The 144179-nt window shown below is 40.2% G+C and overlaps 1 protein-coding gene across 1 annotated transcript; it reads right to left on the minus strand.

Moving 5' to 3' along the window:
• Nucleotides 1–11202: 11202 nt before the first annotated feature.
• On the minus strand, nucleotides 11203–62701 carry LOC121495432 (methylthioadenosine phosphorylase). The gene is made up of 8 exons (XM_041762889.1): nucleotides 62627–62701; nucleotides 50656–50742; nucleotides 49404–49462; nucleotides 45654–45821; nucleotides 23936–24038; nucleotides 19278–19517; nucleotides 14483–14605; nucleotides 11203–12130 (listed from the first exon to the last, which is right to left on the minus strand). The coding sequence occupies exons 1-8, from the start codon at nucleotides 62657–62659 to the stop codon at nucleotides 12092–12094; spliced, it is 852 nt and encodes a 283-aa protein (XP_041618823.1). The 5' UTR covers nucleotides 62660–62701; the 3' UTR covers nucleotides 11203–12091.
• Nucleotides 62702–144179: the final 81478 nt, after the last annotated feature.

The raw sequence follows: 144179 nt of genomic DNA on the forward strand, positions 1-144179 counted from the left end.
TTTAGGATTTTTTTTTCTACTTCTGAAAAAAAGCCATTAGGATTTTGATAGAGAATGCTTTGAATTGGTAGATCACTTTGGGTAGCGTGGACATTCTAACAATATCAGTTATTCCAATCTATGAATATAGGATGTTTTTTCATTGATTTATGTCTTATAAAGTGTCATTTATCAATTTTTAAAAGTAGGCTCTGTGCTCAATGTGGGGCTTGAACTCACAACCCTGAGATCAAGAACGCATGCTCTACTGCCTGAGCCAGCCAGGCACCCCTCATTTATCAATGTTCTGAAGTATTTGGTATACAAATCTTTCACCTCATTAGTTAAGTTTATTTCAAAGCATTTTACTCTTTTTAATTCTATTGCAAATGGTACTTTTTCTTTCTGCATAGTTCATTGTTAGTGTATAGAAACACAACTGATTTTTCTATATTGACTTTGCATTATACCACTTTACTGAATTAATAATTCTAATAGTTGGGTTTTTTTAAGTCTTTAGAGCTTTCTGCATGTAAAATTAAGCCATTTGCACAGATAATTTTACTACTTTCTTTCCAATTTGGATGCTTTTTATTTTCTTGTCTAATTGTAGTGGCTAAGACTTTCAGTACCTGGTTGAAGTGGAAAGTATAGGTATCTTTGCCTTGTTGCTGATTTTTCAGTTTTAGGAACAACTTTCCATTTTTCACTGCTCAGTGTATTAATCATGGGCTTTTCATATATGAACTTTATTATGTTAATTTTCTTCAATTCCTAGTTTATTGACAGTTTTATCATGAAAGGGAATTGAATTTTGTCAAATGTTTTTCTGTATCGAAATAATCATTGTGGATCATGTTTTTGTTACTAATTTAATCTCTTATTATAGGTCTATTCAGACTGTCTTTTTATTCTCAAGTCAATTTGTACATTGTGTGTTTCCAGGACTTTGCCTACTTTATTTGGGATATCTAATTAGTTGACATACAGCTGTTCATTAGTATTCTTTTATAATCCTTTTTATTTCTTCTTTTAAAGATTTTATTTATTTATTCATAAGGGACACAGAGAGAGAGAGAGATAGAGAGAGAGGTAGAGACACAGCCAGAGGAAGAAACAGGCTCCATGTAGGGAGCCTGATGTGGGACTTGACCCCCAGGACTCCAAGATCACACCGTGGGCCAAAGGCAGGCACTAAACCACTGAGCCACCCAGGGATCCCCTCCTTTTTATTTCTTTAAGAACAGTAGGAGTGTCTCATCTTTCATTTCTAATGCAGCAATTTGAATGCCATCTTTTTTGTCTTGATTAATCAAGCTGAAGTTTTGTCAATTCTGTTGCTCTTTTCAGAAAATCAGCTTTTTAATTGATTTTCTACTGTTTTATTTATTTCCATTCTAATATTATTTCTTTTCTTCTTCTCTTAAAAGTTTAAGATTTTATTTATTTATTCATGAGAGACACAGAGAGAGAGAGAGAGAGAGAGAAGCAGAGACACAGGCAGAAGGAGTAGCAGGCTCCATGCAGGGAGCCCGATGTGGGACTAGATCCTGGGTCTCGAGGATCAGGCCCTGGACTGAAGACGGCGCTAAACCACTGAACCACCCGGGCTGCCCTCTTTTCTTCTTCTCACTTTAGGTTTATTTTGCTCTGAAGCTCTGTTCCTTTTTCTTCATTCTTTTGTCTCTGGTTGTATAACCTCTCTTGAACTTTATTACAATTTGCTAAGTATAACCTCTAGTTATTTCTTAATCAAATCTACTGCTGAGCCCCTTGAGTGAATTTTTTAGTTATTGTACTTTTCTACTCTAGAATTTCCATTTTTGAAAAATAATTCCTATCTATTGATATTCTCTAATTGCTTCAACATTTTCTTTTTTTTTTTTTTTAAGATTTTATTTATTTATTCATGAGAGACAGAGAGGCAGAGACACAGGCAGAGGGAGAAGCAGGCTCCATGCAGGGAGCCCAATGTGGGACTCGATCCCAGGACTTCAGGACCACACCCCGGGCCTAAGGCAGGTGCCAAACCACCGAGCCACCCAGGGATCCCCATCAACATGTTCATCATACCTTTTTAGCTCTTTAATCATGGTTCCCTTTAGTTCACTGAACATGTTTATAACGGCTACATTGAAGACTTTGTTAAATTTGACATCTGGTGCTCTACAGGCAGTTTCTGTTGTCTGCTTTTTTCTCCAGTGTATGGGTCATACTTTCCTGTTTCCTTGCATGACTAATCATTTTTATTGGAATTTGGACACTTTAGATAATATATTGTAGCAAATCTGAGTACTGATGCCTCCCCTCTGGTGCTTGTTATTATTGTGCTTATTATTATTTACTTATTTGTTTAGTAACCAGTTTGTTCTCTTCTTTCTTTATCTTTCTTTCTTTCTTTCTTTCTTTCTTTCTCTCTCTTTCTCTCTCTCTCTTTCTTTTTTAGTAACATTATTTTAGCAGAATCTTTTATTTATTTTTAATTTTTTTATTTTATCAGAATCTTTTTGTCTCTGGCATCAATAAGCTTCTGATATTGTTCTTCAGAGAGCATACCCATGGGTTATGCACACAGTCACCCTGGTTAACACTGAGGGTTTTTTCAAGGTTTTCTTTGGTTGTCTCTTTCCCTGATAAGATCCAGCTGTTAAACAATGGCTGGATGATTTCTTTATTGCCTACAACAATATGCTGAAGCATAAGTTGCTCATAAACTAAACCACTGAAATTCAGATTCCTTCAGAGGGATTGTTCTGGAAGTCAGTTATCAATATTTGTGCTGACCCCAGACAGTCTCCTGTCAGTTATGTTCTTCTAGGTTCTCTCATGCACACTAGCTGGTCTACCGTTTAGCTTATATGTCAAATGGTTCTACCAATATCATCTCAATTGCTCTTCACTACTACCTTCACTGTTTTGGGAGGCACCCTTAAGCTTAAACTTCTCCACACTGTTGCAAATGAAGTCAGTTCCTTTAGGAAAAGAATTGGAATCCTCTGGTTTATTGCCTACTGTTCCTCCAAGGCAAAATCTCTGACTTATGGCCATGGAGCTGGAAGTGAGGACAGTGGCAAGCTTCTTGCTGAATGGCACTCCAGTTTAGGAGCTGAGTGCTCAGTGGTGGTGGTTGTTGGTGGTAGAGGACAAGTACCTTCAGCTTATTTTTGTAAAAATATTTATTTTATTTTAGAGTGAGCACAGGTGTACACATGCAAGCAGGTAGAAGGTGCAGAGGGAAAAGGAGGAGAAGCAGATTCCCCACTGTGTTGGGGCGCCCAACATGGGCTTGATCCCACAACCCTGAGACTATGACCAAAGTGGAAATCAAGAGTTGGATGCTCAACCAACTGCCAGCCAGTCACTCCTTCAGCTTTTTTTTTTTTTTTGACTCTTCCTGCATGTAGTCAGTGCCTTACAGGCTGGGGGAAGGATGATTGGTGTCCCAGTATTCTCACCAAAACACACCCAGGGTAGAGTTCCTTAGGGGCTGCGTAGAAAAAGAAAGACTCTACCCCTCACCTATGCTTGCCTCTTAGCCTCTTAACTGGCAGATATATGGGGCTAGGATGAGAAATAGTGATGTCCTGCCCCTTCTGGGATGATAGCTCTCCAATTGAGAACTAAAGGAGATGATACTCTGCATTCTTGGCTGCATCAGTCTTTTTTTTTTTTTTTTTTTTATGATAGTCACACAGAGAGAGAGAGAGAGAGGCAAAGACACAGGCAGAGGGAGAAGCAGGCCCCATGCACCGGGAGCCCGACGTGGGATTCGATCCCGGGTCTCCAGGATCGCGCCCTGGGCCAAAGGCAGGCGCTGAACCACTGCGCCACCCAGGGATCCCTGCATCAGTCTTAAGTAAAGTTTCCATCTTGTTGAACTGGGAGGGAGAAAGGGGGAAGTAGATCTTTCCAAATATCACAGACTGCCATGGTTCCTAATACATTTTAATAAGTTCTCTTGAATGTGTGTTTATTTCATTGCTAAGTGTGCTTCAGCCATATCCAAAGGTTTTAACTGGTTGTTTAAAAATAATTTTCACTGGTTCTACTGGTGAGCTTGTCCAGAGTTCCTTATGCTGTCATGCTGAGAGTCAGAATAATGCCACCCATCTTTTTTATTTCCTGTTTCTGGAACATGTATTCTCTTCAGTAAGCCTCATGATGAAACTTCTGCTGTGTTTTACATGTCAAGCTGTCATGTTTTCTGTCTCTATTTCTCTGTACATTCTGAGTTTATTTTTAGTTCATAATCCAGCTAATCAATTTTCTCTCCAACCCTAATATTCTGAATTACTCTTTTGAGTTTCTAATTTTATTGGTTATATTTTAAATTTTCTTCAGTACTATTTAGTTTTTTTTAATCTGCCTGGTATTTTAAGATAGTCTTATTGTTTTATTATATTTTTCTCTTCCCATGGCTTTGTTTCTATTTATCCCATATGTATTTCATAGTATATATCTGATCCATTCTTAAATTCTAAGGAATTTCTATTTTTTGTTTACTAACATTGTTTGCCATAAAGGACTGTTGAACTTTATGAAATGCTCTTTCTGTATATATATTAAGATATCTATTTTTAAAATGTATTTATTCAAGGGAAGGAAGGGGCAGAGGGAAAGGGAGAGAATCTCAAGCAGGCTCCACACTCAGCCGCAGAGCCTGTTGGGGGCTCAAACTCATGGCCCTGAGATCATGACCTGAGCTGAAATCAAAAGTTGGACACTTAACTGATTAAGCCACGCAGGCACCCCAAGATATTTGAACTTTTGAGTATTCATTGCATATTTGATGCTATGAAGGAGTTTTAATTTATTTTTAAATGTGCACTACTGGAATTGTGGCTCCCTTAAAAATACTTATCCTTTAGAAGTAACAATGAAAATACTCATGGATGAAATTATATGATGTATGTGAAATGCTTCAAAATAACATGGAAGGAGTGTAGTAGGTGAGAATATAGAAAAAACACATTACCTATGAAATGATGATTTTTTTTTAAGATTTTATCCATTTATTCATGAGAGATACACACAAAGAGAGGCAGAGACATAGAGGGAGAAGCAGGCTCCATGCAGGAAGCCCGATGTGAGACTTGGTCCCGGGACTCTGTGGTTACACCCTGAGCCAAAGGCAGACACTCAACTGCTGAGCCACCCAGGCGTCCCTGAGATGAAAATTCTTGAAGCTGGGTAATAGATAAAGGTTCATTACTATTCTTTGTTTTTGTATACATTTGAAACTGACTTTCCTAAAACTTACTGCTTTAACCTTGTAATCTTGATTCTTACAGGGAGGGATTTGTAAACTAAGGTGAGGTCAAAAAGAGCAGTTAAGGAACACATCATCACATTCCGATGTGTAGACTTTTTAAATCTGAATCATCTATAAAACTGAGAGCATCGTTTGAAAACACCGACAATTTCCTGTTAATTTTCTCTAAATGAAATCATCAAATGCTTTTGTTTTTGTTCTGAAACAAATGTTCTCTGTGGCAAAATACCTATGAAATCAAGCACACATCTTTTTCAATTATATGCTGAATTCTAAAACACTTAAGTATTTTGGTATTTATACTTTTTCAAAAATCATTTCCTCAAGATCCTATTGATATGACCAGCTGTTCAATTTCTGTGTGTGTTCAATTTAAACTACTGATTGAGGTAACACCAACAACTTTTTATTGGTTGCTCATTAAATGTAAGGCATGGGCCAGGCCCTTGGAAATCAGTCCACCACTCACAGAAAACTACAATCTCCTTGGGAAGACAAATTACATGCCAAGATGAACAAGAAAGATGTAAATAATAGTAAAGGCAACAAATTATATATATATTTTTAAACTCAAGATTCAATACCCAGAATTCCTCATTCCCTCCATTTGAGGAATTTTTCAATTGTATTAAAACCTGACTAACCCCCAAATCTGCTAAGATAACAAGGGGACATAAATTGGGAAGATATAAGAGAATGGATAGGGGGTTCTAGTAACATTCATTAAGGTACCAACATAATATCTGTAAATATATTCATTCCCTTCTTGGAAAATATGGACTTTCAGTGTCTGCCATGCCAGGACACTATGATTTTTATCATGAGTTGAATATTACAAGGAGCCAGACTCTGGGCCTGGGGAGAAGTTATTTGGAAATGGATGCATGACTAAAATATCCACAGGTAGAAGTGTCATGGATTTATACATTTAATCAATATATATAGTAACTCTTATGTGTCAGTCACCATGCTAATCAGACAATGAACTGGGCAATTACAGTGTGACAAGTAACAACTATAAATAGACAAGTACTATAGTAGAGCAGGGCATTTAGGGAACATATGTCCTTTTTAGGACAGCCAGGCAATGAGCCAAATAAAGGAAGGTGGTGGTGGAGCAGTCTTTCAGGTAGAGACAACAAAGGGCAGAAGCAAGGAGAAAGTCCAGCCTGCTTGGATCTGAAGTGAAGAGCTGCTCTGCATACGGTGGCTGTTAGACAAATGTGGTCATCAAACACTTGAAATGTAGCTAATTGAGAAATGGAATTTATAATTGTATTTTTTAAGATTTTAGTTAGAGTGAGCATGGGGTAGGGAGAAGGACAAGCAGACTCAGTGCTGAGCACAAAGTCCAACTCAGGACTTGATCCCACAACACTGAGATCATGGCCTGAGCTGAAATGAAGAGTTGGACACTTGACCAACTGAACAACCCAGGTGCCCTGAATTTATAATTTTAGTACAAAATTTTAATGAACTAAAAATTGATGTTTCATTATACTTGCAATGACTTGGGTTTGTGGATCTACCTTTCATAGTAAAATTTAATACAGATCAAATTTTTCTGATAAAAATTTAGCACCTGACTTGAGATGTGCTGTTAGTATAAAATACACAATCAATTCCAAAGATTTAGTATTTGAAAAAGAATGCATAAAATTTTTTGACTTAATATTGATTACAGGTTGACATGGTACTTTGGGTCAATTAGGTTAATATATTATTACAATTTCATTTTTAAAAATGTGGCTTCTAGATTCAAAATTACATACTGGCTCGCATTATGTTTTCTATGGACAGCGCTGGTTTGGAGTGCCATCAGGTGTTGGAGGTAGAGAGAAGAGGCTGGAGTAAGCCAGAAATGTCAGAACATGCAGGGCTTTGCAAATATTGTGATAATCAGTAGAAAGCTGTACATTCAAAACAGTATTGGCTGAAAGTTTACTAAGGCCATATTCTGGCCACTTGGGATATATATCAGTGAACAAGATTTCTGCCTTCACAGAATTTTTATTTTGTAGGGAATGGGGGTGGAAGATACCAACAAACCACAGCAAGCAAGCAAACACAAATATTAAGGGTATGCTGGGAGGTGTTAAGAGCTTATGGAAAAACAAAAGTTGATTCAGGTGAGGATTCAGGGCAGGAGTACTGGGGATGTGTAGTGAGAATCATTGCCCTGCATTAAAATAGGATGGTTGGGGTTGATCCAGTGAGGTGATTTTTGAGCAGAGGTTTGAAGGTGATAGAGTGAATGACGTGGTTATCTGGGAGAGGTTTCCCAGGTAGAAGAAACATAAAGCAAGTACTCTAGCATTAAAGGCTGAAAAGGGCATGGTGTGTTCTAGGAAAAGCATGGTCAGTGGTACAGAGGACGGTAGGAAGTTCGAGATTAGGGATACGTGCAGATCCCATGAGGATTCATGCACTACTGTGAGGATTTGGGCTCTTATTCTGAGTGACATGAGCAGGAGAATGACTCATGTTTTACAAGGATCGTTCTAGCTTCTGGGTTGCTATTAGAGTAGAAGCAGGAGAATCAGTTAGATTATTGCAGCACCCAGGTGAAAGGCGAGTGACTCAGGCCAGGGTAGAGGCAGTAGCTGATGTGAGGAAGTCAGTTTCTTTATATATATATTAAGATTTTATTTGAGGGAGAGTGGGTGGGGGAGGAGCAGAGGCAAAGGGAGAAGCAGGCTCCCCGCTGAGCAGGGAGCCAAACATGGGGCTCGATCCTACAACCCTGAGATCACGATCTGAGCCAAAGGCAGACACTTAATCAACTGAGCCACCCACGCGCCACATTTCCTATATAAATATATATATATTTTAAAGATTTTATTTATCTATTCATGAGAGACCCAGAGAGGCAGAGAAACAGGCAGAGGGAGAAGCAGACTGCATGCAGGTGGCCCGACACGGGACTCGATCCCGGGTCTCCAGGATCAGGCCCTGTGCTTAAGGCGGTGCTTCAGCCGCCCGGGCTGCCCTCCTGGATATATTTTGGATGGTAGGTAGAGTGAACAAATATCTTGCTGGTGCGAATGTAGGTTTTGAAGAGTTAAGAATAACTCCACGTTTTTGATCTGAGGGATTGGAAGGATGAAACTGCCAACAACCGAGATGGGAGAGTCCTGGGAGAGATCTGAGAGGGGGGCTGGAAACAGGAATGAGTGAAGAATGAGTGCTGGAGCAGGTGACACTAAAAGATCTGAGAGAACAGCAAAAACCAGAAAAGACTGAATAGCAACCATTGAGGTAGAAGGAAAACCAATTGTGGTGTCCTCGGAAGACATGTGAAGAATATTTATCAAGGAGGAGGGAGGGAATAAATGTATCAAATGCTGCTGATAGGAAAAGAAAGATTAAGTCTGAGAACTCACCAGTAGATTTAGTAAGGAGGTGACTTTGAGGATGGTGGTGATGTTGAAAGTGGGGTACTGGCACAATCTAGATTGGAGTGAGCTAAAGAAACAAGAAGAGGAATTGGAGACCGAGATCTTTGGGGACTTTATCCCAATAAAAGGCAAAGCAATAAGACAGACACCACACTGAATTGTAGCCAAGAATTTTTTTTTTATTGGGAGAAGTACCAGCATATTTGTGCCCTCGGAAAAATGATCCAATGAGGGAAAATTTGAGCATGGAGATGGGCAACCACTAGAGTGAGGTCTTTGACCAGCTGAGACTGATGTAGGAAAGACAGGATTAGATTTTCCTTTTTTTTTTTTTTTTTAAAGATTTTTATTTACTTATTCATGAGAGACAGAGAGAGAGAGAGAGAGAGAGAGAGGCAGAGACACAGACAGAGGGAGAAGCAGGCTCCATGCAGGGAGCCCAATGTGGGACTCGATCCCAGGTCTCCAGGATCACACCCTGGGCTGAAGGCGGCACTAAACCACCAAGCCACCAGGGCTGCCCGGATTAGATTTTCATTTACACAAAGATTCCTTGAACTTGTGCTAAGTTCAAGGAACTCAGGATCCCAAGTGAAAAAGACAAAGGTTTTCCTTTTATGGAAGTTCATCAGATAGGGAGATGGGAAAGTCCTTAACTGCATACATCCCTTTAAATATTTTATCTCAAAGTTTTCCTAAGCATTTGCTTATTATAAACAACTCCAGGATGCACTGGGGCTAATTTGCAAAACATTTCAGGTCTCAAATAAACCCTGGTATTCCAGGCTTCTCCATCGTTTCTTGGGGTAACACTCTACAGATAGAACTATTCAGGTTCATCTACAGAATCAATGAAAAACAATGCAAAATGATGCATTACTAATAGATGCAAATGCACTTATCAATAACTTGGCACTCTCCCAAAGGACTAGGTCACTAAGCCACAGCTTTTCCATTATGCCCATAATCCACTGGGGAAACTGAAATAAACTGTTCACCGTGTTTACTTAATTTTTTAGCTTAAAAAAGAAAAAGTGAAAGATCACATAAGTAATAAAGCACTCCAGGAAGAAATGGTCAGCAAAGTCCTCAAGAACGAAGAAATCAGAAAGATTATGTTGGTTTTGAATAAGGAGCAGCTGATGGGAAATAGCAACAAAACAGGAGTATACTCCATGTGAGAAGTCTGAAAGTGAGGTTGCTACTCAAGACTGCTGAATCAAGGAAAGTGCCCCTTGGGATCCCTGGGTGGCGCAGCGGTTTGGTGCCTGCCTTTGGCCCAGGGCGCGATCCTGGAGACCGGGGATCGAATCCCACGTCAGGCTCCCTGCATGGAGCCTGCTTCTCCCTCTGCCTGTGTCTCTGCCTCTCTATCATGAATAAATACATAAAATCTTAAAAAAAAAAAAAAAAGTGCCCCTAGAAGTTGGTGAGGGAGAACTGTGCTTTCTGAAGGCAGCAAAATGCTCACATTTTTGCCTTGACATCATCAGATATGTACTAAGAATGAAAGAAAAGTATATATATATAGTATTAGAGAGTGGCAGATCAGGGTTTACGGAGACAGGGAGCCCTGGATTCAGATCTGTTATGTGATGTGTGTATAACTAATGTCCAGCCAGGGTTGAATCACTGCATTGGGGAATGTGAGAATCATAATCACTTGTAACCGAAACAGCTCAATATTAATGCTGGGGGGGTGGGGGGTGGGTAACTGGTTTATTTTGTTGTTTACAACTAGCAGCTTATCTTGAGGACAGTCTCCTTAGACACAAACACACTGACTTTACACTCTTTAAACAGACAAGCTATATGACTAACAGACCCAATAACAGACCACAGTGAAAAGAAAAGTAGTAATTCTGAAGAAAAAAAGATCTCTTTATGACAGAAAACAAAACACATTCCTATAAAGCGACAAAAAAGAGTAAGAAGCAAGCTTCTGTTTTATGAAAAAATCCAAACCACTCACTCATGTAAAATAACCAACTCATAAAAAGTAGAAACAAAGGCCAAATATTAATTTAAAAAAAACTTGACACACTAGAATGTCTATTATCTCTCACAGAGTTTCAGACTGTGAGGATTAAACATTTTTTTTTTTTAAAGATTTTATTTATTCATAGAGAGACACACACACACACACACACAGAGAGAGAGAGAGAGAGAGAGAGAGAGAGAGAGAGGCAGAGACACAGGCAGAGGGAGAAGCAGGCTCCATGCAGGGAACCCGACGTGGGACTCGATCCTGGGTCTCCAGGATCACACCTCGGGCTGCAGGCAGTGCTAAACCGCTGCACCACCGGGGCTGCCCCTAAATTTTTTTTTAAACATTTTTTTTTAAAGATTTTATTTACTCTGTGATGATTAAACACCCAACTTTTCTCAAGTTGTTGCAAGCCCAAGTATCGTTCTTACTATACAGTTATCATTGATCCTTTTTTTTTTTTTTTTTTTTTTTTAACAAAATGAAGATGGAACTCAAACAAAACTCCTCTTAGGATTACCATCTTAAACTTTGCTTGACACCAGTATGTTTTCAAGAGCTGGATCTTTTTATTTTTAAGACAACTTTATTATTTGGTTATATTCATTGTAGAAAAATGTGAAGACACAGAAAAATATAAAGAAAATTAAAATGATTCAGTGTCCCAACCCCAAATACAGTTAACAAAAGATTATATATCCATTTCTGGTCTTTTTGTACATCAATGTAGAACTTTAAAACAACATTAGCAATGTAAAATGTGTACACATACCCTTTTTTCATTTCATATTATAGAGCAACCATTTCTTTAGGACATCAAATATTATGTGAAAACAGGATCTTCAGTTGGCTGCTTCACAATCTAATTAGAACTATACCATAATTTACCTCTGACTGTTGGGATATTGAGATTGTTTTGAATATTTGCTATTATGACTAATGCTATATTAGACATCCTTCCTTATACACAGTTCTTTGTATCCCTGATAATTTTTTAAAGATAAATTCCTAGGAGTGGGGTAACCAGCAGAAAGAGTATAAGTATTTTTAAGCCTTTTGATACATTTTACCAAACTGCCCTCCAAAAAGACTGTATGAAATTTATAGTCACACCAATAAACAGTCTAAGAATTCCCATTTCTTCTTCATATTTCCCTGGTAACATGGGAAACCCTTTATTATTACAAATTTACAAAGGTAAATGAGGTCTTATCTTTTTTCTAAAGTGTCAGATGTCAGAATTTTTCCACATGTTCATTGGTCATTTTTCTGAAGCAGTCTAACCCTTCTAGAAGGCATCTCTGATATGTGCACGTGTGGTCTAATTATGTTCTTCCTTAGTAGGCGAGGGCATGAGAGCTGCATGTCTTTTCCATGTTTTTTCCAAGTTAAGCCGAAATTTCCCAAATGACTGGAATTAGCAAGTCTTCTTGTCCTCTAGGTGGCCATGCTAGTTTAATGTCTTGGTAATAAAACAGAAAACTGGGCCATATTCTAAAAGAAAGAAAACAGGCACAGATCACAGCTGGCTGTAGGTTGTGATTCTTAAGATCAGGATAATCACCAGGAGTCCTTATTAAAAACCAGATTTTGATTTCAGAGACTTGAGGGCCCAGGGTATCCACACTTTCAATAAACTCAGAAAATTCTCATGTTCATTAAAACTTAAAAATAACCAACTAGACGTGGAACTTGCAATACAGCTCCTAACTCGTAGTTCCTCACTCTCCTTTCCTGCTAAGTGAGTTTTGCTTATCTCAAGAGGGCTATCCAGGTTTTCCCAGATCTCCACCCTCTTTCATATCCACTAGGATATGTATTACGCACTAACCTCCAGCCTGGATTAATGTATATCAACCTCTGTCATTCACCTTATCCCACTGGAAAACACCCTTGAAATTTTAGTACATAAGTATCTCTAAACATAAGAGGATCATCTTCATCACCACAGGTCTTATGTACCTTTGTAAACCACAGCTGGCCATATGGCAGGTGCTCACGGTTTCTGAAATGAGTGAATGCATGACACACATTTCAGTGTACAGAGGACTGAACACACTACCCCCAAAATACCCCCAAGAATAAAGGGTTATTAATAGGGTGTGCCTTAATGTGTCACAACAAAGGCCATGATTCTCAGTTTCGCCTAGAGCAAAATGCTTCATTTTCTTTCTTTAGATCGTATAACTCTTTGAGAATCTGATAAAAGCTATAAATATTAACCCTCTTTAAAAATGCACACATAGGGAAACACACTATAATTGCATACTTTCAGAAACTTCTCAGAAGGAAAGGAGAACATGGATTTCTACCATCTAAGATTTATTTAAAAATGAAGCTGAAATGATAAATTTTACTCCTTGAGAAATTATATTCAAATTCGAAAGACTATGGTCAAAATGGGGTCAGTTGAAAAACCTAAAGAAAAAAATAAAACCCATCACGTCTTGCAGGTGACACTAGCCTCAGCAGCAGCAAAAAGTATGAGTCATATTTCCCACAATCAATAGTGTGCTTATTTAGACAAGCTAACGTCATACTGTTCTTATTACACTGCACCCAGGGAGATATAACGGTTTCCAGTTTAAACGGACTTTCCTCAATTCTTAGAATTATTTTGTTTCCCTTTTCTTTGTAATTTTTTTTTTTTTCTTTGTAATTATTAACAAGGTTTGTCTCCATTTCAATTATGATGAAACACTTCATGGGGGAAAGAGGGGCTATCATTTAGTCATTTAGAATATTTAGCGCCTAGGTATAAAGGCTGAAACCAACACATGTATTTCCTGTCTCTTATGCACTTGAAGTCTAGTGGGAAAGACTGGAATACAAATTCCAATATTCCTGACTTTCCAGTCCTTAGGGCTGAGAGACACCTTGTTAGAGGGGTGTGTAGTGTAGCCTGCTGTATCAGCTTGCAAGAATCAGCTCTTTGGATCCATCAGTGGTTTTGGATTGATGGACTGAAATCGGCTATGCTGGAGCACTTAAACCATGCAGTCAATATCTGCTATAAATCATGGCTTCTCTGTGCCCAGCAGCTGTCAATCACTGACCACCATGCGGTGTCTTCATCACACTAAAATTGTGACTCTCATTCTAGGGCTCCTTGGTGGTAGCAGTTCAGGTAGGGAGGGTATTTATCAACTTTTCAAATCCTCTCTCAACTACCTGTCATAAGACCTAAGAGTACAGTATGTTCAACACCTTAGGCCATGCTAGCTACTTTCTCTGGATAGTAGGGGAATATCCAATCAATTTGAGGCAACTCCTTATCCAGTGTGGTTAATCAAGAGAATCAAAAAATGTCCAAATAAAAATCATGGGTCTCTGAGTTTAGCACTCAGTTTAAATGATATTCTGGGAACTAATGCTAGAGTTGAAAAGCTACCAATCTACAACCCATCCCATGTTTATCATTAATCACTGTCTTAGTCTGATATAACATCAATCCTAAATACACTCCTGGCACCGTTTTGGTATTGCTATTCGTGTTTTGGCTTTAAAGGCTGCCAACACTTTGCCTGGGTCTGCCAAAGAGCAAACAGCTTTGTCAGCGATATAAGCCATGTACAGAACAAGCACTATCTTCAACCTTCTGTAGTATGACCTAGGAATATCCTGTAGAGCATGACAAAGTTAAGAACTTGGCAGACTAGATAATAAAACTCTCACCACCTCAACTTTCAGCAGTCTTGTATTACTAGCCAAAATCCATAACTACTCAATTTCACACTGGTAGTATGGTAGAAAAGAGCATGAAAACTGGTAGAGAACCTCTAGACTAGTGTAGGGCAGATAATGGTCCATGGAAGTGTCTGCTTGCAGATGGCTGAGGGTACTTACCTTCAGGTTATGGAGGGTTTCTGACCATTCCATGGAACCTATCTGAGGTATGGTAGTGAGGAGTAAACTTTTGGCTTTATTGGCATTTTCTTTCAGGGTCTTTAAGACCCGGTCCACTGAAACCTAGAGAAAAAAAAACCCAGCAGAAAATGTTACTAGCAATTTTACAATTCCACTGCTGTTCACAGAACTGTAGAGTCAGTTCACTCCACTTCCAATCCCCTGGGCACTAGCTCTGCACTTTTCAAGGCAGGCTTGGTCCCAGAGGGGAGATGGTGGAGGAATCCAATGGTATCTCTGAAAAAAACTGGTTTTCAATATAACGTTTGAGAAACTTTCTCAGATGTATAATATGTTAGCAGGTCTGGAAAGGTGTGGCTAATGCTCCTTACATCCACAGTAGAATGGATTCCAGTCTTAAAACTGCTGCTACACTGGCTAGCCAGTCACAAGATAAGCACATTTATCTTTCAAGAAGTCTTCCAGCTAATAAAGAGAAATGCTGGAATCAGAGTATTGTCATTTTTATAGCTCCCAATGAATTAATGGATGGACATCACAGAACATCACAGAACAATGACAAAAACAAATCCCAAAACAAACAATCCACTTTAATGAGCTTCCTTACAGGAATCATATTAATTCAACACTTTTTTTTTTAAAGATTTATTTATTAGTTATTTTTTTAAAGATTATTATTCATGATAGAGAGAGAGAGAGAGGCAGAGACGCAGGGAGAGGGAGAAGCAGGCTCCATGCAGGGAGCCTGACATGGGACTCAATCTCGGGACCCCAGGATCACGCCCTGGGCTTACGACAGGCACTTAAACCGCTGAGCCACCCAGGCTGCCCCTCAACACTAGTTTTGACACCTGAATTGGAACAAATCTCTAGAACCAGCTGTCAATTTAAAGGAAATACAGAAGACAGAGGAATCTGTCAAACTACCCCAAGGAGATGAGTTCAGTGATCCAGAAAGTTTCCTGTGGGAAACTCTACAGGACAAATGACCTAGTTTCTCTTCAGAACACTTGGAGGTAAAAAGTTGTGATATTTGGGATAACTAGAAATGTGAACTGTGCTTTGAAATATTAAGGAATTACCATTGGGATGTGATAATGATAATGTGGTTATGTTAGGTGTTTATGGATAAAATTGTGGATCAGAGTCCAGATGAAATATGATTTGGCCCTAAGCTGATACATTTACAATTGAAGCTGGATGTTTATTTACAAAAGCTCATACTATGGTCAACTTCTGTATATCACCAAAATTGCTTCCATAAAAACGTTGAAAAAAAGTTGTGAATGTAAGATGCCTATCAGAGGTAGAGTACTTGTCACACCTCACTATACTTAGAGGGAATCTGGGGTTCAAGCGCACAAAGATTACATCTTTTTATTTCTTAGAGTTTATATAAACTCCAGACCCATCCCACAAACACAGAAATGTATTTAGAAAAAAATGACAAGCACTGTAGCCAATGGGAGTTCCATCACTGTGGGAATTCAAAGCAGTAACTAGCTGGGTGTTGCCAAGTACCTGCAGAAGCAAGTTTTAAGCAGAGTCTTCCAGTGCAGGCTCATGAAGCATCCAAGAGATTTACCTTATATTTACTGTTTTTCCTTTGATTGATGTATTTTTTAAGACTTTATTTGAGAGCAAGAGAGAGAGAGTATGAGTGGGGGGTAGGGAGCAGAAGGAGAAGCAGATTCCCTGATGAACAGGGAGCTCCCAAGGCAGGGCTTGATCCCACGACCCCGAGGTCATGACCTGAGCTGAAGGTAGACACTGAACTGACTGAGGCACTCCTTCTTTTGACTGATATTGACTTCTTTGGACTCTGACCTCTCTTTTCTCTTTGTTTCTGCTGTTGGGCTCCATCCAAAATGCCCATTCTACTAACCTCTTCACAGTAAAATCTAACCCTCTGCTTAATGTCCAGCCTAAACAAGTTTTCTTCTCAAACATTTCTGCACCACCTCTCTCCATCATAGCTGCCTGGTGATAACCACCCTCTCTTAGGAGCTGGCACTATAGCAGCTACTCTACATTTGGTTTAATTCTCCCAGAAATCCTGCAAGGTTAGAAGTGTAAGTGAAAAACCTCCACCCCTCACCTCTGGCTCCATCCCACACAGGAGTAGATGGATTAGAGAACTTGTCCAGTCTCACAAGTAAATGGAGCAACAGGAATTTGAAGGTGGGTGTAGGCAACTCAAATCTTTGCACCACACCAGGCCGCACATCTGGTTTAAAGCTCAATGACACACATGACTGGGTGATGATGTGATCTCCGTCTGTGCTTTTCTTGTGGCATTTAGCATTATCTGCCTTCGTGCCTTACCACTTACACACAGCTTAGCTTCTCTGCTTTCAACGCAAGTGGCTCCAACTGACTTCTTTCCAAACCTCATGTAGTAAAGGAAAGCACCATTTGATCTGCAGGAGGCAAATATTACTAGACTGAGCAGAAAGCCAGAGGCAGGAAGCAACCTGCTCTTAGGGTGTGGCAGAGGCTGGAGCCTCCTGCTAATTGGAAGAAGCTTCTTAACATCCATAAGGCTGAGCGTGTCCCTTAGGTGACCAGAGCTGCCAAGTTAGAGATTATGCTGTGTCAGGATCTGGAAGTTTCTTACACAAAAAATGCCTTAGTAGTGCAGTGGTTAATTACACTGAGGAATCAGGACAAGGTATCCATGCAAAACAAAGAACCTGTGTTCAAGTACAACCCAAATTCCAAATACATAGATGGACTGACAGATGGATATCTTACGGTTTTACATGAAAATGGACAGCACAACAAGCATCTCTGAGACGGTGGGAAGGGTCATCTCGGAGAAGACGTCACCTCCCGTAAGTGTGCTCATAATAGCTACCCGTGCACTTGTTCTTTACTTCAAAACTCCTTGACTGGGGGTGCCTTGGTGGCTCAGTGGTTGAGTGTCTGCCTTTGGCTCAGATCATGATCCTGGAGTTCTGGGATCAAGTCCCACATCAGGCTCCCTGCATGGAGCCTGCTTCTCCGTCTGCCTACGTCTCTGCCTCTCTGTGTGTCTCATGAATAAACAAATAAAATCTTCAAAACTCCTTGACTGTAGTTTTGTCCCTTTTTCTATTTTATTTTTAAAAGATTTTTATTTATTTATTTGAGAGAGAGCAAGCAAGTGCGCACATGTACATGTTAAGGGGGAGGAGGGGCAGAGGGAGAGAATCTCCAGCAGACTCCCTGAGTGGGGAGCCTGACATGGGGCTTGATCCCACGACCCTGAGATCATGACCTGAGCTGAAATCAAGAGTCAGATGCTCAACAGACTGGCCACCCAGGCACCCTCTGCCCCTTTTCTCTATTTTAAAATCAGACAGGGGACAAGACAAATGATTCAGCTTCTTCCAGGGAAATGTAAGGAGTGAAAAGACAGATGGGGAATATCAGAAGAGATTTAAGAGGCAGATCATTCAAATGCAATGTGTGGATTATAAGGGACCCTGATTTGAATGGTTATATGAGACAAGAAGGAAAATGTAAACAGTCTGGATATTTGGTTACACTAAGGAATATCAATATTTTTTGGTTACAGTAGTGGTATTGAAGTTATTTTGTTATTATTTTAGTTTAAAAAAGAGGCCTTCTGGAAAAATATTTACTTCAAAGTAATGAAGGCAGGGGAGAGAGAAGTGGGTAGGGGCACTATATACAGGACACAAGATTGGCCATGGCTAACTGGAAAGCTGTGTGATGAACTGGAGGTTCATCATACTAGACTATCAACTTTTTACAGATGTTTGAAGTTTTCCACAATAAGTAGAATATTTATTGGGACTCCTGGGTTGCTCAGTGGTAGAGTATCTGCCTTTGGCTCAGGGTGTGATCCCGGAGTCCCAGGATGGAGTCCCACATTGGGCTCCCTGCATGGAGCCCACTTCTCCCTCTGCCTATGTCTCTGCCTCTCTCTCTCTGTGTCTCTCATGAATAAATAAACAAAATCTTAAAAAAAAAAAGTATATTTATTTTGGAAGCCTGAATGAAGTGGTCTAGTGTCTTCACACATCAGCTGGACCTCGCTATCTTTCCTGCCCAGAACCCATAATTGATCTCCTCTCTGAAATACTTACATAGTCTACTCCTTCTTCCTTCTTCTCCACTCCACCCAAGGAAGCCTGTCTTTCCCACCATTCTTACACCAGAAAGCCTTTTCAGACTGCAAATATTTGGTTGGGTCAATTGGATATGTACTGTTCACCATACTATTTCTGTAGAACCCTGAGCTTCCTTACACTGGTCAGCTTAACCTCTGCACTTCCCCCCAACCCCCCAAAAGCCTCAGAATGTTTGCTCCTCACAGGCTTGTCTATCTGCTGTCATATTCCTACACCAACATCATCCAGTCATGGTAGGTTAAACAGATATGAATAGAGTCCTCTTATAGGGAAGAGGTAATAGGTCTTTCCATTTGAAAACAAACATAATAACCAGTAGCACAGGATAAAGAAATGATAACCAAAACACATTTTCATCCTTAAAATAAGGCCCAAGTCGCAATATGATTCCCATCACACCTACATGTCCAAAATGTACTGTTTATCCTTGGATCAAAGTGTCTTTTTCTTCCCTGTGGAGATCATATTTTCCAAGGAGAAGTATAAAGAAAATACCTGACCACATAGGGAAAGCTAACTTTAAAACCTGGTAGAAAGGCACTTTCCAGACCCAATACAATGGAACTAATAGTTAAGACACTCCCATGATGCCTGGAAACCCAGGTCATACATGTTGAGAAGAGAATTCTACGTACCACTTCCTCATGCTCCTTCCAGCAATCATAATCTGTTGCCATGGCAATACTTGCGTAGCAAATTCCAGCCTCCTTAGCAAGAACCACCTCTGGAACCGTGGTCATGTTGATAACATCCGCCCCCCAGGTGCGGAACATGAAACTTTCTGCCCGGGAGCTAAAACGAGGTCCCTCGATTGTAACCATTGCCCCTTTTGAATGGCACCGGAGTCCTAACTTTTTAGCCATCTCTATGAGGACCTAGAAAACAAAGAACCACAAACTCAAAACTTCAAACATAAGTAACAGCTGAGTTATTTTGGGGTTTTCCCTGATGTTCAACATGTTCCATTACTTAAAATTTTTACTGTAAATGGTCAGTACCTCAGGTCCTCAGACAGTGCCTGGAGATCACAGAACGGTGTTTTCTAGACCCTCACCCACTTACGTAACCCTGTTCCCCCCGGCCCCTTGCACACACAGCTTACAGATACAAAAGCAAACTGTGAACTTTTTCTATATACCAGGCATTTGTTTGTATACTTTAATTTCACTTACTTCTTTACAGCTTGAAGAGACTAAGCTGGGTTGTGAACATGGATTTGAGTCTGATCCCTTCCCCTCCCAGGCTGAGCTAGGGTGCCAGTCCGAATCACATCTCCTCAAAGACATGCTAAGAATGGTTTCCAAGCTCCTGACTGGTATTTCACACAAGAGCTAAAGACTTTTCTAGAACCCTTTTTTGGTTAGAAAACAATTTCTGGGTGGCTCAGCTAGGTAAGCATCCAACTCTTTGTTTTGGCACAGATCATGATCTCAGGGTTGTGAGATGGAGCCCTGTATCGGACTCCAAACTGGGCATGGAGATGGAGGCTGCTTCAGATTCTCTCTCTCTTTCCACACCCCCCAAAAAGAAAATGGTTTCTTCATAATCTCTTTAGCCTGTTGCCTCTCCCAAAACACATACAAAAACAGAATGAAGCTATTCTAGTTTTTTTCTAAGAATAAATTTATCATGATACCACTTTAAGGCCATGCATGGGTTTTAAAAACATTATTTAAAAGAATGATCATGGGCAGCTTGGGTGGCTCAGCTGTTTAGCGCTGCCTTTAGCTGGGGGCCTGATCCTGGAGTCCCGGGATCGAATCCCGTGTCAGGCTCCCTGCATGGAGGCTGCTTCTCCCTATGCCACTCTCGCTCTCCCTCTAATAAATAAATTAAATCTTAAAAAAAAAAATAAATAAAAGAATGATCACTTTTTCCATAGTCTAATTATTAATACACATCTAATCCTCAGGTTATCAATTTCTAGCCTTTTTTTAAAAAAAGATTTTATTTATTTATTAATGAGAGACACGGGGGCGGGGGCAGAGACATAGGCAGAGGGAGAAGCAGGCTCCATGCAGGGAGCCCGACGTGGGACTCGATTCCAGGTCTCCAGGATCAGGCCCTGGACTGAAGGTGGTGCTAAACTACTGAGCCACCCAGGCTGCTCAATTTCTAGCCTTTGCTTCAACATTCCTTTCTAATTAAAAAATAAATTTAGCTGGAAAAAAAAATAAATTAACTGTTGGGATGTCTGAGTGGCTCAGCGGTTGAGCATCTGTCTGCCTTTTTGCTCGGAGCATGATTCCAGTCTGGGGATCAAGTCCTGCATCAGGCTCCCTGTGAGCTTCTCCCTCTGCCTATGTCTCTGTCTCTCTGTGTGTCTCTCATGAATAAATAAATAAATAAATAAATAAAATCTTTTAAAAAAATCAATTAATTAATTGTTAACCTGATTAAGCACTGCCAAAAATTCACTTAATCTTTCAATGTTTTCGTTTTCTCATCTGTAAAATGGGAATAATTAGATTGTACTATAGAAGTATTGTGAGGATTAAATGAGCTAAAAAATAATACAGCAAAGAATTGTATCGGGCACATTGTAAACACTGGATAAAGCTAAACCAGTCTTCTAACAATTACACTGGCACCTTCTACACTTATTTGCCAAATAATTGGCAAAGATTCCTGGGGTACTCTATATATAAAATAGTGTGACTCAGTGTCAATAAAGGCTCCAATTTAGGCCAAAGTCTAGCCTGCACATGTCAGAACCACATAGGCAAATTAACCTATTTCTTTAAAAATAATTTTCATTATGCTATAGCAACGGGAGAAAGAATTTTAATGAGAGCCCTGGCAACTCCAAATTTAGAAGCATGACAAGTCACAGACAATGAACAGTTGAGGTTATATCATGTTTATTTATTATACTATATATGCTGAAAATAAGATTTTGCTGCTTAAAAACTTTCCCCTAGAGTACAGATTATAAATTTGTGGGCCTAAATCATTCCTCCTTCCCCTACCTATGTCCCCCATCCCCAAATTAAAATACAGCCAGCTCAGTCCTGTTTTCATTAAATATCTTTTAAAATCCTGACTAACAAAGCTGTATGTCTTAAGCAAACTTCAGTACTTCTAAAGATAAGTGAAAGAATATCACAACAACCTTGTATACTGGGCTGTGGCATATTGAGTTCTCACGTCACCCTGGGAGGCAGGTGCCTTGATAGTGAGGAGGAGGAAGTGAAGGATTATGGATGTGGACCGGCCATAGAGACAGACTCTGGGGTCTTGTCACTTGAACCAGCACTTTGCACCAAACCACAGGCTAAGAGATCTCTGGGTCTGAGGCGAAGACTCTTTCATTTGCATGTTTGGAGCAAAGATAATGGAAATCCTGAATTTCCCACTATCCTGCAAATGTATTAGCAATATTAAATTACCCAAGCTAAATATATTTTATGTGTCTGGACTTTTGAAAAACTTGGCTTCTGATTACCTCCTAAAATGGCTAGAGGTGAAAATATTTTTGGGGTAAAAGTGACATGGAACAAAACATTTACCCCACTAATGTGACAAGTATTTTTTTGTAGCAAACCACTTCATCCCTCCCAAGGGAAAAAAAAAAAAACTACCAGTTTTTTGGTTCAATTTTCCAAAAACACTATTTGCATGTAAATACTTTCACATTTACCTCTTTATATATACACAAGAATATGGTACAACCACTGTTCACATCTTGTTCACCACTTGACAGTTCACCTTGACAATCCTTCCTCATCCGTACATGAAAGGTCATGTGAATGTTGAAAGTTAAAGAGATAATTATCAAGGGACACAGCACCAACTTCTCTACATTTCTGGATGGTATTTACAAATCTCTTTCAGAGTATGTAGGAATGAGGTCATATTTCAAAGACTTATTTTTTTCCTGTTTTCTTAAACCTAGTGTTCTTTTAGTCTTACATGGGAAGGTCTTAGCTACACCAAGAAGAGCTGAGTTAGTGTGGTCTCAAGGGAGGCCAAACCCTATTACTGGGAACAATCACCAAGCCACCACATTTGCATGTGTCTGTATACATCATTAGTATTTCCCCTCTCTTATCTTTACTGCTAGTACCTGAAATCAGTGTTCCCTCCCTGGGACAAAATCTCAGGCCTATTCTCTCCTTAGTCTATTTCTTCCTAAGCTGTCCCGATTTTGAAATGGACAAGAATCTTATATACATCTAATACCCTTGGAAAGCAAATCTATTATGTGGACAGATCTGTGTTTCAGAGGGAAGACTACCAGCAGCATTTGATATATTCTGCTGGTATCTGGAAACATATATTTCCCAAATACCCAAATACAAACTTAACCTGCCTTTTTTTTTTTTTAACAAACAAAAAATGTATTTTCACAGAAATCACAGAGAAATCAACAAGCAGTGAGATATCTGAAATGGCTACCCCTGACTCCTGCCTTCAGATTCAAGATTTTTGTTTGGATCCACAGTGAGGTTAAGGTGCCCTTGCTGTTAACTACAAGAAAACTACTTTTACACACTTACGAGGGCTGGACATAGAAGTTACAATAAATCTAAAAAAAAAAAAAAGAAGTTACAATAAATCTAAAAAAAAAAAAAAATGTTACAATAAATCTGCTTTCCATAAGTAGGTGTTAAAATTATCTGAATGAGTAACATGCTTAAGCTGTTCCACTGATCTTTGTAGGGCTACCCCCTTAGTGCTAAGATTTTACTATAATCCTAGAGAGGAGGCTGAACAGTAATAGCCAAACTCAGCTCAAAGGCCAATGATACCAATCTGACAATTTATAGATTACCAAAAACTGAACTAATAAAAGCAGTTACCAGTTGTTGGATGTTGCATAACTTGACAGAGTTCAAAGCACTTTGTAAGTAATAACTCATTTATCCCTTACACAGTTCTATGAGGTACACGTTATCATTACCTTCACTTTCCAAACAAGGAAACTGAGGCCTGGGGGCATGGAATAACTTGTCCAACAACACACAACTCTTAAGCACAAGAGCAGAGATTTGATCCCAAGTAATCTAGTTCCAGACTATACACTCTTGATTAATATGCTGTCCTACACTAAATTATTTAAAAGACATTCTGACAGCAAAATCAAAACCTATAAAAAAGGTAGGTCGCAACTTTAGTGACAGAGAGTAGTGGAGGCAGTACTAACAAGGGGAAAGTCTTCTAGAAACCTTGCATACGAAGCAAGCTTGAGAGGGGAAAAAAGGATCACCTGCTTAGCCAATTAATATAACTCTAGATGCCACCCAAGCCCTCCACAACTTATTTCGGTGCACCTTCCAGAAAGACTACGAACCTCTCTCGTTTTGGGGCAGAACGGTTCAGCCATGGGAATATGGCATACTCCTCTGGCACAGGCATGACTTCCATCATAGAAGGTCTGAGGCCTTTTGGTGGTCCTACAAAATAAAGTGAAAAGGTTTTTTTTTTTTTTAAAGCTATCACTCCATCCTCCAGGGGCTGGTGAATCCCCTGTATTGAGGTCAACACCTTGGTCCTTCATCCAGAATCAGGAGCTCTGGATAAGCTGAAGGCAATTGTTGGAAAAGCCCCTTCAGGACAGTATTCAGTTTTTCTGGCTCTGGGTTGGTGGCAACATGCCTTCCAACAGGAATTCAAGGGTGTGGTCTCGTGACTGACAGGACAACTGCAGTGGACTGCAGGTACAACTCAACTTTGAGCTTGGGAGGTTGGGTAAAACACTTAAGGAAGTCACTAGGAAATTCTGTCATTGTAGATGTAGAGAGCTGTACAGTGAGCCCCACACATCGCCATTACCTAGATTCAACCATTCAGATTTTGTCCACCTTGTTTCCCCTGTTAGCTTTTCCATGGTTGCAAATCTCAGACTTTGACATTTCACGCCTACTTCAGATGTACCAAAATACGGGATTTTTTACTGTAATGTGATCATCACTTTCAATAAAAATTAATTCCTCAATACCAACCAATACACAGACCATATGCAAATCTTCCTGATGTCCTCAGAAGTGTCTTTCATTTATGTATTTTTAATTATTATTTCTCTTTAACAAATGCTTTTTTAGTTTCAAGTTCCAAACAAGGTCCTAAACTTGGCATTTGCTTGGTCTGTCTCTGATGAGAGTAGCTCCTGCCCTCCACCCCCAACCTTAGTCTTTCATGCCTTTGACCCACTGAAGAATGCAGCTATTTGTCCTGCTCCGCTTTGGGGACTCTCTCTGCCACATTATTTAGCTTGTTTCTCTACCCGCTAGAATTGGTTCAGAAGTCTCTTAGTTCATCTTTTTGGTAAAACGTTTTGAATCCACAAAAGAGAGGCTAAAATTAACCCGGAGCCAAGTCACCCTGCAATTTTTCACCCAACGTTTTCAGAATAAAGCACCTTCTATGTCCTTTATATTGTTCTCAACTTGAACTCATGAGTAATACAGGAAAGAGAGTCTTCATCTTTCCTACAGAGGGGAGGGCGGGGGAGGGACAGCCCAAGGGAAAGGAGGGGGAGGCGATGGCTTAACATCTACTTCCGGGAGCAGGAGGGAAGGAACAGCGTGGAGAAAATATACTGGTTGGGTTTATACAGCTGGTGTGCCCACCTACCAAAATTCATCTGCTACTTCCATCCTGTCACATACTAAAAACAGTAGCACTAGCTGGCACCAAAGTCACCTGGCTTAATAACGAGGCCTCAGTGCTCTGCAGGGATGAAAACCTAGCCTGTGCTCCTCCCAGCCCTCTGTCCTATGTGTCTTAGGGGAAGGCCAAGTTAACACCAAAGCAGTCCCAGATGGGGTTGAAGCACAGGTCAAATGGCTGTCCTAGCCCACATACACAGAAGATTTTCTCTTTTTGTACAATTAACCAATAAAATCGTGCCTCGTACTCCAGCTCTGGCTTGGTATCAGCCTTCCATGAGTCAAGGATTAGCAATATCCCCATTTACAACCGTGATGAAGTACGAAAACAGGGTCACAGAAACCTCCAGCAGCTATACACTCATAAATATCATAACACCCCTACCTTACCTATCTATGCCCTCTCCCTTCTTTTTCTACCCCTTCTTTGCCTACTCACTCCACTTCATTCTGAACTCCCATCTGAAGACAAAAACAGGCATTAGTTATGCCACATAAACTCAATACTCATTAACTATGGTTTTCACTCCTCTATCAAGTGGAGCATTTTCCATTTTTCTCTTTAAACAAAGCTCTTGAGCTACTAGCTATAGGGCTTAGAAAGCAAACAGCCATATCTTTTTGATTCTCGATTTCTAATCATAAAATGTAGTTTATCCACCCAGCTTTTTTTTTTTTTTTTAAGATTTTATTTATTCATGAGAGACAGAGAGAGAGAGGCAGAGACATAGCCAGAGGGAGAAGCAGTCTTCCTGCAGAGACTCCGGTGTGGGACTCGATCCCAGGACTCTGGGATCACAACCTGTACCAAAGGCAGATGCTTAACCACTGAGCCTCCCAGAAGCCCCAGCAATGAAGACTTTAATGCCATTATTTCTAATGGTTTCTAATATTTCTAATGGCTATGTTGTTTAAGATCTAGGAAAAGGAAGGAGCAGCACATGAGAAACCTCTTCACACAGCCTGCCCACCTCTGTGCTGTTCCACATAACTAACTTATACATCAAACACTCAATGAAACATCTAATAACCTAAACTTAAATCACTGTAAATAATAATACTCCTGTCCAGCATAAAATGATAAGGCATGATTAATGCTGAAGGCATTCTGACTGACCAAGAGTGATGGGATTTACAATCACTGGGGCGGTGAGTGGAGCACACTTTTTCCTTAATACAGTATAGTGTATAAATGTATTTTTCTCTTATGATTTTCTGTAGCATGCTTTACCATAAGAATATAGTATATAATATGTATAACAGATAAAATAGGTATTAATCGACTGTGCGTTATCAGGAAGGCTTCTAGTCAATGGTAGGCTATTAGCAGTTAAGTTTTTGGGAGGTCAAAAGTTATAAATGGATTTTCAGCTCAACAGGCATGGGTGTCACTGTCAACTGTAATTTGTTACAGCAGCAACAGGACACTAATACATGTACTTCTGTGGTTTAAGATATAATCAACCCAGTAATGGCTTCCACGGTAATAAAGAAACAATGCTGAAGGTTGGCCCCCACTCTGGCTTCTTTAGCAAGGGGACTGTGAGTTTCACTTCCCTATTAGCTTGGGAGCCTCTGGGAAAACAGATTCTGGGACTGACCAATCCAGCTGGCTTTACTGTTCACTTAGTGACTGTGTGCTTCATGGAAAAGTCAATCTCATCTCTCTGCACCTCAGTTGGTATCCATTTTCTCATATTTAGAATGGGGAATAAATAACACCACCTACCTTCCAAGGTCGATATGACGACTTAAGGAGACCCGGGAAGCAAGTGTTCAGCACTACCAACTGCCATTTATGGGAAATCTGCCTCTGTACTTCTCACTTGTCAACTGCAGGGGCTGACACGTTTACGGACCTCGCGTTCAAAGTATACAAAAACCGTGGAGGCCAGCAAACAGGGATCCAGGCTAAGAGAAGTCAAGTGTGCTTACACAAAAAAACTGCCCATGGAAGAGTGAAGGAGGCAAAATTGTGTTGTGTACTGGCAAAGGAAGTAAGTTCCAGACTGCCAAGGAGAAAACACTGGGCACTTTCACATACAGAACAGGGACAAGCCCAGAAAAAAACTGACTGGTAGGTTGTTTCTGAATCAAAACTCTTGAATTGGCTCTCTGAGAGCCATTGGTTAATAATTTTCCTCCAAGGAAAAGTTGAGCAAACAACAAGGAAAACACTTGTCCTACCACAGAAGCAAACACAACTGCACATCTCTGAGGAGGCACATGTCCCCAACAAGCCTCAGCATGCAGGAACATGAGTCAATTAATCTACTGGCAAAGCAGGGCCAACGGCTGCTTCTAAATAGCATAGTTTTGGGGAAATGATTCCACTCACGCCTTAAAAGATATCCAAGTAGTAATGCGCATGGACAAACTCAAACTCAGTTTCTAAGAAAACAAAATAAAACAAAAAATCCTCCCAATCTCTCTTTTCTTCCTCTTTCTCTTTCTCTCTTTCTTAAGATTACTTATTTGCCCCAAAGAGAGGGAGAGTGGGGGGTGGGGAGACAGAAAGATAGAATGCAAGCAGGGAGATGGGCAGAGGGAGAGGACAGGATCTCTAGCAGACTCCCCACTGAACTCAAGTCCAACTCAGGGTTCAAGGGCTCGATCCAACGACTCTGAAATCATGACCTGAGCCAAAATCAAGAGTTGGACCCCCAACTGATGGAGCCACCTGGGTGCCCCCAATCTCTTTTTTCATTAAAGCCTGAGCTCAGAGAGAAAGTGGAGGTGTTCTCCGTAGCAAGTTTGTCACAGCCACCCTGACACCCAGTAGCTCTGCTAGCAATTTATCCTACAGGGATATTCACACAAATAAAAGATGAGTGGCATGACATTGTTACCTGAACCACAGTCAATAAAAACTGATTTCCCACTGAGAAGGCAGCTTAAATAAACCACATACCCAACAATGGAAGAGTGTACATGTGTTAGGAAGAACACAGTGGTATCTGAAAGCTAAGAGAGATGGTTAAAAGGGAAGACAACACATTGTGAGCTAGGATAGAATAAAGAGAAAAACTGTTCTTTTTCTAGCATTCCTACAGTCACATATTGTTTTTTTTCGTGTTAAAAAATACATAAATGGTATGCAATATGGACAGTCTCACAATATGCTTGATTTAATGATGACAGACCATGAAGACTTTTCTGTATTAGCACATATAAATTTTTTTAATAAATTAATTTTTATTGGTGTTCAATTTACCAACATACAGAATAACATCCAGTGCTTATCCCGTCAAGTGTCCCCCTCAGTGCCCGTCACCCATTCCCCCCCCCCCCCTGCCCTCCTCCCCTTCCACCACCCCTAGTTCATTTCCCAGAGTTAGGAGTCTTTATGTTCTGTCTCCCTTCCTGATATTTCCCACACATTTCTTCTCCCTTTCTTTATATTCCCTTTCACTATTATTAGCACATATAAATCTTGTTTAAAGTTTTGAATAGAAGGCGATGGATATATCAGTATACTTAAATAAACATACAAAAAAAAAAGGTAATTAAAGCGGTGCCTAGGTGGCTTAATAGATTAAACATCCGCTTTTGGCTCAAGTCATGATCCTAGGATCCTGAGATCGAGTCCCTTGTCAGGCTCCCTCCTCCACAGGGAGCCTGCTTCTCCCTCTCCCTCTGCTATTCCCCCTGCCTTGTGCTCATGCTGTCAAATAAAATCTTTTTTTTTTTTAAGAATTTATTTATTTATTCATGAAAGACACACAGAGAGAGAAAGAGAGGCAGAGACACAGGCAGAGGGAGAAGCAGGCTCCATGCAGGGAGCCTGATGTGGGGCTTGATCCCGGGACTCTAGGATCACGCCCTGGGCAGAAAGCAGGCGCTAAACCACTGAGCCACCCAGGGATCCCCTGTCAAATAAAATCTTTAAAACACAATGGGTAATTAAAAATGGCATAACCAGTATCTCCACATGAAGTGTCTTGTGCATGGTTCTCAAAAAACGAAGAGGGGATCCCTGGGTGGCTCGGCAGTTTAGCACCTGCCTTTGGCCCAGGATGCGATCCTGGAGTCCCAGAATCAAGTCCCGCATTGGGCTTCCGGCATGGGGCCTGCTTCTCTCTCCTCCTGTGTCTCTGCCATTCTCTCTCTCTCTCTCTCTCTGTGTGTGTGTCTATCATAAATAAAAAATATAAATAAATAAATCTTAAAAAAAAATGAAGAAAAGGAGCAATTTCCAGTGAAAGGCCACACACATTTTCAAGTTTAATGGTGAGATTTCACCAAATTTCCCTTCAAAGGGCTATAGCAAGGCATACACCCACCAGAAACATAAGAGGGTTTCACTTTTACCACATTTCTTTTTTTTTTTTTTTTTAAGATTTTATTTATTCATGAGAGACACACAGAGAGAGGCAGAGACACAGGCAGAGGGAGGAGCAGACTCCATGCAGGGAGCCTGATGTGGGACTCGATCCGGACTCCAGGATCACGCCCTGGGCCAAAGGCAGGTGCCAAACCACTGAGCCACCCAGGGGATCCCCACCATATTTCCTCCTATACTTTTTAAAATTTATTTCATTATAAATATAAGTATCATTTTTTAAATGCTCTAAAACACAGGTATGTTGGATATCATTTTAGTTTTGGCATACACTAGAACCCTAAAGACAATTTAAGTTAAAAATGTTAAAGTATACAACAAATAGGTGAAGATGGCAAAAAACAGCAACAACAAAAATAAGGCCAAGTCACCAACTGTTTACATCAAAAGGATACTTATATTCTAGGAAATATGAGTAATTTTAAGATCAACAGGATTATGAGAAAGTCTTCTAAATTTCTAGGTGTGGGTGTGCACATGTGTGGATGTGCACACACATATTTATGGACAGCACTGTTGTGAGCATGTTTATTTTTTGTTTTTTTTTTTTGTGAGCATGTTTATTAATTAAAAATTTTAAAAAAGATTTAGAGAGAGAAAGAGAGAGACAGAGTGCACAAGTGGGAGGGACAGAAAGAGAGGGAAAAAGAATCTCAAGTAGATTCTGTACTGAGTGCAGAGCCTGACACAGGGCTTAATCTCACAACCCTGAAGATCATGACCTGAGCCAAAACCAAGAGTTACAGACGCTCAACCAACTACCCCACCTTGTTGTGAGCATGTATGTAAGTGAAGGATCAAATCCTAGAAGATTTGGGTCATGGAGTTAGGGCATATAAGGTTCTTATCTGGAGCAGAAATGTAGGGCACTTAGGAGGAGAAAGAGAGTTTAAAACTGCAGTGGGAAGGGGCACCTGGGTGGCTCAGTCCATTAAGCATCTGCCTCTTGATTTCACTCAGGTCATGATCTCAGAGTCCTGAGATTGAGAACCATGTCTGGGTTCTGCACTGAGAGTAGAATCCACTTAAGATTCTCTCTCTCCCTCTCCCTCTGCCCCCTGGTGCTCCCCTTATTCTCTCTCTCTCTCTCTCAAAAAAAAAAAAATTAAAACTCAAGTGGAGAGTAGAGGAAACTTTGACATGAGTGACAGGAACGGCAACTGATGACATGGAATGAATCTGTTCTATTAATCAGAAGGAACTGAGAGTTTCTGTATTTGGACAAATGTCATTAAGATCTCACCATTGGTCTATCTAATGAGTGATTATGGGGCCATGGGAAAGAAGAAAAATCAATAATGTTTAGATTCCAATGAGGAGGCAAGACTGCCTAATAAACATGTACAGTTCTCCCTTCTTATTTTCTACTTTTCATGAGGTCTTGCTAAACAAAGCATGCAGAGCAGCAGTGCAAGAACAAAATCCTGGCTCTGACATTGGTGGTGTATAAAGTCTCTACGGGCCTTGGTTTTCTCATCTGTACAAGGGGGTCATAGGGTACATTAATGATGCTGTGATAATTAGCAGCGCCAGGAATATAGTTAGGACCACAGAAGCAGCTTTGTTTCACAATCAAGTATCATGCATATGGCTCCTGGTCAATGTATGATTTAACAAATCCTGTTTACAACTTCACTACATTCCATAGGATGGCTGTTCAACCACTGCTTTAGGCTCTTCACTCAAGAAGCCATCTATGTGTCTAGAAAAATACACCATTTGGTGTCTAGAAAAATATGCCATTTGGTGGTTTTATTCTTAGGACTACAAGCCACAAAAGGGAAGGCTTGTTGGAAAGGTATGCATATTTTAAAACTTATTAGTAAGTCAGACTGCCTTTTAATGAGTTCTAGGGGCACCTGGGTGACTTGGTCAGTTAAGTGTCCAACTCTTGCTTTTGACTCAGGTCATGATCTCATGGGCTGTGACACTGAGCCCGGCACTGGGCTCTACGCTTAACACAAACTCTGCCTGAAAATTCTCTCTCCTTCTGTCCCTCTTCTTACTCCTGTGCTCTTCCTCTCTAAAAATAAGTAAATCTCTTTAGCAAAATTAAAAAAAAAAAAAAAAAAGAGTCCTAACTATCTCTACCAGCAATAGGCATGTGAATGTTAATTATCCAGGACCAAATAGCATTTGACATGTGGGAAGAGCTTAATATTTCTTCACTTAAAAATTATCCAGAAATAACAACTTCATGTTCAGAAGAATAGATGTAACCAGTTAATAAGCATTAATATTTCACTGGGGAGAGGGAAATGGGCAGGGATACTTAGTACAAAGGCAATAGAAGAAACTGCCACAAAGGTGATGATATTTTTAAGTACATGACAAAGATCATCAGCATTGATGACAAAAGGAACTAGGAAAAAAAATCACATCAAATTACAGGAAGAGCTGAGGTTTTCTACATAGAGAGCTTGTTAGGACATTCTTTCCTCTCGGACTGTGCTATTAACTCCGAGCTGGTATTAATCGCTGCTCGGTAACAACCTCAATCGAAGATGAAGTTCCAGGGCAAGCCCTCCCAGAGAAGACCAGATGCTGTTTTCAGCACTTTTTTTTTTTTTTTTTTTTTTTAAAGTAGATTCCATGCTGGGCATGGAGCTCAATGCAGGGCTTAAACTCAACCCTAAGATCAAGAGTTGGACATTCAACGGACTAAGCCACCCAGGCATCCCTCCAGCACTTTTCTGATCATATCTTCGTTTCTATTATATTTTCAGGGAGTAGTCTCAAAACTGGCTTTGCAGGAGGCATGCTGGTTAAAAAAAAAAAAGAAGAACAGGGATATTAAAGAAAGCACTGATCAAGTGAAGGCAGTGGTGACAAAGAATGGAGGATGGCTCCAAGCACCAACAGGCATGACCTGAAGCTGGTCTCTCCATGCAGGGGTGGCAGAGAGCCATAGCAGTTGACTGCCAGGCCATGGCAGTGCCACAGTACGATCAACCTAGTAATTTACCAAGTAGGGAAGAAGGAGCTGAGGTGGGGTGAGAATGTAAGTGTGGGGTTAGAAGGCATCCAAGGGGACTAATTTAATCTTGAATTATAAAGCACGAGGTATCTTTGGGACCCTGTCCCATACCTGGAGGCCAGTGTGAATCTGAAGCAGGGAGAGCAGAGCTGGAAGTCTGTGTGTGAGGGGGTGGTCACAGGCTTTGGACGTTCACAGAATTCAAACTCCACAGGTCCCACTTACTAGGCAATGACTGATATTTTTGGGTTTTAAGCTTCCTCAACCATACACTGCGAAAACTACCCTTGTATGAGGTGAATGGATTAAGTGATTTGTGGCACTCGGTAGTAACTCAAAAATTCGGAGCTGATCAGATTTTTATTAAGGGAAGGGCTCTCAGGTGAGGCAGTGATAAGACAACTAGGTTGTGAAGAATGTGGGAACTTTGGGAACATGTCCTGCTTCCAGGACAGGTGTAGGCAGGGAGATGACAAAAGGCAGGCAGGTACACAGCTGGTGAGAGGGAGGGGGAAGGAACATGGCCCACTGATATCTAATGGTTTCTGTTTTCTTATAAAGAGGTGACATTCTCAACTCAGGAGTGCAGGAGATGGGCGGGAAGCTGCGATAACAGTAAGAGTTTGAAATAGCTGCTAAGAGGAACGGGAAAAGAGCCAAGGGAGGGCTTCCTGTGCAAACTCTTTACCAGAACCCCGACGTAGGTGTATAAAAATCCACCCTCTGCCCCACAGATTCAAAGCTGGTGATTAATGGACATCAGAGCGCATCTCAGCCTCTGGAATAGTCCTTCACAGGGGCGGGTACCAACAACTTACATCATGACATGGAGATCGAGGGGAAAGCACAGAGCTCTGGGAGGGGGAAATAAAGTGACATAATCCCTTACCACTGTTTACAGCGGGACTTTCCTGATGAATAAGCCAGCAAGCATCAGAGGCACAGTTTAGTCAAACCTTGCCCTATTCTAGTGAACAAACAGGCCTCCTAAAAGGGACGACATTAGAACTCAGGAATGGACGCAACACCCTCAGTGTGCAGATGAGGACACTAAGTGACAAAAGAATTTGGGGACAGAGCCAGGAAACAATTCTGGATGTTCCCACTTCCAAGCTGGGGCTTCTCCCACTGCATTCTTCAAGCAGAACCTAGCTGGGTGGCTCAGGCATATCAGGCCAATGTGTTAACAGTGTTTTGCAGAAAACATGTGCCTCTAGGCATCACACTCCACTGTTTTTCATCTTAATTTTTTTTTGGTTGTATTCTTCTCATTGTCCAAAAAGAAAAAGTCCTTATCTGCAAAACATTCCTGATAAAGACCACTATTAAAAGTATGAATCCCAGGACATCTGGGTGGCTCAGCAGTTGAGCGTCTGCCTTCAGCTGAGGGCTTGACCCTGGGTCTGGGGATCAAGTCCCACATCGGGCTATCTGGGAGAAGCCTGCTTTTCCCTCTGCCTATGTCTCTGCCTCCCTCTCTCTGTGTCTCTCATGAATAAATAGATAAAATCTTTTAAAAAATTAATAAAGTATGAATCCTATCCTTGTCCTTAATGGATACATTTGCTGGACCCAGCTTTAGACAGTGACAACAGCCAGAGCAATTTAATGGGTCCCCCTAATTTGCATCCTTCTTTCCTTTTTCTTTTTAAGAACTTATTTATTTATTCATGAGAGACATAGACAGAGGCAGAGACATAGGCAGAGGGAGAAGCAGGCTCCCCTGTGGGTGAGCCTGATTTGGGATTTGATCCCAGGACTCCAGGATCACAACCTGAGCCAAAGGCAGACCGCCAACTACTGAGCCACCCAGGTGTCCCCTGCATCTTTTTTTTTTTTTTAACTTAATAGAATGTGGGCATATTTCCAAACAGTTTATAGATATGTGGTGAGTTCAATCCTTTTCCATGCTAACAACCAGAAGTTATGGTGAAAAGGAGAAAGGTCATGTGTTCAAGTGCTAGAATTCTCTACCCTTGTGTACCCTGCATGGCATGGCTCGTCAGTAGTCTGGGTTGACAGGTAATGCTGCACATAAAGGGTCTGTATCATAGAAGAATCCCCAAATTATGGATCTTGGAGTACCTCCCTTGTGAGATCCTTTTAAAGTATAAATAGCCTCACAAGGGTCTCCTGGGGCAGAAGAAAGGTCAGATGCACTCTTTCCCTAGTTCAGATGGCCTGTGGAATGGCCATCAAGAAGTGAAATTAGATCTATTCTTAACCAGGTTTTATATCGCAAATTGTCGAATGACTTGTGGCTCTGACAGCAAGGACCTCCATCAAGGCAGAAGAAACGGGATCAGTCGAACCCAATTCATCAGGCACTGAAGAAACTTATCGTGGACCAGCCTCCTGTGAGTTCTTGGTATTAACTATTTTTAACTTTGGTACCGTGATTGCATGTGGAGCCCCCAGACCCTGGGGCAAGGGAAGAGTCAAGCAACCCATCACTGTACGTAAGAATGGGAAAGTGACAAAACCAACCCGGTTCTGATATTTAAATTTGAGGCCAAGATCCATTTTGCTTTCTATAGCTGCCCTGATCACAAACACCAAGAGGATTATTTTCACTTTATATATTAGCTAAGGCATCTCCTTGCATGTCTGAGAACGAGACACACGACTGCGCACATCCCCAAAAACACCTGGAGCCACTCCCGTCCCCACCTGTCTGTTGTCCTGTACTCTCCAGGTCAGCCACACCCCGGATTCCCCTTTGCTCAGGCCCGGCTTTCCACTTTTCACAGGTTGGAACACAGCTCGAGAGAAAACAATTATTTTTCAGAAGACAACAAGCTTATTTTCTTAAAAAAACCTTCCAGCCCATCAGACTCCTTTAAGGATATATTCCATTTTTAGAGTAGAAATCTAATGTTTTTAAAAACAACCATAAAATCAGAGCCACCTGTCAGTCTTCAACATTTTAATGGCCTCGAAGGTATACACACATGGCCGATAGACCAGGACGGTGGTGTTCTTCCCTACGCTGGGCACCAGGGGCAGAGGACGTAAGGGAGCTTTAGTTCTGCCATCTAGTAAGAACAGCCACACTACTCCATCCTGATTCTTCATCACAAATTTATGTTAGGAAGATTAAAAAGATTCCTCTAAACCCCTGAAGACCCCCTTAGGACAAGAATATTTTTTTCTAAGATAATGTGCCAGCAAAGTGGTGGCAATAAGGAAACATGAATTTCCAGATCAGTCCCTGGAAAAGTGACTGAGTAGGGAGAAGATGCCTCAGCCATGGTGGAGCTCAACCTTGGATTCTGAAGAGAGAGCCACAGGTCATTGATTTGCCTGAAGCCAAACAGCCAAGACAAAACCTCTTGACCCAGGGCTCCTATCCCCAGGATTATAATCCACTGGGTGGCTTTGCAAGGTGCTGCAATTTTGTCACTCAAGCTGAGGCTGGGGACATGGCAGTGGGAACCAGGCTATGAACTGCACAGCCTCTAGCCCACCATTGTATGCCTGAGAACACACCAAGAGGACACATCAGGTGCCTGCCTGAACACACCAAGATTTACCTTAAACAATGTGTTATTACTACAACACATAAAGGCCATTACTCATAAAAGCAGAAAGTGCTGATTCTCTTCTCTTCTGAGACATACAGTGAATCATGTATGTACTGAAGCTTGGTGAAATGACTCAGCCAGTGGCAGCATCATTCAGAAACACTGTCCAACAGCAATATAATTCAAGCCACTTAACATAATATTAAATCTCCTAACAGTGATATCAAGAAAACGGGAAAGAAACAGGTAAAATTAGCTTTAAAATCTTATCTAACTCAATAAACTCAAAATGTTATCATTGTAGTAGCAATATAAAATTTGAGATTTCTTCTAAATGATACTCCCGCGGGGATCTTCCTTTTAAGAGAACTTTTCTTCTGCTGTTAACTACAGACCCCTTCAGCCAACACACCATATTCAAAATAATGGCACCCATGTACTGGGCAGGCAACAGGTGCTAGATCCCATAAAAGGCACTTGCTAGAGACTTTGAATTTCCAAGGCAAGAATAAGGAGTCAGGTTATCCACACACCACCTAAAACAAAATAGATACCAGAAGATCTTAAGGTTACACGGCTAAGGAGTGCTACGACAGAATGAAACCAGATATGATGGTAATACCGGTTTTCTTTCTATTCTTCATCTTTCTGCCCCAACTACTTTCTTCAAAGAGCCAGGACGTGAAACATTTACATTTGCTATTCGTGAAGAAAAGATCCGGCAAATGTGACAGTGTACAGTTACACCTTTTATGTAACAGATTAATCTGAGGTTTAATACCCAAGTCAGACTTTTCTTTCCAGGAGCACCTATGATACTTTATATATCTGGATCAGTCTGAATAGGAAGCTTTATATTCTGCTTTATTTTTTTAAGTAGTCCCCATGCCGACTGTGGGGCTTGAACTTATGACCCTGAGATCAAGTGTCCCATGCTCTATGGACTGAGCCAGACAAGCAGCACATACACTCTGCTTTATTAAACAAGCATATTACAATCATTTTCTTAAGTCATCACTTCCAAACAAATGGACTTTCACAACCACAGGGATCTTTGTCAAGAATTCCAGTCTCTCTTTTCTTCGAATGATCATGTTCATTCAATTGCTCTAAAAATACTGACTGAGCAACTACAGTCACTGTTGTGAGTGTTAGGGATAAAGTGGCAGATAGGATTTTTGTCCTCACATGGCCTGTATTCTAGAGGGAAAGATGAATAATACATACATAGTGTCAGGTGTTGAAAAAATAATAGTAAAAGTGATAAGTAAAGGGCATATGATTTTAGTCTATCCTTGTTATTTATTAGGCTAAGCTACATGAAAGTGCTGATTTTCTTTTTTTAAAAAAATTTTATTGGAGTTCGATTTGCCAATATATATAGCATAAGACCCAGTGCTCTTCCTGCCAAGTGCCCCCCTCAGTGCCTGTCACCCAGGCACCCCAACAATCCCACCCACCTCCCCTTCCACTACCCCTGGTTCGTTTCCCAGAGTTAGGTGTCTCTCATGTCCCGTCACCCTCACTGACATTTCCCACTCATTTTCTCTCCTTTTCCCTTAATTCCCTTTCACTATTTTTTATATTCCCTGTATGGGTGAAACCATATGTTTGTCCTTCTCTGACTGACTTATTTCACTCAGCATAATACTCTCCAGTTCCAGCCACTTCGAAGCAAATGGTGGGTATTTGTCGTGTCTAATGGCTGAGTAATATTCCATTGTATACTTAAACCACATCTTCTTTATCCATTCATCTTTCGATGGACACCAAGGCTCCTTCCACAGTTTGGCTATTGGGGACATTGCTGCTAGAAACATTAGGGTGGTGTCTCGGTTCGTCACTGCATCTGTACCTTTGGGGTAAATCCCCAGCAGTGCAATTGCTGGGGCACAGGGTAGCTCTATTTTTAACTCTTTGAGGAACCTTCACAGTTTTCCAGAGTGGCTGGACCAGTTCACATTCCCACCAACAGTGCAAGAGGCTTCCCCTTTCTCCGCACCCTCTCCAACATTTGTTTCCTGTCTTGTTAATTTTCTCCATTCTCACTGGTGTGAGGTGGTATCTCACTGTGGTTTTTGATTTGTATTTCCCTGATGGCAAGTGATGCAGAGCATTTTCTCATGTGCTTGTTGGCCATATCTATGTCTTCTTTGGGGAAATTTCTGTTCATGTCTGTTGCCAATTTCATGATTGGATTGTTTCTTTGCTGTTGAGCTTAATCAGTTCTTTATAGATCTTGAATACTAGCCCTTTATCTGATAATGTCATTTGCAAATATCCTCTCCCATTCTGTAGGTTGTCCTTTAGTTTTGTTGACAGTTTCTTTTGCTGTGCAGAAGCTTCTTATCTTGATTAAGTCTCAATAGTTCATTTTTGCTTTTGTTTCCCTTGCCTTCATAGATGTCTCTTGCAAGAAGTTGCTGTGGCCAAGTTCAAAAAGGGTGTTGCCTGTGTTCTCCTCTAGGATTTTGATGGATTCTTGTTTCACATTTAGATCTTTCATCCATTCTGAGTTTATCTTTGTGTATGATGTAAGAGAATGGTCTACTTTCATTCTTCTGCATATGGCTGTCCAATTTTCCCAGCACCATTTATTGAAAAGACTGTCCTTTTTCCAGTGGATAGTCTTTCCTGCTGTCGAATATTAGTTGACCAGAGAGTTGAGGACCCATTTCTGGGTTCTTTATTCTGCTCCATTGATCTATGTGTCTGTTTTTGTGCCAGTACTATACTGTCTTGATGACCATAGCTTTTTAGTACAACTTAAAATCCGGCATTGTGTTGCTCCGGCTTTGGTTTTCTTTTTCAATATTCCCCTGGCTATTCGGGGTCTTTTCTGATTCCACACAGATCTTAAGATGATTTGTTCCAACTCTCTGAAGAAAGTCCATGGTATTTTGATAGGGATTGCATTAAATGTGTAAATTCCCCTGAGTAGCATTGACATTTTCACAATATTAATTCTTCCAACCCATGAGCATGGAATATTTTTCCATCTCTTTGTGTCTTCCTCAATTTCTTTCAGAAGTGTTCTGTAGTTTTTAGGGTATAGATCCTTTACCTCTTTGGTTAGATTTATTCCTAGGTATCTTATGCTTTTGGGTGCAACTCTAAATGGGATTGATTCCTTAATTTCTCTTTCTTCAGTTTCATTATTAGTGTATAGAAATGCCACTGATTTCTGGGCATTGATTTTGTATCCTGCCACACTGCCAAATTGCTGTATGAGTTCTAGCAATCTTGGGGTGGTGTCTTTTGGGTTTTCTTTGTACAGTATCGTGTCATCTGTGAAGACAGTTTGACTTCTTCTTTGCCAATCTGAATGCATTTTATTTCTTTTTGTTGCCTGATTGTTGATGCTAAGACTTCTAGTACTATGTTGAATAGCAGTGGTGAGAGAGTGGACATCCCTGTCTTGTTCCTGATCTTAGGGGAAAGGCTCCCAGTGTTTCCCCCTTAAGAATGATATTTGCTGGGGTTTTTTCATAGATGGCTTTTAAGATGCTAAGGAATGTTCCCTCTATCCCTACAATCTGAAGAGTTTTGATCAGGAATGGATGCTGTATTTTGTCAAATGCTTTCTCTGCATCTATTGAGAGGATCATATGGTTCTTGATTTTTCTCTTGTTGATATGATCTATCACATTGATTGCTTTACCAGTGTTGAACCAGCCTTGCATCCGGGGATAAATCCCACTTGGTCATGGTGAATAATCTTCTTAATGTACTGTTGGATCCTATTGGCTAGTATCTTGTTGAGAATTTTTGCATCTGTGTTCATCAGGGATATTGGTCTATAATTCTCCTTTTTTGGGGGGGTCTATGTCTGGTTTTGGAATTAAGGTAATGCTGGCCTCATAAGACGAGTTTGGCAGGATTCCATCCCTATCTATCTTTCGGAAGAGCTTTAGTAGAACAGGTATTGCTTCTTCTTTAAGCTTTTGATAGAACTCCCCTAGGAAGCCATCTGGCCCCAAACTTTTGTGTCTTGGGAAGTTTTTGATGACTGCTTCAATTTCCTCCCTGGTTATCGGCCTGTTCAGGTTTTCTATTTCTTCCTGTTCCAGTTTTGGTAGTTTGTGGTTTTCCAGAAATGTGTCCATTTCTTCCAGATTGCCTAATTTATTGGCATATAGTGGCTCATAATATTTTTAAATTTGTTTGTATTTCCTTGGTATTGGTTGTGATCTCTCCTTTTTCATTTGTGATATTATTAGAGTGTTTTCTCTTTTGTTTTTAATAAGGCTGGCTAATGGTTTATCTATCTTATTCTTTCAAAGAACTAACTCCTGGTTTTGTTGATCTGTTCCACAGTTCTTCTGGTCTCTATTTCATTGAGTTCTGCTCAAATCTTTATTAACTCTCTTCTTCTGCTTGGTGTAGGTTTTACTTGCTGTTCTTTCTCCAGTTCCTTTAGGTGCAAGCTTAGCTTGTGTATTTGAGTTCTTTCCAATTTTTTGAGGGGCGCTTGTATTGCGACGTATTTCCCTCTTAGGACTGCTTTTGCTGTGTCCCAAAGATTTTGAATGGCTGTATCTTCATTTTCATTAGTTTCCATGAATCTTTTTAATTCTCTAACTTCCTGGTAGACCCTTTCACCTTTTAGCAGGATGCTCTTTAACCTCCATGTTTGAGTTTCTTCCAAATTTCTTCCTGTGATTGAGTTCAAGTTTCAAAGCATTATGGTCTGAAAATATGCAGGGAGAATGCCAATCTTTTGGTATCAGTTGAGACCTGATTTGTGACCCAGTATGTGGTCTATTCTGGAGAAAGTTCCATGTGCACTTGAGAAGAATGTGTATTCAGTTGCGTTTGGATGTAAAGGTCTGTAAATATCTGTAAAATCCATCTGGTCCAGTGTATCATTTAAAGCTCTTGTTTCTTTGGAGATGTTATGCTTAGAATATTAGTCATTTGCAGAAAGTGCCATGTTGAAGTCTCCCAGTATTAGTATATTATTATCTAAGTAGGTCTTTACTTTGGTTATTAATTGATTGATATACTTGGCAGCTCCCACATTAGGGGCATAAATATTCATGACTGTTAGGTCCTCTTGTTGGACAGATCCTTTAAGTATGATATAGTGTCCCTCTTCATCTCTTACTACAGTCTTTGGGATAAACTGTAATTGATCTGATATGAGGATGGCTACCCCTTTCTTTTGAGGACCATTTGAATGGTAAATGGTTCTCCAACCTTTTATTTTCAGGCTGTAGGTGTCCTTACGTCTAAAATGAGTCTCTTGTAGACAGCAAATAGACGGGTCTTGCTTTTTTTATCCAGTCTGAAACCCTGCACCTTTTGATGGGATCATTTAGCCTATTCACATTCAGAGTTACTACTGAAAGATATGAATTTAGTGTCATCATAATACCTATTCAGTCCCTGTTTTTGTCGATTATTTCTTAGGGCTTCCTCTTTTTTTACAGAGTCCCCCTTAATATTTCTTACAGACCTGGTTTCGTGGTCACATATCCTTTCAGTTTCTGCCTATCTTGGAAGCTCTTTATCTCTCCTCCTATTCTGAATGAGAGCCTTGCTGGATAAAGTATTCTTGGTTGCATGTTCTTCTCATTTAGGACCCTGAATATATCCTGCCAGCCCTTTCTGGCCTGCCAGGTCTCTGTGGAGAGGTTGCTGTTAATCTAATATTTCTCCCCATGTAAGTTAGGGATCTCTTGTCTCTTGCTACTTTAAGAATTTTCTCTTTATCTTTGGAATTTGCAAGTTTCACTATTAAATGTCGAGGTGTTGAACAGTCTTTGATTTTAGGGGGGTACCTCTCTATCTCCTGGATCTGAATGCCTGTTTCCCTCCCCAAATTAGGGAAGTTCTCAGCTATGATTTGTTCAAATATGCTTTCTGGCTCTCTGTCCCTCTTGGTGCCCTCTGCAACCCCAATTATACACAGATTTTTCCTTCTGAGGCTGCCATTTATTTTCTTTAACCTTTCCTCATGGTCTTTTAATTCTTTTTCTCTTTTTTCCTCAGCTTCTTTCCTTGCCATCAACTTGTCTTCTATGTCACTCACTCTTTCTTCTACTTCATTAACCATCCTTAGGACCTCCAGTTTGGATTTCATCTCATTTAATTGATTTTTAATTTCAGCCTGATTAGATCTAAATTCTGCAGTCCTGAAGTCTCTTGATTCCTTTATGCTCTTTTCTAGAGCCACCAGTAGCTTTATAATTGTGCTTCTAAATTGGCTTTCTGACATCGAATTGTAATCCAAATTCTGTAACTCTGTGGCAGAGAGAGAGTACTGTTTCTGATTCTTTCTTTTGTGGTGAGTTCTTGTTTCTAGTCATTTTGCTCATTGCAGAGTGGCTGTATGAGTGGGCTGCATCAAGAGTATCAACCACAACCTAAGTAAATTTCACCCTAGATGATTCTGCTAAAGTCAGAAACCAGAAATTAAAAACAAAGATCAGAACGAAATAAAACAAAAGAACCACTAAAGTGAAAAACAAATTTTAAAACAAAGTAGTAAAAAATAAAAGGCCAGGAATCCTAAAGAAGAGAGAAAAAGAAAAACAAAGAAAAAAAAAGGGGAGGGGGGACTGGGAGATGGTGGTGACGACGAAGTGGTAGTGGAGGGAGAATGTAGTCTACCTGAGGGGTCCTAGAGGGTGATCCTCTTGTTTCTGAATATATTAAGTTCTGTATGTTAGAAGATGCTCAGTCCCAAATTTATATAAACCAGAAATACTTGTAGAAGGCCCCAGTATTGACCACCAAAACATAATAAAGGAGATAAAAGAGAGAGGCAAATTGGGAATGAAGAATCTCACAGAATGAACCAGCACAGTATACCACTTGGTTCTGGGTGCATACTGGTCATGTTTTAGAAGGTATTAACTTCCACCATTGTAAAACAAAATGAGGCAGATTTCTCAAAAAACACAAAACAAAAACAACATATCTTGTACATCTCCCAAAATTAAGTTGCATATGTTGAAGAGAATCTAGAAGTGGAAAATATATCTAGGACCTGTAATTGTAGAAATTAATATTAAAGTCAAAAAGGAAGAATCTTAAAAATGAAGAGGTGGTAAAATATTGTAGTTAAGGTGGGAAAAGAGAAAAAAAATTGGAAATTTACAGTCTGATATAAAAATGAGTTGTACTGGAAAAAGGAAGAGAAAAAAAAGGAGGGGTATTCTTTGGTTCTACATACTGTAAACCCCTCAACTTCCCCTGGAGCTTTCCAGCACTGCTTGGTCAAGAACTTGTTCTTCCCGTTCTTCCAGCTGGTCTTCTGGGGGAGGGGCTGCTGTGCTGGTTCTCAGGTGTGTGCACCTGGGGGAGCTGCCCCGCCCCCCACTGGGTGCCAGGCTCAGTGGGAGCTGTTTGTCCTGTGAGGCCCCTGTTCCCTGGCGGCCCCACCTCTCCCAGGCACAGGGTGACATCAGGAAGAACAACAACAGTGGTGGTGGCCAGCTCTCCAGCTCTGGAATCCGCTCCCGCAGTAACCATCACATCCCCCATTGGATTCTTTTTTTTTTTTTTTTCGCCTTCCTACCCTGTTAGAAATGAAAACCCTTCTCTCTGTAGTGTTCCGGCTATTCTCTCTTTAAATCTTAGGTTGAATTCATAGGTTTATAGGTTTTCAGGATGATTTGACAGTAATATGGGTAAGTTGGTGGAGCCTGGTAAGGTGAGGACCCTACTCCTCCACCATCTTGCCCTCCCCCCTACAAAGTGCTGATTTTCAATCATTTCTTCTCCTTCTCCTTCTTCTTTTTTTTTAATATATTTTATTTGACACACAGAGCTAGCGCAAGCAAGAGGAGCAGCAGATGGAAGGAGAGGGAGAAGCAGGCTCCCCACTGAGCAGGAAGCCTGATGCAGGACTCAATCCCAGGACCCCAGGATCATGGCCTGAGCTGAAGGTAGACACTTAACTGACTGAGCTACCCAGGTGCCCCTCAACCGTTTCTGACCTACAGAATGGTCAATTTCATATGGTTCAACCTAATAGTCTCACTCCATCAGGAAACCATCAAGAATGCTTCTGATAGACTCTAAATTAGAACAGATCCCTAACAGGAAGAAGAGGACTGGACTGAATAAACTTTCCTCTCATGGAAGAGGTAAGAGGCATTTGGGGGTGCAGTAAACTCAGAGATGGCAGATGGGGAGGGTAGGACAGAGATGATGCTCTGGGGACTTCAGCAGGATCCACCAAATGGCTTATACTCTGTGCAACTTCTCCTCACCATTGACTCCAGGCATGGAGTGCAGACACCTGTCTCTATCCAGAACATCTCGGGAGGTGGTTCCTTTCTTCTTTTTTTTTTTTTTAAAAGATTTTATTTATTTATTCATGATAGTCACACAGAGAGAGACAGAGAGGCAGAGACACAGGCAGAGGGAGAAGCAGGCTCCATGCAGGGAGCCTGACGTGGGATTCGATCCCGGGTCTCCAGGATCACGCCCCAGGCCAAAGGCAGCCGCCAAACCGCTGCGCCACCCAGGGATCCCAGGTGGTTCCTTTCACTAGGAATTGTAAGGGGGCAGGGTGCCGTGGGAAGCAATCCCCTGGAGACCACTCGGTTTCCCTTGTGATTTCTTCAACTTTTTTTTTCTTTTTTTTTTTTTTAAAGATTTTATTTATTTTTTTTATTTGAGAGAGAAAGCAGGGAAAGGGGGAGGGAGAGAGAATCTCAAGCAGACTCCACGCTGAGGGTGAAGCCCAATGCAGGGCTCAATCTCATGACCCAGAGATCATGACCAGAGTCTAAATCAAGAGCCACCCAGGTGCCCCTCTTCAACTAATTCTAAATGCTGAAAAAGCCCAGGATTTTGGCAGTCTAACACTGGTGATTTTTTGGGGGGGGTGGTGGGGGGGGGTAAAGGAACGTTATCTAGTACTTGTACAATTAAATAATAAAAGAGTCCCTAACTCCCAAACCAATTGGTCAATCTTAACACCAAAGACAACCAGACATTACATGCCTGCTGATTTGATGCAGAAGGGAGGTTTCTTGCCAAGAATTTGAACCCGATTCTCATTCGGCCCTCAGAGCTAATGCTGGTTTACAAGTAACCTGTGTTGGCAGCAGGGGAAGACACTAAGTGACATTTAAGGATGCAGTCAGTAAAATCCGGACTGGGGACACCATAGGACAACAAAAGAAAAGGAAAAAAGGAGGTGGCCGAAACATTATCAGCTCATGTGTGTAACGAGTGGAGCCCCTCTGGCACCTTTTTTGAAAAAAACAAACAAGGTCTGTGAGACAACAAGGAAAAGAGGAGCACTGTCTAGACAGCCAAGACTAGGGAAATATTAGGTGATGTGCTTGTTTCTAAGAGAGTCCTTATCTATTCAAGTTACAGATTGCAGTGAACTGATAAATGGCAAAGCTGGGAACTGGTAACCTGAGAGTTGATTCTTATTCTGGTTTGCAGATGTTTAAAAACATCCCACAATGAAAAGCTAAGAGCAAGTCTGTGGGCCTGCCTCCCCCTTCTCTCCTGGGTCCCCATACAACATCTGCTTGAGTTGGGAATGATTTTACATGAGCCTAAAGCATCTCAGATGACCTGCTCACCTGTCAATGAACTGATCAATAATGACGATATCGCCAGGCTGAATCTCTTCCCTCAAGGAACCGCAAGCTGTGGTCACTATGACATGTGTACAGCCCTCCTCCTTCAGAGCCCAGATGTTCGCCTGGTAGTTGACATTTGAAGGCATGATGCTGTGCTGTCTCCCGTGCCTGCGAGGAGTGAATGCAGAGGGTGAGTGAACAGGGCACTCAAATACCGGTAAGAAGAGAAAACTAATTTAGAGCAGTGCCTTCTAGCCCTTTCCATCAGAGCACTTTTATGGTCACAGAAAGAATGGGCAGAGGCGAGGCTGTAACTAGCCTATTGCAAATACAAACTATTTGGTCTTAAAGTGCAGGCTGCCTTTACATGGTATGTATTTATGTTCCTATCAAGAGCAGGTAAGAAAAAAAAAAAAAAAGAGCAGGTAAGGAAGACATAGACTGTGTCTATCCTCTGGTGCACCCATTCCCCCAGAGTCTGAGGCAGATGGTTTCACAGGAGCCCCAACATGGAAAACAAGAGGTGCCAATGAAGAAAGGTACAAAAGAGAAATAGAAACTCAAATTTCCAGTTGACCTCTCCATTCCTTTGTCTGATCTGATCACCCAAGTAAGTCAATGAAACCTTAAAAATAATTCCCTGCTGTTATGACACTAGCAGGTTTCATCCAAGAACTAGTCGCCTCACATATGACCACTGTTAGTGCCAGAATTGTGTGCCTGTCCTCCCGTGGTTCTTATTTTGAAGTTCCAATCCCCAGTATGCCAGAATGCACCTGTATTTGCAGAGACTCTAGTAAGATAATGAAGTTAAAATGAGGTCATTATAGTAGACCCCAATCCAGTGTCCTTACAAGAAGAGGAGATCTGGATACAGACTTGCACACTGGGAAGAATGTGGGAAGGCACAGGCAGATGGCCATCCGCAAGCCAAAAAAAAAAAAAAACCACACACACGAAAAAACAAAAAAACACACAAAAAAAGAGGCCTGGAATAGGTCCTTCCCTCCAGGCCCTCAGAAGGCCCATTCTCCTGACACCTTCATCTTGGAATTCTAGCTTCCAGGAACTGTGAACAATCAAATTTCTGTTTTCACGTATTCTGTGCCAGCTCCAGCAAACTAATACAACCACTAATGACTTCCTACCATACTTCAAATAAAATCCAAACACCTAATGATGGCCCTCATACTACTTGGGTACCAGTGTACTACGCAGCCTCAGCTCTTGACCGTGTTTTCCTCCCATTCTAAGTCAGCCTTACTGGCCTTCTGGCTCATTCCTGGCCTCTATGCTCATTCCTGCTTCAGTCTCTGGCCGGTTTAGGTCTCGACTCCAACATCACCTCTGCAGAGAAGTGCTTTCCATAACCAGTCAGAATCACATCACTATCTTCTTTTCTTTCTATCACCTGTTGTTAGCTCAAACTACAGTTCCTTTTCCATGTCTATCTTTCCCACTAGAATTAGCCCCGAGAGGGTAAGGCCCTTATCTCTGCTCCTCGCTGGAATGCAGAACACGACCAGGAGTGCCAGTAAATGGCCAGTCAAGGGAACCCAATTTCTAAAATTATTTTTTAAAATTCACATGTTAGGTGATACACTTATATATATATTTAAAGATTGTATTTATTTACTCATGAGAGACACACCAGAGAGAGGCAGAGACATAGAGGGAGAAGAGGGTTCCCTGTGAGGAGCCCGATGTGCAACTCGACCCCAGGACCATGACCTGAGCCAAAGACAGATACTCAACCACTGAACCACCCAGGTGCCCTGATGATACATTATATAAGCAGCATTTCATAAAGAGTTAAAATTATTCTGGGCCACTTGAGAAACTACCAATAGAAGGGTGAAACAGTCCACCACAAAAAGGCAGTGTCGAGTCCAGGGTCCTTTATGTGTGATAATGCAGAAACAGGCTTTCAAGAAGTAGGTGAACACACAAAAATCTCACTTTCTACACTGACGATTAAGCTTGGGCTTTGGAGTAAAACTGCCTGGGTTCAAGTCTTAGCTTTGCCATTCACTAGTGGTGGGGCCCCCTCATAGCCACTCAGTGCTCTCAGCCTGATTTTTTTCCATCTGTAAAATGGTTAATAATACTATCTGCACATAGGATTGTTTTTTAAAGATTTTTTTAAAAAATTTATTTATTCATGAGACACAGAGAGAGAGAGAGAGGCAGAGACATAGGCAGAGGGAGAAGCAGGCTCCCTGGAGGGAGTCCGATGTGGGACTCAATCCCAGGACCCCGGGTTCATGACCTGAGCCAAAGGCAGATGATTAACTACTGAGCCACCCACATGTACCACGTGTTGGATTGTTATTAAACAACCCTTGCTTCATCTCGTATTAATATTGAGAAAAAACTTTTCTGTTCATCAACAGGACTGTGAAAAACATCAGAATGCTCTGTATGTAATTTTAGAGAGGCAGAGCATGTCAGGGTTTTTACCGAGCGAACAGATGACCTCTCAGAAGGTGGAGGTCCACGTAAGCCCAGGAAGTGTATGCATCTTCCTAAGGCTAGTCTCCAATACACTAATCAGGATTCTCAATAGAAATTAAAAAATCCAAAGTCGTTAAGAAACATGTACATCAGAGGGACAGAGTCCACAGTCCAAGGCGATTCCGTTCAATGAGTGGGAGCATAAAAGCCTCACCAGAGGGCCACACCACCAGCTGCTTTCTCCTAGAGCCTAGAAAAAAAATGAATCAATCCTCCAATAAAGGAGGTTGCCTGAAATGGACTCCATGTGACCATCTAAAACTACAATTTAGTTTTACTGGATTCAGCAAAGTCACTTCCATTTCAGAACTGTGGTGTGGCAGACAGATTACAGGGTGATCCTGCCACTGCAGGTGGACCTGAGATTTGCTTCTGGCCAATGGGCTCCACCAAAGGTGCTGGCGGTCACCTCCATGATGAGGTTTCCACCTCACCAGCATGCCCTCGAGAGCCCCTCGTGAACCTGGAGGACACCACATGACCAAGAAGGTGAACAAGCCCACAGGAGCTGAAGGCCCCAGTCCTTCAACTGTGAGGATGCCCATTCTGTCAACAAGCAGGTAAGCCTGAATGAGAATCTGGGGCTCCAGGTGAGAACCAGGCCCTGAGTTGACCTTATGGGATCCTGAGCGGAGGAGCCAGTTAAGCTGTACCCATGCTCCTGGTGCTCAGAAAATGCAGGATGCTATGTTGTCAGAAGCCGCGACATGTGTGATCATTTGTTCCACAGCAAGAGAAAACTCATACGTGTAGTCTGACTAAATCCCAACTGTGTGGTAAAAATGATGTGCTCCTGCTAGTCTTGTCCAGTAAACAGTGTGGATACCAAAGGGAACCCACTCCTGGTAAACCTGTAACTATTATTCCACAAGGAACAAATGAAGCAGTCCTGAATGAAGAAGTTATCTTGTTACTTAGGAGAAAAACAATAAACAAGGGAAAGCATCTCCCCTCTTGCAGTTAGAACTAAAACCAGAAGCTTTGATTTTAATCAGACTCCTTCCATGGCTCACTGAGGATGCTGACCACTTTTCCAGCCTAAGGGGGGTGGGGGAGTGGGTGAGATCTCTGACCTCCAAAGTCACTACAGTTTGCTCCCAAACTGTGAGTGGGGTATAAAAGTGCCCGAGATGCTCTGGCTCTAACACCAGACACTCACACACCCACACTATTACACTCTCCAGAATTTCATCCCTCCTTTAGCAGCAACATTCAAAAAGCTTAAAAGTATCTTACCTTGCAAGGAGGACACAATCGACATTCTTGATCTTCCCCAAAATTAAGGCATCAGAAGGCTTGAACATAAGGGAAAATGGTTACAACCTAAGACTTGAAAACATTCACAGGACAATTTAAAAACCGTCATTTCAGTTGTTTGACCACAACAGGATTCTTGGAAACTTGGAAGATCCACTGGAAGGAAGGAAGAGTCCAGATTTCACCAACTTAATCACTCAATAAGGAATGCTTACTGAGCCCTCTGCAAGCACAGAGGTTCATGGGACTGGGAGGGTTGTCTTGGGTGCATGAACAGATACTACCTAGTATGATCTATTTGGAGCAAGCACCCCGGGGGACTCTGATGTCACACTGCTCAAATACAGATGTGTCAACGGTATTTGGTAGCTATGAGAACAGATGTGCAAGTGACAGGCAATAAGGAGGCCACTGTCACAGAATTTAAGAACTCAGCATTGGAACCGCTTGTCGTGTTAACCAAGTCTAAGGCGGCCACAGGATACCCTGAAGTAAGGGAGGGGAAGGTCCTGAAAACTGGAGAGGGTTAACCAGACATGAGGCCATGAGATGAGCTAAGCTGAGAGCAGGTCCTAGAGAACATGAGGTCTGAGGACCTGGCTGGAAAGAAGGGTTGGGTTGGGCTGCCAGATGCAGGAATCCTCACAGGAGGACCAGAAGAACTGCTGTGTTTGGAAGCAGCACTATGGAATTAGAAGGTAGACACCTCATCCTGATGGATGACACAAGAGCTAGGAGAACAGCATCATTTTAACAGAAAAGGGAGAGTGTGTGATTTTTAGTTCAGTTATGCCATTGCTTTCTGGATCCTCAGGAAATCCCCGCCTTGGGCAAGGGCTTACTAAAAAAGGGCTACTTTGCATTATTTATTTCTGTTTGCCATCAGTCTGTCTAGTGAGCGTGGAAGACGTAGAAGCAAATGAAGAGCTAATGTGAATGCAGAGATCTGAAGAAGTAGTTGCTATCTCTGAAATGAGAATCTGGTTTCTAGAGATAAAAATTATAAAGTCATATGTGCATGTTCATAATCTTTGAAGTCTAAGGCATTCTTAGGAACACTGTCTCAGCTGTTAGGACCCAATGACAGGGCCAGTGACCCCTCTCACCCTGGGGCAGACAGCTCTGTGCTTCCAAGATGAAGGTAATTAAAACAATTTTTTTGTGAACTTAAAAATCAAGCCAGCAAGAAGAAAGGAAAAAGCTGGTATGTCTCCACTAAATGGATATTAACCTTGCCAAATGGAGTATCCACATATTTTTCAGTTCTTCCTTCTAAGATTTCTGGATCATCCAGGCCTGTTCCACCAATTATCCCAATCTAAAGGAGACAATAAAAAGACAACAGATTTGATCATTTTTCATTAGAAACAAAATCATTATTTCAAGCAAACTCTCTCTCTCTCTCTCTCTCTCTCTCTCTCTCTATATATATATATATATATATATATACTCTTCTCCATTCCTAAGCCCCAGTTGTTTTAAAAAAAATTAGTTTCAGAGATAGAATTTAGTGATCTATCAGATACACGTAACATCCAGTGCTCATTACATCAAATACTCTCCTTAATGCCCGTCACCCAGTTACCCCACCCCCCACACCTCTCCTCTATCAACCCTCAGTTTGTTTCCTAGAGTTGAGCATCTCTTAGTTTGCCTCCCTCTCTATTGTCGTCTTATTTTTCCTCCCCTTCCCCTATGTTCATCGTTTTTGTTTCTTAAATTCCACGTGGGTGGAATCATATGGTATTTGTCTTTCTCTGACTTATTTCGCTTAGCATAATATCCTCTAGTTCCATCCACGTTGTTGCAGATGGCAAGATTTCAATCTTTCTGATGACTAATATTCCATTGTACATATACACCACATCTTCTTTATCCATTCACCTGCTGATGGACATCTGGGCTCTTTCCATAGTTTGGCTATTGTGGACATTGTTGCTGTAAACACTGGGGGGGCAGGCACCCCTTCGAATCACTATGTTTGTATCCTTTGGACAAACACCTAGTAGTGCAATTGCTGGGTGGTAGGGTACTTCTTTTTTTAACTTTTTGAGGAATCTCCATACTATTTTCCAGAGTGGTCCACCAGTTTGCATTCCCACCAACAGTGTAAAAAGGTTCCCTTTCCTCTGCATTCTCACCAACATCTATTGTTTGTTAATTTTAGCCATTCTGACCAGTGTGAGGTGGAATTTCATCATGGTTTTGTTTTGTATTTCCCTGATGCCGAGTGATGTTGAGCATTCTTTCGTGTGTCTGTTGGCCTTTGGTAGGTCTTCTTTGGAGAAATGTCGGTTCATGTCTTCTGCTCATTTCTTGACTGGATTGTTTGCCTTTTGGGTGTTGAGTTTGATAAGTTCTTTATAGATTTGGAGACTAGCCCTTTATCTGATAAGACATTTGCAAATATAGTCTCCCATTCTGTAGGTTGTCTTACAGTTTTGTTGACAGTTTCCTTTGCTGTGCAGAAGCATTTATCCTGATGAAGTCCCAATAGTTCATTTTTGCTTTTGTTTCCCTTGCCTTTGGAGACGTGTCTAGCAAGAAGTTGCTGTGGCTGAGGTCAAAGAGGTTGCTGCCTGTGTTCTCCTCTAGGATTTTGATGGATTCCTGTCTCACATTTAGATCTTCAATCCATTTTGAGTCAATTTTTGCACACGGGGTGAGGAAATGGTCCATTTTCATTCTTCTGCATGTGGCTGGCCAATTTTCCCAACATCATTTGTGGAAGAGACTGTGTTTTTTCCCATGGGATATTCTTTCCTGCTTTGTCAAAGATGAGTTAGCCATAGAGTTGAGGGTCCATTTCTGGGTTCTCTGTTCTGTTCCACTGGTCTATGTGTCTGTTTTTTGTGCCAGTACCATACTGTCTTGATGATCAAGGTTTTTAACATAGCATGAAGTCAGACATTGTGATGCCCCCAGCTTTTTCTTTTTCAATATTCCTTTGGCTATTTGGGGTCTTTTCATACAAATTTTAGGATTGCTTGTTCCAGCTCTGTGAAAAATGCTGATGGTATTTTGATGGGGATTGCATTGAATGTATAGACTGCTTTGAGTAGCATAGACATTTTAGCAATATTTGTTCTTCTAACTCCTGAGCATAGAATGTTTTTCCATTTCTTTGTGTCTTCCTCAATTTCTTTCATCAGTGTTCTAATGTTCAGGGTACAGATCCTTTACTTCTTTGGTCTTATTCCTACGTATCTTATGGGTTTTGGTGCGGTTGTAGATGGGATCAATTCCCTGATTTCTCTTTCTTCTGCCTCATTGGCAGTGTACAGAAATGCAACTGGCTTCTGTGTGTTGATTTTATATCCTGCCACTTTGCTGAATTCCTGTATCTGTTCTAGCAATGTTGGGGTGGAGTTTTTTGGGCTTTCTATATGGAGTATCATCTATGAAGAAGAGTGAGAGTTTGACTTCTTTGCCAATCTGGATGCCTTTTATTTCTTTTTATTGTCTGATTGCTGAGGCTAGGACTTCTAGTACTATGTTGAATAGCAATGGTGAGAGTGGACACCTCTCTTGCATTCCTGATCTTAGGGGAAAGGCTCTGGGTTTTTCCCCCATTGAGAATGATATTCGCTGTGGGCTTTTCATAGATAGCTTTTAAGATATTGAGGAATGTTCCCTCTATCCCTACCCTACAAGGGGGGGGGGGCCTGGTGCTTGCTGGGCCCTACTTGGAGAGCAGTCACCCAACCACAAAGCAGTCAGGACTGTCACGGTTAGTGCTTTATGCCCTCCCAGAGCCGAGATCCCACCTCTGGGCTCGCTGACGGCAGCCGGCTGCCCCTGGTCTTCCTGTGACCCGTGCACTGTCCCACCTAGGATTCAGTCCTGTGCCACCCCAGTGCCTTTCAGCAGGGACGTCCCTCAGCACAGCAGAATCCTGGAGGTTCCCATCTCAGGCTGTGCTGCTCTGTCGCTCCCTAGTGCCAGCTGCCAGAGGCTCCCTCCCCAGAAGGTATCCTCCAATGTATCACCCCAGATGCATGTCTCTGCACCTCCTACCTTCCAAAAAGTGGTCACTTTTCTATTTGTAGAATTGCACCATTTCTTTTCTCAGATCTCGGACTGATTTCACAGGTGTTCAGAATGATGTGATAGCAATCTAGCTGAATTCCTGGGACCAGGCAAACTTAGGGTCCCCTACTCCTCTGTCATCCTAACTCCTCTCAGCCCCAGTCCTTTTTAAAAACTGCACATTACTGAAAAATAATCACCCATTCAATAAATATTTGAGGGCCTTCCATACCCCAGAAATAACCAAAACAGGGGTCATGTTTTTGGACTATAGGACATTTATTGCTGACTCTGCAAATAACAAATTAGCACAGAAAGATACTTTAGCTAGCTTAAGTTAGAAAACCAAACCTAGGGGCACCTGGGTGGCTAAGTGGCTGAGTATCTGCCTTTGGTTCAGGATGTGATCCCAGGGTCCTGGGATTGAGTCCTGAGCCAGGCTCTCTGCTCTGCAGGGAGCCTGCTTCTCCCTCTGCCTCTCTCTGTCTCTCATGTGTAAATAAATAAAATCTTAAAAAAAAAAAAACCCAAGAAATACATGTGTGGTTGCAGACAGTACTTTCTAATGAATTTTATTTTGTCTTCTAAATGGGTTATGAAATAAGGAATGTTCAAAAGACCTCCAGGACAGAAAATATTCTGTATACCAAGTTGGTAACGTTTCCTCCTCATTATACCATTTGATAAAGAAACAAGAAAGATTCTCTTTCCTATGCCACTAAAATCACAGAGCTGTAAGAGATCATGGATAAGAGTCTGGAAAAGCAGAAAGTTAGCCTCATGTATATTTATAAAATCAAACCATCCCTCTTATATAGTCAATATGAATAATGCAAAGGTAGTTCTGGATTTTTTTTAAAATTTCAAGTGTTGTATTGCATTTTGCAGAGATGAACTTAACAGCTATCTTCGAGGGCTAATGGGAGTTACAGGAATCTGGTACTGTGGGCAGCCCCGGTGACCCAGTGGTTTGGCGCCGCCTTCGGCCCAGGGTGTGATCCTGGAGACCTGGGATCGAGTCCCACATCGGGCTCCCTGCATGGAGCCTGCTTCTCCCTCTGCCTGTGTCTCTGCCTCTCTCTGTGTGTCTGCCATGAATAAATAAATAAAATCTTAAAAAAAAATTTAAAAAAAAAAGGAATCTGGTACTGCAACTCCAGGGTTAATCTAATTTGATGACTAAGAAACACAAACAAGAACAGTTACAAAGACAACTAAATATTAACTGAAGTGTTGACTAAAAATTAAGTGACTGAAATCATTAAAGCTTCTCTGGGTTGATAATTCCTAAAGGGAAAATAATTTTTAAATTATCAGTGACAGGTTAGAGGGAGGACACTTTTACTAAAAACCGAATGGAAAGCGACTGAGCATTATTTTTTTCAATGAAAAGCTTTAAGCCTATTGTCACTTGAGTAAAATTTCTACTAAATGAAAAACACAGTTCCTTGAGAAAGAAAAAAAAAAATCCCAGAGTTAAGAATTCACTGAACATTTGAATAATTTTCAGATCAGGTTACACAAGTTGACTTTATATTAATATATGGGGAAATGGTGATCCCTCTGGCTCCCAGTTTTCTGGAAACAAAACAAAACCATAGGGGCAATTTAGTGAGATTTTACTGAAGAACTGCTAGTTATGTGATTCAGAACTTGGAAGTGTCCCCACAACTTCCTAAAGTTGGCTAAACTAGCTTTTGAAGTTGGTGCCACCTTGTGGTAGGTTGTTGAAACCACAGCAGGTTACACATTCTGTGCCAACACCACAGCTCTCTCCTACCTTGCTACCACATTAACATCCTAAGAGTAACCAATATTCCAGTTTTCCCATCAACAGAAGTGTTCGTTTAAGTCAGTACACTTAAATCATGCCAATGCACTAGAAAAAAAAACTTTAAATAGGTTTTATAGAATCTTAATCCTTCCTCTAACTGGCTACTCCATTTTATCCTTCATTTCATACATCCCCGAAGCACCCCAGATCATGGGGTGGTGGGGACCCAATAAGCTGCCCAGCCTGTGTCCTCACCCCAGGTCACAAAACTGAACTGCTGACTCTGAAATTATACTCAGCAGTTGGGGGATTCTGTTGCTCTTGAAAATTTCTGCCTCCTCCCCCCCTTTTTTTTTTTTTTAAAGATTTTATTTATTTATTCATAGAGACACAGAGAGAGAATGAGAGGCAGAGACACAGGCAGAGGGAGAAGCAGGCTCCATGCAGAGAGCCTGACACGGGACTCGATCCAGGGTCTCCAGGATCACGCCCTGGGCTGCAGGAGGCACTAAACCGCTGCACCACCAGGGCTGCCCTCTCTCCTCTTTTTAGAGGTTTCTTACCACTTTGACTTGGCTCTTTCTGGAGGTCCCCTGGGCCATGGCATCTCATATTCTGGATTCAACACTGGAGTCTCAGATTTGCAAATACAAAACAAAACTGACTGTGGTGAAACCACTTCTCGGTTTGGGGCAAGCTAGCCCAGCATCACAGCAGTGACTAGGAAACGCCCACCAGAGAGGTCCTGCCAAAGTTCAGCACCCTTAAGCCCGAGAGGTCAGCAGCCTCAAGCTTCAGTCCACAGCTCCCAGGCTGCATGACTGCATTAGGAAGCCCTGGAAGAGAAACATGTACTGGCCATGAAAGCAAGACCTGCTACTGCTCCCCAGAAACGCTGGGATGGGGTCTCCGGCGCTGGAATGATCTGTAGGTGAGCGTGTCCAGTCACCCAACAGGCTCCAGTTGTTTACAGACAGTCGTATCTTGCAAGGTACACAGGACAATACAGCCACACCAGGAAATGGTCCACTAACCATCTTCCTGCAGCGGAGGGAGGATCTCAGCGCCAGGATGGGGCAATGTCGCCACCTGCTGGCCCCACAGCAAAGGATAACCAGCATGGAACTCCCAGGCCTGGAGCCTCTGAATCCAACAGCTGACTCTGTACCTGCCTCAGTGATAAAGTCACTGTGTCTGAGTACTGAGATGGGCCAGGCACTGTGCCAAGTGCCCCAGCCACCTTACCTCATCTGATCTTCACAACCACTCCGTAAGATACGCCTTACAGTATTATACTCATTTTCCCAAAGACAAAAGAAAAGTATCAAATTAAGAAACTCCTCTTCTAACAAATCGTCAGAAGCAAAGCTGGAATAGGAGTGGTTTTTCACGCTCAACTGCGATGATTTTACTGTCTCTTGATACCCCCTGGAGTCCTTTATATCATACCCCTTTAGGAAAGTTGTATTCTCTCCATGTACTGAGGAATCTGATGCTCAGAGAGGTCAAGTTCTGGGCCAAGGTCACAGGGTAAGTATAGAAACAATGACCCTGGGCACCTAAGCTAACACTTCCAAAGGGAGGGGCCTCATCCACACTCAGGAAGCAAGGACAAGACCTTACTAGGCCTCCTGAGCCAAAAGCATCAGTCCTTAGTCCAAGTAGTCCCAGGCTGCCTAGAAATATATTTGAGGACTGGGATGGAATTTCTGGGCCAGTCCTGCTCAGCTGGGACTTCTTTACACAAGATAAGGTTCTGAAATAGAGAACCCTTGGTCAATCATGGTCATTGCCAACTTTTAACAGCTACGGGTTCATCCCATGCTTTCCCACAGCAGGCCACTGCATCAATTTCCTTTTTAAAAAGAGGGTTTGACTTCCTCCCTGAGAGTGCAAAAGCATTTTATCTGAATGTTGGCCAGAATGGTTATTTCTAGCAATGCTGAAAGGGCTCATACGAACCCCCTACCCTGTGTCTTTTCCCTTAGGACCTGGACCCAGGAAATTACACATATACTACTTGGTTTCAAGAACCACTCACCATCACGCTGAGGCCTAGATACATTACCTTAAAGAAGCCAGCACTGCATGACGGCATTCTTAAAACACCTAAGCCCAAGCAATTCAGACTAACGCCTGCTAGGGAGCTGGGCTGCCTCTGAGTGCTTCAAATTCATGATGAGGCGAGAGGACCAGAGCTCAAGCTGGCAGCAATCCCTGATCTGAGCACTTCAGTCCTTCAGCTCTGGTTGCCACTGACATATCTGGCAGGCGCAACAGACAAAAGTTCTCCATTTATTAAGACAACCTGGCTTTGAGCCTCCCAGGGCCTTGTAAAATCCTGAAAGGCCAGCTGTATGGAGAGAGAGTGGCCAAATGTCTCAGTCTGGATGGCCTGTTTAAAACCTGCAATATGGTCCACAGAGATGGCTGGGGGCTCTATCTCGGATCTGATGCTCCTCTCTAAGGCACCCTTGTAGGCATTGGTCATGGTGAACTGGCTCAAATTTATATGTTGAAGCCCTAACGCCCATACCTCAGTATGTAACTATTTTTGGAAAAAGATCTTTGATGAGATCATTGAGGTTGAATGAAGTCATGGGGAGGACCCTAATCTACTATGACTGTTGTCTCTATAAAGCAAGATTAGGACACAAGCACACAGCGAGGAAGACCATGTGAAGCACAGGACAAAGCTGGCCGTCTGTAAGCCAGGGAGAGAGGCCTCTAAAGCAACCAACCCTGCTGACACCTTGATCTTGGCCTTCCAGCCCTCAGGCTATGAAGAAAGCCTGAGGTACTTTGTTATGGCAGCCTGGCAAACTAATACAGTAAAGCAACATTTTGGTCAGAGACAATCTTATGAGACAGAACATCCATCATTTTTACCTAACCAATCTCCTCTTACAAAGTCAGGATGCTATTCTAATGGGTAGACACACCCTCTTGAAGATACAGTTTACCTCTTGAAATGGCCCATTTTTTTTTTTTTTTTGAGAAGCATTTTCCTCAATGTTTATTGTATTCTATAGAGCTCCCTCCTACTGGTGGGACAACAGCAGGAATCTTCCTGGTGCCCCCACCCAGTGAGTTCCTCAATACAAGAATCCCACGGGGAGTTTTCAACACCAAAGCTCAGGTCCAAGATTCTAGAGACTCTTTTTAATCGGGAAAGGAAAAGTTTGTTTTCTTAAAACTCCACAGGTAGTTCTAATGTGCAGCCAGCACTGAGCACCTCACTCTAGGGCCCAGACCAGGAATTTCCAAAATCTGGGCTCACTGAAGGTCACTGTCTGTGACTATCTGTCTCCTGATTCCCAGAACCTGTGAACGTCACCTTACCTGATTAAATCAAAAGTTTTGAGATAGGGAGATTATCCTGGATTATCTGGGTAGGACCTAAATGTAATCATAAGCGCCCCTGTAAGATGGTCCAACGAGGAAGAAGGCAACATGATGCCAAAAATGCTGGTGACTTTTAGAAGATGGAAAAGTAAGGAAACAGACTCTCCCTTGGATCTCCCAAGAGAAGCTGCCCAGATTTTAGTCCAGTAGAACTCACTCTGTACTTCTAACCTCCAGAACTGTGAGAGAATGCATTTGCACAGTTTTAAGCCATCCAGTCTGTGGTGACTGTTATAGCAGCCACAGAAAACTAGTACATCACGAATCACCTGGTGAGCTTGTTAAAAATGCAGATGCCTGGGTCTTCCAAGCTCTCTGGGTCACCACTTGTCACACTTTTGAGGGCATCTGAATATACTGAAGCTCTTCATTTTTTTAAAAAAAGATTTTATTTATTTATTCATGAGAGACACAGAGAGAGAGGCAGAGGCACAGGCAGAGGGAGAAGCAGGCTCCATGCAGGGAGCCCGACGTGGGACTTGATCCCGGGTCTCCAGGATCACACCCTGGGCTGCAGGCGGCGCTAAACCTCTGCGCCACCAGGGCTGCCCTATACTGAAGCTCTTCAAAACCCAGATTGCGGGGCCCCCAACCCAGTGCTTCTGATTCAGCAGGACTGGGACAGGGCCTAATAAGGTGCATTTCTAACAAATCCCCCGGCAGGTGCGGATGCCTCACACACTTTGAGAATTACTACTTTAGATGCTTCTGAGGCACAGACTAGAATACCATGACCACAATCACAGTGAAGGATGAAGGTCCACTGCACACAAAAATTTCTATCACCTGTTTGCTCATCTGTATGGAAACGGTCAGATTCTTCCTTAATCCGCAGAATTATGAGAATCCAATGAAATAACGCATTAGTACCCGTCATTATTTCTGTCTATCCCCCCATCTCCAACAGAAACAAAATAAAAAACATCCCTGCAAGCAACAACAAAAGTCTCCTTATCTCTTGGTCTTTCTCTGCTGGTCAGGATACAAAGTGGGCTCTCCTACCTCTCCTCACCAGTCTCTGTATCAGGGATCTGGCCCAGGTCCCTCAACCGAGTGTGTACTAGCTCTCCCAGAAGTGTGTGGAAACCCAAGGGGACATTTCTGGCTGCCACGAAGACTGGGGCATTTTTTGGGGAGGCATCCAGGATGCGCTATAGGTCTTGCAATGCTCAGAACAGTCCTACAAAAGGAGGGACTGTGCTACCCAAAATGCCACTGTGGACTAAACAAAAACATGAAGGCTAGCTGGTTCTTTGGCTTCCAACTGGGACTTGAGGGTTGTTCCTTGGTTTCTGAGAGTCACTTAGGGACTTTCAGTCCGAAGGCCTTGGCCAGCTATAATCAGGGAGCCAAAAGGAGAGCTTAAAAGGTCTGTCGTCCCAGTCTAGACTCCATGACTTGTCCGTCTCTCAATGCAGTTTTACTGTAGGCCACTACCCACTTATGATAGGACTACATCCCCACCTTGTCCTGAGAACCATGATTAATAAGGCTTATTTTTAACCCTCCAGAACAAAGGCTGGGCAGTTGCCTGGGGGAGCCATAGCCCATTGAAAGAGCCCTTTAGAATGTTCTGTCTGGGTGCCAAAGACCTGTTCATCCTTCTGCATGGTCATGCATACCACCTGCCCATGTCTGATGCTGGAGGATCATGTCTCCCTGAGGTCCTCCCAGACAACAGCTGTCATGAATAACATGGGCAAGTGTCCATGGGGGGGGGGGGGGGACAGGTGGCATGATCTCCCTACTTACATAATAAGATGGGGCCCAAAGACCCCATGTTAGATTTCAGAACTGCCTCACAGCATCTAGTTGGTGGAACACCGGTTTCTAGGCCCAATTCTCGATCTAGGTCCACCTGTGTAGCTCTGAACACCTTGGTCAACCTCTCTGGGACTCAGCTTTATGTCCACCAAAAGGGGTCTGTGTGGCTATATGGTCTTAAGAAATGTTCCAGTTCCGCGGTCTATGATCAGAGGATAGGGTATGGTTTTTATGAACCTGTTTTGCTCTGCACACTGGCACCTGCCGTCTCCTGTAGAGGATGATGCCTCAGCAGTTTGGGGGACTTGGTGTCACTGTCATGGATTCTCAGAGCAAAGCTGTCACCTCTCTAAGCTCAAAGAGCAATCAGCAGGCTGGCCTTGCTCTATTTGTACCTCTTAATTTTATATTCAGCATCTTGCCAAAACCAAAAATATACATCATTCAATATTTACATCAGGGCTCTAATCAGCGCCCATTCTGCACTTAAATGCACTGCACTAATTTTGCAGGGAAGCTGCGTGGCTGGAAAATGCCAAACAAGACTGAAGTGAGACTGTTTTTTCAAAATCATCCCTCTTTGCAAGGGAGGCAAACCATAAAAGACTCTTAACTACAGGAAACAAACTGAGGGTTGCTGGAGGGGATGGGGGTAAGGGGATGGGATAAGTGGGTGACAGGCATTGAGGAGGGCACATGATGTAATGAGCACTGGGTGTTTTATGCAACTGCTGAATTACTGAATTCTACCCCTGAAACTAACAATACGGTATATGTTAATTAAATAGAATTTAAATTTAAAAATTTTAAAAATCATCCTACTCTTAACATCACTTTTAAGTGTATTCCTGTAAGGGAAAGTTGATCACTTCCTCCCTACCCACTGAAAGCTGTGGCCTAGTAACACTTAGAATAACCTATAAAACACCAGAACTGCTGGAAAAAAGTCATGCAAGATTAATTTCGCACACCCCCCCAATTGAGCACTAACTTTTAATAAGTTTCAACCAGTGCCAGACAGATAATTGGAACCATCCCAGCAAACCCTGTAGGAAAATCTCCATTTACAGATTGGCTCCTAAGGCCCTGGCTCACCTACTTCCGCACATAAGCTTTGGAAAAAACGTTCTGCCTTGTTCTCTGTTACTGATAAGGGAGAGGCGATCTACAAATACTTGTTAAATTCAAGATGCCTTTCAAAGTGGCAAAACAAACTTCATGTCTCTAAGTATGAATGCAAACACTCTCCACCCTACCCCTTCTCCTTCTAAGAGCCAAAGAGCCTGATAAGCGAATCACTGGCTGAGTCTGGAGACACCCGAAGGAGGATCTATCCCAGACCTTCCTATGCCATCAGGCAAGAATTTCTAAAGTCAAATTAACTGAGTTCTCAGCCAACCCAACCACCTAGAAGAGATCTTAAGTTCTAGCATCCATTTTCCCATTGCACTGTAATTCTACACACGCTCTCTCCCAAGCAAGACACCAACCAGGTCACAAGGTCACAAGCGTTTGCAAGCCCCAGGGCAGCAGGCCGCACGCTTCAGCCCTCGGCCCACCTCCCGCCCAACAGCGATCCCTGGTACCGGGGCCCGTGAGGTCTGAGGGCACAAGGAAACTGATCTCTAACTTTCGAGGCTGCAAACAAACCCCGAGGCCTCCAAACAGGGAGCGGCCCTGGGCTCCAGCTCGGGGAGTCCAGAAGTCTCGGCCCTTCCCCAAGCGCGGCCGCAGGGAAAACTTCAGGACGGCAAAGCCCTGCGTTTGCAAGAAGAAGAAAAAAAGCCGGAAGCTCGCAAAAGAGCCAGCACCCAGTTCACGTGGGCTCCGCGAGCCGAGGCGGGGCGGAAGCCGGAGTCGGGCCGGCGGGAGGCGCCAGGAGCCCCCGGGGCGCCCCCCCAGCCCGCGCCCCCCGCGGCCCCGGGGAGGGCGCCGAGGCCGGGGAGGCGGGCGGGAGGCGCAGCCCCTGCGCACTGCGCCCCCCGGGGCTCGCCCGCTCCCTGCGCCGCGCGGCTGCCGCGGACCCCACGGGGCGCGCAGGCGGGGGCCTCGCAAGCGTCCTCTGTCCCCCGGCCCCGGCCCCGGCCCCGGCCCCGGCCCCGGCGAGCGACCCCGGCCGGGCCGGGTCTCAGCGGCGCCAGGCCGGGCGCGTGGCCCCGGGGCGCGGTCCCCCGGGGCGGGAGCGAGCGCAGGGGCCGGGCGGCTGCAGCCCCGGGACGGCGCCTCTCACCTTCACGGCCGTGGGGGCGGCCCCCGAGGCCATGGCTGCGCGGCGCGGCGGCGGCGGAGGAGGCGGCGGAGGCGGAGGCGGAGGCGGAGGAGGCGGAGGCGGAGGAGGGAGGCGCGGGGCCGGCGGCCGAGCGGGCGGCAGCAGCGGCAGCAGCGGCAGCGCCGGACTCGCGGCGCGGAGTCCCGGGGGCGGCCCTGGCTCCTCCTCTTCCTCCCCAGGACAGCTGGATTGGCTGCTAGTGCGGATCGCCCCCGCCGCCCCCTTCCTCAATTCGAGGCTCCCGCGTCCCGCCCCCTCCGCAGACCTTTCCGGTTCGCGGTGCTTTCTCTCTCCACGCGGGTTCTGAGTAGCGGGTGCCCGGCGAGGGTGATAGCGGAGGCCGCCGGGTGAGCCCTTGCACAGCCCCTCGCTCCGCGCTGCGCTTCAACCGGCTCCGGTAACTTCTGCAAGACCCGCCCCCCGCGAGCCGGCCCGGCGCGCTCGGGCTCCGCGGGGAGGTCGGGCGGGGGCGCCTTCCCCAAGTCCTCGCGGGAGGGAGCTCCCCCTCCCCCCTCCCCCCTCCTCCTCCTCCTCCTCCCCGGGGGGGGGCTGCTCCGCGACCTCCCTCCAGCTGCTGACGCGGCTCACCTTGCTCTTCCCACCGCCTGGACCCTGAGTCCTGGGAGGCAGAGCGCGGACGGCGCTCACCCCGGACTCGGGGATGACAAGAAGGAAACAGACTAACGTGCTCCTGGATAACCTGATGTGCAGACTGTAGCCTGCTCATCTTCAATTTCAGGGGAGGCGGAGACACTGCCAGCAGCCCCCCCCCCCCCCCCGCCCTTTGGCTGGACGCGGCCAAGGCCATCCCTAACCTCTCCCAGCTCGGCCAATGTCCGGTACACCCAGATTCAGAATCCAGACTCACGGGTTCACCGTCGTTCCCGTGTCCCCCTCTTCCCCAGCGCATAGCACCCGCCCTCCACTGCGACGGTCCCTTACTATCAAAGTCTCCATCCCTTCCCTGCTAGGATAATCCACTTTACCTCCCTTGATGGATTAAGCTCTCCTAGAGTAAATGCTGGGTGGCAGCAATGTTCTGAGACACAAAAACCCTGCACATTACCCCGGGGGGTGAAGGATGGCTGTGGAAGAGTGTACTGCCTTCTTTCCCTACAGCAGCAACACGCTGAAACGAGACGCAAGGACAGTTTCTTTCTTTTTTTTTTTTTAATTTATTTATGATACTCACAGAGAGAGAGAGAGAGGCAGAGACACAGGCAGAGGGAGAAGCAGGCTCCATGCACCGGGAGCCCGACGTGGGATTCGATCCCGGGTCTCCAGGATCGCGCCCTGGGCCAAAGGCAGGCGCCAAACCGCTGCGCCACCCGGGGATCCCCACAAGGACAGTTTCATCTACAGTATCACTGTGGGGGTGCCGCCCATCTAACCTGTTCACTGAAATAGTATGGACTTCCACTCTCTTTTATTTATTTATTTATTTGTTTATTTATTTATTGCTCTGACTTTTTTACGATGCAAGTTTTCTTCTGTCTCTTACGTTATACAATGAAATGGGTAATGAATAGATTGGAGTGTTCCTTTGAAAGGGCAGAAGCCGGAGAGTCCCCCAAATGTGGTTTTCTAGGAGTCTGTCTGCTGATTGCTCTATTGGAGACCAGGAAGCCCTCTGATCAGAAGGGAACCATTGCAGGGACCCGCATACCCTGGGGTTTATTTATCACTGCTATGTAATTAGGGGATCTTGACCAATTTAGGTGCTTTGATGTGATCAGCAAGTCCAGTGTCTACTCAGTACTGTGTCTCTGCCTAAGTTAGACCCTGTAAACAGGTCAGATACCATAAGCCTTAGAAGACCCTCAGAGAAGGAGGTGGAAACTTGGAAGGGGTTACACTGGACTTCTGGACTTTTCTACTGTAACTTGTAGGTCTGGGCTCAATCATTTGCTTTTGACTATGTGATATCTGTGAAGGGAAAATTGTCCCAAATCTGGTCAAGTTTTTTGAGTGATGTAATTCACAAGCCATTAATGGGAGACAATTAGCATTTCTAGATAAAATTTAAGCAATTTTCTAACCTCTTGTAAGAAACCAGGCACCTATCCACCAGCTGATTGTGAGGCAGTGTGTGTGTGTGTGTGTGTGTGTGTGTGTGTGTGACATGTAGTTTAAGACCAATTTGTTCACCTCCCAAGGAGATTCCTGCAGTTTTCATCATTATGCATTATGAGAAAAAGGCATACAAATACTTAGGAGCATGGGATTGGCAAACTATAGGTGATTTGAACTCACAACAGCCACTACAGGGTTCTCTTAATAAAAATCCATTTTAGAAGAATGAGTCAAAGTAAATTTTCAGAAAGTTGAAGACATAATGTTCAAATAAATATATAGTCAGCCGTTTCAGAGACGTACTTAGCTTATTAATAAAGGAACCAGCAGAGTGGCAAAGCAAATTCAAAGAAGGATATAAGAAGCCGAACAACAGAAAAGAGAATGATAGAATAAGGTGACAAAATTAGAAACAAAACTGATTTATGTTTTACAAAAAAAATAAAACCGTAGCCTTTGGGATTATCTCATCTACCAATAGATATTATTGGAAAAAAAAAGTAATCAACCATAACAAGATATTACCACCAGAGGCTGAACATTTTTCAATAAGAAACAATAAAACAAAGTTACAGCCTTTAGGTAAGAGGTCTACAAACCTTGCCCCTTAAGAGGCAAAAGTCAAGGAGCACATGAAGCTTGAAAACCTAGACCATGTCTAATTGAAGGAACATGGCTATATCTCCTTTTAAAGATTTTATTTATTTGAGAGACGGAGTGAGGGAGAGACAGAGAGCACACATGAGCAGGGGCAGAGGGAGAAGGAGAAGCAGGCTCCCCACTGAGCAGGGAGCCCAACATAAGACTTGATCCCAGGACCCTGAGATCATAACCTGATCCTAAGGCAGATGCTTAACTGACTGAGCCACCCAGATGCGCCCAAACATGGCTATATTCCAATACAGCTTTATGGATACTAAAATTTGAATTTTTTTACAATGTTTACATATGACAAAATATTATTCTTCTTTAGATTTTTTCCCCCAACCACTTAAGATTGTAAAAAAACATTCTTAGTTTGAATCTATGCAAAAACAGGTGGAAAGCTGGTTTGGCTAGGGTGCGGGCTACTGTTTATTACTCCCAGAAGATGATGACCCTTGGGCAAACTTGTGTCTTTTTGGCTTATTTCCAAGTTTTAGATAATTTTTTCTTACTGAGCCCTAGAATCAATGGAAGACAATATTTGCCATAGTTAGTGGTCTCTCTTTTTCATTAGTAGGGGAGAATCCTCAACAGGACAGCAGGTATCTGAGGAGTCTGCCTATGAAAGTAACATCTTGCTCTCCTCATGTTCTTGCCCTATAAATTCCCTCTGTTCACCCGTACCCTTGTTTTTCTCACACAATTCTAAAGAAGTACCCAGGTCACCTTACAACAATTCTGATTATGACAATGCACAGATATTTCAATAGCTTCTTCTTTTTCAGGGAGTCCTTCATCCACACCTCCCCAACTTCCAGCTCTTAGCCAATGATGCACTGAGATGGTGTTGCCAATGGCTGTCCATATCATGTCTTGAGCAATGGTTTTTCATTCTCCCATGGTCCCTTTGTAGGGAGAGAACTTCCAATAACTTGTGTTTTTAATTATTTTTTAAAGGTTTTATTTATTTATTTTTAGGAGAGAGAGAGAGAGTGAGCACAAACAGTGGGGAGAGGGAGAAACAGACTCCTCACTGAGCAGGGAGCCCAACACAGAGCTCAAACCCAGGACCCTGGGATCATGACCTAAGCTGAAGATAGATGCTTAATCAACTGAGCCACCCAGGTGCCTCAATTTGTGTCTTTAAATATGACTATATGATATGCTATTTTGTAAGACTTCAAATCATTCCAGGATCATCAAATATCCAAGAGGAAATTTCACACAACTGTGTGAAGTGTATCATCTCAGTTAACCATATCAGTTTTCCCAGTGAATAATAACATCTCTTGCTCCTGACCGGTGTGTCAGTGCTGGATGGATCCTCCAAAAGAGACCCAAACTGTTTGGTGACCCCTCCTCAAGTAGGCATGTTAAAGCTGTCAAATTGTTATGGCTGAAGGAACCCACATAATTCCCCACCACCTTTTAGAAATTTGGGCCAAAATAAAAATTCTAAATAATCTGAGAGTGTCTTTGCAGAGCCCCAATTTCTTGTGACTCAGATCTTGTTACAGTATTCCTGTATCACAGATACTATGGGTAGTGATGTTTTGGCCGCTGCTTCTATCAGTGGATTACAGTCTGGCATTGGAAGCTAGGAAAAGCCACTCTGGATGTAGAGGCACATTGTCAACTAAATATCTTGAAGAAGAAAATATGGAAATTAATAGAAGTAATAGTAAATTTTAACAAGTGTCACCCCTTTGGATTTCCAGCTGGGCAAGCCCATGATGAAGGCACAAAGATTCCCAGAGATGTCTGAATTGCTATCGATTCAGGTTTGGAAACCTTAATGTCATCATTGTACACAGTGTGGTCATTGAAAAAAAAAATTAATCCCAAATAGACACGACAAACCTTAACAAAACTGTGTCCAGAGAAATTTTTCTATAGGTAATATTCAAAGTAATTAACTTCTCTTTTCCTGCCACCGGGAAGAGTGGCTGGTGTTTATCAGGATAAGAAGTAAAAGATATGCAAATAGGTACCAAGCCAGCCTATAGGTAAACATTCTGTAAAAAAAAAATAATATTATTTGGTATGTAAATATTTATAATTCAAGTTCTTTAACATTCCTGATTGTGGGAAATAACTGGATGAAGTAAATTATTTTATTAGCTTTTAAAAATACAGTTGTGTATCTTCTGACACCATATACTGTAGGCCATTATACCATGTAACATTAATATTTTAGTACTAGAGACTGGGATTAATTTTGTCACAGAAAGCTTAATTTATTTGATCTAAGTTCTTTATACTTGTCTTACAGGTCACTAATTATTACTTAGACTAAAATTTTAAGAAAAAAATAAAGAAAAATGGCTCATGCTCCTGTTGTCAGAGTAACGTGTCACAAAAGGAGAAAATATTATTTAAGTCTAATTTTTATTATAAATTTATTTTTTATTGGTGTTCAATTTGCCAACATATAGAATAACACCCAGTGCTCATCCCGTCAAAAGCCCACCTCAGTGCCCATCACCCAGTCACCCCCACCCCCCGCCCACCTCCCCTTCCACCACCCCTAGTTTGTTTCCCAGATTTCATGTTCTGTCTCCCTTTCTGATATTTCCCACTCATTTTTTCTCCTTTCTCCTTTATTCCCTTTCACTATTTTTTATATTCCCCAAATGAATGAGACCATATAATGTTTGTCCTTCTCCGATTGATAATGTTTGTCCTCCGATTGTTTAAGTCTAATTTTTATAATGCATTTATTGCAGGGCACTTAGTAGAAGGAATCAGAGGTTAACTTCCTTAAAAAGTGTAATGCCTGAGAAATGTATTTATAACACATTTTAGGTGGCAATCCCTAATAATGACCTTTAATAAAAGTAGTGTCCAATAATAAAATATAACTTGGCATCTGTATTTATGGTTGAAGGAAGGACTACATGCTTTGAAATGAGATAAGCAAGGTCAATTCCGATGATCTATTTTTAACTTGGTGTGCTCCAGCCACCTGGTGATTCCTGGCTATTTAACTGTCTTGTTCCAATCCTAATCAAATTCCACTCATTCAGTTTTCTCTTCCTTCTATTCTAAGTCCATTTGACCCCAGAGATGGCTAGAAATAGCTTCTATTCCAAGTCATCTTGTCTCTTCTTCAGTGTTCACTTCAAATTGTATCTATCCTTTCATTTCTGGAGACCCTACTGAAGATGACTCAAGTTTCATATAATTTGGATTTATGGAAGAAAAATCATGTCTAGTTTTCCACTCTCCCTAGAATAATCCCCATCAAGAACCTATTCTGGTTAACAGAATGACCATCTATCCTGGAATCCCAGAGTCCTGGGATCCTCACATCCTGTGAGGCCGATATTATTATTTCTATTATAGGATGAGCAAGTTGCTAGAGGAAGCCCTTAACCCTACACACCTCCCTTGGCGAGGGAGAGAATGTTTGAGTTTGTTCTAAAGAGACATGGGCTTTTCTGTGTTCTGTATAGAAAAGAAGCAGGAAGTTGCAAGTGCTCAGATTTATTTTAATATTACAGCTGCAGCATAATCTGTTGTTTAGCATGTCACAATCTGAACTATGTCAAGTATTATCGACTGTTTGTGTCCTTCCGAAATTGGTATGTTGAAATCCTGCCCCCCCCCCCCCCCCCCCCGCCGTGCTGACAGTGTTAGGAGGTGAGGTCTTTGGGAGGTGATTAGGTCATGAGAGTGGAGCCCTCATGAATGGGATTAGTGCTTTTACTTTTTAAAAAATATTTATTTTAGAATGAGTGTGTGTGTGTGTGTGTGTGTGTGTGTGTGTGTGTACACATGCATGCTAGCATGAGTGTGAGTTGGGGAGAGGCAGAGGGAGAGAATCTTCAAGGAGACTCCCTGCTGAGCACTGAGCCCAAGGATTTGGGGCTCCATCTCATGACCCATGAGATCATGACCTGAGTAGGAAGCTTAACTGACTAAGCCACCCAGGCACCCCAAGGGATTAGTGCTGTTATAGAAGAGACCCCAGAGAGCAACCCAGTCCCTTCTGCCATGTGAAGACCAGTGAGAGAGGATGGTTATCTATAAACCAAGAAGCAAGCCCTCACTAGGCACTGCATTTGTCAGTACCTTCGTCTTAGACTTCCCAGCCTCCAGAACTGTGAGAAATAAGTTTGTGTAAGCCACCCAGTCTGTGGTATTTTGTTATAGCAGCCAGACTAAAGCAGGGAGAGACTCATAGGTTGGAAACTCATAGGTTGTTTCTGCTCTTTAATCTTTTAGAACTCAAAGCGAACCTATGGGTAGCAAAGAAAATATAAGAACTAACTCGAAGCATTTCTTATTTTCACTGCTAAATCCATGTGTTGTCTGTAAATAGTCTTTTTTAAAAATAAAGTCTAAAAAATAGAGAATGAGGTCATTTTTGTCTTCTATCTTCAAAAGCAACAATAAAGTAGTTAATATTTATTGAAAACAATCTAGTCTTCATTTAATCCTCATATGCTGTTCTAATCTCCATTTCACAGATGAGGAGATTAAGAGACATTGGCTTCCCCTGGCCTCTCTCTCTCTCTCTCTCTTTTTAAATCTGCCTCTATCAAAAGCTTCTTTGATTGTTTGGGGTCTCCCCGGCCATCAAAAAAGTTGATGAAATCTATTATTTCTGTGAAGTTGTAAGTGTCCAATAGCAGTTTAAAATGTTACTCCCTTAGGGGGTCTGTGATTGCATGAGATTAAAGCAAATTAAGATAAAACTCCAGATGGAATGTGATGCTTGAGAAAGCACAAGGATGGGAGTTATCTCTATTGTCATGTTAAGTCTTCTCAAATTTATGTAACTGGGATCATTGGGATTCAGCCCTAGATCTGTCATAACAGCAAAGTCTGAACTCTTTATTGCTACTCTATGTTTCCCACCATGTGCTGGTTTTAGCTAAGTTCTGAAGATAGAGATGTGTGACCTCTACACTCTTAGCCCTTAAAGAATTCCAGTATGGTGAGAGAAGTCAGAGATTATGAAAAGTCTGAGACTGCCTACTTGGTCCTGTAAAAGCACAGAGCAGGGTTCATTACCTCCTCTTCCTAGAGAAAGTGATATTTGAGCTGAGTCTTAAGGGATGAGCCAATAATGGAAGTGAGGTGTGTGTGTGTATGTGTGTGTGTGTGTGTGTGTGTCTGTATGTGTGCATGCGTGTGAGGGTGGGTATAAAGGGACCTAAAGTTGCTAGAGAATAATCATTCAGATAATTACTACCATTTGGTCCATTAAGATTTGGAATGAAAATGATTGATTAGATTTGATTATTTGAATTTTAGGAAGTTGTCAATGACGTTTATCCTTAGCATGAACAAAAATTTGTGGTTTCAGATCAAAGCCAAAAAAGAAGAAGAAAAGAAGAAGAAGAAGAAGAAGAAGAAGAAGAAGAAGAAGAAGAAAAAGAAGAAGAAGAAGAAGGAAGAAGAAGAAGAAGAAGAAGAAGAAGAAGCAGCAGCAGCCGCCGCCAATGGGATGAAATTAAAATAACTTTATAGAATTGCAAATGGCTGGGAACATTAAAAGGAATCTATGTTGGTGGTGGTAGAAAAGTTGGCCTACCCAAATCAGGCAATAAAAGGGAGAAAGAAAGAATAAAGAATAAAGTAAGAACCTGGGAAATACAAATCACAAAATCACTATGAACCATATAAACTTGAAGTTGCTAATTGATGCAGCAATTGTAAAGAGACCTCGCTGGTCTACCTGTAACACTGATAGAAACACTTAGAAAGCAGTTAACACTCGGGTCCTATCACCTGGTCTGAAATCTCTGACCTATATAACTGTATGTGGTTAGGAACTCATGATCCAGAAAGTTCTGCTCACCCAAACTGGAAACTACTTCCTATACTTGGATAAATATGAGGTGACTTGGCTTGCTTGTGACAATCCTAGTTTATCTCTGATATAAATCAATGAACACATTTTAATTCTTGTTATTATTACCACTTTCCCTCTCAAAAGTGTCCCAATTTAGAAAATACATTTTATGATATCCTTAAGTCAGTAAGTGCCTTGCAATCTGGGGAAAGTTTTGGATTAAATATAGAAATGAAATAAAGTAAACATAGTAATAATACCTTCATGTTAAATTGAGGGTAAATCTCTATGTCTCTTATTTAAACTTTGTAAAATGTATCAAATGAATAGAATTTCACAGATTATCCTTACAATTCTAATTTAATGTACAATTGATTTTAAGCTAAAAGGCAGATAATTTCACTATAAATTTTTACACAGTATCAGGTCATATAAGATATTTTGTATAGCTATTTAATCAATATTTCCTTTAATTGGATGTTCATGTTATTTCTATCTTATGTAAATATTTGCTTAAATATAATTTTTTCCTTAGGATAAATTTCTAGAAGAGAGGTAGAGAATCAAAAGGAATGGGCATTTTGCAAGCACTCGGTAGAGTCAAATTATCTTATAGTAAGCTACTGCCACCTTGCACTGCTGAGAAGAAAATGAAATTGTTTCCTACACACCAATAATAAGCATTATATATATAAATATAAAATCCATTTTGAGATTAATTTGTATTTCTATAACTCCTCATAAGTTTGAGCCATTCATATTTCACATTTCAGCATTTTGACTTGGTCCATATTTTGAATTAAAAACACATTAAATAGATATGTGTAAATACTTGCCTTCTAAACCCCAATTTTATATTGTAATTCTACAGAAATAGCTATACTTTCTAACTTGAACTAGTAAGAGAACTCACTATCTGAAAGGGCATTTATTAAAATAATATCTACCATGTCAATTATATTATGGTTACATGTGAATTACACAACAATTTAATCTCCTAAAAAAATCTGTAAGATAGAAATCCCCCACCCCTTTTTATAAAGAAGAAAACTCAGCTTTAAGGGATATCAGGTCACTTTCCGTTTTCCACAAGGATGAGACATTGCGACATGATAAGATGTACATATATATATATATAATGACATATGTGCATACACGTGTATACATGATGATGGGGCTGGGATTTTCAACTTTGAACCGTCAAATTTCTTAGTGTGTCTTCTTAAAATGGTGAAATTTGTCTTCATATCTTCTTGAGAAACCTGAATGTTCTCTGATGTTTCTTAATTTTTCTATAGAGTGACTTACTTCAGACTAGTGAATTTGTAGTGCAAGGATAGGGCAGCTGGATAAACAGGACTTGGGGAGGAGAGTGATGATCAGAAGAAAGGAGTGCCAAGGGAATGCCAGGGTCTGTCCCCAAGAAGAAGAATGTTTTTGTAGGTTCAAGATACTCAGATCTAAGCAATAAACTAATGGCTGAATCACTTGATCACGTTACTTTACTTGTGGTAATTGACAATTAAAATAGCAAGACTCCACATTTTTCACAAAATGTTGACAGAGTACTTTACATAACTATTTGGTTTTCTCTCATGACTGTTGATTGCCCTTTATGTTGACACCAGCCTGGAGCTGTTGCATTAAGTTGGTTGAGAGCCTTGACTTTGCAGTGGTGACCATACTGGTTTTTAAAAAAATTTTATTTATTTATATGAGAGAGAGAGCACAAGCAGGAGAAGGGGCAGAGGGAGAAGGAGAGAGAAAATCTCAAGCAGAGTCTGCACTGAGAGCAAAGCCTGACATGGGGCTTGATGTCCCCTGAGACCCTGAGATCATGACCTGAGCCAAAGTCAGTGGCTTCACTGACTGACCCAGCCACCCAAGCACCCTGTGACCATATTATTTTGGAAGACATTTATCAGATAATCAAATTTCCTAAGAAATAATCTCAAGTAGGATTAGCAACAATCTACCTTCCGTGAACAAACTTACAAAATGCCATATGAGCCTTTGTGATCAGCTGGTTATAAACTAGAGAGTTCAATGGTCCTTGCAACTATTTATGGCACAAAGTAATATTTTTCTGATGGGATGGATAGACAAAGTTGGGAAATATCTGAATGTAAAAGCAACTACTGTTATTTAAAATCATTGCATTCCCCTTCTGGCCTGATTATAGAAAGCTGTGGGTAAAAAAAAAAAAAAAAAAGCCCCCAAAACAAAAAAAAAAAAATTGGTTTGCTATATTTCTGAGTAATATAGGTAATTCTAAAAGTATATAAATAATTCCATCTAAAAATATTTGAGTTCTTGGAAATGCTTTACTTATAGGTGTTGTAAATGTGTCCTCTCAGGAATGTGAAATGCTTCAACATGAAATAAAATATGTAATATTTTTGAAAAATGTTTAATTTAATTGTAAAAAGAGAACTGAAGAAAATTATTCTGTTTGAGATAGAAGTGTTAACCAATAAAAGTTAATGCAATCATCAGTGAAAGAGCAAAGATGATATTTCTCATTGTACCCAATATAGAAATAGAATAAAAATTTTTAATGCTATAAAATTTTTTAAGTTTAAATTCAATTAATTTAAATTTGTTTCAGAGGTAGAGTTTAGTGATTCATCAGTTGCATAGAACACCCAATACTCATTACATCACGTGCCCTCCTTATTGTCCATCACCCAGTTACCCCTCTCCTCCCCCTCCCTCCCCACCTCCCCTTCCACAACCTTCAGTGTGTTTCCTATAGTTAAGAGTCTCCTATAGTTAAGGTTTGTCTCCCAGTCTGATTTCATTGTAAGAAGTAGAATAACAATTTTTCAATTAAAAATAAATGCTTAAGGAATACTTAAGACTTGTTTTTGATTTTGTGTCCTTAATAGATTTAATATTAATTTTAAAACCAAAAGACACTTGTTTATGCATACAGAGTTCTCAACTCCATCTGACTCAATATTAAACATAAAAACAAAACATTGATTATTCCACCAAGAGCAGAAACTGTTGAAGAGAATAAGCTGTGAACTGGAAGTGAGGAAAGGAGACAGTAGATGCTCCCTTCATAAAGTCTGGATGAAAAAAGAAAGACATTGAAACATAAGAGGATAGGAAGTAAATGTTGGTTTTCTTCCCCTTTCCTAGAATGATGAGAGAGCTTTGAATATGTTTGGGAAGAAGTTCACCCAGAAGGAAAAATGGAAGATACTAACAGAGAGGGATATCTAATGAGGCAGGATCTTGGAGTATTCCAGAGGGATGGGATGAGAAGTACTGATGGGGAGCATGGTCCCATATCAAGGAAGGAGATACAGGTCTGGAAAAAAGGAGGTAAGAATGAGGGCTCTAGATAAATTTAAGAGAAGGTGTTTTGAACCTGCAGGAAATCCTCCCTGATGGCCTAATATTCTCAACAAAGTAAGAGATGGTGTTGCAAAATGGATTTGAAGATAGATGGCATATTTTTGTGGGACCATGTCAGATTAGGGATTATAAATTTGAAATGGTACCAGTCTACAAGGATATATTTTTCCCTGCTAGGCTCCTATTGTCTGACTTGATAGAGTCTCAAGGAATGGAGGGTGTTAGGGGGTGAGTTTATTTCTTCAACCATGGGAGTCTGGCCTTGCAGGAAGCAGAGGCCAAGAAGGAGCTGGGTGATGGTGAAGGAACAGGGAGACTCAGAGAAGCCTCACCCAGTGCTGATAGGGTGAAGGGGTATGAAAGATGCAGGAGGGCAGGTCCTGGAGGGAGATATTGAATCTCAAGGTTTTACAAGAATTGTAACCCCAGATTAAGGACATCCAAAAAGTGAACAACTAAATGAGATCATCACATAGGACAGAAGGTGTTTTTTGTGTGCATTGTCTGAGCTCATACTGCATCTCCCCAGCCTATGGCAGAACTTGGGGAAAGGGGTAGGCCAGGATCCAGTTGCTGGAGGGGCTGGCAAGAAAGAGCCACAAGGCTGGTCAGAGATATCACAATAGTATTAGTTTTATAGACATCAGGAAACAAGCCAATCTGGAGTTGGCGGTGAGGAACCAGCAGTCCCATGATATCTGGGGAATGCTGGAACATTTGGCCTCCCCTGGAGAGAGTCGTGGAGGGAAATGGTTGGCTAGGTTTCGGTAGAGGTGAAGATGTGGAAAGGACCATCCAGAAGGAGGGCGAGGCTGTGGAGGAGCTTACTAATAATTAAACGACCATTCCACAGAGTGTGGTGGAAAATGTATTTATAAAGTTCTGAGGGAAAATGGAAGACAGGAGTTCTTTTTAATCAACTGATAGCTCAGGAAGACTCAGGAAAAGTTTCCCAGAGGAGGTGATAGGTGGATCCTGAAAGACAGTCCCTCTTTAGTTAGGTAAAGTGGGGAGGGAGGACTTCAGAGAGAGGTAGGTGATAAGTTTCAAGCCAATGGAAATATGTCATGAAGATATTACGCCATGTGGTACTCCATATGGCCCAAGTGGCAGAACCGAAGAGCAGGTTTTGGAGCATTGGCCATCACTGAGGTAACTTCTGGGCAAACTGGAAATATGTTTTTGCCCAAATAGAGCACAGGTTAGTAAAAAGGAAACATGGTGTTGCTCAGAGTTTCATAGGTCTCCCCACAGATCTTATAGCAGATGCAATATTTTACTCTAGACCATCTGACAATAACGGCCAGAATTCAATGAAAACATTAGACACAAACCTTGCTCCAGAAGGAGCACACTCCTGTTAAATTTGTCCAGCTTCTTACTGAAAAGTTCTATGCTTATCATGGACTTGAAGTAAAAAAGGAAGCAGCTGATGCTTCCCCCTTATGCTGCCATGAATGGATCACACTTTGTTCACTGGGCCTTGCCCACTCTTCTCTCCCTCCCTCTCCTTGCCTGCCCTCTCCTTGCCTGCCCTCCTCTTCCTGCCCCTCCCTTCCTCAGACTGTTACTAAGGCAGGCATCACAGATTTGATACAACTGAATTTATGGACCCTAGGGACATTTAAAACGTATTTTCATGTCACTTTGCCTTGAAATGCTTGGTTTCTCTTTCCTTATCTTATTGGTCAGGTCTGTGTCCCAGGCATCTTGCATCTTGCATCCAGCATGGTTCAGAGGTGCAGAGTATGGTTTATAGTAATTCATTGAATGAATAACTGAGTGCGCAGCTGGATCAATAAATACATGGAAAACAAATTTATTTATTAGCAGGAATGAAAGCTCAAAAATGCTACGGAAATGAACAGCAGAGGGCAGCAAAACTTAGCTTTTTTTTTTTTTTTTAAACTGCAAGTCAATATTGCCTAACCTTTGTCGTACTGACTTCCTACGAGAGACACGCGTACCCACAGAGGTGTTAAATTTTAAAGGTCAATTCTAAAGTGACAAATGGACTCTACTTGGGTTGCTTCTAACAATACATGTGTTTGTGTTTGTGTGTGTGTGTGTGTGTTTTCACAGTCCTTTTTGCAAGGATCACCAAATTGTTCATACTGAGTTATATATCAATGGCCAGCAGATGGCAGTACTTCTCATGGATCAGGATTACAGAACAAGATTTTTTTTTTTTTTAAAGATTTTATTTATTTATTCATAGGCACAGAGAAAGAAGGGCAGAGACACAGACAGAGGGAGAAGCAGGCTCTATGCAGGGAGCCCGATGTGGGACTCGATCCCTGGTCTCCAGGATCACAACCCAGACTGCAGGCGGCGCCAAACCGCTGCGCCACCGGGGCTGCCCCAGAACAAGATTTTTGAGGAGAAAATAAAGCATTTAGAGGGCATGATTTTTTTTAAAGATTTTATTTACTTATTTATTTGAGAGAGAGCACGCACAAGGGGAGGAGTCTAGGGGGAGAAAAAGAGTCTCCAGCCGACTCTGCACTGAGTACAGAGGGAGGCACAAAATCTTTATTTTAAAAATTATAGAAGTAAGATCAGTATGAAGTAGAGGATGAAATCTTAAGGTCTCAAATGTCTTGGTGAAAGAAAGGTAGAATTTTAACCATAGGTGCATTGTTCATTTTAGAGCAAGGTGATAACGAAAACTAGTTAGTTAGGTAATTGTCAAGTTTGAGTCTTACAAAAGGTGAGCTGTAATTGATGGCAATCATTTGGATCGCACCGTGTACTTTTAGAATGTTCCTTTATCAGATTTTCCAACGATCAATTCGCAGATGTTGGCCAAGGGAAAGACACTTGCACACCCACACAATGCTTGGAGATTACTGATTAATAGCAGTAGATGACTTCCTGAGTTGTCCTTGGCTACATTATTGAAGTGTCAACAGAGTACTCACAGGCTCTTACATCTTATCGGGTCTTCACCTTTTTTAAACATTTAACTACTTTAGTTGGCTTTTAATAATCAGATTAAAAGTAGAAACAAAAAAAAACAAAAAAAATAAATAAAAGTAGAAACAATATCTGTGGTTGGACTACTTGAACAGCAAAGAAAATTGCAGGCCAGCTGGCTTTGAGAGGGACAGCCGTGGCCCTGACTTTGCGCATAGGATGAGAAACTTCCATCTGGGTGAAGGAGCAGAGTCCGGTCTAGTGCTTGGCTTCTTTTTAGATCTTCCATTCCTTAGCCATGCAGATAAACAATAACTGCTTGGATGGGAATAAAAGCATTCCGTTGCATTTCTGCATGTAATGAAAAGTCCCCCCCTCCTCGGCTCTTTGATTTCCCACATGAAGCCCAATTTGGATTTTACTACAATAACAAAGCACACTAGAAAAAACAGAAGGGCATATTTGCTTAAATTGCTGTTTGCACCAAAAGAAACTCCCTAATGGGGTTATCACTGGGTCAGGCTGCACTCTGTTTTTCACCAAGGCTGAATCGAGGGAAGATGGATTCAGAAGGCTAGATGGGTTTAGATTCTTTGAACACCACTATTTTAATAAAGTTTGGCCTTCTTGGCAAAACAGACTCTGAGCTCTTCTATTTGATTAGCAACTGAAAGGTACATCGAAAGGGATTAGAGATCCTGAAGAATGGCTAACTACCAGGAAATGACCCTTAGATTTCATTTTCTTTCCAAAGAATAACACTGCTCCATGTGGAAGGAAATATGGTCTGGAAGCGTGGCCTCTGACCCTAGAGTATTTTGGTGTCGAATATTGTCACATTCTGTGCTTCAATTTCCTCATCTGTAAAATTATGAGGATGATAGCAGGTTGGAGTGAGAGTTCAAGCTAACACTTGTAAAGCACGAGGCATGCAGTAAGAATATGTGTGTTAGAGATAATGATCTCCCAGGCAGTGCATGAAGTGCTGAGAAAACAGATGGATAAGATGGAAAACCCACTATCATGCCAGGATGCAGACCGATCTGGGCGTCAGGGGCTGGAGAGAGGAAGCAAACTGTGCTACTGAGCTATGCTCATCTCTGTGAAACCAAGCTACAACTTCTGAGTCACATCTAGTATTCATTGAACAAACCTAGGGCACCTGTTATGTGCCAAGTTCTTGACAATTCGACTCTGCTTTTAGGGAGTCTCTTACTATTGGAAATGCTTGGAGGAAGGGTACACTTGAATGAATAAGACACAAATTCTGACCCTCAAGGAGCTTATAACCTCATGGAGGAAATCAAGTCTGCAAATAAATAACTGTAATTCAGAGCAGAGAGACATGAGAGTGTACTCGAGAGGCAGAGTAGACAGCTCCCTGCCTGGAAGAAGCAGCAATGAATTCTGATTTGTGGGGAGGCTCAAACAATCAGGTCTTTGAAAAGAAGAAAGTGAGAGTATATTTTCCCCCCAAACGTTCTGTTGAGAATGCCCTAGGAATAATTCCTAGAAAAGAAATACTAATAGGATCTCACAGCCCAACAGAACCAACTAGAGGCAAGTACATTCTAACCTCCCACTTTACGTAGAGACTAAATCCTAACAAAACTCCCATAGCTTGGGGGCCCCTAGGTGGCTCAGTTGGTTGAGCGTCTCCCTTTGGTTCAGGGTTTGATCCCGGGGTCCTGGGATTGAGTCCCACATCGGGCTCCCCACAGGAAGCCTGCTTCCCCTTCTGCCTCTGCCTCTGTGTCTCTCATGAATGAATAAATAAAATCTTTTTTAAAAATGGAAAAAAAACCCCACAAACTTTTGTAGCTTGAAGGAATTAAATTTTCATTCCCGTGTCAGGTAGCAGATGCTCATTCATTTTACTTCCTGATTACTTTAAGGAAAACCAAACACACTGGCTAAAGAAAATGTACTTTAGGTTGTTAAAATTTAGAGCTGTGAAATCTTTCCTCTACTTTTGTTCAAATCAAGTTACAAATTTTAGATCAAATCACACTTTATTTACAAAACATCTTCCATCCAATGAATCTTCATGCTATTCTCTAAATGCACTTACTTTTTATTTTTATTTTTTTTGCACTTACTTTTTAAAACATAAATTTAAGACACTATTTTTTTAAGTGAAGTCCGAACAGGCATCAATTAATATATGTCATGAATAGTATGCATCCATTTCTCCCTCAATACAGCAATGCCTCTTTAAATATATATACATTAAGGTTTCCCCTCTGTACAGCATTAAAGATAGGTAATGTAATTAAGAAGTGTTTTGCCCTCTGTAGGAAAAAAAAAATCCCATTAGGAGAATCTTAAAATGGTTTGTAAATACGCCCTGGAGTAGGTTTTTTGTGTGTTTTTTTTTTTTTTTTTTAATTCATGAGAGACACAGAGAGAGGCAGAGACACAGGCGGAGAGAGAAGCAGGCTCCGCACAGGGAGCCCAAAGTGGGACTCGATCCCAAGACCCCAGAATCACACCCTGGGCCAAAGGCAGTGCTAAATCACTGAGCCACCCTGGCTGCCCCTTGAAGTAGGTTTAAATCATTGTTCTCTCCCTCATCTGGCCAGTAAAAGAAAGCAAGACTGATTGTTAAAATGCTTATGCCAAGTTGAGAAGCATCAGCAAAGCTTAGACTCTGTCTGCTGACATCATTCTGTCCCGGAAGCCACATTGTCTATAGCTGCTGGTCAGTCATTCAGAAGGCATTTCTGGAGTCTCATCTCTAAATGAATTTGCTTGGTAGTTGGTAAAAAAGGGAGGATAAGTCAGTAACTTCTGTCCACTTACTGAACAACTCACTGGACATTTTTTATGCTATCTGGGTCACCAAGATGAGAATCTCCGGAAAAAAATCAGCCGAGCCTGAATAGTTTTGAGCACTCCCAGAGAATAAAAGCAATTGCTAACCCAAAGGTAGTTCTGTGGGGCTTATTTAAGTTGAAAATTAATCTTTATGTCTTCCTTTTTTCCTTCTTCTATGATCTATCTCATCATTGCTTAGGACTTGTAGGAAAAGTCTCTGAAATATTTAAATCTTAAAATATTTAAAGTGAAATAAAATTGATTCATAGGAATGGGCTCTAGAGGAGGACTAGTTTGGAGTGATAAATCCATATTTTGGGTCTGCTGAAAATTCACCACATCCTGCCAGAGAAATCGGTAGACTATGCTACTACAGAGGAATCTAAATTGTATGTATGCAGGATGACACTCAGATTTACTTTTGGTTATTGAGTGAAAGCATAAAGCGAATGCTGTGACATCTGGCAAAAATGTTCAAGGCAAAATTTCCTGCGGGGTTTTATTTATGATAAATGAAAAAAAAAACCCAGTTGTTGTAAGCCCTTTTTTTCTAGCCTGTTTCTCTGCATTTATCCACACAGGAAAACATGATTTTCTATGATTTAATTGTTGTTATTTCTCCAGCCTGGGAGCATTCACCTGTAATTAAGTGCGTGTTCACCAGGTAAGTGAGAACACATGAATATAATCTTTACCCCAGCATGCACAGTGAAGATGATTATTCCAGGGAGCAGAGAGGGAGCAATATTAACTCTCCCTGAGTCAAGCTGTAGTGGAGACTAGAGTCTATTGTATCACATGTTCACTAGCGCATGGATTATTATTAATCCAGTTTGGTTCAATTGATAGGATTAAACTAATATTTTGATAGTTATTTTTTTGTTAATTTTCTTTACAATTTCTCTGTGTGAAGTCATTGCTTATATCCTTTGAATATTTAATTATTAGGATTGTTTTTCTTACACACTTGAATATGGACATTAATCCTTCTTCACATGAAAGGATGAAAATATGATGAAAATATTTTTCCTTTCGATTATTGTTTTGTGATTTACCTATTTGTGGTTTTATAAATTTTTGCATATTTGCATATTTTCCTTTGAATCTTTTTTATTGCATCCGGGTTGCATCAAGACAGAATTATCCTGTTCTTTATTTTTCTTCTTTTTTTCCCCTTCACACATAGATTCTTAACTTTGGGGTTTATTTTGATATGCAGCATAAGAAAGAGTTTTAGAAAAATAGCATTCTAGCAAACTACCAAATTAGGTTAAATAGCTGTGTTAAATATTTGTGGTTTTGAGATACGATATTATAAACCAGGGTGAAAGACAACAGGATTCTACAAGAGGCTGGGAACAGATAGCTGATTCTTGAGGAGAAAGAGCCTCTTTGCTTTTGCTTTGTGTTGTATTGTCCCGATTCCAAACAAAGGGAGAAATCTTTTTCTTCCTTTGCTCTTAAACAGAGCAAAAAAGTTTAATACTGAAGACCATGTTGAGGTCTTACTATCTCCTTGGCTTAGCTGATCTAATTTATCTTTTCTTTTCATGAAATTAATCTTAAGTGCACACACTGTTCATGCTCCTGAATTAAGGGATGCTTAATGTACTTAGTGTGAGCTAGAAATATCGATTTCTTAATGTAATACTTAAACACATATATTATGGCACCAATTCCTGGCAGAAACTGTTTTAATTTAATTCTTTTAATGACTAAAAAATAAAAGTGCTGTTTGTGGTTAGAAATGTAAGTGTACTTAGCAATAGGTCCAGCCTGGTAGGGTTACAATCCAGAAATTCTAACAAAATACTGTGTCTCATTTGGTTACTTCACTTAGACACAGAAAGACCTTGTCTTTGGCTTTTTAAGCATTTCATTTCAGTACATCAAACATTTATTAGGTACCTCCTCTTTACCAGGCACTATGCTAGGGTGCTGGCAGTAAAAAGAAAAATAAATAAAAGATTTTGCTGAGGCAATTGAAAACCCACTTGTAGACAGGCATATAAATAGCTAATTGCAATATAATTCAAGTCCTGAGATTCAGAGCATTCAAGTGTTTGAGTCAAAGATTTTAAGGGATCATACTCTATTTTTTGCAGGACGATTCTCCTGCCCTCAGGCTAACAGAAAAGGGCTTTAGAGACACATAGGCTCCCCTCCCACTACCTCACCCACCAGTTCCTCCGCCTGCTTCATCATCATCTACCAGCTAAGCACCCTATCCCATGAAGGAAGCTATACTTAGAATTAATCTCCCCCTTCCCCTAAGAGGCCATGGGACTAATCATCATGTCTTACACTCTCACTGGTCTTAGTCACCAGCAGTCCAAGCCTCTCGGATCAACACTGGGACTCTTATCCATACATTTCTGGATAGTCCTTTATATGAACCACTCTGCTGTTCCTTCCCAAACTGTTGTCCTTTCCAGTATGGTCTTTGGAACTCAGGGCTTGAATAGGAACATCCCTCTTACTTTCAAATTCTTCTCTGAATCCTCTTCCCAAACTCTTTGTTGAATACCTTCATCTTCTTGCTCTAAGACCTGGATCTTCCCTCCGCATCTTGCCTACCTGCAGCCCTTTCAAATGGTGGCCATGTTTTGGTTCCATGCCCCATGTTTCCAGGTCCTGGAAGTGAGAATGGAAAATAGGTATTCTCCTTGTTTCTCATCACCACTTCTTTTTCAGAAACTCCAGCTCCCTTGAGGAGTGCTGCTTTCGTTTTCTATCCACCTAGTCACTCTGCTTCATGCATGGCAGATTTTAGCAAATGGCTCACTGCATTTCCTTCCTTTACTGCTCCTGACCTCATTTTTGATGACATCAACATCCACATGGATGGTTGGTCCCCAAATTTGCTTGCATATTTGAAACACTTGAGGATTTTTTTTTTAATTTTTTATTTATTTATGATAGTCACAGAGAGAGAGAGAGGCAGAGACACAGGTGGAGGGAGAAGCAGGCTCCATGCACTGGGAGCCTGATGTGGGATTCGATCCCGGTTCTCCAGGATCGCGCCCTGGGCCAAAGGCAGGCGCCAAACCGCTGCGCCACCCAGGGATCCCACTTGAGGATGTTTTTAAAGATTACCTGTGCTCAGGCCCTCCCTGAGCCTCAGCGATACTGATTTAATTGGTCAAGGTAGGATTGGGGCATTAGGGTTTTTCTTTTTCTCTTTCTCTCTTCCTTCTTTCCTTCCTTCCTTCCTTCCTTCCTTCCTTCCTTCCTTCCTTCCTTCATTTCTTCCTTCCTTCCTTCCTTTCTTCCTTTTTTCCTTCCCTTCCCTTCCTTTCCTTTCCCTTTCCTCTTTCTTTCTCTCTCTTTCTACAAACCTGCAGATTGATCTGAACCGGCAGGCAGGATTCAGAGCCATTTACTTAGGAGATCAATTCCAGTTCCCTAACCTCACTCCAACACCTCCTCTCCACCCACCTTCCCACCATGCTTACTTGCTCCCACAGTTACACCCTAGATCTTGTTATTATCAGCAATCTCCAAACTCCTGTTTTCCATCACCCCACTTTGTGATATCCACAGCATCTCTTCCTCACTCAAAAATGACATCATTCCAGTAATTCAGGGATCCACCCCACGACCTTTCCCCTGTCCAATTCTCACATCTTGGCTTACCCAGCTTAGATTCCAGAGTGTCACTACAATGTCCTTGGATGCACCCTCAACTCTTTTGTCTGTCTCCATCTCCACTGTGCTTCTCTGACAATACCCAAACTCTGCTAATATTCAACTCTACCTTCCCCACATCTGCAGTCAAGCGGCCAAATGGATGGGATGGGAGAAAAAGACGTTTGCTTTACATGCATTGCCACAAATCTCAAGTGAGTTCTCAGAACCGTAGGATAATTCTGCTAGAATGCTCTGTTCAGTTTCCTGTCCACTCTTTCAGATGATTGTTGTTATACCTTCTCTCTTTTCAAACCTCCAGCACTCCCTCCCAGTCGTCACTCTCAGCTTATACCTCAGAAAATAATTGCAAGCAGAAGAGAACTGCTTCCTTTCCCCTTTACCAAGTCACATCTACCAGCCTCCTTGCGCCACACCCTCATGTCTGTCTTCTCTTTGGTCCAAAGGATGAGTAACTCCTGCTCTTCCTAAGGATGATCTCTCTACTCTGAGCCCATTCCCTGCACTTTCATTTCTCTGCCTCACTGGATCCTCCTCATCAGCATACAAACAGACCTCTCATCTCAGTAAAGCAGTAGCAAACCTTTCCTGGACCTATTCTCACACTCTGGCTTCTCTTCTGGTCTCCTCTTTATATAAAACTTAACAGACTTTCCTGTATTCCCTGTCGTACTCTCTCACCTTGCAGCTCTTTAACTCATTTCAATAGGGATTTATCCTCACTACTTCCCTGAAATCGTTCTGTAAAAATCACCAGCAATCTCCATATTGCTAAAGAGCAGTGGTCCATTTCTTCTTCTTCTCCTTCTCCTTCTTCTTCTTCTTCTTCTCCTCCTCCTCCTCCTCTCCTCCTCCTCCTCTTCTTCTTCTTCTTCTTCTTCTTCTTCTTCTTCTTCTTCTTCTTCTCCTCCTCCTCCTCCTCCTTCTCCTCCTTTTCCTCCTCCTCCTCTTCCTCCTCTATCTCCTTCTTCCTCTTCTTCTTCCTCTTCTTCTTAATAATTTTAAATTTTGAGTATGGTTGACACATGATGGTACATTAGTTTCAGGTATACAACACAGTGATTTAACTTCTCTGTAATTATGCTAGGCTCACAAGTGTAGCTGCCATCTGTCAGCACACCTTACAATACCATTAACTCTATTCCCTGTGCTGTGCCTTTTATTCTCGTGACTTATTCATTCCTTAACTGGCAGCCTGTATCTTCCACTCCCCTTCACCCACTTTGGTCACACCCCATCCCCCTCCTGGCAACCATCAGCAGTCAATTTTTAGTCTTTGAGTTATGCAACTTCCCAGCATATTGGACACAACCATCATCCCCTCGGAAGCACTTTCTTGTTGGCACTCCCTGCACACCTGGTCCTCCCATCTCATATTTTTTGCTCCCAGCCTCCAGAGCTGTCAATGTTCGAATGGCCCAGCTGCAAGCTCTTGGTCCTGCCCTCCTCACAGGCTGTAATTGCTCCCTCACTGATCTCATCCAGGCAGGTGGCTTCAAATAACATCTTCATGCTGGTGAGAATCCCTCTCTCTCCTTTTCCCTAAGCTTCAGGTTAAAAACAAAATTATTAAAATTTTTCTTCTCAAATTTGCTCTTTACCCACCTTCCTTTTTTAGTAAGTGGCATCACCATTGCCTGCATTGCACAGTCAAATGTCTAGGTGTCATCCCAGGGTGCCTGGGTGATTCAGTTTGTTGAGCTTCTGACCCTTGGTTTCTGCTCAGGTCATGATCTCAGGGTTTTGAGATCGAGCCCCACTTGCAGTCCCCGTGCTCAGTGGGAGTCTGTTTGAGATTCTCTCCCTCTCCCTCTGTTCCTCTCCACACTCTCTTTCTCTGAAATAAATAAGTAACTATTTAAAAACAATGTCTAGGTGTCATCCTTTAGTTCCTTAAACTTTACTATTCTTCAGCCACATCTTGTCAGTGGTACTCTCAAAACATGCCCTGAACCTGACAATCCTCACTACATCTACCTCTATTATTTTGGCCCAAGGGCACGTGACATCTGGCTGTGGCATTAATTAAATTCCTAACTTGTCTTCCTATTTTTGCTCCTGCTTTTTTCCAACTGGTTCTCCACGCAGCAGCAGATTATGTTTTCAAAACATAAGGAAGCCTGCTTACAACCCTCCCATGCTTGCTATTACACATTGAGCCAGGGAAATTCTTACCAGGTCTTACAAGGCCCTCTGTGACCTGGCTCCTGAATCACCTTCCTGACCTCTTTACCAGCTCCCTTTGCCCGGTCTGTTTAAGTCAAGCAGTCTGGCTTTGCTTTCTGGAACGCGCTGTGCTTGTTCTTCCAGGTCCTTGTATTCTTGTGCATTTTTGCAGAGAATGCTGCTCCCTTCTCCGCTCTCTCTAAATGAATAAATAAATAAATCTTTAAAGAAAAAAAAAAGAAACAAACAGGGGTGCCTGAGTGGCTCAATTGGTTAAGTGACTTTTTTTTTTAAAAAGGATTTTATTTATTTATTCATGAGAGACACACAGAGAGAGGCAGAGACATAGGCAGAGGGAGAAGCAGGCTCCCTGTAGGGAGCTCGATGCAGGACTCAATCCCAGGACCCCAGGAGCACAACCTGAGCCAAAGGCAGATGCTCAACCACTGAGCCACCTAGGCATCCTGTGACTGACTCTTGATTTTGGCTCAGATTGTGATCTCAGGGTCCTGGGATGGAGCCCAGCATCAGGTTCTGCACTTGGATGTCTGCTTAATGACTCTCCCTTTCCCTTTGCCCCTTCCCTGGCTCACGCTCTCTCCCCTTCCCTCTCTTCCCCAAATTAATAAAGAAATCTTTTAAAAACTCCAAAAACCAAAATAAAACAAAAACAAATACATTCTCACATGTTTTCGTACCACCTAAAATCATCTTGCCTGACTTTGAATACTACTGTGGTCACCACACCAGCACTATTGTCCACCTTATGATCATACGATCTCTGCTAACCCTGAATCGACCAGGGGTGGGGCCCTGGCTAAAGAACCACCAATCTATTGTTTGATTACTGACCAACTAGTTGGCCTGGTTTATGAATCTGATCAAAAGGGGCATTACTACTTAGGTTGAAACCTGCTGCTGGATAGGATAAAATATCTAGCAGCAGAACATATCATCAACTGTCTGGTTCATTATACTGGAAAATTTAGAACACCTGGAATTTCCAATATTAGAGGACTGAGTAAATACATAGTATAGAATGTTACACAGCAGGACCCTTGGGTGACTCAGCGGTTGAGTGTCTGCCTTCGGTTCAGGGCATGATCCCAGGGTCCTCGGACTGAGCTCCGCATTGGGCTCCCTGTGTGGAGCCTACTCCTCCCTGCTCCTCTCTTTGCCTGTGTCTCTGCCTCTCTCATGAAAAAATAAAATCTTAAAAAAAAGAATGTTACACAGTCACTGGAATGATATCAATAAAAACTTTTGAAATATGCTTACTATATATGGTATATTGTTGAGTGAAAAAGCAGAGAGCAAAGTCATTAATGTTGTATGACTTCAATTTTGTTGATTCTCCCTGCCTCACATCTCTCTTCCTTTCTCCCTCTTTCTATATATATACTTTCTCTCTCTATATATATATATTCTCTCTATATATATACGCTCTCTCTATATATGTATATGTATATATGTGTATATGTGTGTGTGCATTATATATATACACATACACACACTCTGTCTATCTATCTATATCTTCACAAGAAAAAAAGAAATATACTAAAAATTTAATAGGGTTTCTTTTTACTTGGATGGTGTCAATAAGAGTTATAGGAATATCCCCATTATAGGTGATTTTATTTTTTCTTTACACTTTTATGAACTTTTAAAGATTAAATTAATTATGATAAAAAGCCACATTACCTAGACAACTTTCATGAAAAGCTCACTCTAAGATTTAATACATTGTTTGAAAGTATATTTATACTTCTACATTATATATACATTACATACAAAACCATGTGAATAAAATATTATACATAGCTAAATGTTATATATGTATTTGTATCACCTAACAGATTAGAATATGTTGCACATATTATGTTTATACACACACACATATAACTTCATAGATTAGTGAATTCCTGGCAGCCTTGAACTGCTACTACTTCAGTTCAAATTCTGAAGTATGATTTTATGGTAATTCCTTTAAATGATTGCCAAACATTTGTTTTTTTATTCTAAAGAAAATGCACTAAAGATAAATAAGTTCAAGTGAAATTATATCATTTAATGAGAATTAAAAAGTTAAAGTCCCATTGTTTAAAGATTGAACTATGGAATAATGAGAGCTTCATTTTAATATTATTATTCATTTTATAAGTTCAAATATATCCCTGGTGGATTATAATGACCTCCCCTTTAATGCCTAACTGCTGCATGCAAGGAAAGTAGAAAATTGAGCTATTCCATAGTAAATCTCAAAGAGTAGTTTATTATAATTCAAATATTAAGGCCTATGACTGATAAGGATTTGAAATAACTTTAAAGACAATATGAATAAGAGTAATAAGAATGTATTTGGAGTTGAGATATAAAATTAATGGGCTTAGTTTGTATTTAATTAGGAAGTCTTTCTGCTTGTTTAAAATTCAGGTTTAGTCATTGATTCTTTTATTTGCTTATTTGATAAGTATTTATAGAGCATCTGCTGTGCCAAGTGCTAAGAATACAGTGGTGAAAAAGAAATGAACCATATCTTCTTTTGAAATAGACCATGCATTAGTCAACTGATTGCACAATTTATCAGGGAGTTAAAATGATGGTGCCTGTTAGGAAGTTAAAGTGGGTTGAACATAAGGTTGGAGGTATAAATGTTAAGTATAAGTATAAGATCTCAAGCAATCCTTTCTTCTAAAGACGTATTTTAAAGCTTCTAAACCCTAGTCACCTAAAATACCCTGCCAGGGGGTGAAATCCATTTTTCTTTGTGGCCCAGATGAAAACTGATTATATAATTAGTCATTGACATGCTTGTAATTCTGTACTTATATTTCCCTCCAAGATATACCCCAGGAATGAGAGCAAAGCCAGGTATTTACCAACCTCCAGATGGTGTGCCTCTGACACACCCCCACAATGTTAGGATCCCAAGTCATTATCTGTCTTGTGACAAATGGTCAAATGTTCAGTGATCATGCTGAACCAACAAACACATTTCTGTGGTAGGTGCTGGATAATGAAGCAGAGACAAGGGGGAGAGGCTAAGGAAAAGAGAAGAAAATAAGTCCCCTTTTTTTATCCCTACTATGGGCCAGAAGGATTGCAGGTTTATGTCCAATCCCCCCAAGAACTCTGTAGCACAGGTATTTTCATAATTGAAAGATGGCAAAACAGGTTAAGAAACACAGAAGGACTCATTCAGGGATACTTAGCCAATCTACAGTAGATCTGTGATTCTTAATTCAGATCTTTCAAACTCCAGAGCTAGAACTGTTTTTAAACACTTCAGTGCTAGTAGCAGAGTATCTACGCAAGGAGGAAATAGGAGAGTCACTGGAGAAGAAGGTGTGGGTGTATGTAATTACCTACAGATGCAAGGATGAAGGATGCTAGCAATATAATTTATAACTTTATAAAGTTTATAGCTGCCTAATTTGATTTATTGCCACTCTAAATAACTACAGTTTGCTTTTTTAACCCTCCTCCAGCCCAGGAACTGTTTTACCAGGAGGCTCAACATCTCCTACACACATGGGCCATCATGGTAGATTGAATTTGGGGTCTCAATTCTTCATTCTTTCCTGACAGATTTCCGTCATTCCCTCCCTCACCTTGCTTCCATATGAATGAAATGTATTTTTCCTACTCTTCAGCTTTGGTCTTGGACACGTAACCTGCTTTGGTGATGGAATGATGGTGACAAAAGTGAGACCAGAAACATACCTGAACAGTTCTGCTTGCCCTCTGATGCTCCAGTGTTCCATGAGAAGAACATATCTTGCCTGGATAGCTGTTTCCCTGCCAGCCCAGCCCCAAAACAAAGACACTTAGAGCAGACTTGAATTGAACCTGTAGCCAAGAGCCAAAGCCAGCAAGCCCCAGCTGGAAATTAGCCTAGATTAGCCAGGCTTGGCTAATCTTGTAAAGATCTTGTAAAGATCCTCAAGTGTAAGAAAAAATGTTTATTACTATGAGCCATGGAGTTTAGGGATCTTTTGTTATGTGGCAATCTTGTGCCCCTAGCTGACTAGTATAGCCATCACGTATTCATAAAATTACTGGAGCTGCAGGAGAAGAAAGATAGTTTTCCTGCTCTTAATTCTTTCTGGGTCAACGAGACAGAAAGTTGGAAACAAAGGGCCATGACTAAGGGACTTGAAGACATGGCCTGAGCACACGTGAGAACACTTCCTGTATGTTTATTTGCACAAGTAGGGGAGAGCTAGAAAGTGAGGGGTGAAGGAGAGCCCTGCCAGTGTGGAAAGCTGTTCCCCAGCCAGACTCCAAAAGCTTAGCCCTGGGAGCCAAGTGACTGCTGGCTGTCAGAGGGAGAAACATGATAAGGAAGGAAGGATTACAGCAATTGTCTCGGCTCTCAGCTCTGCAGCCTTACAAATGAAATGAATAAATTGCTAAATGTAGTTTTTATGTTACTAGCTGCCTTCATAATAGTAACCACATCTCATTTCCCTAGAGAATGATATTTGAAGCCAACCAGGGCTTAGGCCTCATTAGATATATTGGCGTATACTTTGCTCATGAAGTAAGCTATAGATTAAAGTCATTGGAACAAAGTACTAAATATGAAGGTGCTTGTGGCAATTTTAGTCTGAGTATAGATCATTGCCCAGTGAAGGATTTACCACAGAAATGTATTATTCAGACTTATGCAGGTGAGGATTTACAGTAATATTTAGTAAAAACAAGACATGGGACTTATCATGAAATATGCTCATGTGATATGTCTGACATGCCTAAGGAACTTGGCACAAACACTAAACCTCCACTACGTGATGCCAAAGACACTAATATGAGGTGGTTTACTTCCAGAGACACAACTATTTGATTTATACAGACACCAAAAAAAAAAAAAAAATTAAAAAGAAAGCACGTTAGCTCAGTTAAAAATATCCGTATGCTGTTCCCAACTTCAACCCATTTTCTGATAGATTTAAACCATTTTCTGATGGGTTTTTTTGCTTGGCTAATTCCTTTTTATTGACTTTTTTTTAGTTCTTGGACTTCTTACATGGAAAATAGTACTAGAACGCAGAGGATACTTCTGCCACTTGAATTATATGAAAAATTTATCCCATGATTCTGAGATGAAGAAGATTTTCCAGAAGCATGCCTTTAATATGAGCAGGCCAACTTTCTAGTTTGTGAAGCCATGCGCTATATGACTCTTCAGTGCAGCCAACCAGTGCTTCACATCTATTTTTAGGGAGGAGTGGCAGAAAGCATAATGTCATTAAAGAAATCAAACAGAAGTTTCACTTTTTAAATCTTCTTCATAGTCCAAACTGTGAGATTATCTTCCAACAAAAGTATTTCTGTATTGAGGTAATTAGCTTCCCTTGGTTGGGACTCAACATTTCTCATCTCCAATGAAGGGGAATAATAGTATCCCTTGTATCAGTTTCTTGTTGCTATTGTAACAAAAGTATCACAAACTCAGTGGCTAGAAACAACACACATTTATTTTTCAGTTTTGTAGGTCAGAAACCTGATGTGGGTCTCACTGGATTAAAATCGAGATGTTGGCAGGGCTGCACTCCTTCTGGAGATCCTAGGGGAGAATCAGTTCTTTCGCCTCTTCCAGTTTCTAGAGGCTGACATTCTTTGGCTTGTGGCCCCCTTCCATTTCCAAAGCTAGCAAGAGCCAATTAAATCTTTTTCACATTGTATCATTCTGGCATTGATTCTTCTACCTCTCTCTTTCATATTTAAGAACTCTTGTGATTGGGATGCGCTGGCTCAGTCAATGGAGCCTACAACTCTCAATCTCAGGGTTGTGAGTTCGAGCCCCACGTTGGGTGCAGAGATTACTTAAAAAAATTTAAAAATGGGGACACCTGGGTGGCTCAGGAGATGAGCACCTGAGCCCACGTGAGCAGGGCATGATCCTAGAGACCCGGGATCAAGTCCCGTTTCGGGCTCCCTGCATGGAGCCTGCTTCTCCTTCTGCCTTGTCTCTGCCTCTCTCTTTGTGTCTCTCATGAATAAATAAATAAAATCTTTTTTAAAAATTAAATTAAAAAATAAAATTAAAAATAAAAAAAAAAAGAACTCTTGTGGTTACTTTAGGCCCATTTAGATAATCCAGGTTAATCTCCCTATTTTTAAAGTCTGCTGACTAGCAACCTTAATTTCAACTGTTATTTTGTTTCCCTTTTATACTATAACATAACATTCATAGGTTTTGAAGGATTAGGATGTGGACATCTTTTGGAAATCACTATTCTGCCGTCCACACTCCTTTTGTAGGATTGTTATGAGGATTAAATGAGACAATACATATGTAAATCTGGCCCATAGTGAATACTCAATAAATGCTAGCTAACATTATTGCCGCTTTATAAAGGCGAGGTTTCAGATGTGTTACCTCCAATCGAATGCTCACCAATCACAAATACTACCACCCTTTATATTGGGGTAAATATTCATGGGGATTGGATTTTGAAACCCCAAAACCTTAAGCAGACTTTGTTGCTAGGTATTTGGGACCTTAGTATCTGCCTGGTGTGTAAAGAGTAGAATCAGGTAACCAGGAAATGCTAAGATTTTCAGAACATGACCTTCATTGATAGGATTGCCATTGTAGACATGCCTAACAAACCATTTTTCAATGCCCATAAGGACCAAAAAGTAAACTAGTTTTCAGTCTAGGCTGGTGTTTGATAGCCATGGAAGACAAAAGCAATTTTCTAAATCATTAGTGTGGCTTCAAGTGGCCTATTTGGTTTGGATCAGGGCCCCCACCAATGGATAAAGAGGGTATAGGATTTACTCATATTAAAAGGCATCTTGATGACTGGGGTCCAGCCAAGGGCAGCCCTAGGCCTAACTGGGCAAATGGTGGAAACTAAAGTTTCAAGTTCAACACTGAACCCTAGAACTAAAGAGCCAGTTGCTGAGCAAATAAAGCAGCCAGGTGGGATCCTCTCAGCACACTGATTATTCTGTTTAGGGGAAAAAAGACCAATTCTAGACCAAATCAGCGGATCAGCCTGAAGCTACAAATATTTAACTTCTTTGGCTGGATTTGGATCAGGGTGTGGGCAGAGCTTTCCTTGCTGATCACAGGCCATAGCTGTCCAAACTTGGGGAAAGACAGTGAGTGGTGTGTCATTAGATTCATATAGTTTAACATCAGTTACTAATTTAGCAAATAGTGACTGAACTCTGTGTACGTATGTGTGTACGTTGAGGGGGCCTAAGGAAAAAGTAGTGGAAAGAGCACAGGCTTCATTTATAGAGAAAATTGTATTTAGGTTCTGCTTCTAAGAGTTACATAGTTTATGACCTACAGCAAATTGAAAACCTGAGCCTTACTTTCTTTGTCTGTAAAGCTAAATAAAAGGTTGTGTGGATTAAGTGACCTAGCACACAGTAGAAATGCAATAAATAATGATAAATGTATACACCAATTTGACAATTGAGGAGAAAATTCTGTTTGTTTGTTTGTTTGTTGTTTGTTTTTTCTTTTCCAACTACTTTAACCAGGCATCAAGAATTTGTCCTCATGGGGAGAGGAAGACCCTTTGTAGGGCTTTTGACAAGCTGTGTAAAGTGAGCCTCTGTGCCTATCACTAAAGCAAACTCAAAATATAATTATTTGTATTTATCCTGTTGGGAATTCCCTGAGTTCTCTGGATCTTTGGATTACAGTGCTTAATCAAATTTGGAAAAATGTTGAGCTATTATGTCTGTCATACACATTTTTTTAACCCATTGTTTTTTGCTGAAATTCTAATCACACATTAGACTGCTTGATACAGTTCTAAAGATTATTGAAGCTTTGTTCAATTTTTTCAAACTTTTTTATCTCTGTGTGCTGAAATTTGTATGATTTTTGTCAGGCAGTTTTCACAATCATTGATCCTTTTTGTATTGTGTGTAATCTACTGATAGTCCCATCAAACAAAATTTTAATTTCAGATATTGGATTCAAATTCTAGAATTTCTATTTTTGCTTTTGTTCTTTTCAGTTTTCAAATTTCTCCTAGAATTTCTCTTCTCTTCACCTACTGAAACCATATTTCAAATATTTACTGATTATCATAGTTTTTTATGAATCAGCATTAGAAGTCTTTCTATTAATAAATTTTTCTCTTGAGTTTGAGACACACTCACCTGTTTCTTTACATTAGTGGTAATTTAAAAAAATGGGGCACCTAGGTGGCTCAGTCAGTTAAGTCCCTGCTTTTGGCTCAACTCATGATCCCAGGGTCCTGGGATAAGCCCCACATCAGATTCCGTGCTCAGCAGGGAGTCTGCTTCTCCTTCTCCCTCTGTCTCTCCACTCAAGCTCATGCTCACTCTCTTTTGCTCTCTCTCTGTATCTCAAATAAATAAAATCTTAAAAAGAAAATATTTATATATTTATTTTAGAGATAAAGAAAGAGAGAGAGAGCAGGGGGTGGGGTAGGTGGGAGGAGCAAAGGGAGAGGGAGAGAGAATCTTAAGCAGACTCCATGCCCAGCATGACGCCGGACTTAGGGCTTGATCCCATTATCCTGAGATCATGACCTGAGCTGAAACCAACTGTCAGATGCTCAAATGACTGCATTGTCCACATGCTCCACATTACTAGTGATTTTTAATGGCATATGGGACATTATGGATGTTGCATTGTAGAGACTCTGGGTTATTATATATTCCTTTAAAGCATGAGCTGGAAAAATTTGCTGTAAAGGGGCAGAGAACAAGTTATTTAGAGTTTGTCGGTCACCTGTGGGTTTTGTTGTTTCTTCTTCCTCTTCCTTTCCTCCACCTTCCTTTTCTTCCTTTTCTTCTTCCTTTTCTCCCCTCCCCCTCCTCCTTTCCACTCTTCCTTTTTTCTTCTTCATCCTCCCCTTCTTTTTCTCTCCTTTTCCCACCTCTGCTTCTGCTACCTCTTCTTCAATGCTTTAAGAATATAAAAATCATTCTTATCTTGAGGGTCGTACAAAAACAGGCCATAGGCCACAGTTTGCTAACCCTCACTCTAAACAGTTTCCTTCCAACAGACAGTTAAATTACAGGCAAGTCATTTTGAACTTGCGGGGTTTGATTTTGCAATTTGTTAAATCAGTTCTATTTTAGTTTTGTCTTTAGTTCAAGAGAAAATCCCGTAGTCCTGGAATGTAGCCTTTACTTTGAATGCTTTTCTGGATTTTCAATGAAAATCCCAAATACTCACCCAGCCTTGCTAATTTGACTGGACTTGAACTCTAAACTGCTTCTCTGCAGCAGGTACTACTTGAAATACCCAATTAGCATTTTTGGCCTTTTGGTCTTTCATCTGTTCTTTTCTCTCTGGCTTTCTTGGATTTTCTTCCCCACACATGAGCAGTTGAGTGGGGAGCCAAGGATTTGTGGGGATATATACATGCAACTTATGAAGCCTCCCTTTCTGTGGCTTTATCTTTTCTGGGAGGAAAATCCTTAATTTGACTTCCCAGGACAATAAGACTGCAGATTTCTTTGGAGTTCTATATGCACTGAGACCACAGAGGCCTCATGGGAAACACTGTATAAACCCAGGGAGTCCCTGATTTCTGAGGTCAAAAAGGTTCCAGTGTCTGCCTGCTTTTTGGTCACTCTCCAGTATCTTTAAGCTGTTGCTTTTGAAATATTTTGTGTAGGGTTTATAATCGTTTTCTGAGGAAAAGTTAGTCTGATACAAAATGTGCAAGGTCATAGTGTTTGAAATTTCCTTAAAATCTTTCAAAGAATGAGTAAATGTTACATATTGAAAGAAGTGAAGAAAAGGTGATTAAGGAATTTAGACCTGGTGAGACCTAGTCTGATCTATGTTTTAAATTGATCTCCCTGGGAAGCATGCTTCCCAGATTTTTATTTTGGTGCGTATTGACAGGAGCAACCTGTCACCGAAACAGGTAACATGGGAGGATAACCAAATTCAGGGACAGGGGAGGTGAAGAGTTTTGTTACTCTTGTCACATGTACATATCCGGGGTAGGCTTTCAAATCCTTACCCATCATAGATTTGCTATAAATATTTTTTAGGGGGCAGCCTGGGTGGCTCAGCGGTTTGGCGCCACCTTCGGCCCAGGGCCTGATCCTGGAGATCTAGGATCAAGTCCCGCATTGGGTTCCCTGCGTGGACCCTGCTTCTCTCTCTGCCTGTGTCTCTGCCTCTCTCTGTGTGTATCTCATGAATAAATAAATAAAATCTTTAAAAAATAATAAAAATAAAAAATAAATATATATTTTTTAGGAATAAAAGGCCCCTAGAAAGCTCAGTATTTCAAGATGATATATTGATGGCAAGAACTTCGAATTCACTACGTGTCTCTCTAGTAATGTTGGGTGTCTAGAATATATTCCTCTCACACTGATACTGAGCAAACAGAATTCCAACATTTATTTTCAGGATTTTTTATTTCCTTCCATCTTCTACAACATTCATTATACTTTCTGATAGGAACTCTTGGTAGGTGGCTGTTTTCCAGTATCTTTTCTCATCAATAATTTCTGTAGATATAGAACACATAATAAATATTTTAAAAGAATCGCATATATATAATGAAAATCCCTTATGCTGTGAGCAGATCAATATTCTGTATTCTTTTAGTAATCCTTTAAAATGGAATCTAATTATGGGGTCCCATTAAGATTTTGGTTGTTTCAATTATTTTTACATAAAGACTATGTTAATTCTTCATATCTCTTAAGAGAATTGATAATGTCATATGGAAAATATGCTTTATTGCTGTGTAATTCAAACTACTTTTCATCGAAATTTTCCCAATCTGTACTTTCTCAAATTATGCTAAGTAGATCAATATTGTACACACATATATTTCATAGTGTTAAAAGTGTGAGCATTGGATTTCTTCCCACATGCGGGGGTAGCTAGCTGGTCTGTATGAGAATCGTTTCACAGAGAGTACTGCGGATTTAAGGTAGAGCTAGGGATGACTTGAGAAAAATTAAATTGCTTCTTAGCACTGAATGACTAGGAGATACTTTCAGAACTGTCGAACAAGGCTCTGAGTCAAATTACTTTTAGTCTTTGATGAAAACAAAGCTCTATGCTTGAATTCCTGGAATCATTTTTTTGAGCACAGTAATAGCCTCATTTTTCAAGCTATTATCTTGATTCTTTATTATTCTTTTCCCATCTTCTTCTCTTTCACCCTGCCCTTAGTCAATTTGACTTTCTAGAACTCTCCTGACTCTATGCATTTCCCTCTCTTCACTCTGCCTCTAGCCTAGTCCAAATTACCACTACTGTTCACAGCCTCTTACCTCATCTACATCCTGATTTACCCCTAATCTGGTGGCCACATTGTTGCCAGTGACACTTTTTTTCTAAAATAAGAACTCCTTCAATTGTTTCTATATTCCTCAAGGGGGGAAAAATCCTTAAGGTGGTTTGCAATTTTCTCCCCCTCACCCTTGGGGTTCAGCTTCATCTTGTACCTTCCACTTTGAATTCTAGCCACTCTGAATTTCTGGGTTCCATGTCCTCACTTGTGTTTTCATTTGCACAAACAAATTAATGCTTTGGTGAATGTTTCAAACATCAGTCTACCCCTACTCCTTCTTTTCCTAACTCCCATCTACCCATCCACTCACCCTTCCGGGTGTTTTTAGGTAGCACTTCTTTGATAAGGTCTTTTCTTGACTTCTCCTTGACAGTACAGTACCCTGAGTATCCTCTGTCATAACACATGTCAAACTTTGTTTGTCTGCAAGTTCCATGGGAACCAGGACAGTGTCTTACTGGTTCTTGTTGCTTGGTATTTACTAGGTTCTCAATAAATATTTATACAAAAACATTGTCTGTTTTTTAAAAGACTGATTTACTTATCACTTGAGAGGCAGGGGGAGTGGGGAGGCATGGAGGGAGAGAGAGAGAGAGAGGAAATCTCAAATAGACTCCCTGCAGAGCACAGAGCCCAATGCAGGGGCTCAATCCCTGGACCCTGAGATCATGATCTGATGTCATGCCCTGAGCCAAAATCATCAAGAGTCAGATGCTTAACTGACAGAGCCACCCACGCACCTCTGTCTTGTCTGTTCTGAGACTTCCTAAACAGCATGGCATACTACTCACTATTCTACTAAGTTTAAAACCTTAAAGTCAGGAATTAGAGCCTTAGGTTTAACTTGAACCCAATCTGTACCAATTTCAGACTCTTCTAAATTCCTCTGACTTCAGTGGAAAGAGCTTCCTGACATCCCACTATCATTATCTGTTTTAATTATATCTAAAGGGATTTAGAAACTTGGGGGATGTTTGTCAAGAAAGTTGGAGCTGTAGACTATTTTTCTCATTGAACAGTTAATCAGCATCTTTCAAATATGTCTATTGAGGACTATGAACTGGTTAAAAAACCAAGTCATGGTAGACTAGTCTGAGATCTATGTCAAGAGAGTGCTTTACAGTGTTATATGTCAATTATATGTCAATAAACCTGGGGGAAAAATAGTGTCTTAATAATAATCAAAAAATGATGCTACTTGGAATTCAACACTAAGAGAAACTTTGAGGACAGCAGTTGAGTGAGAGCAGTGGTTATACATTCTGAAAGCCACAATGGCATCCCAACACTTCCATTCCTGGTGACTCAGACAAGAAGGCTTGAGCATTTGATATTAATCACATAAAAGTCATATCTACTTCTTGCAATAGAGACCCAGAGAAAAGCACTGCAGAACAGAAATAGAAATGTGGTTGATGAAGTTCACGTGGCTGGAATGGAAAGCCTGCATTTGCAGCTCTGGATTTAGAACAGTTATAAAAGTACACAAAAACTGTGTACCTCTAGAGTACGATCCTGTTACCAGGAAGTGACTGGGGGTGGGGAGTGTAGGGGGATGTAGAAAAAAATTCAAGAAAGGTTAAAAACACAAATTTAGGATGAGGGAGAGGCAAATCCAGCCTAGCAGGGATATGGTTCTCTCCTCTGGACACATCTGCTTAAGAACATCACCTCTACCCTGGTGTATGCCGCAGTTATCTTTTGTTATTTGTCATTAGTTATGTATTTGTATGCTTGAAAGAATCTTTTTTTTCTTTTTTTTTTTTTGCTTGAAAGAATCTTAAAACAGCTTAAAGACTCAATCAAAAGATCTTTGGTTATCTGGGGGAAAATTTGAACCTCTGGTCATTAAATGATTGTGTTCAGCACCTAGGCATTTCAGAAACCTTCTGAGATTGATGGACTATTCCCGTTTTCTTTCAGATGTTTGTATTTAAGTTGGTAGTGTTTCAAATATTTCACATAAATGAATTGGTTTAGCACCTGCATTCTGAGCCAATTTCTAATAAAAATGAATATGAGAACAGATCTTAAAATCTGGACATGGAAATAAAACCTCAAAGCAGTTGCCATATTTCTGCTCTCAGCCTCTCTCTCTCTCTCTCTCTCTCTCTCTCTCTCTCTCCCACTATTCCCTGATTCCTGAACCCTCCCTCTAATATGTGGTGGAAAATGGGGCAGCCCCGGTGGCTTAGCGGTTTAGCTCCACCTGCAGCCCAAGGCGTGATCCTGGAGTCCGGGGATCCAGTCCCAGGTCGGGCTCCCTGCATGGAGCCTGTTTCTCCCTCTGCCTGTGTCTCTTTCTCTCTGTGTCGCTAATAAATAAATAAAATATTTTTAAAAAATATGTGGTGGAAAATGGGATCCAAGGTAAAATTGTAGGTTATTTCTGTTTTATCCACAGCCCTCTCACCCTCAAGAAAATTGAGTCTCTAAATAATTAAGTTAAAGCAATGTGTTGCAATTTTTCCAGCTGTTGGACCAAATTCAGTCCTTAGGGAGGAATAAAAGGTCTAAAGTATTTTGGAGCAATGCCCCAAAAGCTATGTAAATAAATTGCCAATAAGGCCCCACTTTTAAAAGTTTATGTATTTCCTCTAACACGTGCATAATGCTGCTTTGTACAAGAAATGCTAGCATATGCATGGTACTGCAGTTGAAAATCCTTTAAGGCAGTGAAAAAGTAATTATCTGCTTAGGAAAATAGAGCTTTGAAGAAACAATGTTTCTTTTTTCGCTGTTATTTGCAGATTCTTGTTTTGGCAGCTTCCACATGGTCTTTGTAATGGTGATGGTTGGCAATGGTTGGCAAAAAACTTGATCAGGAGCCATTATCCCTGGAACCCACCTGGAGGTGACATCCCAGACTCCCCTCTGTGGAGTGCAAATAAGTTTCTTGCCAAGTTGGAGACCAGAAGGGGGTCCTGAGGCTAGAAATGAATGCATTCTGGCAGCTTGTCATATTTAGGGAGTGTTTGCTCCACTTTCTTGTTTTCAACAAATTTCCTTTTACTTCAGAATCTATCTTAATAGGGAATGGCTATAGCATGTGAATTGATGCCAGAGAAACTTCTCACCTTGATGTTCAAGTGAGCTTTTCATTCATTCATTTATTTATTTTTGACAAATAAAAGTTGTATATATTTAAGGTATACGATATGATGCTTTGATATACATACATATTGTGAAATGATGACCATGATTAAACTAATATACTCATCACCTCCCATAGTTTCTTCTGTGTGTGTGTTTTGAGAACACTTGAGATCTACTTTCTTAGCAAATTTCAACATATAATGCATTGTTATTAACTGTAGTCCCCAAGTGATACATTAGGTCTCCAGTCCTTATTCATCCTATAACTGAAAGCTTGTACCCTTTGATCAGTAGGTCCTTTCCCCCTCACCCCCAAACCCCTCAGGCTCTTGTAAGCACCGTTCTATTCTGTTACTATGATTATGCCCCCCCCCATGCTTTCTGTGTCTGGCTTATTTCACTTAGCATAATGTCTTCCAGGTTCATCCATGTTTTTGCAAATCACAAGATTTCCTTCTTCTAAAGGCTGAATACTACACTGTATATATATCACATTTTCTTTATTCATTCATCTGTCAACAGACACTTAGGTTGTTCCCATATCTTGGCTACTGTAAATAATGATGCAATAAACATAGGAGTGCAGATATCTCAGATATACGGACTCTGTTGCCTTTATATTTATTCTCAGCATTGTGATTGTTAGATCATATGGTATTTCTATTTTTAATTTTTTGAGGAATCTTCGTGCTGTTTTCCATACTGACTGTACCAATTTACAGCCCCACCAACAGGCAATGAGGGCTGACTTTTCTCCACATCATTGCCAACACTTGTAATCTTTTGATTTTTTTGATAATAGCCACAATAACAGGTGTGAGGTGTTATCTCACTGTGGTTTTTATTTGCATTTCTCTGATGATGAGTGATGTTGAACATCTTTTCATATACCCATTAACCATTTGTATGTCTTTTTTGAAAAAGATATCTATTCAGTTCCTTTGCCCATTTTTAAATCAGATTATTTGTTTTTTTTGCTATTGAGTTATGAGTTCCTTATAGTTTTTGGATATTAATCCATTATCAGATATATAGTTTGCAGATATTTTCTCCCATTCCATAGGTTCTTTTTTCATTTTGTTGACTGTTCCTTTTGATGTTAGTTTGTATAGTTTCACTTATTTCTGTTTTTGTTGCCTGTATTTTTGGTGTCAATTAAAAAAAAAAAAACATTGCCAAGACCAATGTCAAGGGATTTTTTTCTCTATATTTTCTTCTAGATGTTTTATGGTTTGGGGTCTTACATTTAAATCTTTAATTGGTTTTGAGTTGATTTTTGTGTATGGTATAAGATAATGGTCCAATTTTGCTATTTTGCATGCAGATATTCAGTTTTCCCAATGCCATTCTTTGCACTTTTGTTGAAAATTAGTTAATTATTTATGTATGGATTCTCTATTCTGTTCTATTGGTCTATGTGTCTGTTTTGATGTCAATACCATACTGTTTGGGTTACTATATCCTTGTAATATAGTTTGATATCAGGAAGTGTGATGCCTCTAATTTTGTTCTTCTTGTTCAAGATTGCTTTAGATACTTGGGGTCTTTTGTGATTCCATATGAGTTTTAAGTTTTTCTTTTTTAATATTTAAAAAATGTATTTATTGAGAGAGACAGCATGCACACACATGCACATAAGCAGAGGGAGGGGCAGAGGCAGAGGGAGAGAGTATCTCAAGCCGACTCCATGCTGAGTGTGCAGCCTGACATGAGGCTTGATCCCATGACCCTAAGATCATAACCTGAGCCAAAATCGAGAATCAGATGCTTAACTAACTGAGTTACCCATGTGCCCCATTAAGTTTTTCTATTTCTGTGAAAAATGCAGTGGAGTTTTTGTAGGCATTTCATTGAATCTGTAGATCACTTTGGGTAGAAGAACATTTCAACAATGTTAATTTTTCCAATCTGCAAGCATTTATCTGTGTCTTCTTCAATTATTTCATTAATATTTTATAGTTTCCAGTGTATACAATTGTCTTCTTGGCTAAATTTATTCCTGATATTTTTTTTCCTTCTGTTGCTATTGTAGATGGAATTGTTTCCTTACTGTCTTTTTGGATAATTGATGTTAGTGTTTAGAAATGCAATTGATTTCTGTATGTTGATTTTGTACCCTACAAGTTTATTGAATTCATTTATTAGTTTTGACAGTTTTTTAGTAGAGTCTTTAGGATATTCAATATGTAAGATTATTTATGTGCAAATAGAGACAGTTTTACTTTTTCCTTTTCAATTTAGATGCTATTTATTTATTTATTTTTTAATTTTGCTTAATTGCACTAAGATTTCCAAGACTATACTGAATAGAAGTGATGGTAGTGGACAGCCTTGTCTGGTTCCTGATCTAAGAGATAAGCTCTCAACTTATCACTATAAAGTATGATGGGACCTATGGGTTTGTCATATATGGCCTTTATTATGTTTAGGTACATTTCCTCTTTACCAGTTTGGTAAGAGTTTTTATCCTGAAAGGATGTTTTTTGTCAAATGCTTTTTCTGCATGTATTGAGATGATTATATGATTTTTATCTTTTATTCTGTTAATGTGGTGCATCACATTTATTGATTTGTATACAATGAATCTTTTTTGTTTGTTTGTTTTTTGTTTTTTTTACAATGAATCATTTTTTAAAAAAGATTTTATTTATTTATTCATGAGAGACACACAGAGAGAGGTAGACACATAGGCAGAGGGAGAAGCAGGCTCCTTTCAGGGAGCCTGATGTGGAACTTGATCCCCAGACCTGGTATCACATCCTGAGTTGAAGGCAGATGCTCAACAACTGAGCTACCCGGGAGTCCCTGTTGAGTCTTTTTTTTTTTTTTAAGATTTATTTGTTTATTTGAGAGTGAAAGAGAGAGAGAGAGAGAGAGAGAGAGAGAGAGAGAAGGAGGGAGAGGAAGAGGGAGAGGGAGAGGGAGAGAGAGAATCTCTAGCAGACTCTGTGCTGAATGTGGAGTCGTATGCAGGGCTCCATCCCATGACCCTGAGATTATGACCTGAGCCAAAACCAAGAGTCAGTCTCCTAACCAATTGAGCACCATTTTTTTTTTAAATCAGTAGGTTTCATGCCCAGCATAGAAACCAAGGCAGGGTTTGAACTCATGACCCTGAGATCATGACCCGAGCTGAGATCAAGAGACAGAAGCTTAACCTACTGAGCCACTCAGGGTCCTTTATGTTGAATCATTTTTGTAATCCAGGGAAATAATCCAGCTTCATCATGGTAAATGATCCTTTTAATGTGCTTTTGAATTCAGTTTGCCTATATTTTTGGGGGGATTTTTGCATTTATGTTCATCAGAGATATTAGTGTGTAATTTTCTTTTATTGTGGTGTCCTTGCTTTGGTATCAGGGTAGTTCTGGCCTCATTAAGTGAGTTGGGAAGTGTTCCTTGTTTAATATTTTGGAAGATTTTGAGATAGATTGGTATTAATTTTTCTTTAAATGCCTGGTAGGATTCACTAGTGAAAGCCATCCAGTCCTGGAGTCTTGTTGGGAAGTTTTCTATCACTGAGTCAATCACTTACTAGCAATTGTCTGTTCAGATTTTCTATATTTATTTCTTCATAATTCATTCTTGGTCAGTTGTATGTTTCTAAGAATGTACTTTTTTCTTCTAGGTTGTCCATTTTGTTGATGTATAACTGTTAATTGTAATTTCTTATGACCCTTTGTGTTTCTGTGATATCGGCTGTAATGTTTCCACTTTTGTTTTGAATTTTGAGTCTTTTTTTTCCTTAGTCTAGTTAGAGATTTATCAGTTTTGCTTAGGTTTTCAAGAAAACCAGCCCTCAGTTTTATTGATCCTTCTATTGTTTTTCTAGACTTAATTTTGTTTCTGTTCTGATGTTTATTACATTCTCTTTCCACTAACTTTAGCTTAGTTTGTTCTTCTTTTTCTAGTTTCTTGAGGCATAAAGTTAGGTTGTTTATTTAAAATCTTTCTTTTTTCCTTAAAGTATTTATTTATTGCTACTTAGAACTGCTTTTGTGTATCCTATAAATTTTGGTGTTGCATTTCCATTTCAATTTGTCTCAAGATATTTTTTGATTTCCCTCTTGATTTCTTATTTGACTCATTGGTTATTCAAGATTGTGTAGTTCGGTCTTCACATATTTGTTAATTTTCCAGTTTCTTCCTGTTATTGATTTCTAGTTTCAGACGTCAGGGTTGGAAAAGATACTTAAAATGATTTTAATCTTAAATTTGTAAAGACTTATTTTGTGGTCCCAATATATGATTTATCCTGGAGAATGTTCCATGTGTGCTTGAGAAGAATGTGCATTCTATTGCTGTTGGATGGAATGTGCCGTTGATGTTTGTTAGACTCATTTGGTCTAAAACATAGATTAAGTCCAATGTTTCCTTATTGATTTTCTGTCAGATGATCTATCCATTGTTGATAGTGGGGTGTTGAAGCTCCTTTCTATTATTGTATTGCTGTCTATTTCTCCCTTCAGATCTGCTTTGTATATTTGTATAATTTTGTATATTTGCTTTGTATATTTATGTGCTTTAAGGTTGGGTGCATAAATATTTACAGTATTATTTCCTCTTGATGAATTAGCCCTCTTTCCATTATATAATGACCTTCTTTGTCTTTTATTACAGTTTTTGGCTTAAAATTTACTTTTTGGATATAAGTACAGCTCCTTTGCTCTCCTTTGGTCTTCATTTATATGGGGTATTTTTTTTTCATATCTCTTGATTAGAGAATTTTGATTAGAGAATTTTGTCCATTACATTTAAAGTAATGATAGGTAAAGACATCATTCCTCCTCCCCAGTTATTTTATGTTTTTGATGTCACAATTTATACCTTTCTATATTGTGCACCCATTAACAAATTATTAGAGTTATTTTTGCTCTTTCTTTTAACTTTTACACTAGAGTTATATGTGATTTAAACACCACGATTACAATAATGGTGTATCTTGAATTTGACTTTATTAAAAATAATTGCATTTGACAATAAGTTTTATACTTTTGTATGATTTTATGCTACCAGTTAGAACCCTTTCTTTTCGATTTTGAAGAGCTTCTTTTTTTTTTTTTTCACTAATTAAGGATGCCAACTGCCTATGATGTCCCAGAAACCATTCCCTTATTCAGTGATTTACACATTTCTTCACTAGTTCCTCGAGCAAATATTTATTGAACACCTACTATATATGAGGGATTGTACTGAAGGGAAGGGGTGCAATGACTCTAAAGATGAATAATACCATGTACTACAGAGAAAGAGGCATAAACAAATATTCATAGCATGTTGTGACAAGAGGCATAACCAGAGTGGTGATTGGCTATGGAACAGGAGGTGGATAAGCTAGAATTCCTGATGAGGTGGGAGTAGGGTAGGGGAACTATGGGTGTTTCAAATGGCGCTTATATTCTGGAAGTTTCAACCCCACAGGAGAGAGGGATTATCCCCTACCCTAAACCCTGCCACTGCTTTCTCAGATAGAATCCCATTGAGCCACAATAACTACCAGAATCGTGCTAGATCCCTGGGGTACTGAGGCACAAGGAAGGTTGAGAGACATTGAATTCAGAGGATACACAAACTGCTATGGGACACTGAGGGGATCCTGGGGGACTTCATTAAGAAAGTAGTATTTTTGCTGCATTTTGAAGAAGAAATTTTTCAATTCAAAGGATATTCTGGGCAAAGGATACAATGTGCAAAGGCTGGGATCAGAAGAGAGGAGAATTTTTTCTATTTAGGAAACATTGAGAATTTGTATAAATGCAGCATAGATGTGTGTGTGTGTGTGTGTGTGTGTGTGTGTGTGTGTAAATGGGCTGGACATAGTTGAAACTGTTTTGATAAGTGAAGTGTACTCCACTACAAAGTTTTGAGCCTGTTTTTTTTAGAATGAGCATTAATTGTCTCCACAGTCAACACCTTCTCCAGAGTCAAATTCAGATTTCAGGAATAGCCTGGATTATAATTACATTTTTTCTCTCCTGCCCCTATCTCTTCTTTTCTAGACAACTGCATCTGCAGATTTGATATGAACCAGTGGCTGAAAAAAATTCCTTCTGTCAACTAGTTTATCTTGTTACTGACATGAATAATCAGATTCAATTGGATTAAACAAGCTGTAACACACTGTCAAAATCCATTAGTGATATAAGAGCTTCCAGCCATAAAGAATTCTTTCTGTATATCTTAGAGTTTTCCTTGTGAAAGGAAAAACTCAAAGTGAAGGAAACAATGTTTCATTTATAAGCACTGAGAGTACTAGGGTCTTCTCACTGGATCTCTGGTTTGATTTTTTTCTTTTCTTTTTTTTTCTGGAAATTAGGAGCAGGGCTATCTTCTTGACAGTCATATATATATGACTCATGTATATATATATATATATGAAAGATGTTTTACATATATATATATACATATATATATGAACGATGTTTTCTTGGCAGGATTAAAAACCTGGATACATCAAACTTTGCATGTTATCTGGATTTTCAAAAGGGAAAATAAATGAGGGAGTATAACCAAAACCAAGGTAGAGGAAACTGATATCTCCTTCTGCCTTTTGAGAGCTTATTTTACCCAATTCTGGAACCACTGTGGTATTTTCCCTGACTCAATGGCACCATACATCTTCTAAATTCAAATGCCTGACAATTCCCTGTAGATATACTGGTAGAGAGTTTGGCCAATTGGCAAGGTGCCAACAACTCATGGGATTGTCAGAGGTGAAAACTTAACCAAGTTGCAAATGGACGCACATTAAACAATCCTATTGCCACTTCCAGCTGATCATTTTCCTTTAAAGAAAATACAATCGCAGGCAAAAACATTATCTGGTGCCTTCAGTGTAAAAATTGTATTAAAATGGCAAGGGAATAGAGATTACTTATGTCTGCCTTTACAGGTATTTGCATTATACATGTGGTCCCTGATGAAATGATCAAATCAAGCCAGATATTCAAGATGAAATATAAACCCACATCACTATTTTCCCTTTTCTTCTGGAATCATCTCATATGATGATTCTGGATGGAAGTATACAAGATGAAAGGAGAAAGAAAAAAATGGAGGCATTTTAATGCCTCCTGTTGATTCATTTTCACCAAGTCCTAGTGGGTGATACTATAAATAACATTTTTGTGCATTGGCCACCCTTGCTCCCCAGTACCTCACACAGATTTTATCTTTTGTGAAGTTTAAGCAGGAGGAGGCAAGCTCCAGTCTTAACTGAATCCTCTTGTATCGGAGATTTAGCTAAATCCTTCAAGCTTAATCTTGACCTTTGTTTAGAAAATAAATGGTTAATCTCCAATGGCAAGCTCTGGGAGTACAGTTTGCAAGGCGTGCTGCCAAGGACCCTTAAACACTATTCACACATTTCTTGTGAGAACATGCCTTGAAGAAGCACTCGCTGTCCAGGGGAAATACGTTGCTAGTAGGCCTCTTTATTCCAAGCTGTGGCATGGGAGCAGACCCACACAGGAATCAGGCCTGCTAGGAGGGTTCTGTTTATCTTCCCTTACTGGGCACCAGAATATAATTGCAGTGGTCAGCTGGAATTCCCCTGACCTGGTTTCCCATTTTCAATACCTAGAGGGGTCTTTTATCTCTAGACTTTTTGAAAAAAAAAAAAAATAAGGGATTAGTTAAAATAATTGAAACTACACTTTGGAATGGAAACTACAGAGAGTTTACAATACTTTAACTTAACCATAATTACTTATTATAAATTATGAGTACAATATGTAGGTTTCTGCCAAAACTTCAAATCCTTTCTTTCTGAGACTAAGCCAAGTATTTGTTGGCTAATTGTCTTTGATTTGAACTAATTCTGATTTTTTAAAAAGATTTCATTTATTTATTTGAGTGAGAGAGTACATGCTCACAAGTCAGGGTGGGGAGAACAGGCAGGGAGAGGAAGAGGGAGAGGGAGAAACAGGCTCTCCCCTGAGCAGGAAGCCCAGTGCAGGGCTCCTTCCCAGGATCCTGGGATCATGACCTGAGTTGAAGGCAGATGCTTAACAGACTGAGCCACCCAGGCACCCCTGATTTCTTTTCCTTTGTTATATAGATCCTGTTTATTCTCATCAGTATGACCCTTGCTGTCCTCAGCTGACCTTCACTAAGATGGTCCTTTCTTTGTATGTTGGTATTTAACAGTAATAGCAAAAATGTCTGGATCATTTATGGTCTTCATGAAGTGTATAGAAAGATGATACTTCCCTACCCTGCTGGCCTCTGGGTATCCCTCTGGGCCAATTTCTCTATTTGCCTGGATCTACTGCTTTCTGCCACTCTTGGGCATCGCCTCATTAGCATCTTTCATTCCATCTGTTTCTTCCATATTCTCCTTAATAGTAGAACTGGAAGGAATTATAATATTTGCACCTTACAGAAAGGAGAATAACTTACAAACTGAGTTTGTGTTAAAAAATTGACCCTTCACTTGATACAAAGATGGATGCTACACTTCCTATATAAACATTATTGAATTTCCTCTGTGGCAGCAGAGGCTCAGGGCATTAGTCTTTGAAGGTCATTCTTATGTGATATTCTATAGGAACATAAATGGTTTTAATACATATCCTGAGGGGATCCCTGGGTGGCTCAGTGGTTGAGCATCTGCCTTCGGCCCAGGGCGTGAGTCCCACATCGGGCTCCCTGCATGGAGCCTGCTTCTCCCTCTGCCTGTGTCTCTGCCCCTCTCTCTCTGTATCTCTCATGAATAAATAAATAAAATCTTAAAAAAAAAAAAAAGACATATCCTGAGGATGCCTGTCTGGCTCAGTTGGAAGAGCATGTGACTCTTGATCTCAGGGTTGTGAGGTCGAGCCCCTTGTTGAGTGCAGATAACTAAGAAAAATAAATAAACTTAAAAAAAAAGAAAATGAAATATCCTGAAATCCTTTCCAAATGGTCTTGAAACATAAAAATCAATTCATAAATATCTTGGGATAATTTAGGAAGAAATGAATCAGGAAATCCAACAACTTCCAGTAATTAATCAGCGAACAAACATTTGTTGAACACCTATATCACATCTCTTTGGCTTGTCTATATTCTGTTAGCAATGAGAAATTATGTACAAAGCACATTAATGATGTGCTGTTACTTCACTGTGATACAGGGCAACTTTCATGTAATTATAAAACATTTTAAAAATGCATATGGGGAGATTTCATCATGTAAATATGACAAAATAAAGAGGAAGCATTGTGAATGCTGACAACATACCTATAGTGTGAAGATAAATTATGTGAAAGTACATATAAGAGTATAATCATTTTGACCAAAATGGCTTTGTTTCCCTCAGTGGAACTGAACTTGAGACAGGCATTAGAGGCCCTGACCTCCATTGTCTTAAAGTATTTGCATAAGAAATCTTGTCATTGTTATTAATTCTCTCTCTTCCCCTTTGAAAATGTTGTAAGTGCCTCTCACCAATTTCACACTCAGGACTGTCTTTCTCAATGGCCTGGGAGACATCGCTTTGGAGTATAATCATCAGGAAAGCTAGCACCCCTATCTCCCAATCACTAAGGAAGGGTGGGAGTCTGCACAATAAATAAAAAACACGATGGCCCGAGTATAGAGAAAATCATGGCATTCTGTTATAGTCACCCAAACCATGTAATTTGGGGTCCATCTCCCCTGTGACTATCTCCTAAAGTCTGCCATGCTCTGGCCAGGTATCCTCCACCAAAGGACTTGCTGCCTGTGAGGATTTCCACTAGCTGAAGACCTCCAGGCATCTCCTTTACAACCCATCTCCGCTTTCAAACTGAGGGCTTGCCTTTCTCGAAGTACTCTGGAAGATGACTAAGTAGCTGGAGAAAAGTAAGGTTGTGTGCTTCTCAGGATAGCGCAAGGTAGGGACAGCTTTTCCGCCAAGTTCACGATGACGCTGATGAGCAAATCTTGATGTGGAGCTCTCCTTTGGCCTGGCCGGCCTCATCAGTGTGCAGAGTCTGTAGGCTACCTCTGCTCAATCCTGTCTGTTTTCCTTTCACTTTCTCCCCTGATAAACGTGTCACCCTCCTCACTACATTTCATGGTTTGCTTCCCAGGGAAAGCAACCCCAACACTTCTCCGAAATAATCATGTATATTAATAGACATGAAAGCTAAAACATCTAAAAATTAAAACAGAAAGGAGTAAATGCTGCCTGCAAGCAGGAACTGCCCATGAAATTTCTGATACAAATACAGATCAAGTCATCAAAGGATTTCCACTGTGCAAAAGGGTTAACCACAGGCTCTTATTAAATCCAGGGTTGTATTAAAAATTAATTTAAAAAATTTTAGAAAATATGACTACTGAGAACATTAAGATTTTTCTTCAGTGTGATTTCCATAATAAGAATAACAAAATGAACTGTCTTTTCTTGAGGACCTACTGTGTGCCAAATATTATGGTTTTCATTTTACATATATTTTCCTTAAATGTGGTTTGTTTTTTTGCTCAGTGTCCTTCTCCCTCCCCCAGTTTTATTGAGATACAATTATCTTACTTAATCTTCACAATAACTCTATGTTGTTGTCTCTTATTTACAGGTGAAGAAACCAAGGTTTAGAAACTACGTAAATTGCCAATGATCCTGCAGAGGCAGGATTCAGATCTAGGTGAGAACAGGACATTCAGGTTCTTGGCCCTTGTGCTAGACTAGCAGCTCATACATGCCAATGTTATATGGTTGCTGTGTTGCATACCTTACATGCACTATTTTAAAAAAGATTTTATTTGTTTGTTTGAGATAGAGAGGGAGAGAGAGCACGAGCTGTTGGGGGGGCGGCAGAGAAGAGGGAGAAGCAGGCTCCCTGCTGACCTGGGAGCCTGATGTTGGGCTTAATCCCAGGACCCTGAGATCATGACCTGAGTCAAAGGTAGACACTTCACTGACTCAGCCACTCAGGCACCTCCTTTCCATGCAGTATTTTTGTTTAATCCTCACAACCCCCCCAAGGGAGGTACGATTGCTATTTACGTTTCACACATAAAGTTATGGAGACCAAGTGAATTTGCTTGATCCGAATGGATTAACCTAACGAGAATGACTGGGGTTTAGAACCAAGGCAATCTGATTTCAGAGCTTATTAGTCTGCTGTGATGCTTCCGTCAGATGTAAACACGGTCTGTCCTTGACTTGCGCTAATCCAACTTACATAGATCCACAGTGAGAGTATTACCAGGTAAACCAAGTCAAAGTCATCACAGTATCCAGTGTCAGTTTTGCTAAGGGACGTACTTTACTTCTTAAACTTTAGTCTCTACTTAGTGTTGACATGGCAGGATCCTATCAATCAACATCATTTGCCTATTAAACCTGTCTTCTGCTTTTACAGAAATTGAAGTTGATTATGCAGTAAGCCCCAGAAAGTTGTGCATACTTTGATGTGCTTAGAGACTTTCCAGGTGTTCAAATAAGAAATGACAGACTGGTCTTAACTTTCCACTGAAATGTTTAACCAGAACAGTCTTTGGGTCTGAGCCTTTTCTCTTTGAGATGTGACTGAGGAAATAATAGAATGTCTGCCTACTTGCCATTCCTCCAGCTGTTCCCTCCCTCCAAAATTCCTTTAACTTCCTTCCATGTCTGCCCTAATCCTTTTAAGCCTTAAGATCTGGGTTCAAACCTTACTTTCTCTGTGAAAACTCCCCAACCTTTTCCCTCTACAACCACCAGCCATATTCTTTGAGAGATTGCATGACTTCTTTGTTCCCAATTCTAGAGTCTTCCATCAGGTATATGATGTATGCACATCCTATGGTATGTGGTACTGCACAGGTACATGCACATCCTAGACTATTAGTTTTTTGAAGGTAAGAATCTTATTATTTTAATTATTCTTGAACTTGTTTTTCCTAGCATAGTGTCTGGCACATACAAATACCCAGTTTTTAGATTGATATTTAAGAATCTAAGAATATTAAAAAAATAATCTGGGTGTTATTCTGTAAGTTGGCAAATTGAACACCAATAAAAAATAAATTTATTATAAAAAATAATCTAAGAATATTCAAAGGCATAAGAGGGGTATTAATTATCTAACCAGATTCTACAGGACTGAAATTTCCAGTAGATGTGTCAGGAACAATTCACTAATCCACAAATCAATGAATAATCTTGTCTGGAACAGTGGAAAGCAAGGACCATGTTAATCTTATTTCACAATAGCACATCCAGCGTGTGGCATGATGTCTGGCACATAGTAAGTGCTCTGCTCATTATATAGCTACTGAGTCAACATGGTGAGACCATTATTCTTCCAAGCCTGCCATAGAGATACAATGTACACTCCTACTGTACATTATTACTATGAAAATGCCCTTATTTTAAAAACAGTATTTCCATGCCAAAAAAAGATGCAGGGTGGTGGTGGAAAGAAACCCTTAGTCAAAACAGGCAATTGGTGACCTGCGCCATCAGTGTACTTAAAAATTTCTTCTTTTAGGGATCCCTGGGTGGCTCAGTGGTTGAACACCTGCCTTCAGCCTAGGACCTGATCCTGGAGACCCGGGGTTGAGTCCCACGTCAGGCTCCCTGCATGGAGCCTGCTTCTCCCTCTGCTGGTGTCTCTGCCTCTCTCTTCCTCTCTGTGTCTCTCATAAATAAAATCTTTAAAAAAAAATTTCTTCTTTTAGGTGCTCCATGATATAATTTAGCAACAATCCAGATTCCTGTGGTTTTCCCATAGTTTATTGGCTCATTTTATAACTAACGGTTAAAAAGAATTCTGATAAGTCACATATTTTTCTTTTTTTTTTCCTCTCTTTTTGGTAAATCACATCTTTATGTGAACAGTGAAGAACAGCTTGATGAACTAATGGGCCAGGTGTACTGCATCTAAGTCGAACGCCTCTCCTTTTTTGGCAGGGCTTCAACCACTGCATTCAAGTCTAACATGATTTGGCCAGCCTTTCCACACCTGGAGAGACCTTTAATGCTTCTGAACACAAATACAGCCCTTCACATCCACACCCACCCACGCACCCACCCACATGTCTTTTCCCAGCCTGAGCTTCATAAAGGACTTGCTGCTTCATTTACAGTGACACTTTCATTGTCCCCTGAGGGTCCTCGTATATTCTTCAGTAAACTTAGTGCCATGCAGTTGTTGAACAAATAGATGGTGAATCAGCAGTAAGAGCAGATGATAATAGTGTATTTAAAATAAGAATGATGAGAGGACCAGAGAGAAAATAAGAAAGGTGGAAATTTGCCAGAAATCTGCTCAAGAAAATAGAAGTTTTTGTGACTACATCCATTTAGAATAGGTTTTAGCCTTAGTAAAACACAAAGTTTTTCCTTTCATAAAGAAATTTTCAGGGCTCCTGGGTGGCTCAGTTGGTTAAGTGTTTGCTTTTGGCTCAGATCATGATCCCAGAGTCCTGGGATCGAGCCCCCATTTGGGCTCCCTGCTCAGTGGGGAGTCTGCTTCTCCCTCTGTCCTTCCCCCTGCTCGTTCTCTCTATCTCTCTCTCAAATAAATAAAAAGGACATTTTCTACATGAATGTTTATAGTTGCATTACTCATAATAGCCAAAAGGTGGGAGATGACCGAAATGGCCATCATGTAATAAATGGATAAACAATGTTTATATTGGTACATGCATGTAAGGCCACATATATTCATATAATAGAATATCATTTGACCACAAAAACTATGTATTACTGATACATGCTTCAGTGATGAATCTTAGAAACCTGCTAAATGAAAAAAGTCAGTCACAAAACACCACCCATGTGATTCCATTTATATGTAATGTCCAGAATAGGTAAATCTTCAGAGAGTAGATTAATAGTAGGGGGACCAGGTGATAAGGTGTTGATAGCTAAAGGATACAGGGTGTCTTTTTGGGGTAATGAAAACATTTTAAAATTGCTGCAGTAATGGTTGAAGATTTAGTATATTTGGGAACGCACTAAAATCCATTGAATTGGACATTTTAAATGGATGAATTGTATGGTATACTGTCTTGCTAAGGTTACTGTAGCAAAGTATCACAGATTAGGTGGATTCAACAACAGAAATGTATTTTCTTACAGTTCTGAAGTCTAGAACTCTGGGATGAAGGCGCTAATGAAGGAAGGATCTATTCCAGATGTCTCTCTTCGACTCACTGATGACTGTCTTTTCCCCGTGTTCTCACATATTCTTTATGTATGTGCCTGTGTCCACATATCCTCCTCTTATATGGACACTAGTCATTGAATTAGGGCCCACTTTAATGACCTCATTTTAACTTATTACCTTGATAAAGACCCTATCTCTAAATACAGTCACATCTTGAGATATTAGAAACTCCAACTTCAAAATGTGTATTTTGAGGGAATACAATCCAGCCTATAGTATACAGTATGTGAATTTTGTCTCAATAAAAGTGTTTACAAAAAAAGATTTCCCACTAGACATTGAGCGTTCTTCTTAGATAGAGTTGACCTGGGTAGAGGAAGTTAAATGAAAAACACACCTGTTTGCCACAAAGTGGTCCTTTGCTGCTTCCAGGATTGGTCTGGGTTCACTCTACCCTACAAGTCCACAAGTGTGAAACTATAGGAGTGTCGTAGGAATAAACCAAAGTTCATAAAATAAGACTCATAATTTGAACCCAATAACTGACATATTTTATTTAGCCTGCGTAGTGTTTTCACAATTTTTGAATTTCTATCTTTGAAGTCAAGGTATGCACATACTACAGTTTGTTACAGTCCTCACCATCCCCTATGGTCTGACACGTGGCATGCTTCATTCATTTGCTAACCACTTGAACGTTTTTGAGCTTGAGGCCTCAGGAACAAACATAATATCACAGGTCACAACATTTCTTGGCACATCTAACACATAGCACTATTGTAAAAAAAAAAAAAGGTTTTATAACTTTCTGATTAAAAGTCACAATGCAGAAGGACACTTACATGACACTTTGGATTCAGACTTACTGTAGAGATTAGTTTTGCTGGACTGTGCACAGCAGTTATAAAGATAGGCAAAATCTAAATCTAACAAATTCAGATATCAAGGGAGGGTTGCGTAGGTGGTGATTTCAGACATAAACAAATAATCCTCACTCAAAATTTACATCTATAGGTCCTTAAAATACACACTTTCAAGACATTTTCATCTTAGCTTAGTAAATCATGTATGTAGGCCAGTAGTCTAGGATTCTGTTACAGTGTAGTTACGTATTTGTGAATATACCACATGTTCCATTATTTTCCTCCTATTACATACCATGAAGACCTATCTATCAGAGTTACTCTATACAAGTGTTTTTTTGAAGTCAAGAGTGCATCATCTGGAAGGCTTGTTAAAACAGACTTCTGGACCCCATCTCCAAGGTTTCTGATTCAGTAGGTTTGGAGTGATGTCCAAGAATCTGCATTTTTAAAAAATGTTTATTTATTCATGAAAGACACAGATTGAGAGAGAGAGGCAGAGACACAGGCAGAGGGAGAAGCGGGCTCCATGCAGGGAACCCAACATGGGTCTCAATCCCGGGACTCCAGGATCATGCCCTGGGCCAAAGGCAGGTGCTAAACCACTGAGCCACCCAGGGATCCCCAAGAATCTGCATTTTTAAGAAGTTTCCAGAGAGTGCTGCTGGTCCAGAATCTCACTCCAAGAATCACTGGCCTCAAATAATGTGAGCCTATCTCTCCATTTCAGCTTAAATATGGTCTCATCCTAATTTTTAAAACCTTTGAGATATTCTGGGAAATATGTCTAACTGACCATTTTTGTAAGATCCCAGACCTCCAATCAGTGAGGTTGGCATTCTATTTGTAGAAGGACACAGGGAAGGCATGCTGAGCAGGCTAACACAATCAATGTCTACACTCTGATTAGGGAAGAATAGAGTTTTAAAGGAAACATTCTCTTGAGTCTAATAGAATCATCGGCTGATTTTCTTTTAGATTTTGCATTTTGAGATTGTCAAATCCAAAGACTTCAACAGATGATTAGTATTGAATAGACTTTTGTGTTTGGAATCATGAACTAGCAAACGAAATGTAGACAGATGATGTTTGTGACATGTATGATGCCCTTCATGGGTCATGAAAATGAGGGGAAAAATGGGAAATATGGAATAATGTGTATTCATTTGTTCTTAGAAGCTAGGCCTTATTGTATGATAGCATAAAATATCTTTTGTCAACCTGAGCTAATCTCAAAACTGTATTTCTTCCAAAGTATGGCCACATCCACTGAGGTTTTATTTCTGTATTTACTAAAAATGCTGACAGTAATAATTGTTCCTGTTAAATCTATACTTTTCACATAGGTGCTTTGTACATGTTAACTAATTTGAGCCTTATGACAACCCTATCAGATATTATTATCCATTACAGGAATTGAGGCTTAGTGTTTTGTTTTGTTTTTAAGATTTTATTTATTTATTCATGAGAGACACACACACACACACACACACACACACAGAGCAGAGAGAGAGAGAGGCAGAGACACAGGCAGGGGCAGAAGGAGGCTCCATGCAGGGAGCCCGACGTGCGACTCAATCCCGGGTCTCCAGGATCATGCCCTGGGCTGAAGGCAGGCGCCAAACTGCTGAGCCACCCAGGGATCCCTGAGGCTTAGTGTTTTAATCACTTCCCTGTGGTCACAGTTGCACAGTCTGATTTGCTCCAGGGCCTTGTTCTTTTCTGCTTTCGAAACTTCTTACACATGATTTCAAAGGACTGCATCAGATATTCACAGCAAGAAACTGATTGAGGGCATGAGCATAGTAAAGCAAAATGGTGATTCTTGAAGCTTCCAGAAGTTTTGCTCCCTTGAAAATCAAATTGAACATTGGAATTGTTTTTGGAAAGTATCATCTAATTGTCGAAAAAAAATACAATATAATTTATGTATTTTGTTACATTTGCCCAGTGTTTTTAAGCCAATTTTTCACTAACTTGCTCAAATTTTGAGAGCAAAAGAGTGCTAAGAACCACAGGGAATAAAGAAAAGTACACTCTGAAAGAAAAAATATTATGACCCAAATTTTACAACAGGGTAAACTTACTTTGGTAGTAAGTCTTCAACTTTAGAGTATTTTAGTGCATTATTTCATGTCTGCACGTGCATCCAAATTTGCATTTTTTTTCTTTCACAGCTCCTGATTGTAGATTTGGTAAAAGCCCACATGATTTTCTTAAGGCTCAGAAAACTCAGTAGCAGACTCCCTGCAAGACTCAACCACAGGCTTGTGGAGGGTGATGTCAACTCCCAATTAACGAGACAGGAATAGTATTTACTGTCATGAAACTTAAATATGTGCAGACCATATCCTGTCCCTTAAATGACACACTGCAGTAGTTAATTCACGTGGATTTATAAAAGATATAAGAAAATAACCACCTATTAGCTTACTTTTGCGTGTGGGCATAAACGTACAAATCTATCTTCTCATATTGGGCTTGATTTCTTCTCCAGGTGATTGTACTTATATATAAGGAGTCCAACTTTCTGACTGCTCAATCCAAAAACACTAGGATCCCACTTGACTCCTCTCATTCTCTCCCACTCCACACATATCCATGAGCATTTGCTGCCAGCATTAGCTGCAAAATGTATTTGAAATCCAGCCATTTCTCACCACGTCGGCTGCTTTTACCCTGGTCCAAACCACCAGTGTCTCTCATTTGGATCACCGTGAGGACCTCCTCACTGGATTCTCTGCCTCACCCTTATTCCCTGGCAATCAATTCCAACAAAGCAGCTAGAGTGATTCCAACAGGGTGATCACACAGTATATATTTTTAAAAGACTCATTAGTATGCTCAAAATCTTCTAATGGTTTCTCATCACTACCCAGGGTAAAAGCCCTAGTACAACAGTCTGCACGACGGCTCCTCTTCCCCTGGGAGCTCATTTCTCTACTCCCTGCCCCCCATCACCTCTATGGGGCCTCACCCTCACCTTCTTCTGGTCCTTGCTCAAATGTTGACTTTCTCCATAAAGTCTTTGACTACCTTATTTAAAATTGACAAACTGCCTGCTTCCCAACACCCCTCTTCTTAATTTATTTCTATTGCGATCATCATTTTATCTACTTTATACATTTAGTGTGTTTACTCTTTAGTACCTATCTCCTTCCTCCAGAATGTAGGCTTCAGGAGGGCAGGGATTTTGTTTATGTTCATTGTTGTATCTATAGTGCTTACGATACTGCTGGTTCTTATAATAGGTTCTCAACAAATACTTGTGAAATTAAATGCTTTCCAGACTAAAGTCACTTCCAACTGCAAATATATACTTGGGGGCAAAGTCAGAGATGAGAACATTCTTCCCTTCTGCTTTCTACTAGCCAGAAATGTGACAGGATGCAGAATCATAGGGTAAGGTCCACTGTGATATGCAGTGTTTCACAGCAGGGAGTATATTCGGAAGGAACCGTACCAGTCCAACTTTTGCCCCATCTCTGGAATTCACTTGTGAGTTAGATAGTTGTGTTTATGGCTTTGATTAGGATCATGAAAGATAGAAAGTTTAAAATTTAAAAGGACCAAGCCATATCCTTGCCTTCGGAGAACTCTCCCCACCCCCGCCCTCGGTAAGTCAACCAGCCACTTATGCCATTTATTTCCAGGTGGTGGAAATAAAATCCAGATTTGGAGGAGCCAAGAAGGAGCAATCCCTGATGAGGCAAAGGCATGTGAGTGAAGTAGCACCGTGATTTCCCAAGGTAGAGGTCTGTGTGTTAGTTTCATGGAATCCCTGGGTGGTGACATCTCTTCTTCTACCTTCCAAGGTCCTAAGCTGACAGCTGTGGCCAACAGCTGCTAAGTGCCAGCCTTCTTGGCCTTGTAAATTGTCACAATCACTAAATAGGCTCTTTTTTCTTTTAAAAGAGACATGAGCTTTTGTGCTTCATAACCCCCAACAAACATGCCAAGCAGCTTAAGCAATTATGCTGAATCAGAAGGAATACAGGCTGCCAATTCACACATGCCAAAGGTTTCTTAGCACCACTCAGAGTTTGCTTTGACTACCGAAGCCTATGATGGTAGGTCTGAGTTTCCAGCAAGTCTGGAATGAAGAATCTGGCAGAATGTTTTATGGTATTTTTTCCTTGACAAATTTCCCTCTACATTTTCCTGACTCTCCTGATACCCATTATGTCATGCCCCATCATGTTAGGCCAAGCAACATCCCACAATGTGGTGGAAAACAATTTTAAGAAAACTAGGGTGTTAGGTGCCCATGTAGAGTTTGCTTTAGAGCCTCAGCTGAATAGCTCCTGGGTACACAAGTTTATATGGTCATGGGTGCTAACACCTGAGACTTTGGGAGTGGTTGCTCCATAGGGCTATTAATTCAGGAGTGAAGCAAGGCATTAGGTCAAATTGATGTGATCTTGATGAAATGCACACCAGGCCAAAAGCTAGAGCTATGGGGAAAACAAGCAGAGGTTAGAAAGAATCATGTGTCTGTCTGTCTGTTTTTCTATCTATCTATCTAGCTAGCGAGCTATGGAAGAGTAGCAGCACCAGTGGAAATCCTTAATATAAATATGTTTTCAAAGCACTATGTTTCCATGGATTTTAATATGTCATCTTTAACTTTTGCTAATTATAAATACCATTTCATAAGGTAGAGTTCTTGAAATAAAGGTAGTAATAATCCCAGTCTTTAGACATTGTTTCTTGTTCAGTGTTTTGCCTAATTAACCCTCCCCATCCTTCCTCGTTCCCCCGTCCCCCAGTGGCATTATTCACCTTCTTTGCCCCGCTCTGTGCCTGTGTTTCCTTGCTAGGCCTCTGGCCGATATGGTACTTAGTACCAAGAGTAGCCTCAGGAAACAGGCCTTCTGGAAAGAATTCTGAACTGAGGTTTGTTCACATATTTTATGAACACATGAATGACCCCTTTGCTAGAAACTGAACTGTGGTGATAGGTGGCATGTATTGGTGTCATGATTCCTCACATTATCACTGATGATGGTGTGAGCTGGTGAGCTGGTGGAAAGCAACATTTTGAGTGACCATATAGAGGTTACATCTGATAGCTGTGCAACAATGATGGTTACAAAGGTTAGGGCATGTGTTAACTGCATCTGATTGTGTTAGAGAGCTTATAAAAATGAAAATAAGCTTAGAGCCTTGAATTCCCAACTCAAAGCAAAAGTGAAGAGCCAGACAACTTTTATAATGGCAGCATAATGGCTATGTGTGAGCTCAGCAGCGTGGAATTCACATCACCAAGGCTGTTCTTTGGTGATGTGAATTCCAATCACCATTGCTGCAGCACAAAGGCTGCAAAGTGAGACCCTGATATATTATTGTTTCTAGGGAAGATAGCTAGGTACCTGGAGAAGGCAGAGGTATGTCCTTATGGAATAGGTATGTGTGCTAGATTCAAATTTGCTTTGAATGCTTGGCCAAGACCACCGTTCCTATCTGGAGCAGGGCTTTTCTTTTTGTGTTGTTGGATTTTTAAAAGAATTCCAGCATAATTAACATATTGTATTATATTAATTTCAGGTCTACAATATCATGATTGAATAATTCTATACATTACTCAGTACCCATCACAACAAGTGCACTCCTTAATCCCTATCATCTGTTTCATCCATACCCCCCTCACCTGCCCTCTAATAACCATCAGTTTGTTCTTTATAGTTAAGAGCCTGTTTCCTGGTTTGTCCCCTTTTCCTCCTTTGTTGATTTGTTCATTTCCTAAATTCCACATGAGTGAAATCAGATGGTATTTGTCTTTTCCTGACTGACTTATTTCACTTAGCATGATAGTCTCTGGATCTACCCATGTGCTTGCAAATGGATAGATTTTACTTTTTTGTGACTGAGTTACATTCCATTGTATATATACCACATCTTCTTTATCCATTTATTGATGGATGCATGGGTTGCGTCCATATTTTGGTTATTTAAATAATGTTGCAGTAAATATAAGGGTGCGTTTATCTTTTTGAATTAGTGTTTTTGTATTCTTTGGATAAATACTTAGTAATGAAACCACTGAATCATATGGTAATTCTATTTTTAATTTTTTGAGGACACTCCATAGTGTTTTCCACAGTGGCTGCACCAGTTTGCATTCCCATCAATAATGCATGAGGGTTTCCTTTTTGGAGCAGAGATTTTAAAAGGTTTTTTTTAAAGGTTTCATTTATTTATTCATGAGAGACACACACACACAGAGAAGCAGAGACACAGGCAGAGGGAGAAGTAGGCTCCCTGCAGGGAGCCCGATGTGGGACTTGATCCCGGGACTCCAGGATCATGCCCTGGGTGGAAGGCAGGCGCTAAACTGCTGAGCCATCAGGGCATCCTCCTAAAAAGTATTTTTGGTAGTCTCCCTCCCTTAATTCTTTCACAGTCTGAAGTAGAAAGCTTTAATCTGTACCTGAGCGTTGTACTTTATAAGAATTAATTAGAGTGCAAGCATCATACTATAAAAAGGATCTTGGTATCTCTTCAATTAGATTCAGATCATTAAATAAAACAGAAGGGCACCTGAGTGGCTCGGTCAGTTAAGCACCTCTTGGTTTTGGCTCAGGTCATGACCTTAGGGTCCTGGAATCGAGCCCCACAGTGGGCTCCATGCTTGGTATGGAGTCTGCTTGAGACTTTCTCTTCCTCTGCCCTTCCCCTTGCTCTCTCTCTCAAGTTAAAAAAGAAAAATCAGTTTAAAAAATAAAAAATAAAAAAATAAGAGTGAGAACAACTCAAGGCCTGAATATTAGGATATTAGGAACCATTATTGAGTAAGAACCAATCAGGAAATAAAACAAGTGAATATGAAATTACACAAATGAAGATAGATGAATAATTTAAAAAATTGTTTCTTTCATTTTACCAGATAGGATGATAAAACATTCATCTGCTCTGTTTAATTCTGGAGACCTAGCAGATTCTTTAAGTGTACCGGACACCACAAACAATTCTTCAGAGGTCTTGGGCTAAATGAGGAGGGGAGAAGATAATGATGGGATTAAGTTGGGCAAAAGAAGGGAGAGACCTCTTGGCATGTCTATGCTATGCCAGAAACCATCTGGATTTCAAGGCTAATTTTATCTTTTAGGTGTTCCAGGCATAGTGCTTGGGGGCTTTCAATGCCAATTGTACTAGACATTATTTGTCCTGCCAGATGTGCCCCCTCCCCAATGCCTTTCATCAGCACTCTGCTCCTGACCCTCAGCCTTTGTACTTTGGGCTACTAAAGGCTTCACTGTCTGTCTGAGGACTGTCCTTGGGCACATCAGCTGCTTTATCAGTAAGGCAAGTGCCTGGGAATGTTCCCATCCCAATGACGTACTGATGTGAGGGTACAAAAGACTGGCTCTTTGCTTCAAAAGTCAGAACAAACCCTGATGTGTGATTTATGTTCCAGAGGCCCCAGAAGATCAAGCTGAGGCTGGGACTTCATCTAAAATCACACTCCTGCTTGGCTTCTTTTTCTTCCATGTCTTGTCCCTGCCCACTGCTCCCAACTCCTGGAAGCACTTCTGAAATAAATCACCTGCACATGAATCCTCATCTCAGGTTCTGTTTCTCTAGGGTGTGAACCAAGACAACAAATAGAAATATTTCAGTGCTAAAAACAAACTGATACCAAAACAAGAAAACTATCAAATTGAAATAAATACATATTTATGTGTAATATATACACAAACACATAAATAAAACTACCAAATGAGATAAATTCCCATAAAATTTGACAATGTATCAATGAACAATTGAATTTAGGAGACATAATTATACATAATGTATTTAATCTATAATGGGAATATATTTTAATATGTGAACTGTGATCTAATTTGTCATCTTCTTTTTTTATATATAAATTTATTTTTTATTGGTGTTCAATTTGCCAACATATAGAATAACACCCAGTGCTCATCCCATCAAGTGCCCCCCTCAGTGCCCATCACCCAGTCATCCCCCCACCTCCCCTTCCACCCTCCCAAGTTCGTTTCCCAGAGTTAGAAGTCTCTCATGTTCTGTCTCCCTTTCTGATATTTCCCACTCATTTTTTCTCCTTTCCCCTTTACTCCCTTTCACTATTTTTTATATTCCCCAAATGAATGAGACCATATAATGTTTGTCCTTCTCCGATTGACTTACTTCACTCAGCATAATACCCTCCAGTTCCATCCACATCGAAGCAAATGGTGGGTATTTGTCGTTTCTAATGGCTGAGTAATATTCCATTGTATACATAGACCACATCTTCTTTATCCATTCATCTTTCGATGGACACCGAGGCTCCTTCCACAGTTTGGCTATTGTGGATATTGCTGCTAGAAACATCGGGGTGCAGGTGTCCCAGCATTTCATTGCATCTGTATCTCTGGGGTAGATCCCCAGCAGTGCAATTGCTGGGTCGTAGGGCAGATCTATTTTTAACTCTTTGAGGAACCTCCACACAGTTTTCCAGAGTGGCTGCACCAGTTCACATTCCCACCAACAGTGCAGGAAGGTTCCGCTTTCTCCACATCCTCTCCAACATTTGTGGTTTCCTGCTTTGTTAATTTTCCCCATTCTCACTGGTGTGAGGTGGTATCTCATTGTGGTTTTGATTTGTATTTCCCTGATGGCAAGTGATGCGGAGCATTTTCTCCTGTGCTTGTTGGCCATGTCCATGTCTTCCTCTGTGAGATTTCTCTTCATGTCTTTTGCCTATTTCATGATTGGATTGTTTGTTTCTTTGCTGTTGAGTTTAATATAATTTGTCATCTTCAAGGCAAGAGAGCTATAGCCATGCCAGATTGCAAAAGCCCATGTGGAAGGGCACTATCGTTTACCCACATAACTTGTAGCATGAATTCTGCTCAGAAAGCAGGGGCCCATTTGGGAACGACCACAAATTTTACTTGAAGAAAAGTCCCTTTCCTCTCAAATGAGATAAATCTAGTATGACTTGGGCAGCCCTGGTGGCGCAGCGGTTTAGCGCCGCCTGCAGCCCAGGGCGTGATCCTGGAGACGTGGGATAGAGTCCCGCGTTGGAATCTCTGCATTGAGCCTGCTTCTCCCTCTGCCTGTGTCTCTGCGCCTCTCTCTCTCTGCATCTCTACGAATAAATAAATAAAAAATCTTTTAAAAAAAATCTAGTATGACTTGCAGTTGTCTGAAGTCTACTGAATAGGAGAAAAAAAAGCCTGCCTTCCATTTTACAATTATAGTACAAAGGCAGAGAGTAATGTTGCAAATCTCTCTCAAATAATACCTAGACTGACAGTCACACTAAAGTATTAACTAAAGTTTAACCCACTAATTTGGATAGATAATCCATGTCAGATCCTTTCCATTTTGATTGGAGACCAAGTTTTTTTTTTATTTTTTTAAATTTTTTAAAATTTTTATTTATTTAAAAATTGTTTTTAATTTATTTATTCATGAGACACACACACACACACACACACACACACACACACACAGAGGCATAGCAGAGGGAGAAGCAGGCTTCATGCAGGACGCCCAATGCGGGACTCAATCCTGGGTCTCCAGGATCACATCAGGGGCTCAAGGCAGGTGCTCAACCGCTGAGCCATCCAGGTGTCCCCGCTGAGCCACCCAGGTGTCCCGAGACCAAGTTTGATGGGTACATTGAAGGCAATTGCGATCATGAAGGAGTGGTGGTAAAGAGTATAACATAAAGGTACTCACAGGAAGGTTCTGGGACATAAGACAAACTCAAGACAATTATGTTCCAGCACAATTTATCCTTTCTTCAGTTGAGTGGTGACAGAGGAACCATATTTTGGAAACCAACTCCAAGGAGATTCAATATTATCTCCAAAGTAGTTCAGTATGATGAAAAATCATTGCAGTTTTCTTCTGTTTCCTAACTTAGGTCTTATTTTGTTAGAGTAGTGGTGTTGGGTTAGTTTTTAGAGATCCTTTCAGCCGATGCTCAGCCAGAAACTTAATTAAATATTAATAGTAATAATATTCACCTACTTAATGCCAGAAATGCTTCAGGTAACTCAGCTTGTGTGACTTTCTCTGGGGAACAGTACTCAGTTTGTGGTTGTTCAAATGTGGTCTACAAATTATTTTCGTTGGTCTTTGGATTGGAAAAGACTAAGACCGAATATTTGCCATAAGTGTTACAAAGTGTACATGAATGCTGATGGTTTGCTAGAGATTTTCTTCCCTTGCAAAGAACAGAGACACATGGGACACATTGTGCTGATTGCTGATGTAAGCTTTTTTAATATTATGAAAAACATTCTTTTCAGATTTTCTTGAAATGGAGCCATTCTCCAACCAATCCTCTTTACATCAGCCACTTCAGGATAATATTTCTTTTGATATGTCTTCTTCTTATCCTGTAGATCTCCTTATCCTGTAGATGCTTCAGGGCTTCTCACTACATGAAACAATGGGTTTCGGTGCTTTGGGGGAAAGATGTCAGAGCATAGTCCCCAGTAGAACACAAGGAATCTATTCAGCTTTGTCAAATTAAATTTTAGTTTGCCTCTACCACTTGAAAATGAGCTCAAAAGGTAGGCTTTGTTAGTAAAAAAAAAAAGATGTCATAAATTTCTTTAGCATATCCAAGCTCAAGTCTGATAGACTCAGCTCATTTTTCTCCCATAGCACAAAGAGGATGCCCCTTCCATCTGGGATCCCAGGCATGAAGCTTACTGAAAAAAAAGCAGATATGATGAGGAGTAGGGCCTCTCAAACTATTTAAGTTTTCAAGATAATTTGCACCTATAATTTTGTAAAGTATGATAAAAATGAATTCTGAGAGAAATCAAATAGAAAAAAAAAGACATAAAATAAGAGCCCTATATTTTTATTAGATTCAACATATATAACATTACTTTGCCAAATTGCTGTAAGTGTATCCAAAAATTTACCCTCAATTTCTGTGTATTTTGTTGTGAGGCAGTAATAGCCCATATCTTGGCAGCAGTTTGAACAGCACTGGGGTAGAGGAATTGGAAAGACAGAAATTTACTTTGTGACTGCACCCTCCAGCCCTAGAGATTTTAGAGAAGAGGAGAGAGAAGCAGAGTGAGAAAATAGAATATAAGGCTCTTGTCTTCTTCCTATTCCTCTATCCCCCACATCAGCTTTGTAGAATTCAGCTTTGTAGAATCCAACTGGCATCTACTTCCATCATGGCCAAGGCAATAGCATATCTCATTGACAGAATGTAGCAAGGGAGGCAGATGAGGAACTCAAGAGGTACCTGCATGGTCTTTGGCCAATGCTGAAGGAAGGTGAATTGTGGGTAAGGGATCTACCCTAGTCCCCAAAGCAAGGCATTGAGTCACTGTGTGATAGAGGCTTTGGGTTGGGTAGCCTCTGCCAAGATATAAATGGAGAACATGCCAGGGTCTTGCAGGGGGGGTCTATAGCACCATCGTGACCACAGCAAAGCTAAATCACTCAGAGGTATTAGGATGTATAAACCGAGAGAGCCAGCTGCAAACCTCAGCCGTAGATCCCGCAAGCTCAGGGATGGAATCAGTCATACTCTGGTTCCTAAGAGCAACCAGACTGCAGCTCAAAGCAGCCACTCCAGCAAAGAAAGGAGAGGACAGCACAAAGCACAAATCCATACATCCAGGACCGTCTTGGAGAGGGGCTGAGTCTTTGATCTGGAAGATATCAAACATTTAACCTAATAGGCTATTTATTGTATCAGACTAAACTTATGAGGTTGAATTAAAGCCTTCCTGCCTCTAAGTATTAAGGAAAATCTGATAGATTACAGAAAAAATAAAGAAACTGTATTTTTTCTGTACACCTGGGCTGTAAGCTTTAAATTGCATCAAGAGGAATGGGCATATCTGTGGATGGGAAGAATGAGCCCTTGGTAAGCCCTTGGTAAATTAACACCCTGTACCTACCCTGACAGCTGTCTTTGAAGAAATGTAGAGACAATAACTTTACTTACAGTTGTATTATTTCTGGGGTAGACATGGGCAGCAGAAAGAGTTCCAATGATCTAATCTCACTATAATTCATTTTCTTTGAAAATGTCTGAAAATGACTGTAAAATGGTATCATCTACCTCCAGTCAAGTCCCTTGGCCTTTCTTCATGCCATTCATCCAGAGCTTTCCTACAGATGGTGACTACACTTAATCGTGGCGAGCATTGCATAATGTATAGAATTGTTGAATCACTATGTTGTACACGTGAAACTGATAGAACATTGTATGTCAACTATACTTCAGTAATAAATTTTTTTAAAAAAAGAATATATTGGAAAAAGAAGAAAAGGATGATTCAAATCCCCAAGGCTAGTAGGCTCTTAGATGAACAGTGAAAACTTCACTTTGAAATAGATAAAAGAAGTATTACTAAAGGGACCAATTTCTAGACTTAGTAAATGCAATCCCTAATAAATGGCATATCTCTCTCAACCTCCAGGGGAAGAGAAGAGGACTCATCTGATTTCGTTTGTCAATAATCTTGAGAGATTATTTTTCTAACATAATCACGGAACAAAATTGTGTGCAAAAGAAAAGTTCTATGAGACACTTCCTAAAAAAATTATTTGATACCTAGAACTTAGAGAAGTTATAATCCCCAAATAAATTAATGAAAAGATTGATGAACCAAAGGGAAAAGACATTTTCTGCTGTCTGGATTGATTTGAATATAGCTACATAACTACTAAAACACCATGATAGACAATATCTGAAAAGACCTTCTAGTACGGTGTAGCTCAAACTTAAATGTACAAAAACACTTGAATCAATAGTCTAAAGTGGAGCCCAAAACTCTGCATTACTACAAGCTCCCAGCTGAAGCTCACACTACTGGTCCAGGAGCTAGACTTTAAGTAACAGGGCATAGAGAAGTCTCTGAGCTTTCTATAATGCAGAGCTACTTCTCAGGTTACTAAAGTAAAAAATTGACCAAGTGTGGTCAGGGTTCTCAACACAGAAAGTTCTTGAATAGAGGAAGGGAGACACTTCATTTCTTTATCTGGCAATGTTGGCATAATGTATGGAAACCTTCCTGAAGGAGGAAGGGTTGAACTCTCACTTCCCCACTGCATTTCCTCTGCTCCTGTATTCCCCATTGGCCTAAGATCGATTATACTGATTTTCTCCATTGGCAGGATTAACTCCCTGTCCATTTCTGATCTAGGCGATCACAGGAAAGCAGTTAATTCTTATAGGTCCGATTCTATATTCTCAATGCCTTTTTGTGCAAGAATTTGGCTGTCCTAAGGATCTATGCCTCATTGACAGATCTTGAATAGAACAGTAACTACTTTTGATTTTTCCAAATGTGTATTTTATGACTCATGATGCCTACTAGTCTATATTATCAGGGTAATATTGCTTGCCATGGTGTTTGCTATTGGTTTTTGCACTTTTTTTCTAGGCATTTCAAATACATGTTCCCATGAAGAGTAAAATGATTGCTTAGTATGATTTCTTAGTTCATTCATTCACTTATTCACTCACTCATTCCTATTTAATTGAGAAAACAGTGTGTATTAGGTAGTTGAGGGTAGAAGTTGGTAACAAATGGCTCAAGCTCTTGAGTATTAAATTTTAGCAAAATGTTACAAAAAACCTTAAATTTTTTGGTTTACAAAACATGTGTTTAGATGAAATCAGAGAGGCAGAAAAACCATAAGAGATTCTTAATCACAGGAAACAAACTGAGGGTTGCTGGAGGGGGTGGGGCAGGGAGATGGGGTAACTAACTGGGTGATGGGTGTTAAGGAGGGCATATGATGTGATGAGCACTTGGTGTTATATAAGATTGATGAATCACTGAACTCTGTCTCTGAAACTAACAATACACTACATGTTAATTAATTGAAATTAAATTTAAAAAGCCACATGTTTATTTTTCTCACAGACATCTCAAGGTATGCAACTGCTAGCATTGGTTCCACACCTTGAGAGATCAGAAGAGGGTCTTCACAACTCTCTTGGCCTTTTCTTCAGGTTACCTGATATCTGTTGCAGCTATAGCTCTAGTCACTGTGTTCATATTTCAGTGAGGAGAACATAAAAAGAAGGTGATGTGTGTTCCAGAAAAATAAAATTGTGAGAAATTGGCACTTGACTTCGGCTTCCATTTCATTGACCAGACCTATGTCATATGACCTATCCTTAGCTTCAAGAAAGACTATATTTTTTGTTTAGCTTGTTTCATTTTAAGCTGAGCACACCGAAATTTCCCACAAAGTCACAAGTGTTAGGAAGAAGTGGAAAATGTGTAAATGTGTAAACAACACATTTAGTTGTGTCTACTTGGGGACTTAAAGTCCACAGGATATATTATTGATTCCGCCCAATATTACCTTTAAGGGCTATGAAAACTCATTCTCCACACTATTGTTAAAACATAGGCTTTAAAAAAAATGTCTTTGGGATGCCTGGGTAGCTCAGTGGTTGAGTGTCTGCCTTTAGCTCAGGTGTGATCCTGGTGTCCGGGGATCGAGTCCCACATCAGGCTCCCTTTGAGGAATCTACTTCTCCCTCTGCCTGTGTCTCTGCCTCTCTCTTTGTGTCTCATGAATAAACAAATAAACATCTTTTAAAAAATAAAAAATAAAAAGAATGCCTTCAACCAACCAATCAAGAGTCAGTAACTGCGAATTCTGACCTTCCTAGATCACATGTTTGAATATTTGCCAGAAAAATATTGAGGGCCCTACACATGTTTAGTTGAGAAGTTTTGTTTCATTATGTACATGAAAGTCCAAACAGTGTTTCTCTTCTAAATTCCTGGTGTTGGTGGCAGGTTTTACTTATTCATGACTACGCATAGATTATTTTTACAAATGTAGTCTATCTGTACACAGGCCAGTACATCACACAAAACAACAACTCAATATTCTGTTTTCATTTTACTATGAATATTGTTTACTTTGCCTGTCCTGATCCAGACTTACAACAGTACAGAGAAACACTGATTTCAAGGGCATGTACTTTTGGATACTTTACTCTGAAAATTGTAAGCCAATTAAATAAATTAAGAAAACATTCTGTATTTTATATTTCCTCTTCACCAAATCACAATATCAACAACTCATCACTTTCCCCTTTTACAGTAGCCTGCTAATGGATTTCGAGTTAAAAAAATAGTTATTGGGAGTTTTTACTAGTGTGGACGTGTTTCTGCTGTCACATTCGATGACCCAGAAAATGTGTGATTAAGACCAGAAGAAACCAGAAATGGAGATAAATGGCATGCATCATGGGTCTTGACTGATGGTTAAGCAAGTGTCAAATCAGAGCAAAATTCATACTCACCCGGAGGATGGTTATAAAGTCTTCTCATCCATCCATCTATCCAATCATCCATCTATTCAATCATCTATCCATCCTTCTATGCAGCAGGCATTTATTGGAGGGTAAACAACAATGAATATGATCATATATTCTTAAGGAACCTAGACCCTAATAGAAAAGGCAACATAGGGGCACCTGGGTGGCTCAGTCGGTTAACTGCTGCCTTCTGCTCAGGTCATGATCCTGGGGTCCTGAGATTGAGATTGAGCTCATGTCAGGTTCCCTCCTGTAATAATCTCTTTCTTTTATAACAGGAATATGTGTTTATGTCACTTTTTTCTTTTTATTTTATTTATTTATTTTATTATTTATTTTATTATTTATTTATTTATTTATTTATTTATTTATTTATTTATTCCTGTTATAAAAGAAAGTTTGGGTTGGAGTGTCAGGGATGGTTAGTGGTGTGTGACCAGGCAAGTTTTAAAAGGGGTAGATGCACTGAAGTTCAAACCTGAAAGACTTGAACATACAGAGATTGGGAAGTGTGGTGGAGAAGATGTTTGCATTTTAGTCTGAGAATAGCATCTGAGAACATCCTAGGCAAAGAAACAGGATATGTGGTCTATTTAATTTTCAGGAGTAAAAAATTTATTAAGTGGAATAATCAGATAATTTATACCTGTTACTATCTCAGGTGATTTTTTCTGCATGCCCAAGGTGCCGGGAAGGCTTTGCTCTGTCGTCTCGCAGTGTCTTATGCTTACTTCCATCACAGTCAAATAACCAGAGTAATGGCTCAAAGGTCTGATGGTGCAGAGTTTTTCAAACTGCAAGGGTTTTCATACTTTGAAATAATTTTATTTTTAATCTACTTTTATAGTTAATAATCATTTAGGTTTACTCATTTATTTATTTTTTCTTGTGCTCTTCATTTCTTCTTGTACCCTGAACCTTACATCTGGGATCATTTACCTTTTGTGTGAAGAATTCTATTAAGTATTGCTATAGTAGCAACAAAACTCTCTCAGTTTTTGCTTGTCTAAACACATTTTGCTTTGTCTTCATTTTAGAAGGCTATTTTCCTTTGATACAGAATTATAATAAGTGGGAGGTTATTTTGTTCCACACTTTAAAGAGACCATTTTCATAAATAAATAAATAAATAAATAAATAAATAAATAAATAAATAAATATCATTTCATTTTCTTCCAACATTTCTGTTGAAATTTTTGAAAAGTCAGCTGTGGATCTTTTGTTACCTCTTTGAAGGTAATGTGTCTTTTTCCTCTGAGTGCCTCTAAGATGTTCTCTTTCAGTAGTTTATTATGGTGTATATAAGCACAGTTTTCTATAGTTACAAAATTTGTACTTCTACTGAGGGTACAAAACATTCCTTAAGTTTCTGATGTCTTTCATTAGTCTGGTAAAATTTTTGGCCAGTTATTTCTTCTCTTCTAGTTTAGGAAGTTCAATTACACATATGTTAGATCTTATCTCTGAGTCCCAAATATCTCTTATGTTCTTTTCTGTATTTTTAAAATCTTTTTGTTGTGGTGGGTAACAGCTTGGATGTTTTCTATTGAACACAATTCCAGGTCATGAATCTTGTATTCTGCTGTTATGATATTAAACCTATTTATTGAATTTGACTTTTAAATTATAGTTATATATTTTAAAGTTCCATAATTTCAATTGGATGCCTTTTGTACTTTTGTATTAGATTCTAGTTCTCTGGTGAAATTCTTTTTTTAAAATCTTTTCTCTTGAAAATATTAATTGTGGCTGTTTTGAAGTCTGTGTTTGATAACTATAGTATCTCAATCATTTATTGATTTATTTCTATTGTTCATTTTTGCTCTTGGTCTAGCCATTTGATTCTTTGTGTATGTATGTCTGTTAATTTTGGATTGAGTGTTGGATGTTATCTATGAAAAATTGCAGGAGATGTTAATTTTCTCCAAAGAAATTTTAATTTCCTTTGGTAAAAAGTTAAAGTACCAGCAAGATACTTTGATTCAATTAGGGACTGAAATGATTTGAAGTTATATTTCAAGATTTCTGAAAACTGGTATATTATAATTTGTATTTATTCCTACATCTTAAGATTTTAAGAATATCAAGTGAAATCTTGGAGTATTTGCCAGGCTCTACCTCCCTAACAGGCTATGAACTCCAATTTCTGTCTCACTATCACCAATGCACAGCTTGGGATTGGAAAATGCATGCAGAATATTGGCCTCATTTTTCTTCAGAATATTTGTCTTTCAAGTAATAACTGTTTTTGCAGTCCTGAGCTCTAACTTTTTAATCTCTCAGCCCAGTGAGACAGACCCTCACTTTAAAATTCAGCTTTCTCTGGCATCAGTGCCCTGTGCTATGAATTAGCAAATGTCCAAAAGGAAAAAGTAGCAGCAAATATAGGACCATTGCAATGCACTTCTTCCATCTGCATTTTATATTTCTGGCTGCTATGGCTTTTCTTTAATATTTTCTTTAATAAAAAGATTTTATTTATTTATTCATGAGAGACACAGAGAGAGGGCAGAGACAGAAGCAGGACTCAATCCCAGGACTCCGAGATCACAACCTGAGCTGAAGGCAGACGCTCAATCACTGACCACCCAGGCACCCCTCTCTCTACTATTATATTCCTTATTGATATATCACAATAATATAACAGTATAACATAGACAGAAATACAATTTCAATATACATTTCACGTTTGGTTTATACAGAGTGCTAACTTAAGAGCTATATCATAGCAGTCTCTTCTTAGCATATCTATTAAATACTCTTATTTACCCTCCTATAAATATTTTCCCACTGAGTTCTTTATTCTGTGAGTGAGTGATCCTATCCAGCTCATCCTCGACTTACTCTCACCTCTCCCCAATATATCAACAACCAAGTCCTGTTAGTCTACCTTGTGACTCTCTGCGTCTCCCTGTCCACACTGTTTCTCCCTTAGCATAGCCATCGTTACTCTTCCTAGGATAATTGCAACTGCCTTCCACCCAGTCTTGACCTCCAGTCTTGATACCCCCTTATCGCAGATAAGATAACTTTATTGGTTATCCATTTGCACCTCAACCTTTTAAATGCAAATGCAAAACACCTTTTCTTTAAACACATCAGTGGTTCTCCTTTCCATTTGTGTAATACCCAGGAAGGGTTTAGTGTCCTTACAAGAGTTCCTAGAGAGCTGACTTCCTCTCTCTCTCTCTCTCTCTCTCTCTCTCATCCATCATGTGAGGCTACGGCGAGAAGTCAGCAACCCAGAAAAGGGCTCTCACCATAACTCTACCAAGCTGACGTCATGATCTTGGACTTCCAGGCCTCAAGACTGTGAGAAACCAATTCCTGTTGTTGATAATCTACTAAGTTTGTGGTGTTTTGTTTTAGCAACCTGAACTATGATAAAAATTGGTACCAAGAAGTGAAATGCTGCTCTAACAAATGTCTAGGAATGTGGAAGTGGTTTTTGAACTGGGTGGATGAGTAGAGGCTAGGAGGGGTTTAATGCTGAAAAAAAATGTACATTGCTGCAAGTGGACCATTAAGGACATTTCTGGTGAGATCTCAGAGGGAAAAAAAAGAGTGCTGTCGACAAAGCCTCAATCTTCTTAGAGAATGCATGCATAATCATGAATAAAATGTTGGTAGAGATGGGGATGATAATGATCATTCTGATGAGGTCTCCGATGGAAAGAGGAACTTTTTTTTTATTGGAAAATGGAAGAAAAGAGCTCGTCATAAATTGGCAAAAAATAAAAAAACTTGGCTAAATTGTGTTCGTGTTCTAGTGTTTTGTGGAAGTTAGAACTCATGAGCAATGAAATTGGATATTTAGCTGAAGAGATTTCCAAGCAAAATGTTGACAATGTGGCTTGGCTCTTTTTGACTGCTTGTAGTAAAATTTGAGAAGAAAGAAATTACTTGAAGATGAAATTATTAAGCAAAAAGGAATGAGAACTCCAAGATTTGGAAAGTTCTCACCCTATCTATATTGCAAAAAACTGAGAAGGTGTGTTTGGAAGGGGGTACTCAGGGATTGGCCAAGCATCACTTTGACAAGGGGTGTATTGTGAAGCCCAGACTTAATCAGCCACCCCAGCAGGAAAACTGCCAGTTTAAATTGAAGAGAAAAGAGGTGGCAAGTCATCAAAGATGGACATCAGATCTCTTGGATTTATAGGACAGGACTATAGAGCTATTTGGCTGCAAACATGTGTGCTATTCTTCAAGACAAGGGAAGAATGAATTCAGAGATCATATGCTGCCTCCTTGGCTTCAAAACAGGGCATCATTGGCCTGCTTTCAACAAATCAGACATCCTCTGCCCAAAGAGGTACCAAGTTCTGGAGCCAATTCCTTCCCAGCAGAGTGTTGGGGGCAATACCATCACCTCAGAAAGTCTAGATGGTAGGACCCCTGCCCCAGTGGGCCCAGAAGGTGGGATACCTGTCCTAGTAGGGGCCTGGAGAACAGAGCTCATGAGGTTTGCCTGGTTGGTTTTGAACTTCCTTGCTCTCCCCACTGCCCCCCCCCCCCACCTGCTTTCCCATTTCTCCCTTTTGGAATGGGAATGCCTTATCCTATGCCTTTTCCACCACGGTATTTCGGAAGCACTTACCTTGTCTTGTCTTACGGGTTCACAGTTGGAGAGGAGTTTTGCCTCAGAATGAATCTTTTTTTTAAATAGTATTTGATGACAAATTTTTTTTAATTTATTTACTTGAGAGCAAGCAAGAGAGAGAGAGAGAGAAAAAGAGAGGGCACAGAGGGAGAGGGAGAAGCAGGTTCCCCACTGAGCAGATAGCCCAATACAGGACCCTATACCAGGACCCTGAGAGCATGACTCCTGAGAACGAATCTTACCTTGACTCTCATCCATTTCTGATTTACTAGTTATATATGGTCTATTGACTATTAGAACCAAAAAAGGAGTGTGGCAAGACCCATGCAAAGATAATGAAAACTTAAGTGTGAGAGAAAGAACTCAAGCGTTCTAGTCAATTATATATACCCTATACATCTGTATCCTGCCATATATACCTAAGAGATTCTGGGCAAGTCACTGCTACTTTCTAGAGCCTATTTATCTCTTCCATAATATGAGGGTGGTATTAATTATCAAAGCATATTCCATGGAATACAGATTCCAATGAGTGTTTAGGAAAAAAATTTCCATGAGCACATACATATGAAAATTCTGTGTTCTTTAACGCTCTATGAAATAACAACTCTGTTAGCATGTTAAGGGCTCTCAGGATTTCTACAGTAAAGCAATCTTTTTTTCTGCCAAATGCCTAAAAATAACCTGTATAATATGCTTTTGAAAACACCAGACTGGGAATCTTTAACATGAATTTAAATTTTCTATAGACATAAGAGTCTGGGTACAGCGCTATGGAACATGATAAGAGAATGCAAACATTTTCCCTCATGCTCCATTAGCATAAAAATGGGAGTTGGGGGAAATGTTGAGAGAAGCATTGCTACACATTTCACAAAGATTCACAAGTGGTGAACGTGCATGAGAGAGCATTAAAAACAAAGGAATGTGCTAATATTGGCAGGTGAGTGGCAAGATGAAGGAAGGCAGTGACCAATTTCCCAGAAAAGCTCATTAAAGTACGAGCTAGAGTAAATGTCATAAGCTAGAACTTTGGGAGGTCCCCTGTGGTATCTGAAACCTGAGCACTGATGTCATATCATCATATCATATCACTGATGAGATATCTGGGTGAAGGAGAAGGGAAAAAACGAGTTTTATTAGAGGGGGTAGTAAGAGATAGAATGTTGTTGCTTCTCTCAGCTAGTGTGAAAAAGATTTGAAGCTATGTAGACATGCAGACTTTTACAAAATGTTGTCATCATTAAATTTCAACTTCAAAATGGGCTGATAGCTCTCTACCAGAAGACCAAAGTTAGGGCGAACAAACACTGCTAAAAACAATATTAACATATTCTCTCTATGAAATAATATTTTGTTCTATTTCTTTCAATCTCTTTTATAAAGAAACATTTTAGAATTACCAAAAGAAAAGAAAAGAGTATAAACCCCCTGAGGTCCAGCAATCTTCCTGAAGATAAAATAAAAGCATATAATGAAAGTATAATGTGAATCTGGCCAGTATCTGCAACAATCTCTGAGGTGCCCTTCAGATGGAATATTTTCAGTTTATAAGTTTATTTTTTAATCTATAAGCTTCCTTTGTGGGTCTATATGATTGAGTTTAAAATATAACTTCTTTAACTGGAAGGAAATATCAGGCAGAAAAATTGACATGGCCTCATAGACTCAGCATATGAAAGAAATTTGAAAAAGGAAAAAAAAAAAGACCTAATATAAAAGGGAATTGTACCAGTCAGGGTTCTCCAGAGAAATAGTGTATGTATATATATATATTATTATATATACACATCTTTATATTATATATAAATATTTATTTATATATTATTTATTATATTTTAAATTATATATTTATATTTTATATTTATATAAAATATTTATATAATTTATATATATTTATATATAAAATGTATATATAAAATATTATATATACATGATATACATTATGAGGAATTTGCTCATGTTATTATGGAGACTGAGAAGTCCCATGATCTGCCATCTGCAAGCTGGGGACCCAGGAAATGGTATAATCCAGTCCAAGCCTGAATGGCTGAGAACCAGAGGAACTTGATGGTATAAAACCCAGTTCAAGATACAAAGATGTCCCCCCTCAAGCAAGCAGGCAGGAAGGGAACAAATCTTCTTTTTTCCTTTGTGTTCTATTCAGGCCCTCAACAGATAGAACGATGCTTACTCACATTGGGGAAGACAAGCTGCTTTACTGGGTCTACTGATTCAAATGTTTCTTTCAGAAACACCATTACAGACCCCCAGAAATAACCAGCTTTCTCGACATTCCTTGGCCCAATCAAATTAACAGACAAACTTAACCATTGCAGAGGTTATCCTGAGAGAAAAATAGCATGTTTTTGGAGCCCCCAAAATGAATTACTGAAGAACAGCCCTACCTACCCTTTTTCAGACTATTGTTGCTCTTGGCCTTTCAAAACCAAATGGCCAAATATTTGCTGGATAAAATAACTTTTGGGGAGGACTAGACTAATGTTCCATAGTTAGTAATGATATTCCCATCTACCTACAACATTTTATCCTCACCTCACTGGATCCTTCTAAACTGTTACTCCTTCATACATCTAGTTCTGACATGAATGTTGGGTGATATTCCCATTCACGTTAATGAACAAAAGAAAAGTGAAGAAATGAAGATGTATGTCAGAAATTTACTTGTTAATCATTAATGATGGCGGTGACTTCTTTGCTGACACAATTAATAGATTTTGAATACTGAAAGAATACTTTCATAATTTTTATTGACAATGTATCCACTACAGACCTGACATGTTTTTTGAGTATAATCTGTTATTAATACTTCCTCCATTGCATCCTTAAGTGCAGAAAATTTACAAAACAATAATCAAGCCCTCATTTATAGCTCTTGTCCATTTTCATGGTATAAATACTCTTATCATGGCTCATTTCAAGCCACTAACATAAGATCCCTGAACAGAGTTGGAAAGAGATGCGTAGTACCACGCCATTATAATAGTATTGCTACCACACAGATACAATAGATGTAGTAGCCTCAGGAGCATAGATACTAAAGAATACTGTAAATGTTTAGGAAGCACTTTCTTTTGAATACTTGTGGTCATTTAAATACTCTATACTATATACTCTATATATTCTGGGGAATTTCAACACAAGTTGAATTTTTTTTTTTTTTAACACAAGTTGAATTTTAAAGCTCATTTGAAATTCTTCCTTTTGATGGAATTTCAAGGACTGCTTGTCTGTATGTTAGGGTTCTAACCCCTTTACATAGGAACTGACTTTGGAAAGGCTGCACATGGGAGCTGTTAACGATGGGCAAAGTAATTAGAACAAAGTATTTATTACTGTATATTTAATAGGTTTAATAGGAGGGCTGCCTGGGTGGCACAGTAGGTTGAATTATTTACTCTTGATTTCACCTCAGGTCATGATCTTGGGGTCTTGAGATGGAGCCCCCTGCGGAATTCCATGCTCATTCTGGAGTCTGCTTAAAAGATTCTCTCTCCCTCTCCCTCTGCCCGCCTCCCAAAATGAATAAATCTTTAAAAAATATTTAATCAAATTTGGGGTTTAATATTTAATTTTGGATTAAATTAATATCTATTTAAAAATAAAAACATCATCATCATCGATAGTTGAGTGATTCTATGATAGGAGACTTGTGACAGGCCACTAGAAAGTCATCTCAATGAAGGTAGTGGCTTGTCTGACTAGTTCCCTGCTAAATACTGAGCACTTACATGATGCCTGGCATATAGAGGACATGTAATCCATAATATACATGTGTAATTTCCTTTAATCCTCAATATTCTCGTAAACTAGGTATTATTAAAATCACTGCAGATGAGAAAACTTAATATTTGCCCAGTATTACCTAACTGGTAAATCAGCCAGGATTCAAAACCAGGTCTGATTTCAGTATTTCTACTCTTAATGAATACAGCATGCAGCCATGTACCTATAAAGCAAGAGTCAAATATAACAGGAAACAGTATAACAAAATCTTTTACAAGCAGAGCACCCTGACAGCAGATAAAGTGCAGCATTCAGGGAATGTTTAACAAGAATTCTACAAAGTATAAGTGGTCACTTAGATAAGTCTCTTTGCAGTTCAACAAGCATTTTGTCCTTCTACTCAACTTTGGAAAATGTTAAAGACTATGAAAATGAGGGGTTTTTTTGTTTTGTTGTTTTAATCCTAATAGACTCAGCAAATGTACGTGAGATCAGTTCATTTTTGATGGGCAGGAATTTAATTTAAAGGAGTTACTGTCCAGGTTGCAAGTTCCCATGGTTCATTGAAATTTACCTATTTGGTATTCACTAACGGTATTTGTTGAGTCCTCACTGCAGGTGAAATCCTTGAGGCTCCACCTTACTGCTTTGTTCTTGTGTATTTTGGATGACCTAAGAGTGTAGTTGAATTAAATGGCAACTATTAAATTTCTCAAGTATGGCTTTTTATCCACACCCATTCATTTCACCTGTACCCACCTAAATAGATAATGAATGTACATGGTATTCTCACTGTGACATGCTAATTATCTTGAAGACAAGCATATTTTAAACATATGGTGAAGGCAAATTTCTCTGATAATGTTCTAAATTTATTTTTACCAGAAATAATTATAAGGGAGAAGTGTACATAGGTGATTTCAAGGAGATGATCGATGGGGAAAAGTGATGAAAAAGGCAAGGGTTAGAAACACAAAATGGTGATTACAATGATATATGTTGACAGAAAATCAAGGATTTCAGAGTTGGAAGGGATCTCAAAGGACAACTGGAGCTGTGCCCAACCTTCAGGCAGGTATATTATCTTCATTTCACAGATGAGGCAAAGGGCTCAGAAAGGTCACATAATCTGCCTAAGGTCAATAGCTAAGAGGGAGCAGAGAAAGCACTAGAAGTAGGTATTGTAGTTTCTCTTGCATTGCCCTTTCTTTTACATGAGGCTGAAAGCCTTTGGTGCTACATTATTAATTAATTAAAAATATATTTTGGAAGTAAAAAATGTCTTTCCTAAGAAAGACCTCCAGGAATTAGCAACAGAGAGGCTCCCAGATGGTTCTTTGGGGAAGAATTTTTCACCCTCAAGACGTAGAAACCCCCAATAATTGAATAGAAATATGAGAAGACAGGAAAAGTTGGTAAGATTAGCCCAGAAAGAGTTTTCCAGGTATAATGAGCCCATCGTTGGATGTCTCAGAAAGGATAGGGTACTAATAGGTACCAGGGAAGTGCAATAAACCCACTAAGTACAACAAATCCAATAATCACGAGGCTCTAGGTTTGGAGCTAAATATAAACAAAGCAGCAGGTGGGTCAGAATACTGATACACAAAAGTTCAAAGCACTTGTGACCTCTGGGTTTAATTTGTATGACTATTACATAGAATATTAAGAGTTTGTATTCAAAGGCCCCACTAGATCTCAGGTCAGATCTGGGGAGTGTGTATTTGACAAACAGCCTAGATGATTCTAATATAAGTAGTCACTGATTTCACTTCAAGAACTTCCATGAACTAGAACAGTGCTTCTCAGACTCCAATATGAATACAAATCACCCAGGCATCAAGTTAAATGCAGATTCTCATTCAATATACCCAAGAGTGAAGTCCAAGATTCTGCATGTCTGACAAGCTTCCAGGAGATAACCTGTGCTGCACATTTTGAATAGCAAAGGCAAGAATACTGACATGTAATCAAGTAATGTTGTAATTGTTTAATATAAGAAAGACTGGTTCAGAGCATGTGGCTCTTGATCTTAGGGCCATGAGTTTAAGCCCCAAGTTGGTGTAGAGTTTATGTATGTATGTATGTACATATTTATTTATTATTTACACAGATTTTATTTATTTGAGAGAGAGAGCATGAGTGGGGGAAGAGCAGAGGGAAAGGGAGGAGACTCCCCGCTGAGCAGGGAGCCAGATGGGGCTGGTTCCTAGGACCCTGGGATCATGACCTGAGCGGAAGGCAGAAGCTTAACAGATTGAGCCACCTAGGTGTGCCCCTGGGTGTGGAGCTTATTTAAAAAAACAAAAAACAAAAAACAATCGATGGCAATTTAACAGACCAATGAAAAAAATTTATCTACCATGAAAATTATTTTCCTTTAATATATATGTGTATCTGGTGAAAAAAGAAGATCATGAAAGAAATGTTGAAGGTACTAAGTTTTTGTTATTATTATTTTTTAAACTGGCAGTAGTATGGTGCATTCTACTAAAATAAAATAAAAAAAAATCTGAGTTCTAGTCTGACTCTGATACCAGCTGTGTGAAACCTCCATCAATAATATAAAAAACAACATGCAGGTAACGTTTTAAAAAGATTAGAATTTATAAGCTCCAGTATACTTAAATTTGCTCAGTAACAAGACATTAATACCAGCTGCTTATTATGGGTTGTATCATTTCTGGCAAGAGAGATTTAACTTTATCTCAACCATATGAGTGCAACTGAATAAAAGTCATGTTACTTCAGTTTATTAAAAATATGCAAATTATTATTGTTAGTAATGTAACCTAAATAAAGCTGAGCCTCCCTGTGGCTCTTTCTCTGCATGGAATCACATTCAGAGAAACATCAGTCTGGCATTCAAAATAATTGAGGAGCAATTTAATTTTTCACTTCTCTTGAAAATGCCAAAAAAGCTACATTTATGAAGCACAGGAAATATTCTTAAAATAAATCCTTTTTCCTCATCTCTATTACTATCAATTTTTCCAAAACGTCCACAGATGCTCCTGTCTCCCCTCTCCTGTTGTCCTCAAAAGCTCTCATAAATCCAGTCTGATTAACTTCTTATCTCTCTCCTCCCTGCTGCCTGGCTCAGTTCTTTATCATGTAGATTAACTTTGTTTCTCCTGCTTCTATTAATTTTTAAGTTCCCTCTTTACTATCTTTGTATAAGACAATGGGGCAGGGGTTCCAAAAGCTGATTCCTGGAGCAAGAAGTCTTTTTCTTTAGAGGTGGCGGCAGAGGGGGAGAGAAGAAGCAATTTTACAGATCTTATGGCTTAATTTTCTTGGTTCTTGTCATAGTAACAAATTATTTGCCATGTACCTTACAAGTGATCTTGACACATGGCTTGAAAATTTACACTATATTCTACTGTCATGTAGATTTTCTATGACATGGAGCCCATGTGAGAAAACCTGATGTAAGTAGTTTTATATTTCCAACCAGGTAGTTTCCAATATTCTTTTTTTTTTTTTTTAAAGATTTTATTCATCTATTCATGAGAGACAGAGAGAGAGGCAGAGACACAGGCAGAGGGAGAAGCCGACTCCCCGTGGGGAGCCCAATGTGGGACTCTATCCCAGGACTCCAGGATCACGCCCTGGGCTGAAGGTGGCGCTAAACCGCTGAGCCACCTGGATGTCCCTCCAATATTCCGGGGGAATTGATAACTTCCCAATCTATCAGTGAACTCTTTACCCTTTCTCCCCTCCCAAAATCTAATGACAACTTTCAAAACATGCTTTATTTTAATTCACTTTGAACAAAGACATGCCATCTAAAAGTTTTATTTTGCGAAAAAATGCTCAATATTTCAAGTATAGGTTTAATCAATCAGGAAAAAGAATGATCTTTTCAGTTTAGAGTAGGCACTACATGTCACTCTGGCAATACCAGATGTTGAAGGGATAGTATTATGAATTTTGAAGTCATGAATTATCTTTTTGACAAGTGGGATTATTATTAATTTGTTATTAATAATTTAGCTCAATTTTAAGATGATGCATAGTTTAATACTTGAATATATAAACCTGAAATTATTTATCAAAGATTCACTTAAAATTTCAAAGAACGAATCAATCCATAAACCAACCAACATAATCAATGATACAGGCCCTTTATATGAAAGGTAAAAAGATTGTCAATAGTCATGAGGGATTAATCAGAAACTGTTGACTATTTTCAAACTCCAGTTCATTCTGAAAATTGTGTTCCAGTTTGAGGTTTTGGTATAAAAGTCATCTTGACTACAAAACTTATTTGGCAGACTTTTGATACAAAGACTATTTTTAAATGCTTAGGGTCAAGTGAATTGAGCACATTTCCAATAATTCTGGAGGTCTGGATCTTCTGACATTCTGACCACTCAATCTAGATCAACTAATAGTCGGTGCTTAACAATTGTTCTTTTCTTAAATAATTTCAATTTTGGCATCATACATAAGATTTTAAAGGAAATTTATTCTAAAGTATATTTTTATTTATTTAAGCTAGTAAAACACCCTGTATACCTTTCTTAAGAACTCTGATTAGGAAAAAAAAAAAAAGAACTCTGATTAGGAAAAAAAAAAAAAGAACTCTGATTAGGTCCAAATTCTGAAATCATAATTTTTGGAAAGTGTGATTATGTGCCAACATAGTTATTGTGTCTACATTACTAGGAGAATCTGTTGGTTACACTGGCAGTTGTGATCTGGGCTTAATCTAGATTTCCTGAGTATAATTCCCATAAGAACAGATGAATGTGTACATTCATTTGACAGACATACTAGCTCAGTTTTCCAAGAGACATTCACAAGGAGACAAATGTGAAACAGGAGAGCTCTAGCAGACAAAGGCAGTTGATACAAAATCCTCCCTGGGCTACTGAGAGAGCTGTGCTTTTGAGTCAGATTTTAACCCTCCCACTTCAGGTTTGCCTCTCCTACTTCTTCCAGCACATCAGTCATAATCCCCACCATTAGGAAAGAGATTATTATAAACCCCCTATTGAAGCACGTATGAAGTCACTAGACAACACTCAAATAAGCAGAGGAAAGGGCAAACATTGAGACCCTAGGTACCTGTGGTGGTTAACTTTGTGTCAACTTGGCTAGGCCATGGTATTTAGTCAGGCATTGTAGATGTTTC

This window comes from Vulpes lagopus, chromosome 7 (assembly GCF_018345385.1).
Source record: "Vulpes lagopus strain Blue_001 chromosome 7, ASM1834538v1, whole genome shotgun sequence".
NCBI lineage: Eukaryota > Metazoa > Chordata > Mammalia > Carnivora > Canidae > Vulpes > Vulpes lagopus.

Bases quoted from the DNA above. Each gene is read 5' to 3' on its own strand.
- LOC121495432 (XM_041762889.1), bottom strand. From the start codon at position 62,659: ATGGCCTCGGGGGCCGCCCCCACGGCCGTGAAG. The intron at 45,822-49,403 runs GTAAGATACTTT...CACTCCTCGCAG, and splicing joins GATTGTGTCCTCCTTGCAAG to GCACGGGAGACAGCACAGCA. The intron at 14,606-19,277 runs GTACGTAGAATT...TTTTTTCTCTAG, and splicing joins GGAAGGAGCATGAGGAAGTG to GTTTCAGTGGACCGGGTCTT.